At 44.4% G+C, this 144,179-nt stretch overlaps 2 protein-coding genes and 2 long non-coding RNA genes across 8 annotated transcripts in view; 3 read left to right on the forward strand and 1 right to left on the reverse strand.

Annotated features, from left to right (window-relative positions):
- Positions 1–7,151: 7,151 nt before the first annotated feature.
- On the forward strand, positions 7,152–50,194 carry SPARCL1 (SPARC like 1). The gene is made up of 12 exons (XM_069743459.1): positions 7,152–7,198; positions 8,647–8,705; positions 20,832–20,876; positions 21,920–22,303; positions 23,426–23,824; positions 23,933–23,999; positions 24,874–24,992; positions 27,837–27,957; positions 28,631–28,767; positions 28,992–29,140; positions 38,896–39,044; positions 49,066–50,194. The coding sequence occupies exons 2-12, from the start codon at positions 8,658–8,660 to the stop codon at positions 49,092–49,094; spliced, it is 1,647 nt and encodes a 548-aa protein (XP_069599560.1). The 5' UTR covers positions 7,152–7,198; positions 8,647–8,657; the 3' UTR covers positions 49,095–50,194.
- A 2,707-nt stretch (positions 50,195–52,901) lies between these two features.
- Positions 52,902–57,288, forward strand: LOC138658215 (uncharacterized). The gene is made up of 3 exons (XR_011317395.1): positions 52,902–52,930; positions 55,890–55,952; positions 57,241–57,288. It is a non-coding gene; the product is annotated as an uncharacterized lncRNA (long non-coding RNA).
- Positions 57,289–58,380: 1,092 nt separating this feature from the next.
- LOC138658216 (uncharacterized) lies at positions 58,381–60,178 on the forward strand. The gene is made up of 2 exons (XR_011317396.1): positions 58,381–58,421; positions 59,920–60,178. It is a non-coding gene; the product is annotated as an uncharacterized lncRNA (long non-coding RNA).
- An 18,892-nt stretch (positions 60,179–79,070) lies between these two features.
- Positions 79,071–144,179, reverse strand: part of USO1 (USO1 vesicle transport factor) — a 189,544-nt gene continuing 124,435 nt past the window's right edge. For 4 of the 5 annotated variants that reach the window (XM_069743466.1, XM_069743464.1, XM_069743465.1 and 1 more), the window contains 6 exons: positions 144,155–144,179; positions 143,895–143,966; positions 143,592–143,690; positions 102,187–102,285; positions 85,507–85,722; positions 79,071–81,021 (listed from right to left, as the gene is read on the reverse strand). The exon at positions 144,155–144,179 is cut by the window's right edge and continues 139 nt beyond it. In XM_069743466.1, coding sequence (XP_069599567.1) covers positions 80,920–81,021; positions 85,507–85,722; positions 102,187–102,285; positions 143,592–143,690; positions 143,895–143,966; positions 144,155–144,179 — 613 coding nt within the window. In that variant the 3' untranslated portion in view covers positions 79,071–80,919. The remainder of the gene's footprint in view (positions 81,022–85,506; positions 85,723–102,186; positions 102,286–143,591; positions 143,691–143,894; positions 143,967–144,154) is intronic. The other variant, XM_069743471.1, reaches the window with a different exon arrangement.

Raw genomic sequence — 144,179 nt, forward strand, 5'->3', positions numbered from 1 at the left:
ATAACTACACCGCCTGTGTATCTCAATTTTTACTGCATCTAATCCAGTTAATAGTTTTGGGCCTAGGAGCAGTGTCTGCACGTCAGCAGAGTAGCCCGCCTGTGAAACTAACTATACCGCCTGTATATCTCTATTTTTACTGCATCTAATCCAGTTAATATTTTTGGGCCTAGGAGCAGTGTCTGCACATCAGCAGAGTTGCCCACCTGTGAAGCTAACTACACCGCCTGTGTATCTAAATTTTTACTGCATCTAACCCAGTTAATATTTTTGGGCCTTGGAGCAGTGTCTGCACGTCAGCAGAGTAGCCCGCCTGTGAAACTAACTATACCGCCTGTGTATCTCAATTTTTACTGCATCTAATCCAGTTGATAGTTTAGGGCCTAGGAGCAGTGTCTGCACGTCAGCAGAGTAGCCCGCCTGTGAAACTAACTATACCGCCTGTGTATCTAAATTTTTACTGCATCTAACCCAAGTAATATTTTTGTGCCTAGGAGCAGTGTCTGCACGTCAGCAGAGTAGCCCGCCTGTGAAACTAACTACACCGCCTGTGTATCTAAATTTTTACTGCATCTAACCCAAGTAATATTTTTGGGCCTAGGAGCAGTGTCTGCACGTCAGCAGAGTAGCCCGCCTGTGAAACTAACTATACCGCATGTGTATCTCTATTTTTACTGCATCTAATCCAGTTAATAGTTTTGGGCCTAGGAGCAGTGTCTGCACGTCAGCAGAGTAGCCTGCCTGTGAAACAAACTATACCGCCTGTGTATCTTAATTTTCACTGCATCTAATCCAGTTATTAGTTTTGGGCCTAGTACAACAGTTTGGCCACTCAGTTCTGCTCGGTTTTCCTCCATTGGTTGTTGTGCCAACAACTACAGATACAGAGTTGCCAATTAGTTAAGCACTAAAATGAGTGGCAAAAAGCCTGCTGCTGGTGGAAAGGGGAATAGGCATGTTGGAAAGGGAAAAAAAGGTTGTGTCCATGGGCTAGGTGGTCAAGCAACAGTAACATCTGCAGAAGAAAGACCATCTCTCAGCCAAAGTAAGATGTCTACTTCTTTTTGTGGACAATCTGATATGATCCCTTTCTTACGACCATCGCTACAAGCATCGCCAAAAATTCCAGATGAGGCACAAAAACAGCAGGTGCTTGAACGGATATCAAGTGCTCGCTCAAGTGGGCTCTCCTCCATGTCAATTTCAACATCACAGCTACTCCAGTCCTCAGAGTTGTCACCCCAATCGCACTTGCTTCCTCACAGCTCCCAAGTCTCCAGCCAAGCATGGGGTAACACACATGGTTGAGTCTGTAGAGCTTTTTACGCATACTATAGCCTGGGAATCAGAGGCCTGCTCCAGAGCTTCTGTGAATCCAGAAAAGGAAATGATCTGCACTGATGCCCAGAAGCTTTGTGAGTCGGATCCAGGCCCATATGAAGAAGGTTCTGAGCATAATGTAGACCCTCATTCCCAAACTGTAACTCCTGTTGGTGGAGACAATGAGGAAGATGATGATGAGACTGAGATACCTGATTGGAACGAAAACTTGACTTTTCGGTCGGGGCAGGAAGAGGTTGGCTCTGAGGACGATGGGTGTGAGAACACACAGGATGATGATGACAAAGTTGTAGACCCCACTTACTGTCAACGCCCAGTCCGCCAGTCCATGAGGTCAGCAGGGGAGGTGGAGGAGGATGTTAGTGACGAGTCTGACGACGAGGTAACGGTGCGCCTTCCTGGACAGAGACGGAGTACTGGAAGCATGTCAACAACTGCATCCTCAACCCCAACTGTGCCTCAGACCAGAAGTCGTGGTGGCTCTTCAGGTCGCACGGGCTCGAAGCCTTGCATAGCCTGGGCATTTTTTGACATTGCAAAGGATGACCCAACTCATGTTGTCTGTAAGATTTGTCAACAAAATCTCAGTAGAGGACAAAAAATGACTAGCTTGATTACTTCATGCATGAACCGTCACATGGATATGAGACATAAGTTGCAGTGGGAAGTTCACTGTGCTACAATGCGGCCTAGTGGTCTGGGTCAACCACCGTCTGCCCCATCAAGTGCATCCGCGTCCTCTTCATCCTCTGTGACTGTGGGGACAGCAGTCACACATGGTTTTGGACGCAGACCTTACACTTTTTTACCCGCAACAGCCAGTGTGATTGGCAGGTCGTCAGGACATTTGCAAGTGGAAACACCTGCTGTTGTTGAGCGCTCTCCGACATCGACACCACATTTTGATCAAGGCAACATAACATCTCGGCCTAAACCTTCCTCACAGGACACAGAGGATTTTCGAGACCTTATGTCCATCGCAGTGCCCCAGTACCAGATGCCCAGTCGCCACTACTTCTCAAAGAAAGCTGTTCCTGCACTACACAAGCATGTCACACACAACATCACCGCTTCCTTGAGAAACTCTGTGTGTGACAGGGTGCATTTCACCACAGACACTTGGATGAGTAGACATGGACAGGGGCGTTACATGTCGGTGACTGGGCACTGGGTAACTATGGCGACATAAGGAGAAGGGGCTGCTGTCCAAGTCTTGCCGTCCCCATGAGTTGCTTGTCGATCCTCTGTATCTAGAAGTTTCTCCAATGCTTCTGCCTCCTCAACCTCCTCTCGGTCCTCCACCTGCACCCAAAGCTTGTCTGGTAATGCCACCCGCGTTGTAACTGCGCAGAAGGAATCCTGCACACCTCCTCACTATGCTGTCACCAGGGCTCAATGGCATCAGGCAGTGTTTACATTGAAATGTCTTGGAAATGTGAGTCACACAGCTGAGGAGTTGTGGTCAGCTCTGGAGACCGAGCTCCATCAATGGTTGTCTCTACTGAACCTGCAGCCAGGGAAGGCTGTGTGCGACAATACTGCAAACCTGGGTGCGGCCCTTCGTCGGGGCAATGTCACACACATGCCTTGTATGGCTCACGTTTTGAACCTGGTTGTCCAGCAATTTTTATCCCACTATCCAGGACTAGATGGGCTTCTGCAGAGGGCACGGTCGCTGTGTGCTCAGTTCCGCCGTTCGCATCCCGCAGCTCAACGACTTACATCTCTACAGAAGTCGTTGGGCCTGCCAGTTCATCGGCTGAAATGCGATGTGCCCACACGATGGAATTCAACTTTGCACATGTTGCAGCGACTGTGGCAGCACCGACGAGCCCTGGTGCAATACGTTATGACGTATAGCCTGGGCCAATGAGATCAAGAGGTGTGGCAAATCACGCTGCAGGAGTGGTCTCAGATCAGGGACCTATGAACCCTTCTGCACAGTTTTGAAATAGCAACGAAGATGTTTAGTGCTGACGACGCCATTATCAGCATGACCATTCCGGTGATTTACATGCTGGAGCACACCTTACACAGTGTTCGGAGTCAGGTGGTGGAACAAGAGGAGAAGGAGGAGGAACAAGAGGAGTCGTATGCGGAAGGGATAATATCTCGAAGGTTGGCAGCACCAAGGCGGCTGGCATTGGAGGCTGGGGGAGAGGGATTAGCGAGGGCACATGGTAGCAGCCAAACTGTTGAGGAAGGTGCAGGAGGCGAGGAAGAAGTGGAGGACAAACTGGCACTGGGCATGGAAGACTCATCAGATGAGGGAGACCTTGATCAAATTTCTGTTGTGCGAGGTTGGGCGGAGAGGGCAGACGAAGGAAGCATGATTCTCACCTCACCACCACCAAGACAACAAGGACTTGGTCCTCCTTAATGCGCAAGACACATGAGTGCCTTCTTGCTGCACTACCTGCAACATGACCCTCGGTTTGTCAGAATCCGAAGTAATGCCGACTATTGGGTTGCCACACTCTTAGATCCCCGGAACAAAAGTAAATTTGGTGAAATAATTCCTGCCATAGAAAGGGATTCACGCATGCAGGAGTATCAGCAGAGACTGTTACAGAATCTAACATCTGCTTTTCCACAAAACACCAGTGGTGCATGTAGTGAATCTCTGAGTTCTAACTTGCCAACTGAGGGACTATCGAGTCATCAATCAAACCGTAACAGTAGCATCATATCTGGTGGTAACAGCAATTTTTTCTAGTCGATTCAAGATTTTTTTAGACCATCCTTTGCAAGGCCACAGGAGACAAGAAGTCTGACGCACAGTCAATGCCTAGAGAGGATGGTACAAGAGTATCTCCAAGTTAACATCAATGCCATGACTGTGGAACTGGACTCTTGCTCATTTTGGGCTTCCAATCTTGAAAAATGGCCTGAGCTCGCCACTCATGCCTTGGAGATCTTGTCGTGCCCCGCAGCCAGCGTTCTCTCTGAACGTGTGTTCAGCTCTGCTGGTGGTGTGCTGACAGATAAGCGCACGTGGCTGTCCAGTGACAATGTAGACAGACTAACGTTCATCAAGATGAACAAATCCTGGATCCGCAAGGACTTTTCTACCCCTGTGTCATCTTGGAGAGACTAAAAGCTTGATGATTTTTGAAAATCACCTCACCAACCATTTTAAAAAAACTCTGGCGAAATTGATGCCACTTAAGTGGTGTCTGTAGCCGAATTTTTGGAAGAAATGGAGACTCTTTATTTAGTCCCCTTGCTGAGTTTTACATGACGTTGCCATCGTCAATTCCAGGTGGGTGGGGTCATCTGCAGAGTTGTTTACTCATACTATGGCCTGGGATTCAGAGGTCTGCTCCAAAGCTTCAGTGTCTGCTAGTCAGCAGAGTAGCCCAGTCACCCACCGCCTGTTTACCTAAGTACTATTTTTAACGGCATCTGGCCCAGGAAATCCTTTTGGGCCTAGTAGAATTTAGTGATACTCAGCAGCGTACCCCACCCATGAAGCAAGCTACACCACCTGTTTACCTAACTACTATTTTGTAACGGCATCTAGCCCAGGAAATCCTTTTTGGGCCGAGTAGAATTTGGTGCTACTCAGCAGCGTACTTCACCCATGAAGCAAGCTACACCGCCTGTTTACCTAAGTACTATTTTGTAACGGCTTCTAGCCCAGGAAATCCTTTTGGGCCTAGTAGAATTTAGTGCTACTCAGCAGCGTACCGCACCCATGAAGCAAGCTACACCGCCTGTTTATCTAAATACTATTTTGTAACGGCATCTAGCCCAGGAAATCCTTTTGGGCCTAGTAGAATTTGGTGCTACTCAGCAGCGTACTTCACCCATAAAGCAAGCTACACCGCCTGTTTACCTAACTACTATTTTGTAATGGCATCTAGCCCAGGAAATCCTTTTGGACCTAGTAGAATTTGGTGCTACTCAGCAGCGTACCCCACCCATGAAGCAAGCTACACCGCCTGTTTACCTAAGTACTATTTTGTAACGGAATCTAGCCCAGGAAATCCTTTTGGGCCTAGTAGAATTTAGTGTTACTCAGCAGCTAACCCCAACCATGAAGCAAGCTACACCGCCTTCTTTCTTTCTCAATCTAACCCCTCGGCTCTGGGGTGTCCACTCTCCCTCCAACTCTCTCCTTGTCACAGGAGGACTACCGTGTGTTTTCACACTGTGGCGAATCTTTTGGGCCCAGGCATAACAAGTCTTTAAGGTAATGGATAATATGTGCCGCCTTACAAACGTCCATGACGACACATTCGAGGAAGCAACTAAATGCCTCAAATAGTGAGCAGGACATGGAGCACCCCATGGGCAAACAGCAATCTATGTAGTATGCTCCTTCACAGAAGCAACCCAATGGGAGGACACTATTCGGAGGCACAGGTAGTAACCGGAACGCCCCCTCAATGTCTGTTTTGACCATTAGGGTGCTCCTTACCAACTTCTTGACCCGCCTGATTGCCTCATCAAAGGAGGTACAGTACATAGTACTGTACTTGGTTCCACGTCGATGTTGTCGTTTACTGACCTGCCAGTTGGATATGACAAATGGTGGATTAGTCTGAATGTATTGGGTTCATTTTTTGGCACAACTCCCAACGGGGGTACCACTACGTTTTCTAAGGAAAGTGTTCTGAATGGACCCGCCGCCATTCTACCTAAAGATATTTCTTTTTTTATTTTTTTTGTCAAGACGTCTGGGTGTTGGTAGAGTGATTTTAGATTTTTACTCCAGCCTTTCTTGATTTTAGAGGGGCATGACATGCCTATATCTGTGTCTCCTCCTCCTTTTATTCCTCCACCTCTTTTCTTTTCGCATGACTATATGTAGTTGTGACTTTTCCATGTGTTTGTTGTGTCTTCTGAGCAGTTTGTCAGCTTTTGGACACCTTTTAAGGTGTTTTTTTTAATGTGTTTTCTATGTATTTGTATGTGTTTGTGTTTGCCTGCCATTGGTTTCAATGGGGTTCGACGAACATTCGTCGAACACGTCCCAGTTCGATGAACCGAACTGAACCCGAACACTAGGATGGTGGCTCAACACTACTTGTTAATAAATATTCATATTTTACCTATCAGATTTTTGCTTTATTCATCACTGCACTCATCAAGACTGGCATATCTCCATCAGGGTTACATGCCTATTCAATATGATAAGCAGTTGTTATTTTTGTCTACCCAATGGAATGTATAGAATTATCTTATGCTAATCAGAAAACAATGTTAGAATGTTTTAAATACAAATGCTAATTTATCCAATTGACATAATACATGCCAAAAGTGTATTTTGGTACATCTGAATTATATTCTTTTAGCTGGATTGAGATGCATAATCCATGTCATCTTCCAATGCAGATTGCATTGGGGGTACCAGTACCTTGAGAGTATATTGCTGCACCCGCAATTCCCTGCAAGACTAATTTGAATGAGGCTTTAAACTTGAATTGTAAGCTCTGGCACATCATATTAAAAATAAATAAATCATTTTATTTTTGCGCTAGGACCTAAACAACAATTTCAGTACTAAAATTGTCCTGACATTCCTTTTATGTTTTATAATTTCTGCATATATATTATTGCAATGCTAACTTCAGCTACTAGTCAGCGGTGCATTGATTTCCATTTATTACACATTACACTACAGCATGTGAATGAGGAGCATTCGTCTGGGAATATGGCACTGCTCTATAAACAGTTGTGTGTGACAGGCTAGCATAATTTCAGCCTCACTGGGCTTCAATTACTTTTCAGCCAAACAGACAACTATCAAAAGAATAGGATTTAGCATCACTGTGACTGATAACCTGTCTGGTCTATGATTAGTTGGGTTTCTGCCGCAGACTGGTTACAGTGTTGGATCTTGGCGACCAAGGTAATCATTTTAAGACTCTCAAACTTTCCATAACGTAAATTAAAACTTTTTTTTGCGGAGGGATTTCATTAGAAAATGTTATTATTTAGGACTGTGTACAGATCTGTACAGTCTCTATTCAGTTCTAAGACAGAATCTTAAGGAAACCAAGTACTGTATCTGAATGATGTGTATGGCAGATATGTTGAAGCAAACACAGTTCAGTAAAATCAATATCAGTGAAATGTTACACTAGTAATAGATTAGACAGTTTGTTAGATGGTAGTGTTCTATCCATAACCACTGCAATTTGTGACCTTAAAGGAGACAAATACTTTTCTAGGTGAGGAGTGACAGCTAGTGAAATTTACTGAAGGAAATAGACGGGAATGGGGTCAAAAGTGCAGATATTAGGGTGAGAAGAAAAGAGTGTCACATCTCTACCTGGACCTGCTCCAGTAACATCTGCTTGTGTCACCAGGGGCCATTTTCACTCTGCTGGTAGCAGTCAGTATCTCTGGATGTTGCAGACTTCTTCCTACCAGAGATACTGGTGTGGTTTGGACCTGTGGTTCCGCAAAGCCAGACTAATCTGTGTGAGTGGCATCCAAATCAGCTCCCTGCTGTGGTCAATGGTGCAGCACCACAGCCTATTTAAACTCCCAGAATTCTGATGGAAATTGATAGACATAGTTTCCAGATAACTTCATGATTGCTAGGACTTTTTACATTCTTGGTTCCTGGCTCTGACCTAGCTAATGATTTTGACTACGTCTGTACTACTACCCCATCTGATTTTGACCTCTACTTCTTTCTCAGTTCTTGACTCACCTCTCAGTAATTGTCCTTGGTACTCCCCCTGACTTCATCCTTGTCTCCTGATTTGATCCCTGATTCTGACCTTACAGTTATTTACCCAGCTAGTAAGACCACTGTAGCCTCAGACTCACTCAACTGCAGAAGTGAATCCATGGATGCAACTATGGAGACCCCACAGTATGTCCAGGTCTCGGTTATAAGCTTAAAGGATGATGGCTGGGGTTCCTCTGTGATGTGCTAGATGCAGTGACTGGTAACAAGTCTATTGAGGTAATCTATATTTGCTGACGGCCTCTAACCAACTTTAGAAAGATGAGTCCAGCGACTTCTCATTCGATGACGGGGTGGTGGATGAAAAGTGAACTGGATGAAGTACGAGTGGGAAGGAGATTGATGTTAATAGGTGATTGGGAAGTAGAGATCAATGATAGACGCCTGCACTTTAGGACTGAAGAGGGAGTGAAAAGCGTCAAAGAGTCATTTTTAAATAGTTGATATTGATATGAGGTTGGTAGTCGTGTATGTCAAGGTGACTAGCAGAGCTATACGTTTGAAGCATACATTTTAGTGGAGGAAATCTGCTGACAGGTGTGATTTTCTCCACAGATATTAGAATAACCAAGAGTATAATTGTATTTGTTTTTTAACAGGTGTGGCAAAAATGTATTATTTTGTCCTACTGGCTAGTCTTGTCTGTTTTACATCACCTGTAAGTACTTTTAACATATTTAATTGTATGCACAATTCAGATTTCAGCCAATTGAATGTAAAAGATTTAGCAGCTGTTTAATGTTTTTTAGAAACATATATTATTATTATTATTATTGGGTATATCATATGTATGTAGCAGACCTTCTCCAAACCTTCTAAGTGTACTGTATGCATATACTATGTATAATAGGACACTCTGGTATATGGTTAATATCCTTAAGAGACTTCATAGACCATTGATAACTTTTGGCTGATTGCTCTTCATATTGACAATTCTCCACCCAACTAACCCATATGCCTGCATGCTCAACTTTGGTGAGCATGCACATGCAGGTGCTTCTCACAAAATTAGAATATCATCGAAAAGTTAAATTATTTCAGTTCTTCAATACAAAACGTGAAACTCATATATTCTAGAGAGTCACTACAAACAGAGTGATCTATTTCAAGTGTTTATTTGTGTTAATGTTGATGATTATGGCTTGCAGCCAATGAAAACCCAAAAGTCATTATCTCAGTAAATTATAATAATTAACAAAAAACACCTGCAAAGGCTTCCTAAGCATTTAAAAAGGTCGCTTATTCTGTTTCAGTAGGCTTCACAATCATGGGGAAGCCTGCTGACTTGACAGATGTCCAGAAGGCAGTCATTGACACACTCCACAAGGATGGAAAGCCGAAAAAGTCATTGCTAAAGAAGTTGGCTGTTCACAGAGGGCTGTACCCAAGCATATTAATGGAAAGTTGACGGGAAGGAAAAAGTGTGGTAGAAAAAGGTGCACAAGCAACAGTGATAACCGCAGGCTTGAAAGGATTATTAAGAAAAGGCCATTCAAAAATTTGGGGGAGATTCACAAGGAGTGGACTTGTGCTGGAGTCATTGCTTCAAGAGCCAACACACACACAGATGTATCCAGGACATGGGCTACACATGTCGCATTCCTTGTGTCAAGCCACTCATGACCAATAGACAAGGCCACAAGTGTCTTACCTGGGCCAAGGAGATAAAAAATGGACTGTTGCTCAGTGGGCCAAGGTGTTGATTTGAGACGAAAGTAAATTTTGCATTTCATTTGGAAATCAAGGTCCCAGAGTCTGGAGGAAGAGTGGAGAGTCAAACAACCCAAGCTGTGACAGGTCTAGTGTGAAGTTACTACAACCAGTGATAATTTAAAAAGCCATGTCATCTGCTGGTGTAGGTCCACTGTGTTTTATCAGGACCAAAGTCAGCGCACCCATCTACCAGGAAATTTTAGAGTATTTCATGCTTCTGTAGGGGATGTAAATATGTATTTGTTCCCTTCTTCTCCCCAACCCCCAACCCCTTTAAGAATGAAAATATTGTATATTATTAATGTGTTCATGCACGGTGGTACGGCTACACATAAAGTGCATTACCACCGTGTACAAGAGTATTGCTACACCCCTTGTGTATTGCTCTTGATATATGTATGCGTTTACAAGCACAGTTGTTTGCACACTTTTGATAGGGAAAGTAAGTCTCCAGGCCCAGTATAGTGATAGGGACGTAGTGTCCATAGTTGGCCATTAGAGGGGGGCACCAGGGCCGGACTGGCCATTTGGCAATTCTGGCAAATGCCAGAAGGGCCGGTCTGGTTGTGGGCTGCCTTGTGTGCTATGTTCTTAACAGAATCAATGTTCTCAAGGCACCCATACTGTTAACAGTTGTGATGGAGTACAAAGCCGGTCACTCCGTCACTTACCTCAGCATGCCGTGGGTATAATTAGAAATATTGGTCTTGTAGTAAATCTTCCTTTCCTCCATCCAGGGTAATATTAGGAATATATCCCATATGATGCTTGAGGACGGGGATACCATGGGCCTTTGTGATTTCAAATGCCGGGGCTGAATTTCATCCCCAGTCCGTACCTGGGGGGCACTGTAGCTATAGTTAGAGTAGGATGGGAATAGTGGCATAAGAATAGCTAGGCTTCCTGCTTTTAGTTAGTCAGGGCCTGAGTGCCCGTGCAGCTATCAGGGCTGCCTGGCCAGAAGTCACTGTGCCCCGCCACGTTACATGAGAGGGGCCCAGCATAGAGCAGCTTGCACAGAGAGTTTCCTCTAGGAGGAAGAAGTGTGGCAGTGCTGCAGACGCAGCTAAAGGAATCTCTCCCCATAGAGAGAAAGAGAAGACTGTTCAGTCGGGCAGCACAAGCAAGATGTGGCAGATCTTTGCCTGGGCGGAAGTTCTTAGAACCGGGGCGAAGCCAGCCGTGTAGGACTCCCCCATGTGAGGCAAGAATTCTGGATGGAATAGATTCTGCCAGAAGATACGCTCCGACCCGGGGCTGAATATAGAGGAGAGGACAGAGCAGGGACAGAGAAGAAGTTACTGACTGTGAGGTGCCTGTATTTGAGCAAGTTGTGCTGAGTAAACAAGTCTATATTGAAGTGAAGCTGGAGTGTGTCTCCTTTATTTAGGAACCGTCTGTGAGGACTACATCCCCGTACCACGGAGATCCAGATGGCACGGAGAGTCAGCATAGAGGTAACGCAGCAAAGAACTGTGAACTTATGCAGGAGGGGGTCCAGGGAGTGATACAGGGATTGCTGTCGGCCATGGCTACCTCCCCCCTCCTACACTTTCCCCTGCTGACAAGCTTTTTGGAGATGGAAATTTCACTTTTCAGCAGGACTTGTCACCTGTCCACACTGCCAAAAGTGCCAATACCTGGTTTAAAAACAACTATCACTGTGCTTGATTGGCCAGCAAACTCACCTGACCTTAGCCTTGTCAAGATGAAGATGATCGACACCAGATCCAACAATGCAGAAGAGCCGAAGGCTGCTATCAAAGCATCCTGGGCATCCATAACACCTCAGCAATGCCACAGGCTGATCGCCTCCATGACACGCCGCATTGATGCAGTAATTTATGAAAAAGAGCCCCGACCAAGTATTGAGTGCATTTACTGAACATACATTTCAATAGGCCAACATTTCGGATTTTAAAATCATTTTTCTAGCTGGTGTTATAAAGTATTCTAATTTACTGAGATAATGAATTTTCGGTTTTCATTGGCCGTAAGCCATAATCATCAACATTAACAGAAATAAACACTTGAAATAGATCACCGTTTGTAATGATTCTACATAATACATGAGTTTCACTTTTTGTATTGAAGAATTGAAATAAATTAACTTTTTGATGATATTCTAATTTTGTGAGAAGCACCTGTAGTTTAAATGGAGATAGTGAGCCACCGCCAGACACTTCCAGGAGAACTAATTATCTGACATTTAAATACAACAAGCCTGATGCTTTTACCCCATGACATCATCTGTTGTTGACATATGGGAAGCCCCGACACGCATTATGTGGTCAGTCCTGCACATATCACAGGGTATGGACATTTTTTATTGAATGTGTATGGGAGACCTTAGTCATGTTGCAAGGCTTGTCAAACAGTAAGATATTGATTTATTGAGCAGCTACCTCCAATTGCTATCACTTAATAGGCAGTTTTCCTTCCTTCAGGAACAGAGGATATTATATACATTTTTGTAGCCCTTATCCTTATTTTATCCTTAAAAACTACATGAAAGGATAATAGATAAGTGAATTTATGTAGATCTTAGTATAACATAGCATAAAAACTGTAATGCTCTAAAAGTACTTTCAAACACTCCCAGCAAAACAACATGTGATACCTATTGCAAACACAGAGGGGCAGTATATGACTACTCTTTGAATTAGTAAGTAATGACATTGGCTAGCTGGGTACAGATAACTATAGAAGACCTTTTAAATGTCCATGCACAAATATATCACTTAATAATGTTATTTATCTTTTACAAACTCCTAGTTTACATGAAGTACCTATTGTTAAATTTGATTCTTTCCCATCCAAATTTACAGGATATTCACATGGACAGACCCTGTCATATAAATTATGTTATTTCTAGAAGACTTGGTGCCATTGGGTAGAATTCAGCTTATCCCCTACACTCCCTGACAGAACTTATGTCGCTTATCCATTTTATGCAAATAAAAGCTTATAACCTGACATTAAATTTATCCATTGGTTGTATAAATTATTCTTTTGAAAGCTGAAACCCTCCAAAATGTGGTTTAGGTTAAGAAAATAAATTGGCATCAATGCAGAAATATTGATTAGTTAATGGACACAGAATGGTCAGATTTTGGCAAGACAAAAGTTTTGTCGCCCACAGAAAGTAATGTGATATTCAAACAAATAATTAACTTAAAATACCAATATATGTTGCATAACATTGGTGAATGAAGTTGTGGTGCTTTAGAGTCATATTTAATATTTTGTGTGACTTCCATGAGCTTGAAGGACTGCATCCATGCGGTTCAACAATGATTCATACAATTTGTTAATGAAATCATCAGGAATAGCAAAGAATGCAGTCTTACATGCTTCCCAGAGTTCATCTAGATTCTTTAGTCTTGTCTTCCAAGCGTCCTCTTTCATCCTACCCAAAACATGTTCAATGATGTTCATGTCTGGTGACGGGGCTGGCCAGTCCTTGAGCACCTTGATCTTTTTTGCCTGGAGGAACTTTGTTGTAGAGATGGATGCATGAGATGGAGCACCATCCTGCTGCAGAATTTGACCTCTTTTATGATTTGGAATATAAGAGGTAGATAATACTTCTTGATATTTTAGGCTATCGATATTGCCTTCCACCTTGCAAATGTTTCGCACAACCCCATACTGAATGCAACCCCAGACCATGATCTTTCCACCACCAAATGTAACTGTTTTCTGCCTCTATTTTGGATACATATGGGCAGGGCTGCCACTAGAAATTTTGGGGCCCCATACTGGCAAAATTTTCAGGGCCCCCTTGAGACTCCGCCCAGGCTCCACCCAGCCCCGCCTCCACGCTCCACCACTCGAACTGTCCACAGTCCCACCACTCTCTCTTGAAAAATCTCCACTTCTCACCTATCACACATTGATAGTTCCCATTACCAGATCACACATATAGCCGGCAGCTTTTGTTTTGGCCAAAAGATTTTTTAAGCCACCAAAATGACAAGGTAGACACTTTTGGCTAGGCCCTACTGTACTGTAACCTATTAAATATTTGTTAAAATATGCAATACAATTTAGGTATATTTTTATTTATTTTTCAATTTTTAAAATGACCTATAGTACCACATACAAGGAACAAATACCACAGCACCATGACCAGATGACATATTACCACCACAGTGATCGAATAATATCAAATACAAGGAACAAATACCACAACATCATGACCAGACCACATATTACCACCACATAGTGACTGAATACTGCAATACTGATCAGTAATTTAAAAAAAAAACCCACAATACTATCACCATCAGTGCCATTATACACAGGAGATCTGTACTTAGTATGCAGTGTCTGTGTACAGGTAATACAGTGATCACCAGTGACATTATACACAGGAGCTCTGTATATAGTGTATAGGTAATACAGTGATCACTGGTGACATTATACACAGGACCGCTGTATATAGTATACAGTTTATAGTGTCAGTGTATAGGTAATACTGACTCACCAGTGACGCCTCTAGGTGAAGTCCTTCATCTTTCATCCAGCAAAGACCGCCATCACTTCATCCAGTCAGGACTCGTCTCTGCAGGAAATAACACAGTTATCTCGAGCTCCGCTTGCAGAACACATTACTTAATTTTCCCAACTTCTACATTAAACCCAGAGGCGTAGCTAGGGTTTTAGCTTAAAGGGGGGGGGCGAAAAATCTGAGTGGGCCCCTAACCAGGTACCCCTGACTACAGCTATGTGGTGCACCCGAATTGTGAGCATAGAGGAACATCAGCAGATGACCGCACTCTGACTGAAAAAACATCTATAGACAAAAACGAACACTGATATTACTATATGGAGACCATATAGTGGTAGATACCAGTCTTGCAGACCATATAAAAGATCACTGGACAGTTTTAGATGGTGACTTACAGCTGATGGTCTTTCTTATGGAGTTGTTCACTTTTCCCATCTTTTCCATCTCGCCCAGAGCAACGTAAGGACTTCTCCAGCCAGGACTTGTCTGCAGAGATTACAACAAAGACACATCATACGTCTCACATATCTATTCCCAACCTGCACAAGCTAATCATTCTGCTGATACCCCAATACTGAGCCGCTGCTGCCGTATGTGTCCCTACTACCGCACCTGCTGTGTAGTACAATAATGGTGCCGCCCCACATAATAATGCCACCACTGAGCCCCTTACATAGTAATAATGACTCCTTTGTGCTCTCTAGATAATACAATTCACCCCTAGAAAACACTAATGCCCTGTGCTAGTGCCCTCCACATTTTGTCCCTAAAAAGTAATAATACCACATATGAAATTTTGATGGTCTCAGTGCTCTGAGTGCCCCAATAACAATAATGTTTAAGTGCCCATTTAACATTTAATAATGTCCCCTAAGTAGCCTCCATGTACAGCTTGACTATACACAGTATGGTGGGCCCACAGCTTTTTCTATACACAGTATAATGCCCCTATAGCTCCCCTATACACAATATGATGATTCCACAGCTTCCCTATGCACAGTATGATGTCCCCACTGCTCCCCATACACAGTATAATGAGCACACAGCTCCCCTCTACACAGTATGATGATTCCACAGCTTCCCTGTACACAGTATGATGTCCCCACTGTTCCCCTATACACAGTATGATGAGCCTACAGATTTTCTATACACAGTATAATGCCCCTATAGCTCCCCTATACACAATATGATGATTCCACAGCTTCCCTATGCACAGTATGATGTCCCCACTGCTCCCCTATACACAGTATAATGAGCACACAGCTCCCCTCTACACAGTATGATGATTCCACAGCTCTCCTATACACAGTATGATGTCCCCACTGTTCCCCTATACACAGTATGATGAGCCCACAGCTTTTCTATACACAGTATAATGCCCCCACAGCTACCCTATAGACAATATTATGATCCCACAGCTTCCCTATACACAGTATAATGCCCCACAGCTCCCCTATACAAAACACAGCATAATAGTTAATAGTGTTCTGACACCGTGCGTCGCCTGCACTGAGAGTCATGATGCCAGGAGGAAATTAACTTCATTCCTCACTCAAGCCTAGGGAGCGGCGCCGATACTGTTTCAGTCACAGCAGCTGTAACTGCGCCTCTTAGGGTATGTGCACACGTTGCGGATAACATTGCGGACTTTTCCGTTCGGATTCTGCAAAATCCGCAGGTAAAAACACCCTGCGTTTTACCTGCGGATTCCCAGCGGATTTAATGCGGATTTTGTGCAGATTTCGCCTGTGTTTTTACACCTGCGGAATTGATATGCTGCAAAAAATACAACGCAGCGTTTCCGCGCTGTATTTTCCGCAGCATGTGCACTGCGGATTTTGTCTTCCATAGGTTTACATGGTACTGTAAACCTGATGGAAATCCGCTGCAGATCCACAACGTGTGCACATAGCCTAAGGCTATGTGCACAAGTATGAAGGGTCCCTTGGGGTTCTCCCGCAGCGGATTTGATAAGTCTGCAGGGCAAAACCGCTGCGGTTATCCCTGCAGATGCAGCATCAATAGTAATGTTAAAAATAATTTAAAAAAATGGTTATATACTCACCCTCTGACGTCCCGATCTCCTCGGCGCTGCACGTGGCGGTCCGGTTCCAAAGATGCTATGCGAGAAAGACCTTCGTGATGTTACGGTCATGTGACCACGACGTCATCACAGGCCCTGCTCGCACAGCAACCCTGCGACCGGACGGCCGCGTGCAGCGCTGAGAGGTGAGTATATCATGATTTTTTTATTTTAATTCTTTTTTTTTTACACAAATATGGTTCCCAGGGCCTGGAGGAGTCTCCTCTCCTCCACCGCGGGTACCACCCGCACATGATCCGCTTACTTCTCGCATGGTGTGCACAGCCCCATGCGGGAAGTAAGCGGATCAATGCATTCCTATGTGTGCAGAATCGCTGCGATTCTGCACAAAAGAAGTGACATGCTGCGGATTGTAAACCGCTGCGTTCCTGTGCGTTTTTTTCCGCAGCATGTGCACAGCGTTTTCTGTTTCCCATAGGTTTACATTGAACTGTAAACTCATGGGAAACTGCTGCGGATCCGCAGCAAAATGCACACCGTGTGCCTTAAAGCGCCACTCCAGAGGTGAAATAACAAAAAATACTGCAGTAATGCTTTAAATGTGATGCAGCTCATGGCTTACCCAGCTGATAAGTATAATATGCCCCCTACCTCCCCTTCCCAGAGAACAACTATTACATGTGATGGAGTGCGTATAGTCTCTTAACAAAACCGTATAATAATCAGCCCCTCAGTGTTGTTGCCCCTCACCCACCTCAGACCTCACAATACCCTTATCTTCTCACATTCACCCCCCCAGTGCCCTGTCCCCCTCCCCCACCCTCTCACATTTACCCCCCAGTGACTGACATGCCTATCAATTTAATGCATTTTATCCCCAGGACCCCACTTACCAATGACGTTTGCAGCAGGACCAGGAAGTATCTGAGTGAAATGCAGGTGGACACTAGGACCCAGCGTGCTGCCCTGAGCCAATCCCAGCGTGCACATGGAGGGAAGAAACCTGCAGCCTGGGAGGAGGTCGGTCAGCACAATACAGTGCAGGAGGGAGATTTACAACTGGCCACTGTGCTACCAGCGTGCAGAATCTCCATCAGGCAGGGGAGCAGGCATTTTACTGCTCTCCTCCTGTGCTGTATTGTGCCTCATCACGGAAGTGGCAGTGCCGGCTCCCAGTGGGCCCTTTCATGTGACAGGGCCCGGGGCGAAGGCCCCCTCTGCCCCCCCCCAGTAGCTACGCTACTGATTACACCACATGAAGAAGGCGACATAGTGTCACTCTACACAGTAACATGACCGCCCCCCCATTTAAAACAGTATACTCAAAAAATAAAATAAATACATTACTGCAGTAATAATATCCCTTAATTAGCCCCTATGGTAATAATATTCGCCATCCTAGCTCCCGTGTGTCTCATTCCTGGCGTCAGCCATATGTTCTCCCATCCTGCCCTCATGAGTATCCATTCTGCCCCATATGATCTCCCCATCCTGCCCCATCTGTCTCCATCGTATCCATCCTGCCCCATCTGTCTCCAATCCTGCCCCCAGTGTCTCCAATCATGCCCGTATCTCCATTCTGCCCGTCTCCAATCATGCCCCGTGTCTCCATTCTGCCCCATCTGTTTCCAATCCTGCCCCATCTGTCTCCAGTCATGCCGCCATGTCTTTCATCCTGCCCCCTGTGTCTCCAATCATGCCCCGTATCTCCATTCTGCCCTGTGTCCAGCATTCTGGCCCCGTGTCCAGCAATCTGCCCCTGTGGCCAGCATTCTGCCCCTATGTCCAGCATTCTTCCCCTGTGTCCAGTGTTCTGCCTCTGTGTCCAGCATTCTGCCCTTGTGTCCAGCTTTCTGCTCCTGTGTCCAATTGTCCAACTTTCTGCCCCTATGTCCAGCATTCTGCCCGTGTCCAACGTTCTGCCTCTGTGTCCAGCATTCTGCCCCTGTTTCCAGCGTTCTGCCCCTATGTCCAGCGTTTTGCCCATGTCTAGCGTTCTGCCCCTGTGTCCAGCTTTCTGCCCCTATGTCCAGCATTCTGCCCGTGTCCAGCTTTCTGCCCGTTTCCAGCGTTCTGCCCCTGTGTCCAGCATTCTGCCCCTATGTCCAGCGTTCTGCCCCTATGTCCAGCGTTCTGCCCCTATGTCCAGCATTCTGCCCGTGTCCAGCATTCTGCCCCTGTGTCCAGCGTTCTGCCCCTATGTCCAGCGTTCTGCCCCTATGTCCAGCGTTCTGCCCCTATGTCCAGCGTTCTGCCCCTGTGTCCAACTTCCTGCCCCTATGTCCAGCGTTCTGCCCCTGTGTCCAGCATTCTGCCCCTGTGTCCAGCTTTCTGCCTCTGTGTCCAGCGTTCTGCCCCTGTGTCCAGCGTTCTGCCCGTGTCCAGCGTTCTGCCCCTGTGTCCAGCGTTCTGTCCCTGTGTCCAGCGTTCTGTCCCTGTGTCCAGCGTTCTGCCCCTGTGTCCAGCTTTCTGCCTCTGTGTCCAGCGTTCTGCCCCTGTGTCCAGCGTTCTGCCTCTGTGTCCAGCGTTCTGCCTCTGTGTCCAGCATTCTGCCTCTGTGTCCAGCGTTCTGTCCCTGTGCCCAGCGTTCTGCCCCTGTGTCCAGCTTTCTGCCTCTGTGTCCAGCGTTCTGCCCCTGTGTCCAGCGTTCTGCCTCTGTGTCCAGCGTTCTGCCTCTGTGTCCAGCATTCTGCCTCTGTGTCCAGCGTTCTGCCCTGGGCCCCCCGGATCGCCGCTCTCAATAAAAAAAAAACAAGTTCTTCTCACGTGACCGTGCTCCTGCGGTGGGCGAAGCTAAAGCGCGCACTTGCCGGCGACTGACAATGACGTCAGACGCCGGCGACATGCACGCTGCGGCTGACATCAGCTGCCAGCCTCAGATTGGCTGGCGGCTGTTAACCATTGACGTGCGGGCGCGGGCCCACACGTCAATAGCGTTAAACAGCTGCAGCGCTGCTAAGGGCCCGGTTTAGCCTGCGGCTGCCGGTAGGGGCCCGGTGAGCAGATAAGATGGGGCCCGATGCGGGCCCCCTCTACCCACAAGGCCCCATACGCCAGTCACGGCCATAATGCCCTGATGGCGGCCCTGCATACAGGCTCGAGTAGGTCTCCTGCAGTATTTGCAGTGGCTGTGGTGTAATTCTACTGAAGACTCATCAGAGAAATCCACCTTCTGCCACTTTTCCAGCTTCCATCTGTTTAGCAGGCTCTGGGACTTTGCAAATGCCACACGGATTTTTATTTGCGATCATTTACTGAGCACAGGTGAAGATGTAAACTAGGATTGGGTGCATTATATGACAGGCGACAAAACTTTTGTCTTTCCAAAATCTGACTATTCTGTGTCCATTAACTGATCAATATTTCTGCTTTGATGCCAATTTATTTTCTTAACCTAAACCACATTTCGGAGGGTTTAAGCTTTCAAAATAATAATTTATACAACCAATGGATGAATTTAACGTTAGGTTATAAGCTTTTATTTACATAACATGGATAAGTGACATAACTTCTGTCAGGGAGTGTAGATATCCTCAAGTATGTTCTGTTAGCCAGACACAAGTATTTTACCTTCTGAGCACTGTGCGCAAGATTAAGCAGCTCAGCTTTTCTAAAACATGGCTCATTATCTTCTGCCAACGCATCGAGTTAAGGATTTTTCCAGGACTTTTTAAAATTGGGCAAAAGTAGGGAATTCTAATACAATAAAATAAGCATGACTTACTCCAGCATCACCACTCATTGGGTCTTGTCGATAATGGAAGTGATGATGATGCACCAGTCAGCACTAACTACAATTGCTTTGGCCCTATGTGACTTTTTCACATGTAGCACATGGCCGCTGAGGCCAGTGATGGACTGCAGTGGTCACATAACTGATAAATGAGACAACATGACAAACAGTGACACCGGAGTGGTGAGTTATTCAAAAGAAAATTAATGTTTGTTTTAGTATTTTATAATTTTCCAGACTCTAAAATGGTATTTAAGGGATAACATTCTCTTTAAAGCAGGGGTGGGGAATTTTTTTTCTGCCAAGGGCCATTTGGATATTTATACCATCCTTCGGGGGCCGTACTAACTCCACCCACAAAGTACATCCTGACTCTGGCACTGGTGTCAGGACGTAATCTTTCATTGCATGCCCTTCAGTGTTCAGTAGTGAACACTGCGTGTGTGTGCTAACAGTGCAAGAAGAAATTAATGAGCTGGTGGCAATCAAAATACAGCTCTCTGCCCAAGAATGCGATCCCTGAGAATCTGCTCGGGGGGCCTGATAAAAGGTCTTCAAGGGCCGTAAATGGCCCTGGGGCCTGAGGTTCCCCACGTCTGCTTTAAAGCAACAGCTACCAGCCATTGGTCTTAGAGGAAAAGATCATAGGAAGAGTCGTATAAGCGCTCATTGCATTTTTTTTGCAGCATGTTCTCTGTAACAGGTTTGCTTTTAATTAATAGTGTGGGATTTAATAAATGTTAAAAACACACTAAGTTCTATTTTCTGTTTTTCTTTCTAGGGAGCATCATTAATAGTGGAGCATGGTTTGACATCTGAATCTAAGGTAAATCAAAATCACTTACGGTAGTCAATTTTGCATCTTGAGATACAAAAATACAGTACAGGGCAGGGCAGCAATGTACAATTCACCTTTAACCCTTTTACTGCCGAGTAATAAGAGGGTTATAGCAAAGATCTTAGGCTTATGTCCCAGGAATCTCATCATTCTCTAAAATGATCCTACAATCAATATTCAATGCATCAATATTGGAAGTGCATTGCTCTTTTATAGTCAATCTCTGGTCTTGGTTCTGTGTCTGTGTAAAGGAGACTGGTAGAGTGGGAGCAGAAAAAATAGCATTTTACTATCATCTCCTCCCCTGTACAGCCTTTCAGTGATCCTGAAGGTGTGAAGCAGGATCCTTATGTTCTTACTCCTTTTACCAATGCTAGATAACACGCTGACTCTGATTTTCTTCACTGTTATTGATCTCTTTAGTTCAGATGTATATAGGTAGATGTGTGCACGTAATATAGACATAAGTGATACATTCTGAACATCTTGAATTTTTATATTTATACATTAAGGTGCCTATTAGCGTTAAGCACTGAATGGCTGATGAGTTTTAAGTGTCAAATCACAATATATATATTAGATATCATACCTGTCTATTTTTATCATGTTTTATTTTGTGTCAAAAGTGGAAAAATTGACTCAATGAAAACACCTGGCAATGAAATGGTTCTTTCATTTCAGCATGGCAAAATACAATAAGTCACCCTAAGAGTATGCAAAGCTGTCATCAAAGCAAAAGGCGGCTACTTTGAAGAACCTAGAATATAAGACATAATTTCAGTTGTTTCACACTTTTTTGTTAAGTATATAATTCCACATGTGCTAATTCATAGTTTTGATGCCTTCAGTGTGAATGTACAATTTTCATCGTCATGAAAATACAGAAAAATCTTTAAATGAGAAGGTGTGTCCAAACTTTTTGTCTGTACTGTACCTATCCAAAGTTTATGGTTGTATAAATAAAAAGTGCACTTTTTTTGTTAGCTCACTTATTGACTTTATGTCCTATTAATTCTTTTTAATGTACATAGTTAAATGAAGACATGAAGGAGCAGAAACACAAGGAAAAAGCCATCATTGATCAATATGCCATCACTGATCTGGATGCTAGCATGGCAAGCATCATAGATAGTAAACTAAGTGAGCAAGCAAACTATCCCAAAACTAAGGCAGGCACATTTTCACTGGAATCCTTCTTGAGTCTGTTTAGTGTGGGCATTGATAGGCCATCATACCTGGATGGTAAAGATACTAAAACCAATACTTCAGAAAGCAAAAATGAAGGATATGTGGTAAATATGATAGATGAAGTGGACATGAAAATGCAAAAAGAACATAAATCAGAAAGTCAAGAGTCTAAAAGGGATGATCAGCAAAGTCAAGAAATTTCTTCTGATGGACTTTCGGAACAATATGTAAGTTTTCTATTAGAATCCAAAAATAAAAATGTAAAACATGCACCTGAAGGTAACACAAAGTATGCACATATTGCAAATATTCTAGCGGGAATTTATGATGATTAAGATTTGCGATATATTTTAAACATCAGTCACAATCTGGATACCATGAAACAAAGCATATGTAACGTGTAATGGAGCGGTAGTCGTAGGCGAGGTACTCATTCTTCATGCCCGGCATGCTACCTGAGAGTGAGGGTCCAAACTGGGTGTATGGACTTTGGCTGGAGGTGTGCTACGTCTTTGCAGCCCGCATGATGCTGGTGGCTTCGGCTGGCTTGGACCATATGTCGTAGAATTCAACGAGGGGGGCCACCACTCCGTATTTTACTGAACAGTAACGTAGGGAGAAGTGTGCACAAGGGATAGCGGGTCCAAAACTTCATGGACCTTTCTCTTAGAACATATGACATTTTTATATACATCCCATTCCTTCCTGAGGCAGCTTCGCTCTCTGTCTGTTAGCCTCTATCTCTAGCTTCACCACCACCCAGCACAGCACTTTGGGAGATTCCCTAGTCTCAAACAACAGCACCACTAACCAGTAAGTGAGGGTCCTATTATTCAACCCTGATTCTGCATACCTTTCCACTTAGGGGATCAACTTGTACCATTATGGCTGTTACTTAACTTCTCTGCTTGCGGACTCTTTGGAACTATCACTCAGGGCACTCTCTCTTCATCCTGCTTTCCTTCTCAACACTGCTCTATCATTTGACTATCAAATAACTCTGTACTGTCCCACTAGGTTTCCTGCCCCAGAACTCGTCTCTGGAGAATCACTCACTTCTTCAAACACTTTTCCTTGTTTCCACTCTGGATCATGCAATCGGTTGCCTCGGTCACTGCTCACTTTAGGGACAGTCAATTCATGTGACTCTGCTGACTATCTGTGTTCTTGACAGGAAATTCCCTCTGATCCTACACTTTAGCGTCTCCAACTCTGAGCTAGTCCCAACCATTAACTCTACCTGTCCCTATCAACCATGTGGCCGGGCAGAACACAACTTATCTCTATCAATACAGGTAATTAATAATTTAAATGTCTTAACACATTGCAACAATGTACATGTCTTCTAGGTGGGGAACGTGGGCAACGCCTCCACCTTCTTACACATCAATAATGACACTAATGACAAGCTCTACATAGAAGAACCATCTCCTGATGATATGATGGACATTAAGGACTTGGAGAATGCAATTAACATAAAAAAAGAAGCTGTCAATGTTGATGTAGAAACTTCTAGAGATGACACAACCATTAAAAAGGAGAAATTGATTATAGAAGAAAATGGTGGAAAGACAAAAGAAACTGATATAGCAATGCAGCAAAACCAACACTTAGACAATATTGTGAATAATAACAGAATAAAAGGCTACGTGACAGATGTTGACTCCATTAAAATTACTACTAATGACAAAAATGATGAAAGCACAGATGCTTTTCCACGATATCTTGAGAATATTGGTGAACTGCAGGTAAGCTGCCATCACTAATTGTGTCATTAAAGAACTGTTTAGGCTGTTACATATATCAATGAAACATTTGTGATATTTCCAGATAAATTCACTTTTTCTCTTTTCAAGGATGTCAATGTATCTATTCAGAAAGAGGAAGGAAGTTTGGAGATAACTAATGTGAACCTTTCTACGAGTGAGTAGCTGACATCTGTTTATAGCCTTAAATAATAGAACTACAGTTTAGTGTAAAACGTTCGATGGGTGGCTGTGGTCCATAGCTAGAAAGGATGGATAAGGAGAATCAGACACCCAATGCACATTAGACGGTAGGCCGGATCTCAGCAAGTTCAGCAGATAATACTTTAAAATGTATGGTAACTTACAGACCTCGACATTGGGTAGGCATATTACTTTGAATTAAGGAGGAAGAGGAGTGTTAAAATATACAATTTTTTTACTATTTTTCAAACTAAACAATTTTTAAAACATTAATTACTGTAGAGAAGATTTACAAATATTCAAATATGATAAGTGCACCAGGTCTCTTGTATTTGGAGGATGGATGAATTATATTCTTGACACTATTTAAAAGAAAACTAGCTTTTTGTCTTACCACCCATGTGTGCATGGACTTTCTATAAAAAGAAAACATTTATTGAGGTTTACAAGACTTGCATGGGTCTTGAAAAATGTAGAAACATATCTTCTAATTTTCTTATGAGGTCATGCTATAAAGCTGGAGCTGCATCTGTTTTTATTATTTAATCATAGCAAGGTATTAATCAGATCTCAATTAGTCAGATCCAGTATATGCCACTGGAAATGCAGCAAAATAGTGCATTAAAATAATTTCCTATCCATTATAACACATAAATATAATATAGTCTACAACTAGCATAGTCAGGTCTCTCAACATTTTATATGACCATTACCATTGATATCATTGAAGGGATGGTTGGGAACAATCTGGATCTATTGATTCCATTTAACAAGAAAACTTCTCTCCAAACCGAAAAGTGTGAAGGAAGCTTGTCATGTTCAGTATTTAATATTTTATCTATTTACAGACCAATGCAATAATTTCCACTGTAAAAGAGGAAAAATATGTAAGACTGATGGGCATGGGGACCCTTTTTGTGTTTGTGAAGACCCGGTTAACTGTTTACCTGGTAACAGGAATGACTTTGTAAGTAAAATAGTAAAATACACTTAACTGTTGAAATGTAACTGTAAATTAAGAATCATCAGTAAAGTAGCTGTAATGACAAAAGATAAAATAGAGAACTAATTCTCACCGATGCACTGGATGCCAATGTAACAGGTTTTTCGTGGATTCCTAAGCAGAAGCAAATGTCACAAGACAGGACATAAACAGGGTAAGACAGAATGTCTCTTAGATGCACAACAAGGGCAGAGACCGATTTACATTTGCATGATCTATGATATCTATGTCTTTCCACAGACAGTCTCTTAGGCTGGGGTCACGCTAGCGTAGAATACGGATGAGTGCTATGCGAGAGAAAACATCGCATAGCACTTAGACCAGTGTTAATCTATGGGGCAGCTCACATCACCGTATTTTTTCTCTGGCATATTATATGTGCGTGTAAAAACTCAGCATGCTGTGATTGTACGCGTAAATCGGCGGAGACTCACCAGTGCAAGCCTATGGGTGCATGAAAAATTCGGACACCACACTGACCATTCATCAACAAATACGTGCACATTTTCCTCATTTCAGCCCATTGAGTCATTAAATTCAATGGAGAAAAGCAGTGTGAAATGTTAAGCGATAAGGATGTCATACGGATATATAGGTGTGAGAAAATCGCATCATCGCCTTGCAAATGCATTACACACGCATGACCATACGGAGAACACTTGTGCGACTCTCGGCAGGGAGACTTGGACCAATTTTACATACTTTAAGTGTGACTCCAGCCTGAGTGAAACACTTCTCCTGACCTATTTCAATAGCATCAGACCTTCATCACCCATTAATGTATGCCAGACAAATGTTTGGAGCCAAAAACACAAGACCTATCCTCCATTTGATTCCTCCTACTAGAACAACAGATCACAGCATGAGACACCAAGACATGGCCTTCTCACATAAGCCGTCTCACATAAGCCTACAGGACTTTATTATGGAAAATACTGTGATATAGAAGATGCTAAGCACAGCCTAAATAGGGGAGGTGCACAGTCATAGGTGCCCAAACCTGAACGTATACAATATAAAGTGACTAGCACACTCCAGGGTGTTGTGATGCAAAAAAGTGGGGATTTATTACACACAGTAAATCACAAACGTTTCGGTCGATACTGGACCTTCATCAGTGTGCTAGGTATAATTGTATACTTGTATGGCCCCAAAAACAATAGAATACTCGGATTTGCATCAATCAGACATGCTGGAAAAAAAGGCAACAAGCCGGGAAGAAACAGAACCAGGCTGGTCAACTGACGGCGAGTCAGAATAATAGGTGGCGCTGAGGCTTAAAAGAGCTGTCAGTACGCCGGGACACTAGGGATAAATGCGGTATCCACCGCTAATAGAGTGTCACTAATAGAGTGTATACAATTATACCTAGCACACTGATGAAGGTCCAGTATCGACCGAATCGTTTGTGATTTACTGTGTGTAATAAATCCCCACTTTTTTGCATCACAACACCCTGGAGTGTGCTAGTCACTTTATATTGTTTATTATGGAAAAGTCTATCATTATGAAAAGCCTCCATCTTTCAGATGTAATGCCCAAGGCCACACATCCCCAACACCAAACCATAAACAGTCAACGCATCAAAACACCACACAGCGAGGAACTTAGCTGATGATACTAGACAGTTTACAGTGTAAACTGAGTAGAGAGTGAGTAGAGAGTGTAGAGAGGCCGATAATGCACCATCCAGAGGTCAAGATGAAATTGGTTGGTAATAAAATCAGACCTTCAGCAAAAATTTTGTTAATCCATTAAGCGATCTAAGCATTCCACAAATTGGTCTGAAATTTTAAAAAGCCAAAAGGAGTCCACAATGGGGAGGCACCGTTGGTTAAAAGGCCAAATGTCCAAACCATGTAATAGGCTTTACAAATGGATGAAAAATAAATGAACCCTTTTGACAAAGACCATGCACATATAGTGTATGATCTTTGTCAAAAGCGTTCATTTAATTTTTTTAAATTTCAATTTTTTTTGTTTTTTTATTTTTTTTTACTTTTTAACTTTAATTTTTAAATTTTTTTAAATTTCATTTAATACAGAGAATTCAAAATCACGTTTGAAAAACTGTAATTGTAAACTGTAATTTTAACGCAAAGAATGAACAACTTGGTCTTTCAATAAAGATGAGTATAGCCAGTGGCACAATGTGGATTTCCTGCATCTGGGGCAAGTATTTTGTGCCCCTAACCTGTGTATTTTTATCTTTCCCTGAGTCCCTTCCACCAGTCCAGTGTTGAATCCCTTATTCACCAAGTACTTATATTTTATTTTAAAACGTCTAATGTGGAATATTTCTTTTAGGAGAGTGTCAAGCTGGCACTAGAACTCTAATGCCACCTATTTGGATAGCAATCCTAAAAGTCAATATTAGACCCTTAAACAAACCTTGTCAAACGACTTTGGATAAAAAGCCAAACCAGACACATGTTTCAGAGTGTTTGCTCCAGATCAGTGCAAAGCAAGATATTTGATTTGGGTAGGTGAGAAGCTCCTGAAAGGGTGTCTAAGGGAGAACGTTTCTCCTTGTGGAGTGTGCCAAGCTGGCATAAGGAGACTTTTAGGCCATGTAATGATCCTAGATTCTAGATATGCAAATATCCTCTTCAGAGATTCCCTGCTAGTGGCGTCTCACCTCTGGACCCTCTAAGGTGAGTGCTACTGTAGCATTTGATTTAGTTATACCCATGACTATAGACTTTTTCAAGGATTTAAGGCAAGTACAACCTATTCTAGCCAAAGATACATATTATATCTTGTAGCAAAAACCAAGCTTGATTTTTATTTTAACTTTTATGTCTTAAGGTCTGCGGGACAGATAATAAAACTTACACAAGTGCCTGTCACCTTTTTGGCACAAAATGCCTCCTAGAAGGTACCAAAGAAGGAAATCATCTTCATTTGGACTATCAAGGGCCATGCAAATGTAAGACACTTCACAATGTTACTGTGACCCATTAATGATAGCAGGACAGCTTCAGAAAATGCAATGAAATATACGCTAAATCTGCATATGATTTCTTCAGATCAACCGCTGGAAAGATGCACGGTACTTTTGATATGTTTTGAATATTTGAAAGAGATTGGATAAGTCAAACTAAACTAGTTTCTATGAAGAGTCATAAAGACATAAGCCCCCACAACATGTACAGATATTATCGATGAGCGAGTGTGCTAAGATAAGGTGTTATCCGAGCATATTCGAGTGCTAATTGAGCATTTTGGTGTGCTCGAATACTATGCTCGAGTCGCCACTGCTGTTCGACAGTCACAACACATGCAGGGATTGCCTATCAAACAGGCAATCTCTGCATGTGTTGAAGCTGTTGAACAGCCATAACACATGCAGTAGTGGCGACTGTAGCATATTTTTCGAGCACACTGAAAATACTCGATTAGAACTCAAGCAAGCTCGCTCATCACTAACGGATATGAATTAGGAATTTGAGATTTGTTTTATACAGACTGCAAAATGCTTTGAAAATGTTAAATTGTTGGCATCTGAAATGTGAATCTTATCTTGTGTATCTTATATAGAACTTTAGCTCTATGAAAGCTTACTCCATGGTTTGATATCATATAATCCTATATTTTTACAGACATCCCTACTTGTACAGAATATGAACTCACACATTTTCCATTCAGAATGAGAGACTGGTTGAAAAATGTCCTCATGCAGCTTTATGAAAGAGATAAGGAAAACACTGGACTTCTCTCCGAGAAGCAGAAAAGCAAGGCGAGTCAAGTCTTGCTCTTTTCCTTTTATTCTCATAATATTTTATTATATCACTAATGATTAATACATAACAAGGAGAAGTAAGGTCTACAAAAACTTACACTTTAGTGTTTGTACAGTTGGGTTAAAATAATATCTAATTGTATTTAGCAGGAGGACTGGGATTGGCAGTCTACCACAGGGGGAAGGGTGCATTTTTAATTTCAATCGTATTGTTACATTAGGTGAAGAAAATCTATGACAATGAGAAACGACTGCGGGAAAGTGACCCCAACATCGAGCTCTTGGTGAAAGATTTTCAGAAAAACTACAACATGTATGTCTATCCAGTTCACTGGCAGTTTCACCAGCTTGACCAGCATTTAGTTGACAGGTATGAGTGTCAGGACTATAATATTGTTTGATGAAAAGACTTTAAATTGTGACTTGATAATTCCATTTGAGCATAGGCAGGTAGGTGCAGATTTAAGGAATTTGAGGGCTCTCTCTCCCCTTTTTTTTCCCCGTCTGTTCCATCCTAATTCATTTATGATGTCCTTATCCTTGACCTCTAATATAGCTTGAAGACCTCTGTTCATGTGGTAATCAATGAAGCCAGTCGAAACTCTCTTTTTTCCATACTGAGTAACAGTATTTCTCGGTTGTCTCTATCTTTCTCTTGGGCAATTAATGTAAAACTCAAGTTGAATTTTTGATGAAGATGACACAATCATATGTTTATTTGTTTTGTCTATCTTACACCTTAATTTACATCCATATATGTAATTGAATAACCCATTTACAATCATCTTCCCCTTTGTGGTTTGTACACATTGCATTTTAGGCAGCATTATCCAATGTATTGCATTAATCCCATGGGTGCTGGGTAACTATGTATTATCCTGCATGCCTTTGTTGCCATGGGCACTATGTATACTGATGCATTCCACAGCTTTGAGGTTTACGCATGCGCATAGCCTTTTCTATGCCGAAGTTATGCCTTCGTTGCCATGTGAGCTATGTTTATTGATGCGTTCCACCACGTTGCGGTTCACGTGTGCGCATAACCTCGGTCATACTGGAAGTACTACAGGTAATGACCGGAAATACTTAATGTGAGTCAATGCTTGCAGTTCACACAGCGGAAACCCAACCTCAGGTAGCATGTGTACATGGACGCAGGTTTTGGCGCACAATCTATTACTTGATGAGCCGACACGCATGCCAATATAGCGTGCAGTTCACGACATGTGCACCTCGCTTGAGTCACCAATGGGGTAAGTTCATTGTACTATGTGATACACTTGAGCATCGCTACTGGCGCTTTGATGGTTAGGGGTGTTCTCCTAATTGTTGGGAGACTTTATTTGATAGGTTGTACAAAAATAGGTGGTAATTCTACGATATGCTAATATCTAAAAATAGACCTCTTCAGTTTCCTGTTCCCTTGGGTGTAAGGATTTGGACTGTACATCTGTTCCTGTCTGCTGTTGCCCTCAGTTCGGTTACTTTTGCCCTTACCTAAGATGGAGTCACTGGCCTCACGGGGGCCATCTTGCTTCCTGTCAGACTTTCCTTGTTCCTGTCTGTGGTGTATATAAGGGAGCTCTGTATATTACTCATTGCTTGAGTATCTTGTTCCTGGACTTGTGATCAAGCTGGAAGAACTGCTATCTTGCTGGTTTCTTCATTACCTTGGGATACCCCATCTGTCTCCGGATCTACATCTCTTCATCATAAGACTTGTTTCCCTGGATCTGCTCTGCACTCATCTCTGCTGCTGGACTGTTCCCTGCTAGGAGGCTGGCCTGGTCTCCAGGTCTCTGGATCTCACATACTTGGACTTCCACGGTCTGTACACGTGCTTACTGCTTATCCAGCTCTGTCTGCTACTAACTTGCTGTGTCATAGCTGTTTACCTGCATACCATCATAAATATTATTGAACTCTTAACCTGTTGTCTCTCGGCCTCTTTTCTGACCCATGATACTGATCTCCACTGCACTTAGCACTAAGTTTATAACATTGGGAGGCTTTTGAACATTACCTGATATGGTAGAGCCCTTTTGACCTGGCTGCTATATCCCCTGATGAGTCCTGGTGGGACGAAACGCATTGGGAGGCAGTCCCTAGTTGGAATGGCATGTTATAATCTTGTTTCTCCTGACCTGGAGGTCTGTTTTCACAGTTTAATGCCCTCAGTTTTACAGGAGATTTTTTGAATCACTTTGGAGGTCCTATTCCCTACTGGATGGGTGAGATTATTCCAGTGTATTCCTTTTACATGGATCTTCTTTGTAACTATGGGGCAACGTGAATTATCTGTTTCTAGTTTGCACCTGGTTTTGGCCCTTTTGGTTCATTGAGTATTTTTGCTGCATTGCCAGTGGTACTGGTAATGGTGGTGGTTTCATAGACTGTTGGTCTCTTGACTCGACAATTTTAGCTAATTCTTTGGCTTGTCTTGTGAGAGGCTTTGACAGTTATTGTTGTTGTGTCTTTGTATTTTAATAATATTTCAATAAATGTTATGTTTTAGGTTACTATTATTGCTAATTTCTTTCAACATTTGAGCATAGCGCCCAACTTTTGCAGAAGAGAAGGAGGGAGATACAGAGGGACATACAGAGGGAGCGTCCGCTCTTCACCAGTCGTTACACTGGCTGCCCATTCATTACAGGATACAATTCAAAGAACTTACATCTCCTCCCTCATTTCTGTTTATCACCTAACTGACCGCTGCGCTCTGCAAATGACTTTCGACTAACCTCTGCACTAATCCGTACCTCCCACTCCCGACTCCAAGACTTCTCCCATGCTGCGCCAATCCTCTGGAATGCTCTACCCCAAGATATTAGGACCATTCACAATTTGCATAGTTTTAGGCGCTCGCTCAAAACACATTTGTTCAGAGCGGTCTACCACGTTCACTAATCAAAGTCATTTTATGTTTGTGGGTGTAGCCCATTCACTATCTCCATCTATCCCCAACCTCCTGAAGATGGCTGGACCATCATTGTAAATACATCATTGTAAATACACACCTGTGCTTTGTATCTCCCCCACCTCATTGTAGATTGCAAGCTCTCACGAGAAGGGTCGTTTTATTTCGTTTTAATTATTGTATTGTTAACGTTGTTAATTATGACTGTTGTGTTTGAAACTGTTAAACTGTAAAGCGCTGCGGAATATGTTGACGCTATATAAAGATTATTATTATTATTATACCTGACCACACCCTAAATCACAAACACCATTACTTTCTAAGAAAACAAGCAAACAGTTTTTCACATGTGCTATATATAGATGTTTTCTGTCAGTGGGTTCAGAGACCGAGAAGCATAGGAGTATTTTTTCTGTGTGAAGTAGCTTTAAGAATACAAAATTCTCCTATGCTGATCAGTGCAAGCTGTGGTTCAAAGCTTCAGCTGCTGCTTGGAATGACAGAGGCTGTGGATTCAATTGCCAAGGAGGCTTGAATATGAGAAAATGACGTAAAAGTGCTTCTCACTAAATTAGAATATCATCAAAAAGTTAATTTATTTTAGTTCTTCAATACAAAAAGTGAAACTCATATATTATATAAAGTCATTACAAACAGAATGATCTATATTTCAAGTGTTTACTGTATATACTCGTGTATAAGTCAAGCCGAGGCACCTAATTTTGCCTCCAAAAACTGGGAAAACTTATTGACTCGAGTATATGCATTCTCCTCTAATCCCTATTTTGGCATGCATGGTTCCTCATCCCCATCCTTGTTTGCATGGTTCCTTATTCCCATCCTTGTATGCATGGCTCCTTATTCCCATCATTGTCTGCATGGGCTCCTTATTCCCATCCTTGTCTGCATGGGCTCCTTATTCCCATCCTTGTCTGCATGGGCTCCTTATTCCCATCCTTGTCTGCATGGGCTCCTTATTCCCATCCTTGTCTGCATGGGCTCCTTATTCCCATCCTTGTTTGCATGGTTCCTTATTCCCATCCTTGTATGCATGGCTCCTTATTCCCATCCTTGTCTGCATAGGCTCCTTATTCCCATCCTTGTCGGCATGGGCTCCTTATTCCCATCCTTGTCTGAATGGGCTCCTTATTCCCATCCTTGTATGCATGGGCTCCTTATCCCCATCCTTGTCTGCAAGGCTCCTTATTCCCATTCTTCTATGCTTAGCTCCTTACTCCCATCCTTGTCTGCATGGTTCCTCATCCCCATCCTTGTATGTATTGCCCTCATGAGAAAAGCAAAAAAAACTACCACTTGCCTTCCATGCCCTCGAAGCATCTCGTTCCAGTGCCAGCAGCTTTTCGGCTGGGCGATAACGTGTCCCTGCTCATTAAGGTAATGAATATTTACCTCACTCTAAGCCTATGGGAGTGGAGAGATGTGAATATTCATTACTTTAATGAGTGGGCACCCGTGAGAGCCTGGCAGCTACTGGAAACAGGCGGCTGCAGCTGTAACTGTGTGCGTGCTATAAGAGAAATTAATATTCATAGCCGCAGCCACTGGCTCCTGCATCCTGTGACCCAAGGCTCCGCCGCTCCCCCTCCACCACCGTAAACTGGGACAATGACTCGTGTATAAGCTGGGGGGGCATTTTTAGCACAAATAATGTGCTGAAAAACTTGGCTTATACACAAGTATATATGGTATTTCTGTTTATGTTGATGATTATGGCTTACAGCCAATGAAAACCCAAAAATCATTGTCTCAGTAAATTAGCATAATTAACAAAAAACACCTACAAAGGCTTCCTAAGCATTTAAAAAGGTCCCTTAGTCTGTTTCAGTAGGCTCCACAATCATGGGGAAGACTGCTGATTTGACAGATGTCCAGAAGTCAGTCATTGGCACACTCCACAAGGAGGGTAAGCCACAATAGGTCATTGCAAAAAAAGGTGTCTGTTCACAGAGTGCTGTATCCAAGCATATTAATGAAAAGTTGAGTGGAAGGAAAAGTGTGGTAGAAAAAGGTGCACAAGCAACCGGGATAACCACAGCCTTGAAAGGATTGTTAAGAAAAGGCCATTCAAAAATTTGGGGAAGATTCACAAGGAGTGGACTACTGCTGGAGTCATTGCTTCAAGAGCCACCACACAAAGACATATCCAGGACATGTGGTACAAGTGGTGCATTCCTTGTGTCAAGCAACTCATGATGACCAATAGACAATGCCAGAAGAGTCTTACCTGGACCAAGGAAAAAAAAGAACTGGACTGTTTGGAAATCAAGGTCCCAGAGTCTGGAGAAAGAGTGGAGATGCACACAATCCAAGCTGCTTGAGGTCTAGTGTGAAGTTTCCACAATCAGTGATGGTTTGGGGAACAATGTCATCTGCTGGTGTAGGTCCACTGTGTTTTATCAAGACCAAAGTCAGCGTAGCTGTCTACCACAAAATTTTTCAGCACTTCATGCTTCCCTCTGCAGACCAGCTTTTTGGAGATGTAAATTTCATTCTCCAGCAGGACTTGGTACCTGTCCACACTGCCAAAGTACCAATACCTGGTTTAAAAACAACAGTATCACTGTGCTTGATTGGTCAGCAAACTCACCTGACCTTAACCCCGTAGAGAATCTATGTGGTATTGTCAAGAGGAAGATGAGAGATACCAGACTCAACAATGCAGATGAGCTGAAGGCTGCTATCAAAGCTACCTGGGCTTCCATAACACCTCAGCAGTGCCACAGGCTGATGGCCTCTATGCCATGCCGCATTGATGCAGTAATTGATGTAAAAGGATCCCCAACCAAGTATTGAGTGCATTTACTGAACATACATTTCAGTAGGCCAACATTTTGGATTTTAAAATAATTTTTCAAGCTGGTGTTATAAAGTATTCTAATTTACTGAGATAATGACTTTTGGGTTTTCATTGGCTGTAAGGCATAATCATCAACATTAACAGAAATAAACACTTGAAACAGATCACTCTGTTTGTAATTACTCTATATAATATGAGTTTCACTTTTTGTATTGAAGAACTGAAATGAATTTAATTGTTGATGATATTATTTAGTGAGAAGCACTTGTATTTGTTTGTCATTATCTTTTAGTAGTCATATAAAAAAATCTTAGTTCAATTCTCCCTCTATGATACAGGAATACACTGCTATGTACAATGTATATCTATATATCATTATAATCTGATTAAACTTAGCCTGAGAAAGATACCTCCCAGGACTAGAGTGTAACCTGCAAAAAGTAAAATAAATATATTTTATTAAATATCAATGATAAAAAATATTAAAATTCAGAGAACGTGCCTATAAGGCTGGGGACATGGCAAAGTGCCAAGTATATGTGTAGATGAAAAAAAAAAAACACAAAATTGAGCTTAAATTGAGTTGGTACACATGCAGAGGTTAAACGCATGTTCACATTGGCCACAAAACATTGAAACCTACAAGAGAAAAAAGTAAACAAAAACCCTGATGTAACTAAGTAAAAAAGCAAAAGTGCGTTTAAATAATACAGAGTTTTTAGTAATACTGTTTTTTGATCAAAAAATAGCACAAACGCCATCCCACCTCGTCACAGTAACTCTGATCGGGACAGTCCTACACTGTCTAATATTAAAACCTTACATTGTGTCAATGTTGACCTCAGTGTGAATAAGGGCAGACAAAAGGACTGGGCCCAACCAGTGAAACACTAGACTGGGGAAGCCTTATATAGTCTCTGGCTCAGAAACAGGGATGCCACACCCCGGGTTGCACAGAATGCAACAATACAGAGAAAAAAAACACAAAATTGAGCTTAAATTGAGTTGGTACACATGCAGAGGTTAAACGCATGTTCACATTGGCCACAAAACATTGAAACCTACAAGAGAAAAAAGTAAACAAAAACCCTGATGTAACTAAGTAAAAAAGCAAAAGTGCATTTAAATAACACAGAGTTATGAGGTGGGATGGCTTTTGTGCTATTTTTTTAATCAAAAAACAGTATTACTAAAAACTCTGTGTCATTTAAATGCACTTTTGCTTTTTTACTTAAGGTACCGTCACACTAGACGATATCGCTAGCGATCCGTGACGTTGCAGCGTCCTCGCTAGCGATATCGTCCAGTGTGACAGGCAGCAGCGATCAGGCCCCTGCTGTGCTGTCGCTGGTCGGGGAAGAAAGTCCAGAACTTTATTTGGTCACTGGACTCCCCGTAGACATCGCTGAATCGGCGTGCGTGACACCGATTCAGCGATGTCTTCGCTGGTAACCAGGGTAAACATCGGGTAACTAAGCACAGGGCTGCGCTTAGTAACCCGATGTTTACCCTGGTTACCATCCTAAAAAGTAAGAAAAACAACCGCTACATACTTACCTACCGCTGTCTGTCCTCGGCGCTCTGCTTCTCTGGTCTGGCTGTGAGCGCCGGGCAGCCGGAAAGCAGAGCGGTGATGTCACCGCTCTGCTTTCCGGCCGCTGTGATCACAGCCAGACCAGAGAAGCAGAGCGCCGGGGACAGACAGCGGTAGGTAAGTATGTAGCGGTTGTTTTTTTTACTTTTTAGGATGGTAACCAGGGTAAACATCGGGTTACTAAGCGCAGCCCTGTGCTTAGTTACCCGATGTTTACCCTGGTTACCGGGGACCTCGGGATCGTTGGTCGCTGGAGAGCGGTCTGTGTAACAGCTCTCCAGCGACCAAACAGCGATGCTGCAGCGATCCGGATCGTTGTCGGTATCGCTGCAGCGTCGCTTAGTGTGACGGTACCTATAGTTACATCAGGGTTTTCGTTTACTTTTTTCTCTTGTAGGTTTATATGTGTAGATGGTTATAACCATAGGGGGCGAAGGGACACAGTGCTACACTGTCTGCAGCCTTAATCTGGTATACCACCAGGTAATATCCTATTTTAAATAAACTTTCTTAGTTGGCTGCTACTCTAATTTTGATACTACTTCTAGGAAGAATATGTATTATTAAAGTGGTTATCAGGATTGATGTATTCAGATACCACATTGTAGTAATACCTCTGCTGTAGTTCTTCTATAGGTACAGCTATCTACACACATATTTGGCACTTTACCATGTCCCCAGTCTTATAGGCACCTTCTCTGAAATTAAATCTTTTTTAATTGTCATTGTTATTTAATAAAATATATTTATTTTACTTTTTGTCATTTACACTTCTTTAGTTGCGTGAGTTAACTTTATCAGGCTGGGTTTAGTCAGATTATACTGTATCTGTAATGTCAGTGGTGTGGTTCATATCTTTAGCTGCTGTCTGCAATGGTTAAAGGGACACTGTCACCTGAATTTGGAGGGAACAATCTTCAGCCATGGAGGCGGGGTTTTTGGGTGTTTGATTCACCCTTTCCTTACCCGCTGGCTGCATGCTGGCTGCAATATTGGATTGAAGTTCATTCTCTGTCCTCCATAGGACATGCCTGTGCAAGGCAAGATTGCACCTTGTGCATGCATGTACTACGGAGGACAGAGAATGAACTTCAATCCAATATTGCAGCCAGCATGCAGCCAGCGGGTAAGGAAAGGGTGAATCAAAAACCCCAAAACCCCGCCTCCATGGCTGAAGATTGTTCCCTCCATATTCAGGTGACAGTGTCCCTTTAAAGTTGTGGGTTCATTGCTTGGAGAGACCAGATTGCAAGAAAAGAAGACAAATGTTTAATTAATGAATGTAAGTATGTGAAGAGAAATGCTGGTCCCGCCCGAGGAGGAGGATCTATGGAGAGATTAAGACGCCAGATAGAAGACTTTGCACAGAGAGAGAAGTGAGTATTGTGCTTCGGGACAAAGCCCTAATGTAGCGGAACTGATCCCTCAAATTGGGACAGGGCCACTGAATGCAGGAAGGTTGGGAGCTATGCATTTGAGAAAATAATTCGGAACACAAGGTGGTATTTTAAGGATGTCTACTGGCAGGGAAGGAAACAACAGGAGAAAAATTTCATACGAATCTAAACTTCAGAAAAGGCAATTTAGACCAGAGCTTCTCAATCGTTATATGTTGGTTCTTCACAAATATTGTTAGGACCTCATCATTGTTCTTAGTTTAGCTTAAAACATTTTAAAAGCCCCTTATTTTATCTTAACATATGACTATTGAAACAGCACACTAACCATTTCCGGTAGATGGACATAGCTGTACGTTCATTCTAGTGGTGTCTTAAAAGGGTGGTTCAAAGACCAAAGTCATTTTCATTCTAAATTCTTATTTATTTAGTGCCATAATCTGAATTACTTTCTACTATGCTTGCATTAAAAATTCCCTATCCTTCCCTTTCTACTGCATTTTCTATCTTTTTTCCCTACTTCCTTTTTGAAAACACTTTGAGAATCCCATTGCATGCTAAGATACTGAAATAAAGGGTCATCAGGAGGCAGTTACTGCCGCAGCCTCTGCCCCCTTCCTGAAATTAACCGGCTGGGCTAGTCCCTGCACGATGTACACTGTGCGATATGCACGACATTGCATGCTCTGTTGTTGGTTCAAATGATCAGTAACGAGCCATCAATAGAGCGGTATCAAAATGCACGGCATGCAGAGACCAGTGATGTCAATTGTGAAGGCAGCGCTGGTCTCTGCACACTGGCTATTTTGGCAACACACTCTGGTGCCAGCTCATTACTGCTGATCTAAGCCGACAACAGAGTGCGCGCTGTCATTGTGTTCATTACTGACAAGCAATAATGTCTTAGGGGTGCTGAGAACACCAAAACATTATAGCATTTACATAGTGAAGTCGTTGAGTAGAGAAACAATTTAAATAAAGATTTATAAAAATTATTACAATTTTAAAATAAAGATATTTTCCCCAAACAATGTAGGTTTTATTTTGGAAAACTGTAAAGAAAAAAAAACACATTTTCTATTGAATGAATAGTATTGTTCAGTATGATAAAAATGCAACTACTATTGGAATAAGGATTTAAATTAATAATGATCATTGGGGTCTAACGGGCAAAAAGTCCCCTTTTGAATTGAGCTTTAGTGTTAATGCATGGCTGCCACTCTATACTTCCTCTAGGAGACTACTGTCGATAGCTAAGAGCTGTATCTCTGGCAATTCCATAGAGAGTGGTTGACCATGCACACTACCACTCAATTCACCTATCGAGGAGTATTTACATAGTTAAAACATCTTTAATTGTCTACTTTGTTTCTTAGTCTTTTTTATTTTATTGTAGGCTTCTTACACACTCGGAGCTGGCAGCCCTTCGAGCCTCATTGATTCCAATAGAACATTGTGTGAAAGCATTTTTACAAGAGTGTAACGCCAACAATGACAGACACATCTCTCTTTGGGAATGGTGCCACTGTTTTGGAATCAAAGAAGGTATGAATGACGTGCAAGAAAAAATCATAACCAAAACTTCAATTTAATGGACTTCATAAGATTTGGACACCATCATGACTTAGAGGGTTTCTCCGAACATGACTTTCAGGAGCACAGTGCTCTCCATTCTCCCGACTCCTAATTGCTTGGTGAAAGGGATCTCCTGATTAATTCTTCTGACCAGAACTGTGTGCTCCTGATGCACTATGAATCAGCTTTGCCTATGCAGCATGAGATGTCTAGGGCTGAACTTGGCCGAGGTCAGGAGCTGACTGTGCTCTCCCAGGATTCCTCAGAGCTTCAGGAAAGTGCTTACAAGCTCAATAAAAGAACTGGTAAACACTGTTCATTTTTGGCTACCACTGTTAGACAGCAGCAATGGGTAGCCCCCTTAGCATCAAAACAATAAAAAAAGAAAACTGTAGTAATCAGGAGAATGGACATGAATTTTAAGGCATGTCACTCTCCCCAAGAAGAGACGTTACCCCTTAGACCACTATTAACTGATAAATGCTTTGCCTCCAAAGGTGTCCATATCCTTCAAACCAAAACAAAGTATGTACTGTATTACTGTACCATGTGATACGCCATGTGCAAGATAATAATTGGGTTAAATGTAATTAGGACCTGGAAATTGCTATTTTAAAAAAAACACATTTTCAATCCCTGCCACACAAATCACCACTTCAGCATTATTTTTTACTGCAGCGCTGGAGTAGTGCTACTATTGTAAGGCCCCTGCACTTGTCTTATACTTACCAGCCGCCATTTTCTGCTGTTATTCGTGCCATTCTCATCAGTCTTCAGCAGTTTGGGTTTCATGCAGAGATCCAGATCTCACTTGTCAATGCAAATCCGTGACTTGCATAGACTTGCATTGAGAACTTGTAAACGTTATCCCTGACTTTCGATCAGTCAAAAGTTGCAGTCACAAGATGGTGAAGAGCTGAGAACGGCGGCTGGTAACAATAATACTAAGGTCAGGTAAGTTACAGTAGATTAGTAACACCGCTCCAGTACTGCAATAGGAAAAACAATGGAGTATCATGCAGGATATACAATGGCATGTAAAAGGTTGGGCACCCCTGGTCAAAATTACTGTTATTGTGACTAATTAAGCAAATTGAAGATTAAATTAAATTTTAAAGGCCTAAAGTTAAAGACGACACAATTCCTTTGCATTTTAGGTACACACAAAAAAAAAAAAAATATATATATATATGTATATATATATATATATATATATATATATATATATATATATATATTGTGACAAAACACTCTGGGATCGCCTTTGCTGGGGTCAAAGGACACGTGGTTTGTGCATTGAATCTGAGGCGTACAGCAGGTTTCTGAGCAGGCTGACCTCAGGTCAGATTTATTAACGTGAAAGCAACACAAAAAACAAAACATAAAAATAAACCCTAGCCTGTCTGGCACTAACTAAACAAATACGTTGCTATCTCAACAACTGGGGGGGCTTCTCCCACCCAGCTAACATCATACAGATCTTGAGCAGAGCTCTTCACGCACGTTTGTCTCACACAGGCAGGCAATCTGTGTGCCCCAGGCAGACACTGGAAACACCCAGCTGGTCATCTTTTATTCCTGCAATCATTAACCCATTAGCACCCTGAAGATACTGAGTGGCCTAATTCACATAGGACAAACACCTGGGCGAGATATACCTGCCTCCATCTACCACACCAGCATGAGTCTTACATATCCCCCCCCCCCTTGCTCAGACCACTCCGGTCGAGCAAGAACACTTTTGAAACAGTGCACTCGGGATAGGGCATCGGCGTTCCCCATCTGCACCCCAGGTTGGTGCTCCACCGTAAAAGAGTAAGCCTGCAGGGCAAGGAACCACCTGGTTACCCGACTATTACGGTCCTTGTGGAGGTGCATCCACTTGAGAGGGGCATGGTCTGTGACCAGCCTAAACTTCCTACCAGCCAGGTAATACTTGAGGGAGTCGAGAGCCCATTTAATGGCTAGGCACTCTTTTTCAACCACGGCATACCTCTGCTCATGTACATTCAGTTTCCGACTGAGATAGAGGACCGGGTGTTCGACTCCGTCCCTCACCTGGGAAAGTACAGCTCCGACACCAGTATCAGAGGCATCAGTTTGTACCACAAACTCGCTGCTGAAATCTGGAGTCACTAGTACGGGCTGAGAGCACAAAGCCCGTTTCAGGCTGTGGAAGGCCTCTTCAGCAGCTGAGGTCCATTTTACCATGACGGAACCCTTCCCCTTGGTAAGATCCGTCAAGGGAGTAGCCATGGCTGCAAAATTGGGTATGAACCGGCGATAATAGCCGGCAATCCCCAGGAAAGCCTGCACTTGTTTCTTGTTCACTGGTTGTGGCCAGCCCTGAATTGCCTGTATTTTGTCGATCTGGGGTTTAACCACTCCTCGGCCAATCACGTAGCCCAAGTATCGGGCTTCTTCAAGCCCGATGTGGCATTTCTTGGGGTTTGCCGTTAAACCTGCATCTCGCAGGTCATCAATCACGGCTTGTACCTTCTGGAGATGAGTTTCCCAGTCCATGCTGTAAATTACGATGTCATCCAGGTAGGCAGAAGCGTACTGTCTGTGAGGCCTCAAGACTCGATCCATCAATCTCTGGAACGTTGCGGGAGCTCCATGAAGTCCAAACGGCATATAGATATACTGGAACAGACCTTCCGGTGTAGCAAATGCCGTCTTCTCTCTGGCCGCCTCGGCCAGAGGAATCTGCCAGTACCCCTTTGTTAAATCCAGGGTCGTAATGTATCGGGCTTTACCAAGCCGGTCGATCAACTCATCGACCCGGGGCATAGGGTACGCATCAAATTTAGAAACTGCATTCAGTTTCCTAAAGTCATTACAAAACCGGATGGAGCCATCCGGTTTAGGTATCAACACAATTGGACTGGACCAGGCGCTGTGTGACTCCTCAATGACTCCTAAGTCCAACATTGCCATCACTTCCCGGGAGACGGCTTCACGGCGGGCTTCCGGAATCCGGTAGGGCTTCACATGAACAGTGACGCCAGGCTCTGTGACAATCTCATGTTTCACCAACTTCGTCCGGCCAGGTTTTTCGGAGAAAAACTGTCGGTTCTGTAACAAAAATTGCTTAACCTCAGATTTTTGTCGTTCTGAGAGAGTCTCAGCAACCTGCACCTCTGGTACAGTAGGTGAACAAACCGGACGGGGCAGATCCGCCGTTAGGGCAGAGCGGTCTTTCCAGGATTTTATCAGATTCACATGATAAATCTGTTCCGGTTTTCTCTTACCCGGCTGGTACACTTTATAGTTCACTTCACCAACTCTTTCTCGGACCTCAAATGGGCCCTGCCATTTCGCCAGGAATTTACTATCCACCGTAGGGATTAGGACCAACACCCTATTGCCGGGTGCAAATGTACGGACCTTAGCGCCTCTATCATAACTTTGCCTCTGGGCTCCCTGGGCCTGTAACATATGGTCCCTAACAATGGGCATGACAGCGGCAATACGATCCTGCATTTGTGTTACATGGTCGATCACCGTTTTAAAGGGAGTGACTTGACCTTCCCAGGTTTCTTTTGCGACGTCCAGCAGTCCCCGGGGACGACGGGCGTACAACAGTTCGAAAGGCGAAAATCCTGTGGAAGACTGGGGAACTTCCCTAATGGCAAACAGCAAATAAGGTAACAAGTAATCCCAGTTCTTCCCATCTTTGTCTATCGCCTTCCGGAGCATCTGTTTTAAGGTTTTGTTGAAGCGCTCAACCAGGCCATCTGTTTGAGGGTGATAGACAGACGTACGCAACGGGTCTATTTGTAAGAGCCTGCAGAGCTCCTTCATTACCCTCGACATAAAGGGAGTCCCCTGGTCGGTGAGTATCTGTTTTGGAATTCCCACCCGACTAAACACTTGTACCAATTCCTTGGCGATCGTCTTGGTAGCTGTGTTACGCAAAGGGACGGCTTCCGGGTAACAAGTGGCATAGTCCACGATGACGAGGATATGTTGGTGCCCACGTGCGGATCGGGGAAGGGGCCCAACCAAATCCATCCCAATTCTCTCAAAAGGGACCCCGATGATAGGAAGGGGTACCAAAGGGCTACGGAACTGAGATTTAGGGGCCGCGATTTGGCACTCTGGACAGGACTCACAATAGTTACGCACATCACAATGTATTCCAGGCCACACAAAACAATGCAATATCCTTTCTGTGGTTTTCTGTACCCCCAGATGTCCCCCCATTATATGTCCGTGGGCCAAATCCAGTACCTTCCGCCGATAAGGTTTGGGTACCACTAACCGTTGCACTGTGTCTTCCCCTTTTTTTTCTACCTGGTAGAGCAAATCATTTTCAAGAACCATATACGGGTACGCTAGCCTAGTGTCAGGTTCTACGGGTACCCCATCTATCATTTTTACATTTTTCCTAGCCGGAGTCAGGGTAGGATCTTTCATTTGCTCGCTGTGGAAGTCATCCACCTGGACTCCCAAATCTGGCAGGCAGGGTGCCGGATGGCTGTCTGCCTCCGCCTCTCGCTGAGGTTCCTCAGTTTCCTCTGTTTCCCCCGCCATGACGGAGAAGGGGTACTGAAGGTTAGATTCACTAACCTCCCCAGCAACATCTTCCTGTGGGGTCTCCTCTAGGGACTCGGGACCTCCAGATGGCATGGGAGAAGATTCACGGGTACAGCTACCGTGAAGGAGTAACTGATTCTCCCATAACTGCCAGAAATAGGGAAAATCCCTGCCCAGGATTACATCATGTAACAATGCGGGAACGAGTCCCACTTTGTGCTGCACTGACCCATAGGGAGTAGAAATCCATATGACCGCTGTTAAGTACGAGCGGGTGTCACCATGCACACACGTCACAGAAAACTTGTCAGACGGACCAGACGGAAGTGCCACCAGACTAGCTTTCACCAGAGTCACCACACTTCCAGAGTCTAGTAATGCCACAACATTTTTCCCATCAACAGATAATTCACACAGGTGTTTCACTGTATCATTTTGACCTGCATTCACACTCACTAGCTGTGTAACCAAAGACATGCGTTTTCTAGAGTCTATAACGTCGCACTGCATGGGTTCAGCGGTAACAGGACAGTTCGCAGAAACATGACCCTTCTCATGGCAGCGGAAACACCTAACAGGTCCCCTACTGAGACCACCGTCCAATACTCTTGGTCTCGGAGTGCGAGCAGTCCCGGACTCCTCCCCCACAGTTTTAAGCGATTTTCCTTCACCCGTGGTCCCTGGAACAGTCTTACCGGTTCCACGAGGAGGAGGCACAGTCCGGGGTTTGGCGGTGTCGTCGGGAAGTCCTTCTGCCACGGAATAACGCTCGACCAACTCCACAAGTTGATCCGCTGTCGTGGGATTTCCTTGGCTTACCCACCTTTTCAGCGCTGGGGGTAGTACTCTAAGGTACTTGTCCAGGACAACCCGCTGGATTATTTCGGGTATTGTCAGTACCTCGGGTTGCAGCCATTTCTTTGTCAAGTAGATCAGGTCGAACATCTGAGACCGCGCTGGTTTATCTTGCTGGTATGTCCACTGATGTACCCTCTGTGCACGGACAGCCGTCGTCACACCCAGCCGGGCCAGGATCTCAGCTTTCAGCTTCTCAAAGTCCTGAGCGACCTCCGGGTCCAAATCATGGTAAGCTTTTTGGGCCTCGCCGGAGAGAAACGGGGCAATCAAATCGGCCCATCGTGCCTTCGGCCACTTCTCTCTCAATGCCGTCCGCTCAAAAGTTGTCAGATATGCCTCGACGTCATCTTCTGCAGTCAGCTTTTGCCAGTATCGACTCACATGGATCCTTCTGGACTCTGCTTCCGGGTCAGCGTCAGGCATGCTCACCAGGCGCTGCGCCACCTGTTGGAGAAGTTGGCGGTCTGCAACCGTCATGTCCAGTAACTCCTTCAGCTGTGCGGCCATCAAGCGATTAGCTTCGTGCTGTGCGGCAGTGGCCTGCTGCTGTACGGCAGTGGACTGTACTAAGGCTTTCACCACGTCTTCCATGCTGTCGCCTGTGCCACGGTATGCCCGCGTTCTCCACCACAATGTGACAAAACACTCTGGGATCGCCTTTGCTGGGGTCAAAGGACACGTGGTTTGTGCATTGAATCTGAGGCGTACAGCAGGTTTCTGAGCAGGCTGACCTCAGGTCAGATTTATTAACGTGAAAGCAACACAAAAAACAAAACATAAAAATAAACCCTAGCCTGTCCGGCACTAACTAAACAAATACGTTGCTATCTCAACAACTGGGGGGCTTCTCCCACCCAGCTAACATCATACAGATCTTGAGCAGAGCTCTTCACTCATGTTTGTCTCACACAGGCAGGCAATCTGTGTGCCCCAGGCAGACACTGGAAACACCCAGCTGGTCATCTTTTATTCCTGCAATCATTAACCCATTAGCACCCTGAAGATACTGAGTGGCCTAATTCACATAGGACAAACACCTGGGCGAGATATACCTGCCTCCATCTACCACACCAGCATGAGTCTTACTATATATATATATATATATATATATATATAAAATATAACGCTGGGAGCGTCACTCTGTCCGAAGCCTTTATAGACTGCGCAAGCGCCGGCGCAGTCTGGGCCTCACAGAGTGACGCTCCCAGGAGATCGCGGTATGCGTAAACACTGAACGCACACCGCGATCTCCACCGGAGAGTCAGGGACCGCCAGGAGGGTGAGTATATTCACCTGTCCCCCGTTCCAGCGCTGCGTGCGGCTCCGTCTCCCGGGTCCTCTGCTGTGACGTTCCCAGTTCAGAGGGCGCGATGACGCGCTTAATGCGCGCCGGCACCGCCCTCTGACTGAACAGTCACAGCCAGAGGAGCCGGAAGATGGCGGCGCGCAGCGCTGGAACGGCACAGACAGGTGAGTATAGCAAGTGCTGGGGGCCTGAGCTAGCGGTGACTCCGGCACCTGACCCCCACAGCGCGCCGGTGTCCCCGCCTGCTCAGGCCCCCAGCACTCGGCGCCCAGCAACGATAGGCGAGTATGGTATTTTTTTTTTTATATATATATATGGCAGCAGCATACGGGGCATATATAATGGAGCATCTTATGGGGGGCATATAATACAATGGTGGCGCAGGATGGGAGCAGCACATGACAGAACGGGCGCAGAATGGGAGCAGCACATGACAGAATGGGGGCGCAGGATGGCAGCAGCACATGACAGAACAGGGGCGCAGGATGGGAGCAGCACATGACAGAACGGGGGCGCAGGATGGCAGCAGCACATGACAGAACGGGGGCGCAGGATGGCAGCAGCACATGACAGAACGGGGGCGCAGGATGGCAGCAGCACATGACAGAATGGGGGCACAGGATGGCAGCAGCACATGACAGAACGGGGGCGCAGGATGGCAGCAGCACATGACAGAACAGGGGCGCAGGATGGGAGCAGCACATGAAAGAACGGGGGCACAGGATGGGAGCAGCACATGACAGAATGGGGGCGCACGATGGCAGCAGCACATGACAAAACGGGCGCAGGATGGGAGCAGCACATGACAGAATGGGGGCGCAGGATGGGAGCAGCACATGACAGAATGGGGGCGCAGGATGGCAGCAGCACATGACAGAACGGGCGCAGGATGGCGGCAGCACATGACAGAACGGGCGCAGGATGGCGGCAGCACATGACAGAACGGGCGCAGGATGGGAGCAGCACATGACAGAACGGGGGCGCAGGATGGCAGCAGCACATGACAGAACAGGGGCGCAGGATGGGAGCAGCACATGAAAGAACGGGGGCACAGGATGGGAGCAGCACATGACAGAACGGGGGCACAGGATTGAGCAGCACATGACAGGATGGGAGCAGCAAATGACAGAATGGAGGCGCAGGATGGGTGCAGAACATGTCAGAATGGAGGCGCAGGATGGGTGCAGCACATGTCACAATGGGGGCACAGGATGGGAGCAGCACATGACAAAATGGGGGCGCAGGATGGGTGCAACACTTGACAGAATGGGGGCGCAAGAGGGGTGCAGAACATGTCAGAATGGAGGCGCAGGATGGGTGCAGAACATGTCAGAATGGGGGCGCAGGATGGGAGCAGCACATGTCAAAATGGGGGCGCAGGATGGAAGCAGCACATGACAGAATGGGGGCGCAAGATGGGTGCAACACATGACAGAATGGGGGCGCAAGATGGGTGCAACACATGGCAGGATGGGGCGCAGGATGGGTGCAGCACATGACAGGATGGGGACGCAGGATGGAGCAGCACATGTCAGAATGGGGGTGCAGGATGGGAGCAGCACATGTCAGAATGGGGGTGCAGGATGGGTGCAGCACATGTCAGGATGGGGACGCAGGATGGAGCAGCACATACCAGGATGGAGACCATATACCAATATAGATGCCAGCCACCCGGGCGTAGAACGGGTTCAATAGCTAGTATATATATATATATATATATATGTGTAAGTTTTTAAATTACAAAAATTACGAAAATGTGGTCCAATGCAAAACTTTGGGCACCCTTGGAGACTGGTGTACATTTATTCAGGGTTTCAGACCTTAATTAGTCTGTTAGGGTTATGAGTTGTTCATTATCATTGTTAGGAAAGGCCAGGTGATGCAAATCTCCCAGCTTAATAAAAACCAAGACTACTCTAACATTGTGCCAAAAAGCAGCAGCCATGGGTTCTTATAAGCAGCTGCCTAGTACTTTGAGAATGAAAATGGTGAAGGCCCACAAAGCAGGAGAAGGCAAAAGAAGATAGCAAAGTGTTTTCAAGTCGCCCTTTCCTCAGTTCAAAATGTAATTACGAAATGGCAGTTAACAGGAACAGTGGAGGTCAAGATAAGGTCTGGAAGACCAAGCAAAATTTCAGAGAGACCCACTCATAGGATTGCTAGAGAGGTAAATCAGAGCCCCCACTTGACTGCAAAAGACCTTCAGAAATATTTAGCAGATGCTTGTGTTGTGGTACATTGTCCTACTGTTCAAAGACACATGCACAAATATGGCCTTAATGGAAGAGTCATCAGAACAAACCCTCTCCTGCGCCTTCACCATAAAATTCAGAGTCAGAAGTATGCAAAAGGACATCTAAACAAGTCTAATGCATTTTGGAAATAAGTCCCATGGACTGATGAGGTAATATAGAACTCTTATTCTACATTGATCAAATGTATGTGTAGTGAAAAAAAAGACAGAGAATTTCAGCAAAGGAACATCTCACCAACCATTAGGCAGGGGGGTAGATCAATCATGCTTTCGGGTTGTGTTGCAGCCAGTGGCACAGGGAATATTCCACAGGTAGAGAGAAGAATTAATTCAATAAAATTTAAAAAAATTATTGATGCTCACATAACACCATTTGTAAAGAAGCTGAAGTGAAAAAGAGGATGGATTCTACAAATGGATAATGATCGTTAACACAAGTCAAAATCCACAATAGACTACCTCAAAATGCGCAAGCTGATGGCTTTCCAATGGCCCTCACAGTCCCCTAATCTGACCATCATTGTAAATTTGTGGTTAGACCTCAAAATAGCAGTGCATGCAAGATGACCCAGGAATCTCACAGAACTGGAATAATTTTCCAAGGAAGAATGGATAAAAATTCCTCAAACAAGAATTGAAAGACTCTTGTCTGGCTACAAAAAGCGTTTATAAGCTGTGATACTTTTAAAAGGGAATGCTACTAATTACTAATTATGCAGGGTGCCCAAACTTTTGCTTCTTGTTTTTCCTTTTTGTAATTTTTAAAATGTGAAAGATGAAAATATATAAGGGAGGAAATGTGTCATATTTAACGTTATCCCTTTCAGAGATCATTTCATCTTCAACTTGCTTAACTGTTCACAATAACAGTCATTTTGACCAGAGATGCCCAAACTTTTACATGCCACTGTATGTAAGAAAATGATCACGTCACATTATATTACTTTGTTGCTTTGCTGCAAAGGTATACTAGTCTATTAGAAATTTTTCAATGGGCATGTTTGAAAAAAAAATATCCTCTCATTTTGCAGGCGACATTAACGAAGACTTGCTGTTCTGAACCTTCACTGAAAACGCAGAAGATTCTTCACGATGGACAATAGATTTCTGACATAAATGCAATTAGCAATTGAAGGGGTATTCCAAATTGAGCAAACAGAGGTTATTTTTTCTATAAGAAAAAGATCCAATTTGCAGTATACTCTCGGTATCTAATTTTGTGGTATTTAGGATCTGTGCTTGCATTCATCTATCGTAGAGTATAAGAGAAGAGAAACTCTTCCTGGCTTGGTCGCAGATTACATATTTGGTATTTGTGCTCATGTACTTACCTGATCTAGTTGTGCAGAGAGGAGCAACTCTTGTAAAGGCTTGCAGGGATATTTTTGGGGAGGCTGCTGTGGCTGATCCCTTCTGGTTCTTCGATTGAGGTCTGGTGAATTAGGAAACTGTATTGGAGACAGGAAGAACTGAAGCTTTTTTCTCTCTTCAATTTGTTCTCAGGACAATTTCTACTTCTGCCATTTTTGTTAAAAATAATCAACTTTTCTAAGCAAATTTTCTGTACTTATTTTTTCTTTCTTGAAATATCATACAGTTTACCTTGCCGTCTTGTTTTTTCACCTGACAAATGACTCAGACTGTCTCTAAAACGCCTAATGATCAGTAGGACAGATAAAGCTGCTTTTAAATGGAGATGTCGTCCTGAGAACCAGGGAGAAAATGTCGAGAGAGAAAAAAGACCCCATTCTTCCCTTTCTCTATACAACTTCAGTTACTTAATGGGAACATTCATTGTTAACTTTCATTGCACAGAAATGTGTCCCGGTCATGTGATGGACAGCAGGTGCATGGCTACATATAACTATGGTATTGAGCCTTGCACCTACGTGCCCATTACATAACCAAGACAGAATTATAGTCACAAGAAATAGACACAAATTACAGCAAGCGGAGATCTTGAAAACCTACATTGATGCAGAAAGTACTTTCATTATATATATATTTTTAATTAAACCCCAATCAATAGGCTGTAGAAATGTTATCCTTAAATACAGTATGTGACTGATATTCATTAGGAATTGTTTATTAACGTAATGTATGTCTTTGATGCCAAATTTCATATTAATAATTAATAAAATTGTGTTGGGATATCAATCCATTAATATGTATTTGATTATTATATTCTTTGGGTGAAAATGACATCTTACCATTCCCCCAAAATAGCATATGTAGGTTTAGGATATTGATGCAGATTATTGAAATACACATTTTCCTTCATTATCAAGCATCTTAAGCTTTTCGTTCTCTTCTGAAGAACTACCAAGATTTTTGGAAACAGTCTTACAGTATATTTTGGTTATCAATGATCATACTAAAAAAGTGCCAAAGTTTTAAAGGAGTTGTCCGGGCTTCAAGTCTGCAGTCAATCTATGTGACTGCAGACTTGTGAATCCTCACAGCGTGCACAGTAAAATAATACATGTTTGATATTTACATATTCATACGGACCTGGAGAATCATATTGACAGGTCAGTTTTAACCGCTTGGAATTTTTGTTTCCGCTTGCATGGCTCAAGTCCTCAACCTGGTAGTACAACGTTTTCTCCGCCACTATCCTGGCCTGGGCGAGCTGCTCCAGAAAGCACGTAAGCTGTCTGCTCATTTCCACCATTCGCACCTCTCTGGTTATCGACTTGCATCGATACAGAGGTCTTTCTCCATGCCAGTTAACAGGTTGATATGTGATGTGTCAACACAGTATAATTCCACTCTGCACATGTTGCAGCAGCAATGAGTCCTCATTCAGTATGTCATGTCGTATAGCCTGGCCAAACGCAGTACGGACAGTCATCTTTATGCTGGAGCAGATATTGAATAGCCTGCGGGAGGAAATGGTGGTCCCACAGGAAGAGGAGGAAGCAGAGGAGGACGTGGAAGGGATAACATTGTCTCTAAGTTCAAGACTGTTGTCACACTGGTGGGTGCCAAGGGAGGTCTGGATTACTGCCATCTTGGGGGGCTGGTGAAAGCAGACAAACTTATCAAAGGTGCAAGATCTGAGGAACAAATGGAGGAGGAAGAGGTGATGGGTGAGCAACTGTCAGATGAAGAGGATAATCCTCCCTTCTCAGTTCTTCATGGTTGGCGGGAGGGGGAAGGAGGAAATTAGCCTCATTGTAACCCAGCCCAGAAAACCGCTGTGAAGACACATACACAACAGGTGCACATAGCCCCGACGGGTCCGTCAGAAAGACGGGCCCAGTGCACCCATTTTTTACAATCTACACAGGATCCGTCTTTTCAACATTTTGACGGATGCTGTGCAGATTGTAAAAACAGAAGTGTGAAAGAAGCCTTCATACTGCCTGCCCTAGGAGCAGGAGGCATCGCACAGCCTGATGCTGCCACCTACTGGGCACAATAAGTATCTCTCCTCTAAAGCAAGCAAAATATAATTATAATTACAGTATATTATAATTATTAATAAAGATTTCTGAGACCAGGGCTGTAACCCCCTCAAAATGGTAACTCCTCACAGCCGAGTACTAGTACAACTTGAAATTGTGGTGGAGGCTCTTGCTATGTCCTTAGTGTTGATGAGCCGGTTTGTCCTCTCTTTAAGGTTAGAAGAACACATTAGTGGAAGAAATTGTAATTTAATTTAGAGGATACTTTGAACTCTGGGTCTTCAAGCAGCAGTAGCAAGTTTTATAAGTGATACATGTTTCCAGAGGAGATGTTATCCAGAGTAGAAATGATGACAAAGAGCACATACATATTCACCCAAGGAACCGATCGTTCTTGAAAGTTTGCCAGGAGCGGAGTTCAGCATGGCGCCAACATATACGAGTATGTTGGTGTTGCTAGTGTGAACAGCCTATGTGGCCTACACGTGCTACCATGGCCTGCAGCTTCTCCAGACTTGTCCCGAATCAAGCAGATCTGGAACGTCATTGGTCAGCGATTGCAAAGGTAGTTTCCAACAGTGGTTCTTGCTGATTTGCATATGCAAGTGTATTCAGCGTGGCAGAACAGTCCTCAGACAACTACTAATAACCTGACTGATAGCAGCCGAGCTGTGTAAGCGCATGCTTTTCTGCACTTGGTGCGAATGCACGAGCCAGTATAAATCGAGATGTTTTTTGCTTCCTTTTCTCATCATTTGGATATCATTAACATGTCTTTTCAACCAGTGATTTCCAGAATTCCAAAAGCTTTTCCTTCTTGGGCGGTGCCTTTTTCAGTGATGAGGAGTGTAGACAGTGAAAATTTTAATATTTTCTGTGCTATGACAGCTTTGATTTCTGTTCTGATACAGACGTTAAGCTGCCGTTTCATTACATTTTTCTTGTGAAATGGAATATAAGTGAAGCTTAGACTAATATGGTCCGACTCTGCTGAGGCCAATGGTTGGCTACAATGCTATACCAGTGGGGACCAGAGAAGACGCATCGCTAGAATGGAGGACGAGTAAGGTTTAGCGTTACCGCTGCTTGTGTGCAGAACTTCACATATCTCACACTACCCCTTTAAATTTATGTAAGGTAGGTCTTGAGTTATGATTTATATGAGGTGAATCACAGTCTACATAAAGTGAATTATAATGAACAACTTGTCCACAAAAAACAAGAACGAAGATTGCACAAATCTTGGCAAAGACAGCTGGGATCTTCTGGGTTGGTTCAGTATTCTGAAAACAATCCTCTGTTTTGTTACTTAGGATAACTATAAATGACGCATAAAAATTCCCAGATTAGGTAGGAACTGTCCAATATCAGTGAGACAATAATCTGCATTGTGGCAGATGAGTCAGGCCCTCTCCATATTAGTATATATAAGGCAGAGGTAGTGCCTAGTCATCGCCACTCTCCAACAACCGTCCGCCTCTCTCAGGTAAGACTTCATAATCCAGACAAATACTTTGCCTTACAGACATGTGGTGGTACATGATGATTTTCATAGCCACTTTTTCTACATTTAATATTTAAGCAAGGCTAATAAACAACTCATATTTCTTAAAATACATTTTATTAAGACTACTTACGCCTCCTACACTCATATGTATAGATCATATCTATCTGGATGCAGATGTGTTGCAGTATAGCGAAAATATTACTACACACAATATACAGTTAGGTCCATATATATTTGGACAGAGACAACATTTTTCTAATTTTGGTTATAGACATTACCACAATGAATTTTAAACAAAAGAAATCATATGCAGTTGAAGTTCAGACTTTCAGCTTTCATTTGGGGGTATCCACATTAAAATTGGATGAAGGGTTTAAGAGTTTCAGCTCCTTAACATGTGCCACCCTGTTTTTAAAAGGACCAAAAGTAATTGGACAGATTCAAATAATTTTAAATAAAATGTTCATTTCTAGTACTTGGTGGAAAACCCTTTGTTGGCAATGACTGCCTGAAGTCTTGAACACATGGACATCACCAGACGCTGTGTTTCCTCCTTTTTGATGCTCTGCCAGGCATTCACTGTGGTGGTTTTCAGTTGCTGTTTGTTTGTGGGCCTTTCTGTCTGAAGTTTAGTCTTTAACAAGTGAAATACATGCTCAATTGGGTTGAGATCAGGTGACTGACTTGGCCATTCAAGAATATTCCACTTCTTTGCTTTAATAAACTGGGTTGCTTTGGCTGTTTTGGGTCATTGTCCATCTGTAGTATGAAACGACGACCAATCAGTTTGGCTGCATTTGGCTGGATCTGAGCACACAGTATGGCTCTGAATACCTCAGAATTCATGTGGCTGCTTCTGTCCTGTGTCACATCATCAATAAACACTAGTGACGCAGTGCCACTGGCAGCCATACATGCTCAAGCCATCACACTGCCTCCGCCGTGGTTTACAGATGATGTGGTATGCTTTGGATCATGAGCTGTTCCACGCCTTCACCATACTTTTCTCTTTCCATCATTCTGGTAGAGGTTGATCTTGTTTAAATCTGTCCAAAGAATGTTCTTCCAGAACTGTGCTGGCTTTTTTAGATGTTTTTTAGCAAAGTCCAGCCTAGCTTATTTATTCTTGATGCTTATGAGTGACTTGCACCGTGCGGTGAACCCTCTGTATTTACTTTCATGTAGTCTTCTCTTTATGGTAGATTTGGATATTGATACGCCGACCTCCTGGAGAGTGTTGTTCACTTGGTTGGCTGTTGTGAAGGGGTTTCTCTTCACCATGGAGATTATTCTGCGATCATCCACCACTGTTGTCTTCCGTGGGCACCCAGGTCTTTTTGCATTGATGAGTTCACCAGTGCTTTCTTTCTTTCTCAGGATGTACCAAACTGTAGATTTTGTCGCTCCTAATATTGTAGCAATTTCTCAGATGGTTTTTTTCTGTTTTTGAAGCTTAAGGATGGCTTGTTTCACCTGCATGGAGAGCTCTTTTGACCGCATGTTTACTTCACAGCAAAACCTTCCAAATGCAAGCACCACACCTCAAATCAACTCCAGGCCTTTTATCTGCTTAATTGAGAATGACATAACGAAGGGATTGCCCACACGTGTCCATGAAATAGCCTTGGAGTCAATTGTCCAATTACTTTTGGTCCCTTTAAAAACAGGGTGGCACATGTTAAGGAGCTGAAACTCCTAAACCCTTCATCCAATTTTAATGTGGATACCCTCAAATGAAAGCTGAAAGTCTGAACTTCAACTGCATCTGAATTGTATTGTTTAAAATTCATTGTGGTAATGTCTATAACCAAAATTAGAAAAATGTTGTCTCTGTCCAAATATATATGGACCTAACTGTATGTGATGTAATGCTGTATAATTTATTATGTGTGCACAACATAGGAAATTTAACCCCTTCAACCCCGGGCCATTTTCGTTTATTGCTCCCCTTCTTCGCAGAGCCATAACTTTTTTTTTTTTTCTGTCAATACGGCTGTGTGAAGGCTTGTTTTTGCGGGATGAGGTGCATTTTTGAACGACGCTATTGATTTTACAATATTATGTACTGAAAAATGGTGAAAAAAATCCAAGTGAAATTTATTGAAGTGGCAAAAAAATAATCTAAACTTTGCAAAAAAAAACAAAAACAAAGAATAAATGGAGCCATTTTCTGAAACCTGTATAGTCTCCATTTTTTGGAATCTGGGGCCGGATTAGGGTTGATTTTTTGCACACAGTTTACTTTTCTATTGATACTATTTTGGGGTCGATATGATGCTTTGATTTGCCCGATATTGCATTTTATTGTAATATTGCGGCAACCGAAAAAACCTTAATTCTGGCGTTATTTTACTTTCATCATTACACCATTCACCGATTGGATGATTTCTTTTCATCATTTGATAGATTGGGCGTTTCTGAACGTGGCGATAGCAAATATGTATTTTTTTTATTATTGTTTTATTTTGAATGGGGCATAAAGGAGGTGATTTGAACTACTATATTTTTTTTTAATATTTAAAAAAAAAAATTGGGGGCAAATCTTACTCCAGTGAGCCCTTTAAGATTCTAAGTTTCATACACTAGTCTTAAAGATTCATTACAACTAGTGATGAGTGAGCATGCTTAGGTGCCGAGTGTCTTTGGCGTACTCGAAAAATATGTAAGAAGAGGACATCATCCTATGAAGTTAAGAGGCACCTGACCTGGACCGCGACACCCATCGGACCCGGACCACCCATGGGTGAGTATAATCTAACTTGTTTTTCTTCGTTTTCAGGTGACATTGGGGGCTTATTTACAGTATTACAGAATGCAGTAGATAAGCCCCTGATGGCGGTGGACTTAGCTTATAGACGAATTTTAGGGTGACAGATTCCCTTTAACTTTCGATGACTGACTGCAATAATATTACTAATAGTTTTTTTTCTGTTATCAGGTTTTCAAGATGAAGTGTCTGTTGGTTTTTGCCCTGTTATTGGTGACAGCTTATTGTTTTCCAGTAAGTTACATGTATGCAATCAAACAGATAAGTGGCTGACACCCATCAGCCCCAAACCCAGGCAGTATGATGGCATCATGGGGGGCAGTGGTTACTGTCAACAATGATGCAATGTACCAGGAACCAGCACCAATATGGAGCCTTAAAATGAGTACACAATGCCACCAACATGGACCTCACTTAGATGAGCTGGCTTTATTCTCTAGTGGTGAATACACAATATATGGCCATAACCATTGTGACTCCAGCATCGGTCACATCATTACTTATGACATCATGACTTCAACTTAGGAAACAGATTTATTTTGATGTTTCTGTAAATTAAATGATCAATGTATCTGGGGACGACTAAAGCAGTATTTCGATTTTTTTTTAATATATGTGGACATCAATATTTGATCTTCAGTCAAATAACATAAAAATGTAGGAGATGTAATAGAAAATAAAGGCTTTAAAATAATTTGTTGAACAAAACTCTCAAATGTTCCATTTCCACCTGTAAGGGCAGGTGCGGAGTGCAGATGACTGTATTATTGGTCCAGTTGTGATCTTACAAAACATCGGATCGCACTTGGACCAATGTTAATATATGTGGCCGGTTACAAGTCTGAGGAAAAATTGCAGCATGCCTAATTTGCATCCAATATTCAAATCGCACTTGGCCATGTAAGTCAATGAGTCTGTAAAAAACATCAGATTGCACTCAGAAGACATCTGTCAGATTTCCATGGCCTCACAGAATAATGAAGATGGAGAAATTGTTTTCCCATCTTTTCATCCGATAAAATCAGATCACACTATGATCGTACTCTGATCAGAGTTTGATTAGCAGAATTGCCTCAAATCTCACGGATGAGGGAAAATACACTAGTGCGACCCTAGCCTAACAGATATGTCACACTACCTGAAAGACCTAACATTAAATATGAAGCATACAAAATAATTAAAGCATTGTTAGAATATATTCACATAACTTGGATTTCATGAGGATTTCATTATGGATTTTTCGCCTACATCTTCTAACAATCTGCATCTACTAATTTGCTATTCTGCTGCACCCACAGCCTAAACCCAAGAATCGGTCTTAAATTTTTGTTGCACGAATGGAATCACAGATCTTAATGAGATGTAGAGAGAAGGGTTATTTCATTCTCTTTTAGATGCATGGGAGCAGCAAAAAAAAATAATACAAAAGTGCATTTAGCCTTCAAATTATTCATGAAAACAAAAATGCTAACATGCTTCCAGTACTTTTGAATGATTTGCTGTAATTTGTTTCTTACTTTAGAGGGGAAAATTTTCTCCAAAACATGGAATTAAAGATCCTCATCGGAAGGTATGCTCTACAGGCCTGCTTTTATCATTTTATTCACTATCCTTTCCATATTCTTTGTATTAATAGTAAAAGCAGATAGAAGAAACTTTGTGATATACAGTATATAGGCAGACAAATATGCTTGTTTGTCCACTTGTAAGCTACAACTTCTTCACCCCCTACCTTTTGAACTCATCATTCACTCTGAAGAACTGCTGAATTTATTTAAGACAAGAGAGTACACCAGACTACTGAAGGATCATGTTACGGTTGCTCATCAAAGTCTATAATGTCTATAAAGTCTATAATGAGGTAGGAAGAGCTTGAGGGAGTTGCAGCAACACAGAGAGATGGTAGCTGCCTAATATTTTATCTCTCCTCAGTGCTGGATTTACAGCTACACTGCTAAGTAATAATATGCAATGCCTTCTTTGTAGTGACGCCTGAATGATACTACCGAGACATAAAGCTTTGATGAATCAGGGCCTAATGTCCAAAAAGTGGCAATTAAAAGCTATGAAAAGTCACAAAATTCTGACTTTAAAAATGTGCATGTTTTGGGCGTTTCCATGCCAGTTTCTCTCAGCTCAGCTGAAATGGACAGAGCTGGGCTGGATCGGGACACAGTAGAGGTGTGACACTAGAGCTTGTATAATTCATGACGAGTTGTGGTGCCTGACTGGAGTAAGAATTCCGGCATAGCGCACGGAGGCGTACACCACTCATTTGACACTCCAAATTCATGACGAGATCCAACCCCGAGAAAAATTGCTGGAAACTTGGCTGCCATAGAGCAGGAATCCCTCAAGTCTCAGTGTGCTGAGAGTGGAATGCAAGGCAGCTAACCTCCACCCACTAGTTCCGAAATAATAATCAGAGTCTGTAGAGGGGAGAAGTGGTGACAAAATGTATTCAATGGCCAGAAATAGTCTACACTAAATGTATTCTGGAAAATCAGCTGAAACAGCAGGTACTCTCTAAACTCAGAATAACATGGGGCAGTTACAGTTCAGGAAAAATGGGAACTTGAAAAAGTATGAATGTTTTTAATAAAATATACAATGCAGAAGATGGAAAGTTCAGATTAACATTGTCACCTATTTGGTATTTTCCAGCATTATCCAAAATATCATTACTTCATTTGGAAGAACTGTGTAAGTATTTCACCGGAGTTAAAAAAAAAAAAAAACAATGCGTACATTTGTTATACATTTTTTCCCTAGGTAACAATGGAAGCACCAATTTAGATCAGTTCTTCTCAAACTGTGAGGCGTCCTCTAGTTGTTGGCGGGTTAGTATTCATAGAAGTGATTCTAAGCTCCAGAAATCTCTATTAGGGCTCTTTTCCATTTGCGAGATAAACGTCCGTGTCTCACATGTGAAAACCAAGCTCTGGCCCCGGCACTCCAGAGCGGAGCGTGCGGCTCCATGTGTTGCTATGTGGCCACACGCTCCGCTCTGGGGTGCTGGTGCCAGAGCTTGGATTTCACATGCGAGACACGGACGTGTTTCTCGCAAATGGAAAAGAGCCCTTAGGCCGGGGTCACACATTCAGTGTTTGGTCAGTATTTTACCTCGGTATTTGTAAGCCAAAACCAGGAGTGGCACAGTTAGAGGAAAAGTATAATAGAAACAGGTCACCACTTCTGTATTTATCACCCACTCCTGGTTTTGGCTTACAAATACTGAGGTAAAATACTGACCAAATACCCAAGTACACGTGGCGTTATAGCAACATAATTCACTCATTTTACACTTATTTGAGCTCCTTTACAACATTGTTTTTTTTTTTTTTATTTACCATGTTCACTACACAGTAATAATGACCTGGCAGAATGATTCTACAACTCAGTATGATTACTGTGATACCAAACAGTTTTTGTTCTAACGCTTATTTTTTCCTCATTACGTCTCTTACTGATTGGGTTAATTTTATATTGTGATAGATCAGACTTACATGATACCACGTGTTTGTTCGTTTTTTTAATGGGGGAAAAGGGAGGTGATTTGAATCTTTATATTTTTTTTTTAAATACTTTCTTTTTTACTTTTCACTGGACGCTTGTCCCCTTAGATCACTTGAACCTAGCAATCCAATCCTACTTGACCCAAATCGCTTGTGCTATGTAAAGCAATACAAAAGTAAACATCGGTGTCCAATAAACACTATCCAAAATCTATTGTTCGCCAGAGTACCTTCATAACAGGCACGGGGGTCTTTAGCATCACGAGTACTGTGATGGGCACATAGAATGACACCCTCCCCCACCTTCCGATGCACTGCAAATGCCACAGTCAAAGGTTGAAAGCTGCATTTTAACAAGTTAACAGACTTAGATGGAGCTCGACTCTTCGCGTTGCTGTCAGAGGATGATGATGTCTGAATATCAAACTCAGGAAGCTGGCATATGATATGTCGGTAAGGGGTTAATGTTACACAGTATTTAAATTAAGTAGTATTTGTCATTTTGGCATAATCTTACACCACTAATGTTGAGGCCTTGGGAGTTGCCTTGGTCTTTCTGGTCAGGCTCAGGCAACATCAGGCAGCAGAAGAAAAGGGAAGCTGTTCTTTAGATCATTGATATCGAATTCTGAAAATACCTGCATATGATGTGTATATTTAAACCAAATTACTTTGTATTTTAATAGAAGACACAGCCAACACGGAGTACAATCACCACATCCTCGTATATACCAGAAACAACAGCCCAGACTTCACAAGGATCATCTGCTATATTGGATACCACGGTGGAGGCTACCATGAATACGGTAGCAAGCTTTTTTACACTAGACAACAATGACTTTACAAGAGGAGATCAATAAGTTGTTTGCTCCATATAGTGAGACAATGAAACAACGTCTAGCCATGAAAATTGTGTAAAAAAATATAAAAAATATCTGAACTACATTTTGTGCTTTAGTCAAAATTTTTGGAAAGCACAATATATTTTCAGGGAAACTGAAGTGAAAACAGTAGCTTCTGAAGGTCCCACCAGGAATTATGATGTCTGATACCACTGCTGTCTCATAAGCCCCTGGTCACGATTCTATTAGGGGCACCCCAACTATCCCTGCTCCCCAGGTTACTTCTGATGGGGAAGACGATGCGGCCATGTACCTTGCTGTACTCCTGAATCAGCCCTTGTCTGTAGCCTCCCCCTCCCAGGGAAGTGTGGAGGAATAGTGTATGTATTATACACAAACCTGACAAACCAGGAAGGATGTACAAGGATAAATCAATATAGCAATTTTACAAATATGCACTCACAGACAACAGAGAACACCAGGTAAAAAAGTTAGGGAAGCTAAATAGAAGATGATGGGATATTGCACACAGCCGAAACACCTAGCAAGTCACAGAACAACTCTCCAAAAACACCTCTACTGAACAACGAATCCTTCATTCCTTCACCAGGCAGTACAAGACTTACAACTGGCAATTCAGATTACCAGAAACAAGAATATATAGTAGAGGGGAGTGGCAGATACTGCACAGCAGAACAGTTTAACCCCTTCAGTGTTGAAAGAAACCTGCACTATTTAATATGAGCGAGAAGTGCTTCCATTCAGTGCAGGAGTACCAGAACCTAGACGCTGCGGGTCTTCTGGATCCTCTCTGTTGTAGTAAACTTGTGACACCCTCCATACACACCAGACAGCTGTCAGCCAAATGCTTTTTTTGACATGCAGCTCTCTCTCCTGACTTCCCCATACATGTGCTATGTGGGAGCTTATCTCTAGAGAGCAAAAGAATCAGCAGTTTGATATAGGATATGCCAAATCCTTAGTTTCCCCAGCAGATTAAGAAACAGCTTAAGGGTGTGTGCACACGATGCAGATTTTGCTGCGGATCCGCAGCAGTTTCCCATGAGTTTACAGTACAATGTAAACCTATGGGAAACCAAAAACGCTGTGCCCATGCTGCGGAAAAAAACACGCAGAAACGCAGCATTTTATTTTCCGCAGCATGTTAATTCTTTGTGCGGAATCCGCAGTGTTTTTACATCTGCTCCAATAGAAAACTGCAGATGTAAATCCGCAGCGGAATCTGCAATAGAAAACGCAATAAATCTGCAGGAAAATCCGCATCGGTTTTGCCCTGCGGATTTATGAAATCCGCTGCGGACCATTCTACGTGTGCACATACCCTAAAGCTGCACTCTAACATTATAGTATGCAAACATTGCATACATGAAATTGGAATTGCTGCTATAGAGAATAAGTTAAAAATGAAGATACTTAGAGCATAAATTGGACAATTCATGTGCACCAAACAGCCAAAAGTTGACCTTCTTTGCTGGGAACCTAACATAACATGATACCTCTCCATGGCTGAAAGTCTACAATTATATGGGTTTCTACAGACTTGTTCGCTATGCAGGTGGCCCATGTATTTTTGGTTTTATAATTGTTCTCTTGTTTCTACAAGACTGGGGAGTTCACCACTCCTCTGTGGGTCATTTGCATTGTAGCTGTTCCATCTCGCATGTTCAACGTGGATATTTTCTCTCTGAGCCCTGTTCATACAGGTACTATACAGATGATCAGGTTTTTATATACATCAGATAGGGATTATATACATTAGACAGGACTGCTCTATTATGGGTATACCTTGGCGATTGGTGGAGCAGCTTAACATACTTTTTTTTGCAAAAAAACGTATTAACTAAATACCCTGTATTTTTTCATTTTTTGACTAGCACTTCCTTATTTACTGTGACTTTTTTACAACAGAGTATTTTTTGACCTCTCTGTGCGCTTTTGTGTTTTCAAATTATATGGGTAGGTAGGATCAAGCTATGATTAAAGCCGCTATAGGCTGATGGATGGAGTGCTCATTCAATTTCATATATTCCATGTTTATACACTATAGCATTACAGAGTGCAGCTTTAATTTGTTAGTTAGATATGGAAGTGGCTCTCTTAGCTTGCACTTATTCACACTTTTCTTTCTGTTTGCAAGTGACTGTCAGTCTTTTGATATTTATATTAGCAGCTTAGGCAGATGTTATTCTATGGGGGTCTGTATAGGTTGTATCCACAAATCATTTGAGCACTGTGTACACTGCTCTAATCCCTGAGTTTCCTCCACGCCATTTTGTGTTTTTGCTTTAGAGGATATAACACCACTTCTAAGCAATACTTTTACTTCCCAGGGGCTGGAGTTGTAACTTCCTATGGCATGTATGTTGCTGCACATCACAGTCTGTAACCTCTCCTGTGCCTAAAAGTCACAATGCACACTAAGTTAAAGACGGCTGAACCCATTGATTTCTCCTCTCTCCCATTGACAATATATGAACACTCAGCTAAACAGAGTGTTCTTGTGTATGGGGGAGTCAGGATGCCGAGTGTTCAGTTAACAGCTATATAAAGTAATGTGTATGGGCAGCATTAGATCGGCATCTGTGCAACGCCTATCTCACAGTTTGAATTGATATACAGTATATCATGAGATTTTAACAAATGTGATTTGGCCACAACACTGTCATGACTCTGTTGTCAGGTGTCACCAGGAGAAGGGGATCATTCCCTGTCCCCAAATGGACAGTCATCTGCCTGAGATTGATCAGGGGGTTGGACATGATGACCCTTGAGGTTCCTTCCAACTCTAACATTCTATGATTCTATGAACGCTAGGGGCGCCCTAGCTCACAGTGTTCCCCAGATTACTTCTGATGGTGAAGTATACACCGAGGCATGGAGGATGGGGTAAAACCAAAGTAGGGGATGAAGGGGAAAAAGGACACACCCAAAACCTAGCAACAGTCACAGATAAATCCACCAAATGCCTTCTAAAATAGCAACCAACAACCTCCAGCCATGCAGCATAAGCTACAGTACCTCTGACAATGAGTGCCAGCCAGGGCCTAGATTATATTGGAGATGGGAGTGGATCACAGTGAACAGCTGAGCCTTAATGCAGGAAAGCTACCAGGAGCTCTCAACTGAGTAGATTAACCCTTGCACTGCTAAAAGAAACCTTCAAGGTTTGATATGAAGGTGAAGTGTTTCTAATCAGTGCAGGAGTAGCAGAACTCAGATGCGGCGGTCTTCTGGCTCCTCTCTGTTGCAGTAAACCTGTGACAAACACCCTCTTCTCACGAGATCTACTGCTTCATAAGGAGAAAGACCAGAAAGTGTTGTCATATTCATGGATCCAGGAGACATCACTGCTCCTTCTGAGAAAACCAAACACTGCCACTCCACCAGCGAGTTGCGGTGCCACTCCAGCAGCTGCCTATCAGCAGCTTTATTATCTATCACTATCACACTGGTCTTAGCTAGAATTGGAGTGATTTTACACCCATCATAGCAAAGACCAGCATGAAAATGGTAGATCATGATGCTGCAGGCAGGCAGAGAAAACTCTTCTAATAAAGCAGCACTATGTTCCTCCTAGCAATGTGCATCTGATCTCTGTGCCTGCGTCTGCACATTAGAAGCATGCGCAGTGCAGAGAGAGTTCAGTGAGAAGCTGTGACATGCACAAGATGGCAGTGCACCTTCCCTTAAAAAGGTACGAAAACAAAGGTTTTTAGATAGATACTAACTTTCAGAGCAGTCCGTATCTAAAATGGGTAAACACAGATATAATTATATTTTTTAATAAAAACTAAATTGTTGATAAGTTTTTTTTAACCCCTTAAACCCATATGACATACTATCCCGTCGAGGTGATCTGGGACTTAATTCCCAGTGACGGGATAGTACATCATAGCGATCGGCCGCGCTCACGGGGGAAGCACGGCCAATCGCGGCCGGGTGTCAGCTGACTATTGCAGCTGACATCTGGCACTATGTGGAGCAGTCACGGACCGCTCCTGGCACATTAACCCCGAAACACTGCGATCAAACATGATCGCAGTGTTCCGGCAGCATAGGGAAGCATCGCGCAGGGAGGGGGCTCCCTGCGTGCTTCCCTGAGACCCTCGGTACAAGGAGATGTGCTCACCTTGTACCTAGCGTCTCCTCCCTGCAGGGCCCAGATCAAAAATGGCCGCGGAGCTACTTCCAGGTCCTGCAGGGAGGTGGCTTACAGAGTGCACGTCAGATCGCTGATCTGACACAGTGCTCTGCAAAGTGTCAGATCAGCGATCTGATCCTATAAAATGATGCCCCCCCCCCGTGGGGCAATGTTATAAAGAAAAAAGGAAAAAAATAATTCCTAAATAAAGAAAAAAAAAATATTGTTACCATAAATACATTTCTTTATCCAAATAATAAAAAAACAATAAAAGTACACATATTTAGTATCGCCGCATCCGTACTGACCTGACCTATAAAACTGTCCCACTAGTTAACTCCTTCAGTGAACGCCGTAAAAAAAACAAAAAAAAAACGAGGCAGAAAACAACGCTTTATTATAATACCGCTGAACATAAAGTGGAATAACACAAGATCAAAAAGACGTATAAAAATATCCATGGTACCGCTGAAAACGTCATCTTGTCGCGCAAAAATCGAGCTGCCATACAGCATTATCAGCGAAAAATTTAAAAAAAGTTATAGTCCTCAGAATAAAGCGATGCAAAAATAATTATTTTTTCTATTAAAGTTTTTATCGTATAAAAGTGCTAAAACATAAAAAAATTATATAAATGAGGTATCGCTGTAATCGTTCTGACCTGAAGAATAAAACTGCTTTAGCAATTTTACCAAACGTGGAACGGTATAAACCCCCTCCCCCAAAGAATTTCATGAATAGCTGGTTTTTGTCATTCTGCCTCACAAAAATCGGAATAAAAAGCGATCAAAAAATGTCACGTGTCTAAAAATGTTACCAGTAAAAACGTCAACTCGTCCCGCAAAAAATAAGACCTCACATGACTCTGTGGACCAAAATATGGAAAAATGATAGCTCTCAAAATGTGGAGATGCAAAACTATTTTTTGCAATAAAAAGCGTCTTTTAGTGTGTGACAGCTGCCAATCATAAAAATCCGCTAAAAACCCGCTATAAATAGTAAATAAACCCCCCTTTCATCACCCCCTTAGTTGGAGAAAAATAATAAAATTAAAAAAAATGTATTTATTTCCATTTTCCCATTAGGGTTAGGGGCTACAGTTAGGGTTAGGGCTAGGGTTAGTGTTGGGGTTAAAGTTAAGGTTATGGCTAAAGTTAGGGTTTGGAATACATTTACGGTTGGGATTAGCGGTGTGTCAGGGTTAGGGGTGTGGTTAGGGTTATGGTTGGGATTAGGGGTGTGTTGGAGTTAGGGGTGTGGTTAGGGTTTGGATTAGGGTTAGGGGTGTGTTGTGGTTAGGGTTGGGGTTAGGGTTGTGGTTGGGTTTAGCGCTGTGGTTGGGTTAGGGTTTCAGTTAGAATTGGGGGTTTCCACTGTTTAAGCACATCAGGGCTCTCCAAACGCGACATGGCGTCCGATCTCAATTTCAGCCAATTCTGCGTTGAAAAAGTAAAACATTGCTCCTTCCCTTCCGAGCTCTCCTGTGCACCCAAATAGGGATTTACCCCAACGTATGGGGTATCAGCGTACTCAGGACAAATTGCAAAACAACTTTTGGGGTCCAATTTCTCGTTATGCTTGGGAAAATAAAAATTTGGGGGGCTAAAAAACCATTTTTGTGGGAAAAAATGATTTTTTATTTTCACGGCTCTGCGTTATAAACTGTAGTGAAACACTTGGGGGTTCAAAGTTCTCACATCACATCTAGATAAGTTTCCAATATGGGGTCACTTGTGGGGGGGGGGGGTCTCTACACTGTGTTCCAAATTATGCAACTTGGATTTAAGTGTCAAAGATTTAATTGTTTTGTTTTTCAAATAAAATCAAGAATGGTATTGTGTCTCAGGGCTCAATGGATCACTGAAATCAATCTTAAACACATGTGATAATTAGTTTTCCAGGTGATACTAATTAGAGGAAAACTACTTAAAAGTTATGTTCCACATTATTAAGCAGGCCACAGGTTTCAAGTAATATGGGAAGTGGGAACTAAAAAGGATCTCTCTGCTGCTGAAAAACATTAAATAGTGCAATGCCTTGGACAAGGTATGAAAACATTAGATATTTCACGAAAACTTAAGAGTGGTCATCATACTGTGAAGAGATTTGTGACAGAGCACAGAGAGTTCATGCAGATAAAAGCATAATAAGGAAGGTTTCTGCAAGACAAATTCATGGGATTAAGAGAGCAGCTGCCAAAATACCATTACAAAGCAGCAAACAGTTATTTGAAGCTGCTGGCGCCTCTGGAGTCCCTCGAACCTCAAGGTGTAGGATCCTTCAAAGGCTTGCTGTGGTGCATAAACCTAATATTCAGCCACCCTTAAACAGTGTTCACAAGCAGAAATGGTTAAAGTGGGCCCAGACATACAGTCATGGCCAAAAGTATTGACACCCCTGCAATTCTGTCAGATAAAACTCATTTTCTTCCTGAAAATGATTGCAAACACAAATTATTTGGTATTATTATCTTCATTTAATTTGTCTTAAATGAAAAAAACACAAAAGAGAATGAAGCAAAAAGCAAAACATTGATCATTTCACACAAAACTCCAAAAATGGGCCAAACAAAAGTATTGGCACCCTCAGCCTAATACTTGATTGCACAACCTTTAGCCAAAATAACTGCAACCAACCGCTTCCGGTTACCATCAATGAGTTTCTTACAATGCTCTGCTGGAATTTTAGACCATTCTTCTTTGGCAAACTGCTCCAGGTCCCTGATATTTGAAGGGTGCCTTCTCCAAACTGCCATTTGTAGATCTCTCCACAGGTGTTCTATGGGATTCAGGTCTGGACTCATTGCTGGCCACCTTAGAAGTCTCCAGTACTTTCTCTCAAACCATTTTCTAGTGCTTTTTGAAGTGTGTTTTGGGTCATTGTCCTGCTGGAAGACCCATGACCTCTGAGGGAGACCCAGCTTTCTCACACTGGGCCCTACATTATGGTGCAAAATTTGTTGGTGGTCTTCAGACTTCATAATGCCATGCACACGGTCAAGCAGTCCAGTGTCAGAGGCAGCAAAGCAACCCCAAAACATCAGGGAACCTCCGCCATGTTTGACTGTAGGGACAGTGTTCTTTTCTTTGAATGCCTCTTTTTTCTCCTGTAAACTCTATGTCGATGCCTTTGCCCAAAAGCTCTACTTTTGTCTCATCTGACCAGAGAACATTCTTCCAAAACGTTTTAGGCTTTTTCAGGTAAGTTTTGGCAAACTCCAGCCTGGCTTTTTTATGTCTCGGGGTAAGAAGTGGGGTCTTCCTGGGTCTCCTACCATACAGTCCCTTTTCATTCAGATGCCGACAGAGAGTACGGGTTGACACTGTTGTACCCTCGGACTGCAGGGCAGCTTGAACTTGTTTGGATGTTAGTCGAGGTTCTTTATCCAACATCCGCACAATCTTGCATTGAAATCTCTTGTCAATTTTTCTTTTCCGTCCACATCTAGGGAGGTTAGCCACAGTGCTATGGGCTTTAAACTTCTTGATGACCCTGCGCACGGTAGACACAGGAACATTCAGGTCTTTGGAGATGGACTTGTAACCTTGAGATTGCTCATGCTTCCTCACAATTTGGTTTCTCAAGTCCTCAGACAGTTGTTTAGTCTTTCTTTTCTCCATGCTCAATGTGGTACACACAAGGACACAGGACAGAGGTTGAGTCCACTTTAATCCATGTCAACTGAATGCAAGTGTGATTTAGTTATTGCCAACACCTGTTAGGTGCCACAGGTAAGTTACAGGTGCTGTTAATTACACAGATTAGAGAAGCATCACATGATTTTTCGAACAGTGCCAGTACTTTTGTCCACCCCCTTTTTTATGTTTGGTGTGGAATTGTATCCAATTTGGCTTTAGGACAATTCTTTTTGTGTTTTTTTCATTTAAGATAAATTAAATGAAGATATTCCCAAATAATTTGTGTTTGCAATAATTTTCAGGAAGAAAATGAGTATTATCTGACAGAATTGCAGGGGTGTCAATACTTTTGGCCATGACTGTACATGAACACTAATTTCCAAATAGTCTTGTTTACTGATGAGTGTCAAGCAACCCTGGATCTGGACGATGGACGGAGTAGTGGATGGTTGGTGGATTGCCACCATGTCCCAACAAGGCTGCAATGTCAGCAAGGAGGTGGAGGAGTCACATTTTGGGCCAGAATCACGGGGAAACAGCTGGTAGGACGCTTTAAGGTTCCTGAAGGTGTGAAAATGACCTCTGCAAAGTATTTAGAGTTTCTGACTGACATCTTTCTTCCATGGTCTAAAAAGCAGAAACGTGCCTTCAGGAGCAAAATCATCTTCATGCATGACAATGCACCATCTCATGCTGCAAAGAATACCTCTGAGTCATTGGCTGCTATGGGCATAAAAGGAGATAAACTCATGGTGTGGCCACCATCTTCACCTGACCTCAACCGTACAGAGAACCTTTGGAGTATCATCAAGCAAAAGATCTATGAGGGTGGGAAGCAGTTTACATCACAACAGCGGCTCTGGGAGGCTATTATGACTTCATGCAAAGAAATACAAGCAGAAACTCTCCAAAAACTCACAAGTTCAATGGATGCAAGAATTGTGAAGGTGATATCAAAGAAGGGGTCCTATGTTAACATGTAACTTGGCCTGTTAGGAGGTTTTGGAGTTAAATAGCTGTTTTTGTTCAGTGAATGTGACCTCCTAATGCTGCAAATTCCACAAATGAGCATTTTCAGTTCTTTAAAACATATCAAATGTATAGAAATTCTACTGTGCCTAATAATTTGGAACAGTGCATTTTGAGTTTTTATTTATTTTGGAGAGTATACGGTTATCATTGGGAGGTTTCTTCAATAAAATTCGATGTATAATCTAACGGGTGATGACTTTTATTAGACTGACTGTCATTTGCACCGACCATTTAGGAAAATCCGAGAAAAATATCATTTGCATAATAATTTGGAACACAGTGTACTGTTTAGGTACATCAGGGACTCTGCAAATGCAACATAACGCCTGCAGACCAATCCATCTAAGCCTGCATTCCAATCGGCGCTCCTTCCCTTCTGAGCTCTGCCATGCGCCCAAACGGTGGTTCCCCCCCACATATAGGTATCAGCGTACTCAGGACAAATTGGACAACAACTTTTGGGGTCCAATTTCTCCTGTTACCCTTGGGAAAATATAAAACTGGGGGCTAAAAAATAATTTGTGGAAAATATTTATTTTTATTTTCACTGCTCTGCGTTATAAACTGTAGTGAAACACTTGGGGGTTCAAAGCTCTCACAACACATCTAGATAAGTTCTTTAGGGGGTCTACTTTCCATAATCGTGTCACTTGTGAGGGGTTTCAATGTTTAGGCACATCAGGGGCTCTCCAAACGCGACATGGTGTCCCATCTCAATTCCAGTCAATTTTGCATTGAAAAGTCAAATGGCGCTCCTTCCCTTCCAAGCTCTGCCATGCGCACAAACAGTGGTTTACCCCCACATATGGGGTATCAGCGTACTCAGGACAATTTGCACAACAACTTTTCGGGTACAATTTCTTCTCTTACCCTTGGAAAAATAAAAAATTGGGGCGAAAAGATCATTTTTGAGAAAAAATGATTTTTTATTTTTACGGCTCTGCATTATAAACTTCTGTGAATCACTTAATGGGTCAAAGTGCTCACCACACATCTAGATAAGTTCCTTAGGGGGTCTACTTTCCAAAATGGTGTCACTTGTGGGGGGTTTCAATGTTTAGGCACATCAGGGGCTCTCTAAACGCAACAATGCGTCCCATCTCAAAAAGTCAAATGGCGCTCCTTCCCTTCTGAGCTCTGCCATGCGCCCAAACAGTGGTTTACCCCCACATATGGGGTATCGGCGTACTAAGGACAAATTGTACAACTTTTGGGGTCCATTTTCTCCTGTTACCCTTGGTAAAATAAAACAAATTGGAGCTGAAGTAAATGTTTTGTGAAAAAAAGTTAAATGTTCATTTTTTTAAACATTCAAAAAATTCCTGTGAAACACCTGAAGGGTTAATAAACTTCTTGAATGTGGTTTTAAGCACCTTGAGGGGTGCAGTTTTTACAATGGTGTCACACTTGGTTATTTTCTATCATATAGACCCCTCAAAATGACTTCAAATGTGATGTGGTCCCTAAAAAAAATGGTGTTGTAAAAATGAGAAATTGCTGGTGAACTTTTAACCCTTATATCTCCCTAACAAAAAAAAAATTTGGTTCCAAAATTGTGCTGATGTAAAGTAGACATGTGGGAAATGTTACTTATTAAGTATTTTGTGTGACATACCTCTGTGATTTAAGGGCATAAAAATTTAAAGTTGGAAAATTGTGCAATTTTCAAACTTTTCGCTAAATTTCCGTTTTTTTTTTTCACAAATAAACTCAAGTCTTATCGAAGAAACTTTACCACTGTCATGAAGTACAATAAGTCACTAGAAAACAATGTCAGAATCATCAGGATCCGTTGAAGCGTTCCAGAGTTATAACCTCATAAAGGGACAGTGGTCAGAATTGTAAAAATTGGCCCGTCATTAACGTGCAAACCATCCTTGGGGCTTAAGGGGTTAAAGGGAATCTGTCACCCCCTGGAAGATTTTGAGCTATTACTAAGGGCATACAGATAATAGAATGGTTAAAACAATCCTGTATGCCTCATAGCGACAGTGTACATCTTGAGAAATGCAGTTATAATGTTTTAATGATTTCTTCCAGGCTCCGGGGCGTGCGGTGCCTGGAAGAAATTCCTGCCTCCTCTTCATTAAGAACGCAACAATCCCACTCAGCATAATTAAAGCAAAACAGGGTCCAATAGTATATTCAACCGTAAAATCATTTAATTAAATAATTGAACATTTTAGTAAGGTCCAGCATTTACTCGAAAGAGCACTTTACTCACGTGAGATGGAGATTTAAGTTGGGTGCATTTAAGACAGTGCTGCTGTAAGTGCTAAAGTGCAAAAAAAGCAAGGTGGAAAAGTGCATGTGCTTGGCTAATACTTACATAGTTATGAGTAAACTCCGACTTGCTGCCCCTATGCGCGTTTTGCCGTGTCTTCGTCAGCCCAGCAAGCACTTTCAGCAGCACTGTCTTAAAGGGAAGGTGCCACCAGTTTTCTTGTATTTTGTTTTTTTTGTGAAATTAAGCTTAAAATAGTAATTAAAATGTATTAATGTAATGTTTGCACTGTTTGCAAACATTTCTATATGAAAAATATACTTTTCTACAAATATACATATTTACCACTAGGGGGAGCATTTTCCGTTTTAGACCTCAAGCAGCTATAGTAAGATTTAGCAGCTTTCCTGTTAGCAGCAAAATTGGGGCAGTAACTGCTGACATCATCATTTCCCTCCCCTTTTGGGTGGTCTAATATCCCTGGGGCAGAATGAAGAGCAGCATCACAGGGCAGAGCCATTTTGTGTGTGATTGCCCTGTAATCTGCTATCACCAGCAGTTACTGCATCAGAGGCACAGCTTGTTTACAGAGGAGCAGAACACAGTGGACTCAGCAGCATTTTTTGTGAATAACATTCTTGCCATCCCCCTTCCCCCACCTTAATCCCTGCTCTGTCAGCTGCCCTGCTCTCTCTCTCCAGGTGTCACCTCCCTCTCTGCAGGCTGTGAGTGCAGCTTACCAGAGATCACAGGGACTGTGTGTGAGGGGGAGGCAGAGACACAGCAGGAGAAGCACACAGGGCATAGTGTGAGGAGCAGAGGATGTGTGCCTGCCTGGAGTACAGAGGAGCAGTGAGGGCTTCTTCTGTCCTGCAATAGAGAGTAAGTGGAGCTCGGCAGTAGTGATGTGTTGTTCGTGAACAATCCGACACAAAGAGCCGGCTCTCTGCTGTGAACGAAAGGAGTCGGCTCTGCAGTGTGAGCGAGCCGAGTTTTTTTTTTTTTTTTTCTTTCTTGGCTGCTGGTGGCTGCAGCCTATCAGATTCAGGGTAGTGAAGTGACTGTGACTCATGTGGGAGGAGCAGTGAGGAGAGAGGGAGCTGTGGACTGTTAACCCTTAAGTGCCCCCAGACTGCAAGGATTAGTGTTCCACCATCCTTCAGTCAGTGCTGGAGTCAGGATTTGAGCTACCTAATAGTCCCACATAAAGATATACTTTACTGGCCTCATCCATGGCATTATATACTGATATATCTATATATATAATTGTCTAAGGGTTTTTCTGTCTGTCTGTCTGTCCTGGAAATCCCGCGTCTCTGATTGGTTGAGGCGAATTCGCCTCGACCAATCAGTGACGGGCACAGAATCGACGTAGATGTCATAATGGTTGCCATGGCGACGATGATGTCATAAAGGTTGCCTCGACCAATCAACGACGGGCACAGCCTGCCGCGAATTCTGGAATCATCATTGTCCATATACTACGGGGACATGCATACTCTAGAATACCCGATGCGTTAGAATCGGGCCACAATCTAGTACTTTATAATTGTCTAAGGGTCACTTCCGTCTGTCCTCCTTTCTTTCTGTCACGGTTATTCATTCGCTGATTGGTCTCGCCAGCTGACTGTCATGGCTGCCGCGACCAATCAGCGACGGGCACAGTCCGGAAAAAAATGGCCGCTCCTTACTCCCCGCAGTCAGTGCCTGTCGCCCATATACTCCCTGCTAACACAGGGTTAATGCTGGTGGTAACGGACCACGTTATGCCGCGGGTAACGCACTCCGTTACCGCCGCTATTAACCCTGTGTGACCAACTTTTTACTATTGACGCTGCCTATGCGGCATCAATAGTAAAAAATGTAATGTTAAAAATAATTTAAAAAAAACAACCTGCTATACTCACCCTCCGTAGTCGCTCGTGCCGGCCGCCATCTTCCGTTGCAGGTTCCGGTGGCAAAGATGGTATGGGAGAAGGACCTGCCATGATGTCACAGTCATGTGACCGCGACGTCATCCCAGGTCCTGAGCTCATACCAGCCCTGGGACCGGAAGCTGCCGTGGACTACAAGGGGCCCTTGGAAAGGTGAGTATATGTTTATTTTTTAACCTGTGACAAACCTGGCTGGGCAATATACTACGTGACTGGGCAATATACTACGTGACTGGGCAATATACTACGTGACTGGGCAATATACTACGTGGCTGGGCAATATACTACGTGGCTGGGCAATATACTACGTGGCTGGGCAATATACTACGTCACTGGGCAATATACTACGTAACTGGGCAATATACTACGTGGCTGGGCAATATACTACGTGGCTGGGCAATATACTACGTGACTGGGCAATATACTACGTGGCTGGGCAATATACTACGTGACTGGGCAATATACTACGTGACTGGGCAATATACTACGTGGCTGGGCAATGTACTACGTGACTGGACAATATACTACGTGACTGGGCAATATACTACGTGGCTGGGCAATATACTACGTGGCTGGGCAATATACGTCACTGGGCAATATACTACGTGGCTGGGCAATGTACTACGTGGCTGGGCAATATACTACGTGGCTGGGCAATATACTACGTGGCTGGGCAATATACTACGTGGCTGGGCAATATACTACGTCGCTGGGCAATATACTACGTGGCTGGGCAATATACTACGTGACTGGGCAATATACTACGTGGCTGGGCAATATACTACGTAGCTGGGCAATATACTACATGGCTGGGCAGTATACTACGTGGCTGGGCAATATGCTACGTGACTGGGCAATATACTACGTGGCTGGGCAATATACTACGTCGCTGGGCAATATACTACGTGACTGGGCAATATACTACGTAGCTGGGCAATATACTACGTGACTGGGCAATATACTACGTAGCTGGGCAATATACTACGTGGCTGGGCAATATACTACGCGACTGGGCAATATACTACGTCGCTGGGCAATATACTACGTGACTCGGCAATATACTACGTAGCTGGGCAATATACTACGTGACTGGGCAATATACTACGTAGCTGGGCAATATACTACGTGGCTGGGCAATATACTACGTAGCTGGGCAATATACTACGTGACTGAGCAATATACTACGTGACTGGGCAATATACTACGTGACTGGGCAATATACTACGAAGAAAAAGAAGACTGACAGCACTCACTTATTGGGGCGCCAGGTCCGCATCCAGGGAACCTTCCTGGATCATCCACATAGTCCAAAGAGAAACAAAAGACCAGCGCTCCATCCGGATGTAGTATTCCAACGTGCAAACCTTATTGAGCCATGTAACAGCGACGTTTCGACCCGGAGGTCTTTATCAAGCTGTTACATGGCTCAATAAAGTTTGCACGTTGGAATACTACATCCGGATGGAGCGCTGGTCTTTTGTTTCTCTTTGGGCAATATACTACGTGACTGGGCAATATACTACGTGACTGGGCAATATACTACGTGACTGGGCAATATACTACGTGACTGGGCAATATACTACGTGGTCCAGATTGCATCTCTACACTTGACATAGGGACACATGGACCTGCAATTGCATCAGGATCAGGATGCATCAGGATTTGTCATGTGCTCCCAAAACGCAGCTTGTTGCGAATTTTGGGTGTTAAAAAATCTGCAGGCATCCTGGTACGTGACAGCGAATCCAATAAACATGATTGTCAATGTAGATGCCCCCAAATCAGGATGACTGCATCCAATCTGTATGTGGATGTCATACTGCGCAGGCATGGAGCCTAATTTTTATTTTCATTCACTTTCACCAGTGCTGGTAACATGCCTTTATCTTTAGGAATTATAATCTCATACAGCGCTAGCACATCACAGCACTTACTAAATCAGATTGGACATGTACAAAAAATGCCACATATTAGGCTGGGATCACACATGCGAGGAACACGTCCGTGTCTCGCATGTGAAATCCAAGCTCTGGCGCCGGCACTCCAGAGCGGAGTGTGCGGCTCCATGTGTTGCTATGCGGCCGCACGCTCCGCTCCGAAGTGCTGGCGCCAGAGCTTGGATTTCACATGCGAGACACGGACGTGTTTCTCGCATGTGTGATCCCGGCCTTAGAAAGTAATACATAAGACTACAACCGAGTAGCAGGGCCCTGTTCACAAGAGCCGACAATCTGAGGAAATAGCAATTCTAAAAAACAGTCTGTACTGCTTCACTAGATACTTCTACAGGTGTATAATGAGGCCCTCACTGTACAGGCAAACACCTGGAGCAAGGACTATGGAAAACGGATTTTTATTTTGAAAAAGAGCCGGTTCGCGAGCCAAAAGAGCCGGCTCTTTATGGTGAGCAGAGCCGAAAGAGCCGGATCACCAAAAAGAGCCGGACTGCCCATCACTACTCGGCAGATAGCACAGGGCTATAATAAAATGGCAGCTAGTCACACCTACAGCAGTGAGTAGTGCAGCCCAGAGGCGTGCCCAGCTCACTGCTAATGCTGCTGCAATGTTACAGATAGGGTCAGCGCCGGTCTATTATCTCCTATGTCTATGGGGTGCCGTAATCCGACACTGATAGTGCCCTGCTACTGCTGCAAAACCAAGATGTCAGCCCCAGTGCATTCTTTAAACTCATATAACACATGAAATCTGTTTCACATGCATTTCAAACTTGCTTATAGCAGCATGTTATGCTACATTACAGTGATTTATTAATTACCTACAAACGCGGTACCTTCCCTTTAAATACATCCAACTTAAATCTCGATCTTGCATGAGTAAAGTACTCTATGTAGGACACTTGGGAGTAAATGCTGGACCTTACTAGGACTTTCTCTATGGGTGGTAGGTAATCTTGCACCCTTCTATTGCGGTTTTGTTTTTTTTGCACATTTCTTACTCTTAATGAACTGTGCTTTGATATATATTAACTTTAACTGTGCGTTTTTTTGCTTATACTACTATTATCCCCATACAGTCTTCCTGCTCGGATAGGGATACTCTGGTTTCACACTTTTTTTAATGTTCAATTATTTAATAAATTGATTTTATGGTTGAATATACTCTTGGACCCTCCTTTGCTTTTATTATGCCGAGTGGGAATTGTTGTGTTCATATGATTTTTTGAGTTTAAACCTGCTATGTACTATCTTGGTACTTGTTTTTGGAAAATCCCCTTGCTTAACTCCTCTTCATTATAACGGCACCCCTCTCCCTCCCCATGAACTTCACACTGACCTGTGACGTGCAGTTGCGGTGCTGTAATCCCATGCATGTGCTGTCCACTCACGTGGTTATATGAAACTTATCCTCCCTTCTATGGCTTCATCGATCTTCTGCGCATTAGCAGAGACTTGCTGCTATGTATAGCAGAAATCACTCTCTCTACAAGCCAGTGTTCACAGGAGTATCATAATGGCAGGTGTAGGGGTCTTCAGCAGACCCCCAGCTGTCATGAAAGCCATTGGCACCCTCTGAACATGTGAAAGGGCTGACGATGGGCGGGATTTGTGATATGCCTTTGGTTGGTGCTTTGAAATCCCACTGTCAGATTGACAGCAGGATTTAACTGGTTAACAGCAGCGGGTGGAGTTCTGATCCACCTGCGGCTGTTAAAGGCACATTACAGCTGATTAAATCAGCCATCATGCGCAGGGGAAATGCTCAATACTTAATTTAAAATAAACGTCAATGGTTAAAAATATGCCCGGGTAATAATTTTATTCCACATTTATTTCAGCATTTCTGCCGGGACAGTGTGTGGCGACTGCTGCTCATAAAATCTCAAGAATTGGTAACAAGAAGTCCACAGAGATGCTCGCCACTCGTCAAACACTCCTCATTCATGAACAGACGTGTGCCTCTTCAGGAATTAGGAGCGCATAAATCCAGCCCATCTCCTCTGAATCCGACAGAGTATGAACACCTGCTCTGGTTGGGGTGGTAGGAAAATCAGACAAGGGGTCAAAAATTATCATTGCTAAAGTTTATGGGGGCCATAAAGTGAAGAGGAAAAGCAAGAGGGGATGGAGAATAGAAAGGGCTAGTGTGAAGGGGTTAACTTTTACCTCCTGTTCTGCACAGAACTAACACAGGGAACAGCACACAGACTGAATGCAAAGGAAGAAAAGGGTTAAACCTCTTACAGGGAAAGGTGAGGGACTGAAGACTTATTACTGGAGGGGAGGTGGCATAAAAAGGAGAAGATGAGTTTACTGTATGGGGGAGGCATAGGGCACAATGGGAGAAGGCTGGCTGCATACAGAGGACATGAGCTGTTGAGCTAAATATTCACCAGAATTACTTAGTTCAAGTGCCGTGTCATTGTATTTTCTGAGTTAAGAGAGTTGTTGCAAAGAAATGCAGCCGTTACTGATTAGCTGATCTCCCTGTGCTCCAACACCAGTCCGAGATGTGATCCAGCTGCTAGCGGGATAAAGGGGTGTCACACTACTTGGACAACCCCTTCTCTATCTGTATGTTTGCCCCTGTAAGGTAATAACACCTATACTCCTCTCCGATGCCATACCAGCACTGTTGCCACTGGCACTCCTGGGGATCGGGCGACATGGTTGCCTCGCACGACCCCTGTGGCCAATCAGGGCTGATTCATGGTCCCTGTCCCCAGACCAATCACATACATCCGGAGAAAGTGAGTGCTGCAGCTCTCTCATCTCCTCGGGATATATCCGGTACGTCCAAACAATGTCACACAGTTGCCAAAAGTCAGTGCCGACATTACTGGAATGGCGCCGGCACAGGACGGGAGTATAAGCGTTCTTATTTTAGTGGCAGCAAACATATGGATTGAGAAAACCACTTTAAGTTAGTGTGCGCTGAGTTAGCAGATGACATCCTGGCACAACACTGTCTACAGATGAATCTCCTCCAGCCCCTGCGAGTTGCCTGCAGCCCCATAAAAATCAATGCTTAACCAGCGGCACCCACTGAAGACAGAAATCTCCTCTGTTTCATCAAAGCTCAGCAGCCCCACTCCAACCAATGTCAAAACAGTGCTGATGTATGGGAGGGGCAAAATTAGGATTTATAAAAAAAAAAACCAACAAAAAAAAACGATGTGCATGCTGATGGCAAATTAATCAAACAAATCCGATCCTAGTAGCGACTAACAAACTGATCCACCAGTTTCTCAATTCCTCCATCAAGACAGATAAACTGATAGAAGATGTAAATACAGGGTTATTCCCAAGTTGTCTCTTTAGCAGCTCAGAGCTATGCAGTCTCCTTACTTCCTGGTTTCTAGAAGGGCGGGTTCTCCTCCTTGAGCGACAGCTCTGGTGAGTAGCAGAGCTGTAGTATTTGTAGAACTATAAAGCCCAGCACAAGTTTTGTTGTAACACATTCAGATTTCAGTGGTTTATTCTGGAGCCTACACGATTTACGTGCATAGCCAACAGAGCATTTGAAGAAACACAACGCTCAGGACAGAGAGCAGAGCAGATACTACCAGTTATGCTCTGAAAGATGCTGGCGGGTGACTTATAATTGCATCTCTTCAGAAGAGGAGAGGGAGGTAGGTGAGCAGCTAACTGATGTATACAATTCAATGGGCTGGGGAGAGATGGCTGGTATATTAGGAGTTAACCCATCTACTGTAATTTAGAAACTGCATGCACGCCACGGAAAAAATCTGTACATTATAAAAGATAAAACATGTAAGGAAATTGACAGAAGATAGAAAACCCAAGTAAATTGCAAACTTGCTTATATTCATGCTGTTTAAATAAAGCAATTTAAGAACACCCCTTTGACTTCCCTTTAAATAAATGATGCTATGAACATAATTTTATCAATAGATCCATCATAATTACATTTTTTTGTTGCTACAAGTAAAACCACTGTAGTCTAAAATCGGAGATAAAAAGATGCAGAAGTGTCATGTGATTTATGCATCAGATTTTTTTATAATAAATCACTAAACACATCGATAAGTAAATGCATTATTTTATTTGTAAAACATGAAATTAATGTAATTCATATTTTCACTCTTAAAACATCGTTCTGCAGCTAAATCTCTATGGCCTGACTTAAGCCAATAAATTATATACCTTTGTCTGACTTAACCAGTATAGTGAACTAGCGGCAATGGCAACAAGTTTGAAAATAAGTATCGCAGTGTTGAGTGGGTTGTCCACCTTCGGGGATCTTTTTTTTTTTTTTTTTTTAAACTTGCATGCATTTAGAGCTAAAAATTATTTTTGGAATTGGGTTTCATTAAAATTTTTTATACTATTTGGCTTTTACAGGCTTTTTTTGTTTCGCTGCACATTTAATTTAGATGTGGCCTGGTCATAAATCAGCTGAGAGGAGCTCAGAAAAGACAGATAAGGGTAGCAAACTAACTCTGAGTCAAAATGAGCTCACTGATGGATTATCAGACAACTCATTCTGCAACCAGCAACAAAGCAGTACAACTGATCAGCTACAGAAAACAATGTAGACATCTTTAATTCAACCAAATTGTAAAAATGATTTTTAGCAAAAAAATACATGCATTTAAGGAAAAGAAGAAAAAAAAAAGTCCTCTAAAGTGGAAAAAGTCCTTTAAGTAGCCCTCCCTCCGTATTAAAAAGATATTTGGGTGTAAAATAAAAGGATAATCTACCAGAACTACAAATACTTATGCCTCCACATGTTGCGCCGAACATGACCACTGAGGAACGCAGCTGATTTAGGCGTGAAGGCACTAAACTTACACAAGTGTAGTAGGCGTGAAATTGTATCAAAAGACAAGATGGGACTGATCCTACCCATCCCACAAAAGACGAGACGGGACTGATCCCACAAAAGACGAGACGGGACTGATCCCACCCACCCCACAGAAGACGAGACGGGACTGATCCCACCCATCCCACAGAAGACGAGACGGGACTGATCCCACCCATCCCACAGATGACGAGACGGGACTGATCCCACCCACCCCACAAAAGACGAGACGGGATTGATCCCACCCATCCCACAGAAGACGAGACGGGACTGATCCCACCCATCCCACAAAAGACGAGACGGGACTGATCCCACCCACCCCACAAAAGACGAGACGGGACTGATCCCACCCATCCCACAAAAGACGAGACGGGACTGATCCCACCCATCCCACAAAAGACGAGACGGGACTGATCCCACCCATCCCACAGAAGACGAGACGGGACTGATCCCACCCATCCCACAAAAGACGAGACGGGACTGATCCCACCCATCCCACAGAAGACGAGACGGGACTGATCCCACCCATCCCACAAAAGACGAGACGGGACTGATCCCACCCATCCCACAGAAGACGAGACGGGACTGATCCCACCCATCCCACAAAAGACGAGACGGGACTGATCCCACCCATCCCTCACTATTCCAGTCTGTATATGAAGAGAGCAATCGTTTCAGTGTGAGCTGTGAAGAGGCCGCAGCAGCAAATTTCAGCAGAGCCCACTAGATGCACAAGGGCTGGGGATCATCGGACATTGCATAGCAATGCTTTGTACTTGGCAGAGGTAAAAGGGAGCACCACAGAATATAAGGTGCGCTTATAACACTGGCAGAGCAATAAAAGACCACTTGTCCAAGCCATATTCCTCAAGAAAATAAAAAAGGCATGATTACGTGTGAACGCTATGGAAGATGTATGGCAACAGCTCTAGAACCTTAATGACTTGCTTAGTTTTCACCTTCACATTGCCTTCATAACTTGTTATAAGTTCAATTAGGGGGATTACTAGAATTTTTTATTACTGTAAAAAAAAAAAAAAATTAAGATATCTGTTTGCATAATGAATGTCTCTAAATGTCATCATCTCGGCTATCTTCTTCATCTAGATCATCATCATCATCCTCATCTTCATCCCCGGCATCTCCTGACTCCAAGTCATCTTCATCCTCCACCTAAAAAAGAGTAGAGATGTTGATTATGTCAGCTAATAACGTTCAACAAATAAAATTGGTTGGTGGAGAAAATTGATGAACCACTAAAAAGTGGGTGTAATGCCGAGACATTCAGCATTAACCCTCCAATCTGGGTGCTAAACCGTTTTTGAGGTGCCACTGGCTGCATGACACCTGTTGCTTGACATAACTGTCCTTCTAAAGCACCCACTATTCTCACTAGCCTACAAAAAGTTTACTCTCAAGTTCTTCAAGGGTTAAAATGGCAAAAACTGTAAAAAACCAAACAAGCAACTTTGCAATTTACCACTTGCAATATGTCTCTGCTGATAATGTGCCTGTAGGCAGGAGCCTCGCTAGTGACTCTGCTGGGGCCTCTAGATCACTTGCCATATGTCTCTGCGGAGAATGTGCCTGTAGGCAGGAGCCTCACTAGTGACTCTGCTCGGGCCTTTGCCTCTGCTGAGAATGTGCCTGTAGGCAGGAGCCTCACTAGTGACTCTGCTCGGGCCTTTGCCTCTGCTGAGAATGTGCCTGTAGGCAGGAGCCTCACTAGTGACTCTGCTCGGGCCTTTGCCTCTGCTGAGAATGTGCCTGTAGGCAAGAGCCTCACTAGTGACTCTGCTGGGGCCTCTAGATCAGGGGTCCCCAACTCCAGTCCTCAAGGCCCACCAACAGGTCATGTTTTCAGGATTTCCTTTGCATTGCACAGGTGATGCAATTATTACCTGGGCAAGACTAAGGAAATCCTGAAAACATGACCTGTTGGTGGGCCTTGAGGACTGGAGTTGGGGACCCCTGCTCTAGATCACTTGCCATATGTCTCTGCAGATAATGTGCCTGTAGGCAGGAGCCTCACTAGTGACTCTGCTGGGACCTCTAGATCAGGGGTGTCAAACTGCATTCCTCGAGGGCTGCAAACAGGCCATGTTTTCAGGATTTCCTTGTACTGCACAGGTGATAATTTAATCACCAACTCATTATTTGTGTAGGTGATTAAATTATCACCTGTGCAGTACAAGGAAATCCTGAAAACATGACCCGTTTGCAGCCCTCGAGGATTGCAGTTTGACACCCCTGCTCTAGATCACTTGGCACAGGGCTGGCTCCAGGTTTTTGAGGGCCCCGGGCGAAAGAGTCTCAGTGGGCCCCCCCCCCCTTTAACACATACCACGATTCAGGATACCCAGATACAGCAGAGAAATATAGGTATAGTCCAATGCCAGATTTCACTTCTTACATGAGTGACAGCTATTGAAAATTCTGCAGTGTATATATACAGGACAGGAGGAGCGGTACTGTGCAGTGTATATATACACAGGAGGAGTGGTACTGTGCAGTGTATATATACAGGACAGGGGGAGTGGTACTGTGCAGTGTATATATACAGGACAGGAGAAGTGGTACTGTGCAGTGTATATATACAGGACAGGAGGAGCGGTACTGTTCAGTGTATATATACAGGAGGAGTGGTACTGTGCAGTGTATATATACAGGACAGGAGGAGCGGTACTGTTCAGTGTATATATACAGGAGGAGTGGTACTGTGCAGTGTATATATACAGGACAGGAGGAGCGGTACTGTTCAGTGTATATATACAGGAGGAGTGGTACTGTGCAGTGTATATATACAGGACAGGGAGAGTGGTACTGTGCAGTGTATATATACAGGAGAAGTGGTACTGTGCAGTGTATATATACATACAGGACAGGAGGAGCGGTACTGTTCAGTGTATATATACAGGAGGAGTGGTACTGTGCAGTGTATATATACAGGACAGGGGGAGTGGTACTGAGCAGTGTATACAGGTCCTTCTCAAAAAATTAGCATATAGTGTTAAATTTCATTATTTACCATAATGTAATGATTACAATTAAACTTTCATATATTATAGATTCATTATCCACCAACTGAAATTTGTCAGGTCTTTTATTGTTTTAATACTGATGATTTTGGCATACAACTCCTGATAACCCAAAAAACCTGTCTCAATAAATTAGCATATCAAGAAAAGGTTCTCTAAACGACCTATTACCCTAATCTTCTGAATCAACTAATTAACTCTAAACACATGCAAAAGATACCTGAGGCTTTTATAAACTCCCTGCCTGGTTCATTACTCAAAACCCCCATCATGGGTAAGACTAGCGACCTGACAGATGTCAAGAAGGCCATCATTGACACCCTCAAGCAAGAGGGTAAGACCCAGAAAGAAATTTCTCAACAAATAGGCTGTTCCCAGAGTGCTGTATCAAGGCACCTCAATGGTAAGTCTGTTGGAAGGAAACAATGTGGCAGAAAACGCTGTACAACGAGAAGAGGAGACCGGACCCTGAGGAAGATTGTGGAGAAGGACCGATTCCAGACCTTGGGGAACCTGAGGAAGCAGTGGACTGAGTCTGGTGTGGAAACATCCAGAGCCACCGTGCACAGGCGTGTGCAGGAAATGGGCTACAGGTGCCGAAATGGGCTACAGAGAAGCAGCACTGGACTGTTGCTAAGTGGTCCCAAGTACTTTTTTCTGATGAAAGCAAATTTTGCATGTCATTCGGAAATCAAGGTGCCAGAGTCTGGAGGAAGACTGGGGAGAAGGAAATGCCAAAATGCCTGAAGTCCAGTGTCAAGTACCCACAGTCAGTGATGGTGTGGGGTGCCATGTCAGCTGCTGGTGTTGGTCCACTGTGTTTCATCAAGGGCAGGGTCAATGCAGCTAGCTATCAGGAGATTTTGGAGCACTTCATGCTTCCATCGGCTGAAATGCTTTATGGAGATGAAGATTTCATTTTTCAGCACGACCTGGCACCTGCTCACAGTGCCAAAACCACTGGTAAATGGTTTACTGACCATGGTATTACTGTGCTCAATTGGCCTGCCAACTCTCCTGACCTGAACCCCATAGAGAATCTGTGGGATATTGTGAAGAGAAAGTTGAGAGACGCAAGGACCCAACACTCTGGATGAGCTTAAGGCCGCTATTGAAGCATCCTGGGCCTCCATAACATCTCAGCAGTGTCACAGGCTGATTGCCTCCATGCCACGCCGCATTGAAGCAGTCATTTCTGCCAAAGGATTCCCGACCAAGTATTGAGTGCATAACTGAACATTATTATTTGATGGTTTTTTTGTTTGTTATTAAAAAACACTTTTATTTGATTGGATGGGTGAAATATGCTAATTTATTGAGACAGGTTTTTTGCGTTATCAGGAGTTGTATGCCAAAATCATCAGTATTAAAACAATAAAAGACCTGACAAATTTCAGTTGGTGGATAATGAATCTATAATATATGAAAGTTTAATTGTAATCATTACATTATGGTAAATAATGAAATTTAACACTATATGCTAATTTTTTGAGAAGGACCTGTATATACAGGAGTGATACTGTGCAGTGTATATATACAGGACAGGAGGAGTGGTACTGTGCAGTGTATATATACAGGACAGGAGGAGTGGTACTGTGCGGTGTATATATACAGGGGAGAGGTACTGTGCAGTGTATATATACAGGGGATTGGTACTGTGCAGTGTATATATACAGGGGATTGGTACTGTGCAGTGTATATATACAGGGGATTGGTACTGTGCAGTGTATATATACAGGGGATTGGTACTGTGCAGTGTATACATACAGGGGATTGGTACTGTGCAGTGTATACATACAGGGGGAGTGGTACTGAGCAGTGTATATATACAGGAGGAGTGGTACTGTGCAGTGTATATATACAGGGCAGGAGGAGTGGTACTGTGCAGTGTATATGTACAGGACAGGAGGAGTGGTACTGTGCGGTGTATATATACTGGGGAGAGGTACTGTGCAGTGTATATATACAGGGGAGTGGTACTGTGCAGTGTATATATAGAGAGGAGAGGTACTGTGCAGTGTATACATACAGGGGATTGGTACTGTGCAGTGTATACATACAGGGGAGTGGTACTGTGCAGTGTATATATTTCAACAGCCGCCCAGCCCAGGCCCCCAGCTCCTGTCCTGTATATATATTATATATACTGTCATACAGGCTGTATAGATACAGTATATACATATACAAAACAGGTGCTGGGGGCCTGAGTGGCTATATATAAATATATCAGCTGTGGCCGCCCCAGGTCACCCAGACTGTCAGAATACAGCGATATATCGCACTCACTCAGGGCGGGTAGGAGCTCCTCCGGAATCTGCCTGTCCTGATATGTTCAGCAGTCAGTGAGTGCAGCCAGCGAGGGGCGGGAGAGCAGAGCAGGAGAATATGCTCTCTCCGCCTACAAACAATGTCAAGCTGGCTGCGTTCTTAACCCCTATGTGCCTGGCCCTGCACTGACTGAGAAGATGCTTGTGCCACCGCAAATTGAACGGCCAGATGGATCTATGACAGCGTGAGTGGGCCCCCCGTCTCGCCAGGGCCCCGGCACTTGCCCAGGTACGGACGCCGGCCCTGACTTGGCATATGTTGATAATGTGCCTTTAATCTCAAGCTGCCTCACCTGTTCTCCAAGACCTTTCAGTTTATTCTTCAGACTGAGGATTTTTTGGTCTTGATCAGCTAAAAGTATCAAAAGATCATCTTGTTCCTTCTTGGACTCAGCGACCTCTTGCGTCAGTTTCTGTTTCTCGTCCTGTAATATGGCCGAGGTGCTTTGAGCAGCATCTAGTTCCCGCTTTAAAGAAGACTTCTCTTCAGATAGCGCCTTACGTTCATCCTAAAATAAGAGAAATCTGGTCATTGCAATTTTTTCTTGCAGGACTTTAGACAAATGTTATTTCCGCATGCACTTGCCCGTCTTTTCAAGATTAAATATTTGCAAACCAACAATAACGTATAGCTGGCAAAATAGATGACCGCTGCTGTCAATCAATGATCGCGACCGTGCTGTAGATCCTATGGACACTGCTGTGGTCAGAGTGACTGCCACCATGATCCTTAGGGCTCACTCACACGAGTGTATAACACAACCAAGTGGTATGAAATGTTTTATCCGAGAGCACTCGGACCAATATTATACTAAGGGGCAGTACAGGTCTCCGGTTATTTTCTCATGCCGATTCGGTATGAGAACAACCACAGCATGCTGCGAGTGCATCCGAGAATCAGATCACACGGACCTATACAAGTCTATGGGTGATGTGAAACATCGGACTGCACTCAGATGTTATCCGAGTGCAGTTTGATTACCGCGGACTTCGGCAATGGAGAAATTATTTTCTCCACCTCATCCGCACCTGTGATACAATTGTCTCATGAGAGAGGATCGGAGCACAGAGCACTGACACGTGGCTCAAACTTTGCACAATCATCCCAATTCTCTCGCATGAGAAAATCGAGGGCCGTGTGACCCCAGCCTTAGGATGGGCATGTCAGCAAGGTGTGACAGGGAGTCACAATGCTGCACATATGGGTATAGCTCAGAGTTTCAGATTGTTAATACTAGTTTAGAAGAATTTTATGGACAATCCCTTAACCCCTTCACCCCGAAGCCTGTTTTCACCTAAGTGACAGGGCCAATTTTTACAATTCTGACCACTGTCACTTTATGAGGTAATAACTCTGAAACGCTTCAACGGATCCTGGCGATTCTGACATTGTTTTCTCGTGACATATTGTACTTCATGATAGTGGTAAAATTTATTTGATATTACCTTCGTTTATTTGTGAAAAAAAACGAAAATTTGGCGAAAATTTTGAAAATTTTGCAATTTTCAAACTGAATTTTTATACCCTTGCATTAGAGACTCATATCGCACAAATTAGTTAATAAATAACATTTCCCACATGTCTACTTTACATCAGCAAGATTTTGGAACCAATTTTTTTTTCGTTAGGGAGTTATAAGGGTTAAAAGTTAAACAGCGATTTCTCATTTTTTCAACAACTTTTATAAAACCATTTTTTGTAGGGACCACATCATATTTGAAGTCACTTTGAGAGGCTTATAGGATTTAAAAATACCCAAAAGTGACACCATTCTAAAAACTACACCCCCCGAGGTACACAAAACCACATTCAAGAAGTTTATTAACCCTTCAGGTGCTTCACAGGAATTAACGGAATGTGGAAGGAAAAATATAACATTTAACTTTTTTTTCCACATAATGATCTTTTAGCAACATTTTTTTTATCTTCACAAGTGTAAAAGGAGAAAATGGACCACTAAAGTTGTTGACCAATTTATCCTGAATACACTGATACCCCATATGTGGGGGGAAAACCACTGGTTGGGCACACGGCAGGGCTCGGAAGGGAAGGAGCGCCATTTGACTTTTACAAACCAAAATTGGCTGGAATTGAGATCGGACACCATGTCCCGTTTGGAGAGCCCCTGATGTGCCTAAACAGTGGAAAACCGCCACAAGTGACCCCATTTTGGAAACTAGACCCTTCAAGGAACTTATCTAGCTATGTGATGAGCACCGTGAACCTCCAAGTGCCTCACCAAAAATTATAACGATGAGTCGTAAAAAAAATAGAACACATTTTTTCCACAAAAATGATCTTTAGCAAGGTTTTTTTTGTTTTCCCAAGGGTTATAGGACAAAATAGAAAGAAAAAAATGTTGTGCAATTTTTCACGAGTACGCCGATACCCCATATGTGGGGAAAAACCACTGTTTGTGCGCATGGCAGAGCTCGGAAGGGAAGGAGCACCATTTGGAATGCAGACTTAGATGGATTGGTCTGCAGGCGTCACGTTGCATTTGCAGAGCCCCTGATGTACCTAAACAGTGGAAATCCTCCACAAGTGACCCTATTTTGAAAACTGGACCTCCCAAGGAATTTATTTAGATATGTGGTGAGCACCGTAAACCTCCAAGTGCCTCACTCCACAAGTGATACCATTTTGAAAACTGGACCTCCCAAAGAATTTATTTAGATATGTGGTGAGCACCGTAAACCTCCAAGTGCCTCACTCCACAAGTGATACCATTTTGAAAACTGGACCTCCCAAGGAATTTATTTAGATATGTGGTGAGCACCGTAAACCTCCAAGTGCCTCACTCCACAAGTGACCCCATTTTGAAAACTGGACCTCCCAAGGAATTTATTTAGATATGTGGTGAGCACCGTAAACCTCCAAGTGCCTCACTCCACAAGTGACACCATTTTGAAAACTGGACCTCCCAAGGAATTTATTTAGATATGTGGTGAGCACCGTAAACCTCCAAGTGCCTCACTCCACAAGTGACACCATTTTGAAAACTGGACCTCCCAAGGAATTTATTTAGATATGTGGTGAGCACCGTAAACCTCCAAGTGCCTCACTCCACAGGTGACCCCATTTTGAAAACTGGACCTCCCAAGGAATTTATTTAGATATGTGGTGAGCACCGTAAACCTCCAAGTGCCTCACTCCACAAGTGACACCATTTTGAAAACTGGACCTCCCAAGGAATTTATTTAGATATGTGGTGAGCACCGTAAACCTCCAAGTGCCTCACTCCACAAGTGACCCCATGTTGGAAACTACACAGTGTGTTGTGTCAACAGGGTATAAACTAATTTTTATTAATTTGTGGACGTGTGGTATGCTTTGAAGCAATCCTTAATGCAAAGGCCAGGTTTCTCAGGGCAGGTTTCACAATGGTAAATTGTGTCCTTTCGGATTCCCCTCTTGGAACATACTCTGCACCGTTTTTGTGATCGTCCTGTCCTCGCTGTTTGGGGAACCTGTCCTGGGAAATGTTGACCTTGGACAATACGGGCACTATCAGATTCAGAAGTACTGGGACCCTCACCTCCCTGAGTGCCAAACATTAGGGCCTTGATGACTACCTCCTGAAACTGAAGGAAGGTCCCCGTATTGCCTGCAGATCGGGACAGCACAAAAGCATTGTACAGTGCCATCTGTACAATGTGCACGGCCAATTTTTTGTACCATACGTAAGCTTTTCGCATGGCACTGTATGGTTGGAGGACCTGATCTGAGAGATCCACACCCCACATGTACCGATTGTAATCCAGGATACAATCTGGCTTTGGGACTTGTGTTGTGGTCCCACGAACAGTGACAAGGGTGCTGTTGTCACGGTGTATGGTGGTCAGGAAAAGGACATCCCTTTTGTCCTTATACTTGACCACCATCATGTTGTCGCTGCATTTGGCTCTGCTTTCCCCTTTTCTCAGCGTTTGCCCAATTAGCGGCTTAGGGAGGCCTCGCTGATTTTTTCGCACGGTGCCACATGCAGCTGTACCTCTGGCAGAGAGGGCCTTGAAGAGTGGGATGTTGGTGTAAAAGTTGTCAATATAAAGGTGATAACCCTTATCCAGCAGTGGGTGCAGCAAATCCCACATAATTTTCCCACTCACCCCCAGGATGGGGGGGGCATTCAGGGGGGTTAATCTGGGTGTCCTTACCCTCGTAGACCCTAAATCTGTGGGTGTACCCTGAGGTACTCTCGCACAGTTTGTACAGCTTTATTCCGTACCTGGACCTCTTACTGGGCAGGTACTGTCAGAATTTTAGCCTCCCTTTGAAATGAACGAGAGATTCATCAATAGCGATGTCCCTCTGGGGTGTGTACGCCTCAGCAAATTTTCTGCTGAAGTGTTCAACCACTGAACGAATTTTATATAGACGATCAAAGTTTGGATCGTCTCGGGGAGGACACTGCACATTATCACTGAAATGCAAAAATTTTTGGATCGCTTCAAATCGTGTCCTTTTCATGGCCATGCGGAATACCGGTGTACTGTAGAGAATGTCAGTACTCCACTATTGCCGAAGCTTTGGCTTTTTGATTAGGCCCATATGCAGCACAATTCCCCAAAATGTCATCATCTCTGCTGCATTTACGGGGGTCCATCTGGCATAAGATGACGTGGGATTTTGGGTAAAAAATTGTTGGGCATAGAGGTTTGTCTGGGCCACCATAATATTTATTATTTCATCACTGAAAAAGAATTTGAAGAAGTCAATTTCGGTGAGGCCAGTCGTGTCAAACTGGATTCCTGAGCTGCTGCTGAAATCCGGAATGACGGGCTGAAAATTTTCCGGGGGTGCAATCCATATGGGATCGATTGCTGCAGGAGTTGCCTGGGTCCTACGGCGCCTTGTTAGGGGTCTTTCCTCACCAGATGAGGAGGAGGAATAGAGGAATGTGGGATCTTCCTCACTGGCTGAATCCGTGTCGGACGCAAGGATGGCGTAAGCCTCCTCTGGTGAATAGCGCCTTGTTGACGAATGGGCCATATTTTTTTCCCAAACCCTGGGTATGTGTGTGTAAGTGGTGCTTTTACACGTGTAATGTGTGGGGCTTGTGTATAGGGTACTCTTTATTAAAACCAATCAGAGAGAAAAAACAAGTAGTGAGAAAAAATGTAGAAGAAACAAGAAAAAAAGATGAAAAGAAAAATCAATGTAAAAAAATAAGTTTGTATAAAAAAAAAGAATAAATTTACCCTACGCAACTAAATATTTTTTTTACAAAAGAAAAGCGAACGCCACTAACAGTGTGACGTACGCTCCCCTAATGCACTAGAGATTATCCGGCGATAGCAGATTTTTTTTATGCACAAGACGCTACCTCCCTACCTATAAAACTCAGTACGATTTTTTTTTCTCTAAAAGATGATCGGTCGTCACTAACGCTGTGACGCTGGCTACACTAACACGCTACCACTAAACTACTCTGTACAATTTTTTTTTTCTCTAAAAAAAAAAGACCGGTCGTCACGAACGCTGTGACACCAGCTAATCTACGTCTAAGACTACACTGTACTAACTACTATTATATTTTTGTAAAAGAAAAAAAAAAATCGGACGTTGCTTAGACTGCGAAGTCCGTTACACTAACTAGCTAAAAAATAAAAGTCCTGTAGCGCAGTCTCTGATCAGCAGCGATACTGATCAAAGAGCTGCGGACACAGGAAGAGCACGAATGCTCTGCGCAGGACGCCGCGCACAGGAAAAAAAGCGCAAAAAAGTGCGCAAAAAATTGAATTGGAGGGGGGTACTTGAACAGGGATGGAGGGACGTCACCAAACACTGACGCCGGCTACGCTACCTTGTTACGTCTAAAACTACACTGTACTAACTACAATTTTTTTTCTTAAAAAAAAAAAAACGGACATCGCTTAGACTGCAATGTCTGCTACACTAACTAACTAAAAAAAAAAAGTCCTGTGGCGCAGTCTCTGATCAGCAGCGATACTGATCAGAGCGCTGCGGACACAGGAAGAGCACGAAAGCTCTGCGCGGGACGCCGCGCACAGGAAAAAAAGCGCAAAAAATTTCAATTGGCGGGTGGGGGAGGGAGGGGGTACTGGAACAGGGATGGGGGGATGGGAAAGGGGTGGGGGAGGTGCTGCTGCTGCTGCTGTGATCACAGGAGTCACACAGCAGGCAGATGGCAGCAGAGAGCACACAGCAGGGAGCACAAGATGGAGCAGGAGATCAGCACAGGAGGCAGGAGATCGCAGGGAGGATCGCACTGGCCACCAATGGATTCTCTATCTCAGGTGACACAGAGGGGCTTAGACCACCGCTCTGCACGCCAAATCTGAGAGAAAGATGGCGTGCAGGGCGGTGATCGGTATTTTAAATTAACCCCTTTGGCGCTGATTGGCTAGAAGCTATTGTTCAGCCAATCAGCGCCATAGGGGTTAATCAGGTGAGGTGACGTGTGAATCACCCCACCTACTGTGACGGCTGTGATTGGTGCGACGTCACACAGCATCAATCACAGCCTGTCACATGCTTTTTTTTTAAACTTTATTGTCACGTCGCTGTGATTGGCTGGTCAGAATTGACCAGCCAATCACAGCGATCGCTGATGCGGGGGGGCGGTGGAGGCACCCGGGGCTGCGTGCAGGGATTGTCTGCTGTCAGGAACAGCAGACATCGGAACCCCGATCACCGCGCGATGCCGCGCGGTGACTGGAAAATGGCGGCGCCGTACTAGTACTGCGGCTGGCACTAATGCAGTGCCGGCAGCGCAGTACTAGTACAGCGCATGGCGCGAACGGGTTAAAGTCTTAATGTAGATTTTAACCCCTTCATGACCCAGCCTATTTTGACCTTAATGACCTGGCCGTTTTTTGCAATTCTGACCAGTGTCCCTTTATGAGGTAATAACTCCGGAACGCTTCAACGGATCCTAACGGTTCTGAGACAGTTTTTTCGTGACATATTGGGCTTCATGTTAGTGGTAAATTTAGGTCAATAATTTTTGCGTTTATTTGTGAAAAAAAATGGAAATTTGGCTAAAATTTTGAAAATTTCGCAATTTTCAAATTTTGAATTTTTATTCTGTTAAACCAGAGAGTTATGTGACACAAAATAGTTAATAAATAACATTTCCCACATGTCTACTTTACATCAACACAATTTTGGAAACAACATTTTTTTTTTGCTAGGAAGTTATAAGGGTTAAAATTTGCCCAGCGATTTCTCATTTTTACAACGAAATTTACAAAACCATTTTTTTTTAAGGACCACCTCACATTTGAAGTCAGTTTGAGGGGTCTGTATGGCTGAAAATACCCAAAAGTGACACCATTCTAAAAACTGCACCCGTCAAGGTACTCAAAACCACATTCAAGAAGTTTATTAACCCTTCAGGTACTTCACAGCAGCAGAAGCAACATGGAAGGAAAAAATTAACATTTAACTTTTTAGTCACAAAAATGTTATAGCAACAATTTTTTTATTTTCCCAAGGGTAAACGGAGAAACTGGACCCCAAAAGTTATTGTTCAATTTGTCCTGAGTACGCCGATACCTCATATGTGGGGGGGAACTACTGTCTGGGCGCACGACAGGGCTCTGAAGGGAAGGAGCGCCATTTGACTTTTTCAATGAAAAATTGGCTCCAATCTTTAGCGGACACCATGTCGCGTTTGGAGAGCCCCTGTGTGCCTAAAACATTGGAGCTTCCCCACAAGTGACCCCATTTTGGAAACTAGACCCCCCAAGGAGCTTATCTAGATGCATAGTGAGCAGTTTGAACCCCCAGGTGCTTCACAAATTGATCCGTAAAAATGAAAAGTCGTAGTTACTCACCGATAACGGTGTTTCTCGGAGCCCATGACAGCACTACAGAGAGAGGGGATCCGCCCTTCAGGGACAGGAAACCTACAGATAAAAGGGCGGTACCTCTCCCTCGCATCAGTTGGTTTACAGAGCATCGGAGGACCTCCAGGTTAGTTTACAACAGAGAAAAAATCATATTATAACATTTCTTAATAGAGGAACCCCGTGCCTATACTTATACTATATACACTATATAAATTATATGTAATTAAAGGTGCTCACCGCACTCGTGATGGGAGGGAATAAGCGAGTGCTGTCATGGGCTCCGAGAAACACCGTTATCGGTGAGTAACTACGACTTTCTCGGTCTCCCATGACAGCACTACGGAGAGAATTACAGAGATTAAGCTTAGGGAGGGACCACCGCCTCGAGAACCCTTCGTCCGAAGGTTAAGTCAGACACAGAGGCTAGATTTAATCTATAGTGTCTAAAAAAGGTTGATGGTGATGACCAGGTGGCCGCTTTACAGATTTGCTCTATCGATACCTCTGACCTCTCAGCCCATGAGGTAGCTACTGCTCTTGTGGAATGTGCTCTTATACCATCTGGGATCTCATTCCCCGAGGATGAATATGCCAAGATTATCGCCTCCTTTATCCACCTCGCCAAAGTACCCTTGGATGCCCGAAAACCTTTTCTGGGACCCTGAAAACAGACAAACAGAGAGCCTTCCTTCCTATACTCTCTGGTGGAATCTAAGTATTGGATTAGGCATCTTCTGACGTCTAGATTATGGAAGTTCTGCTCTTTATTTTTTGGGTTTGGACAAAAGGACGGCAGGGATACTTCTTGTGACCTATGGAATTTTGATGCCACTTTTGGCAAATAGGCCGGGTCAGGTCTAAGAGTGACTCTATCATCTAATACTTTAGTGAAGGGTGGATTGGAGGATAAGGCTTGAATGTCACTTATTCTGCGTGCAGATGTTAACGCTACCAAAAGAATAGTTTTAAGTGATAGTGTTTTAATCGGAATTGTCTCTATGGGTTCGAATGGAGGACCCGTTAACGCCGAGAGGACTAAATTTAAGTCCCATGAGGGCACTTTTTGAGAAATTAAGGGCTTTGATCTCGTTACTGCCTTAATAAATCTGATTATCCATGGGTTGGCCGCAATATTATGATTATAGAGTGCTCCTAGAGCTGCTATTTGTACCTTAAGAGTACTAACCGCCAACCCCTGTTCCAGACCTTTTTGTAGGAACTCAAGTATTTTAGGAATTGAGGGCCCATCCTGGACTCTTACTTTGGAGACGGACAGGAATTTTTTCCATGTTTTCCCGTATATTCTAGTATTGATGGGTTTTCTACTTTTTAACAACGTGGTGACTAAGTTGTCTGAAAAACCTCTTTCTTTTAATAGTCCCCGTTCAAAAGCCAGGCTGTCAAATGTAAGTTCGATTCCTGTGGGTGGAAGATCGGCCCTTGATGTAGAAGGTCTGGTATATTCGGTAGGACCCATGGGTCCGAGACTGATAGCATCCTCAGCCAGGAGAACCACGTCCTTTTTGGCCAGAACTTTCCAAATGACTGCCGGGATCAGAATAGTTGGAGGAAAAGCATAAGTCAATTTTTGAGTCCATGGAATCATAAAGGCATCTAGAGCCTGTGGATTCCCTCCCGGGTTCAGTGAGCAGAATTTGTTCACCTTTTTGTTTTTGGAATTGGCGAATAAATCTATTGTCGGTGTTCCCCACATTTCTGTGATCTGATCGTAGATGGATTGGTTTAGGGACCACTCGCCTTGTTTTAACGGAGATCGACTCAGATAATCTGCTCTCTCGTTGTTTGAACCCTGAATGTGTAGCGCAGAGAGCGATAGTAGATTTTCTTCCGCTAGGTTGAAAATTTTGGCGGAAGAACTCATGAGTGCCTGAGACCTTGTTCCTCCCTGGTGGTTTATATACGCTACAGTCACTTTGTTGTCCGAGAAAATTCGGACATGATGTCCCTGAATATAGGTCAGAAAAGAAAGAAGAGCCTGAAGCACTGCCCAAAGCTCTTTTTGGTTTGAGGATGCTGATAGTTCCTGAACTGACCAAGTTCCCTGAGCCAGTCTGTCTCCCATGTGAGCCCCCCACCCTCTGGGACTCGCATCGGTTGTTATTATCTGGGATATTTTTGTCACCCAAGGAACTCCCCTTGATAAGTTTTTGCTTTCCCCCCACCAACGAAGGGAATGAATAACTGAGGAATTTAGCGTAATTCGACTTTCCAAGTTGTTCTTTAGTACTGACTGCCATTCTAGTATGTGCCACTGCAGCTCTCTTGTGTGGAATTGTGCGAAGGGTATTGCTGGTAGGCATGAGGACAGAGAGCCTAGTAGCGACATTGCTCTCCTTAGAGTCATGGAAGGATGGTGAAATGTTCGTGCTATCATGGCTAATATGTTGTCTTTTTTGGGGTTTGGAAGTCGACATTCTTGGACTGGGGAGTCTAATGTCAGACCTAGGAACTCTTGTACCCGACAGGGTTCCAACTTTGATTTTTTTAAATTTATGAGCCACCCCAAGTTCGTCAAAATAGTCATTACTCGGTCTCTCTGTTCTCTGCAACTTTGAGCCGAGTTGCTTACAATGAGAAAGTCGTCTAGGTAAGGGACTATCAATATATTTTGTTCCCTTATGTTGGCCATCATTTCCGCTATTATCTTTGTGAATATTCGAGGAGCTATAGAGATCCCGAACGGTAGAGCTCTGTACTGGAAGAATCTTAATTGCCCTTTTATGGGAACTGCCAATCTTAGGAACTTTTGAGATTGATTGTGGATGGGCACATGATAATATGCGTCGGTTAGGTCTATCACGACCATGTAGCAATTCGGAAACAGGATTTTTATAGTGGACTTTATTGTCTCCATTTTGAATTTGTAATTTCTTACGTATTTGTTTAGGTTTTTTAAATTTATAATGGTCCGGAAGGACCCGTCGGGTTTTGGTACTAAAAAAAGAGGGGAGAAAAAACCTTCTCCTATTTCCTGAGGGGAGATTTCTTGAATCACAGATTTTTGCAGTAGGGAAATAATTTCTCTCTCTAAAGCTGCTTGTTCTGCTGCTGAGGATCTTATTTTCGTTTCTATGTAATTCCGGGGAGGAAAAGAAACAAAATCTATTTTTAGCCCATACTGTATGATGTTTAGAATCCAGATGTTGTTGGATATTTTCTTCCAGGCGGGAAGGAATGATGTAAGTCTTCCCCCCACCGTAGGCACAATGTCATTTGGAGGGTTTTTTGTCGCGAGAGGTATTGCCAAAGAGGTAACCTCTATCCCTTCTCCTGCCTTCTTCCCATTTATTCTGCTCCCTGGGGGGTCTGCGGCGGAAAAATCTCCGATTCCGAAAGGACTGCCTGAATGGGGCTGGACCTAAATTTGGAAACCCCTTCTTTTTGTCTCCCGCTTTTTGGAGGATGTCATCCAGGGTTTCTCCAAACAGAAAATTTCCTTCACATGGAATAGAACATAGCTTTAGTTTTGTCTGGAGGTCTCCAGGCCAGCTCTTGAGCCATAAGGTTCTTCTGGCTGCGTTGGAGAGAGCAGCGGCCTTAGATGTTAACCGTACGGAGTCTGCCGAGGAGTCCGCCAGGAATGCTGCTGCTGCTCTAATTGCAGGGATAGAGTCCAGTAATTTATTCCTGGGTAGCCCGTCTCTAATTTGATTTTCTAATTGGTCAACCCACACCATCAGACATCTGGAGGTGCAGGTCGCCGAAACAGCAGGCCTCAAGCTACCCCCAGCCGATTCCCATGCCCCTTTAAGAAATATGTCAGCTTTCTTATCTAAAGGGTCTCTGAGGGTACCCATGTCCTCGAACGGTAGCGCAAATTTTTTCGAGGCCTTTGCCACCGCTACATCCAATTTTGGTGCCTTATCCCAGGAAGTAGATGCGTCATCTTCGAAGGGATACTTTCTTTTAAGCGAGGGCACCGAAGAGTTTCTCCTATCTGGTTTCTCCCATTCTTTTTTGATTAAAGATTGGACATTGGGATTTAAAGGAAAGGTTTTCCGCTTTTTTTGTCCCAACCCACCAAACATTACGTCTTGGGCAGTTTTGTCAGGTTTAGGCTCCTCAACCCCCATAGTAGCCCTAACGGCTCTCACTAAGGTATCTACTTCCTCGAGTGGAAAACAATGTCGGCCCGAATCTTCCTCGGAGGAGGATAGGGAGGAGTCAGAATTGTCCGAATCTGCATCTTCAGATGAGGATCGGACAGAGTGGGAATGTACTGCTTCCTTTATTTTATCTTTCCCTTTTTTGGAGGAAGATACAGCACTCTGAACCTCGGATCTAATTATGTTTTTAAGTTCAGATGCAAAGTCGGGAGTCTCCTCACACAGCACCCGCTGGATACATGATTTGCAAAGCTTTTTGTCCCAGGCTACTGGTAAAGCTTTGTCACGGATGGGGCAGGATTTGTTTCTCTTTTTTTCCAACTTCTTCTTTCCCTATTAAGGGAGAAGAGGGAGCCCCATTATAATATACACATTCACGGAGATCACTCACCATTCGGACGTGCAGGCAGGTACCGGTTCTGGAGTGGGCCCTGGGTCTGGAAGGGAAGGTTCCCGAGGAGGTGAAATAGTCTTCGCAGCAGATCTGCTGCGCTGTGTAGAACGGCTACTAGACCCACTCCTAGCGCTCTTAGGGTCTATCTTCTTATGGTGCTGCTGCCTCGGCTGCAGCTCCTGTGGATCGCTGTCTTCCATGCTTTACAGGGAGATAGTGCGACAACTAAGTGAGCACCATCTCCCTATTTGTAATTGGCGCCACCCCCAGCGTTCCCCGCGCTTCCGGTCCTGCGTCACATCCTCCCGGGAGAAAGAAGCTACCGCGCATGCGCGCGGCGATGACCCGGAAGTCCAGCCGCATTTCCGGAGCGGCGGCCATCTTAGTACACCCGGAGCGTGCGCTTACCGGCACAGGAGCTCCGGGTGATCCAGCGCCCCTTCATCAATCTGAATCGGCGGCGTTCTCCCCCCGCTCACCCTGAAGAACCCCTCGGTTCCAGCGGTGGCAGCTTCGGGAGCCGGACAAGCCGTGGCAGGAGCCTCCTCGCTGCCGGTACCTGACCGCCCGGTCCATCGGTCTTCCTAACAGGTACCACCAAAAAGAGGTTCCCTGTTCAGGGACAGGAAACCAACTGATGCGAGGGAGAGGTACCGCCCTTTTATCTGTAGGTTTCCTGTCCCTGAAGGGCGGATCCCCTCTCTCCGTAGTGCTGTCATGGGAGACCGAGAAAAGTACTTTTTTTTCACAAAAAAATTATTTTAGACTCCATTTTTTCATTTTCACATGGGCAATAGGATAAAAGATTTTTGTGTACTCACCGTAAAATCTTTTTCTCCGAGCTACTCATTGGGGGACACAGGACCATGGGTGTTATGCTGCTGCCACTAGGAGGACACTAAGTAAACAAAAAGATTAACTCCTCCTCTGCAATATACACCCCTTCACTGGCTACAATTTCACCAGTTCGGTAGTAAAGCAGTAGGAGCATGAACAAAAGACAAACTGTCAAAAACAAAGAAGTAACAACAAGCCAAACAGGCTAACAGGGTGGGTGCTGTGTCCCCCAATGAGTAGCTCGGAGAAAAAGATCTTACGGTGAGTACACAAAAATCTCCTTTTCTCCTACGCCTCATTGGGGGACACAGGACCATGGGACGTGCAAAAGCAGTCCCTGGGTGGGGAGCAATATGCTAATACCCCATATACCACTGGCTTACGGCTAAGGAACTGCCGCTTGCAGAATGCGCCTGCCAAGGGTGGCGTCTGCAGAAGAGAGAGAATGAATGTGGTAATGTTTGGTAAAAGTGTGCAAACTGGACCATGTCGCAGCCTTGCAGATCTGCTGTGCTGACACCCGGTGCCGAATGGCCCACGAGGGGCCCACCGACCGGGTAGAATGGGCCTTGATCCCTGCTGGGATAGGAACACCTTTGGCACGATAGGATTCTTCAATGGCCGACCGAATCCATTTAGCTAGAGTAGCTTTGGAAGCGGGGGAACCCTTCCTTGGCCCCTCTGGAAGTACAAACAGGACATCCGACGTGCGGAAGGGAGCCGTCTGCAAGGCGTACCGACGAAGAGCCCTTACCACATCAACAGTAGAAACCCCCCACAAGTGACCCCATTTTGGAAACTAGACCCCCAAAGGAACTTATCTAGATGTGTGGTGAGCACTTTGAACCCCCAAGTGCTTCATAGAAGTTTATAATGCAGAGCCGTGAAAATAATAAATACGTTTTCTTTCCTCAAAAATAATTATTTAGCCCAGAATTTTTTATTTTCCCAAGGGTTACAGGAGAAATTGGACCCCATAAGTTGTTGTCCAGTTTCTCCTGAGTACGCTGATACCCCATATGTGGGGGTAAACCACTGTTTGGGCACATGCCGAGGCTCGGAAGGGAAGTAGTGACTTTTGAAATGCAGACTTTGATGGAATGCTATGTGGGCGTCACGTTGCGTTTGCAGAGCCCCTGATGTGGCTTAACAGTAGAAACCCCCACAAGTGATCCCATTTTGGAAACTAGACCCCGAAAGGAACTTATCTAGATGTGTGGTGAGCACTTTGAACCCCCAAGTGCTTCATAGAAGTATATAATGCAGAGCCGTGAAAATAATAAATACGTTTTCTTTCCTCAAAAATAATTATTTAGCCCAGAATTTTTTATTTTCCCAAGGGTAACAGGAGAAATTGGACCCCAATAGTTGTTGTCCAGTTTCTCCTGAGTACGCTGATACCCCATGTGTGCGGGTAAACCACTGTTTGGGCACACGTCGGGGCTCAGAAGGGAAGTAGTGACTTTTGAAATGCAGACTTTGATGGAATGCTCTGCGGGCGTCATGTTGCGTTTGCAGAGCCCCTGATGTGCCTAAACAGTAGAAACCCCCCACAAGTGACAACATTTTAGAAACTTGACCCCCCAAGGAACTTATCTAGATATGTGGTGAGCACTTTGAACCCCCAAGTACTTCACAGACGTTTACAACGCAGAGCCGTGAAAAAAAATCATTTTTCTTTCCTCAAAAATGATGTTTTAGCAAGCATTTTTTTAGATTCACAAGGGTAACAGGAGAAATTGGACCACAGTAATTGTTGCACAGTTTATCCTGAGTACACTGATACCCCATATGTGGGGGTAAACCACTGTTTGGGCACACGTCAGGGCTCGGAAGTGAGGGAGCACCATTTGACTTTTTGAATACGAGATTGGCTGGAATCAATGGTGGCGCCATGTTGCGTTTGGAGACCCCTGATGTGCCTAAACAGTGGTAACCCCTCAATTCTACCTCCAACACTAACCCCAACACTAACCCCAACACACCCCTAACCCTAATCCCAACTGTAGCCATAACCCCAATCACAACCCTAACCACAACCCTAATTCCAACCCTAACCCTAAGGCTATGTGCCCACGTTGCGGATTCGTGTGAGATATTTCCGCACCATTTTTGAAAAATCCGCGGGTAAAAGGCACTGCGTTTTACCTGCGGATTTTCCGCGGATTTCCAGTGTTTTTTGTGCAGATTTCACCTGCGGATTCCTATTGAGGAACAGGTGTAAAACGCCGCGGAATCCGCACAAAGAATTGACATGCTGCGGAAAATACAACGCAGCGTTTCCGCGCGGTATTTTCTGCACCATGGGCACAGCGGATTTGGTTTTTCATATGTTTACATGGTACTGTAAACCTGATGGAATACTGCTGCGAATCCGCAGCGGCCAATCCGCAGCCAAATCCGCACCGTGTGCACATAGCCTAATTCTAAAGGTATGTGCACACTGCGGAAAACGCTGCAGATCCGCAGCAGTTTCCCATGAGTTTACAGTTCAATGTAGACCTATGGGAAACAAAAATCGCTGTACACATGCTGCGGAAAAACTGCACGGAAACGCAGCGGTTTACATTCCGCAGCATGTCACTTCTTTCTGCGGATTCCGCAGCGGTTTTACAACTGCTCAAATAGAAAATCGCAATTGTAAAACCGCAGTGAAATGCGCAGAAAAAAAACGCGGTAAATCCGCCATAAATCCGCAGCGGTTTAGCACTGCGGATTTATCAAATGCGCAGCGGAAAAATCCACAGAGGACCAGAATACGTGTGCACATACCGAAACCCTAACCCTAACCCTACCCCTAACCCTACCCCTAGCCCTAACCCTATTCTAACATTAGTGGAAAAAAAAAAATTCTTTATTTTTTTATTGTCCCTACCTATGGGGGTGACAAAGGGGGGGGGGGTCATTTATTATTTTTTTTTTTATTTTGATCACTGAGATATAATCTCAGTGATCAAAATGCACTTTGGAACGAATCTGCCGGCCGGCAGATTCGGCGGGCGCACTGCGCATGCGCCCGCCATTTTGGAAGATGGCGGCGCCCAGGGAGAAGACGGACGGGACCCCGGCAGGATCGGTAAGTATGATGGGGTGGGGGGGGGACCACGGGGAGGGGGGGAGGATGGGGGGGGGGGAATCGGAGCACGGGGGGGGGGGGGAATCGGAGCGCGGGAGGGGTGGAATGGAGCACAGGGGGGGTGGAACGGAGCACGGGGGGGCTGTAACGGAGCACGGGGGGGTGGAACGGAGCACGGGGGGGTGGATCGGAATGCAGGGGGGTGATTGGAGCACGGGGGGGTGATTGGAGCACGGGGGGAGCGGACAAGAGCACGGGGGGGGGGGGGAGCGGAGCACTGGATGGAGGGGAGCCGGAGCAGTGTACCGGCCAGGTCGGGGGGCTGGGGGGGGCGATCGGTGGGGTGGGGTGGGGGCACATTAGTATTTCCAGCCATGGCCGATGATATTGCAGCATCGGCCATGGCTGGATTGTAATATTTCACCCGTTATAATAGGTGAAATATTACAAATCGCTCTGATTGGCTGTTGAAAGTGAAACTGCCAATCAGAGCGATCGTAGCCACCCCCCCTGGGCTAAACTGCCACTCCCCCTGTCCCTGCAGATCGGGTGAAATGGGAGTTAACCCTTTCACCCGGCCTGCAGGGACGCGATCTTTCCATGACGCCACATAGGCGTCATGGGTCGGATTGGCACCGACTTTCATGACGCCTACGTGGCGTCATGGGTCGGGAAGGGGTTAATGTGGAGAACATTACGAAATAGAAATTGATTGACAAACCTTTAAAGCGCTGAGCTCCTTTAGCAAATTTGCTACTTTCTCTTCATAGTCTTCATTCTTGGAAGCAATAGTAGAATTGTCACCCGACGTAAGCACGGCCTGTGGATTACATTGGAAAATATAAATCTATATTACGGGGCCAGATGGATAAAATTAGATATTACATCTCACTTATCTATACAAAACTAATATCACGATGGGAAATATGGCATTAATATCTTCCGCCTGGGACCTACAGGGGGGGGGGGGGGCAATATCCTTAAGATCGGGGATCTCAATTTTTGGTACCTTAATCGCATGTCATCTACCAGCCCCCATCTGAGGTCACCCAATGGAGTGGCTTGTACCTGCTAAAAGTAGTGCTGGCAGATACAGCTTGCTCTACGACTGCACCATTTAACAATCGAAGTGCTACCCTCTGCAAAGAACTTCGCCATTCGCATGACAACAGGTCTAGTAATTTATAAACACTGCCTAACTTTTCGGATTAAATATAATATTTAACAGCTTAGTTCCTCCTGCTCTATAAATCGCACCCCTGAAGCCTCGTAAGGCCCCACATTACTAATATATATATATATATACTAGCTGAAGAGCCCGGCGTTGCCTGGGCATAGTAAATATCTGTGGTTAGTTATAGCACCTCACTTCTCTTTTTTTACAATCACGCCTCTCATTTTCCCAATCACATCTTTCATTTTCCCCCTCACACCTCTCATTTTCTCCCTCACTCCTCTCATTCCCCCCTAACACTTGTCATTTCAACCTCACATCTGTCATTTTCTGATCACTCCACTATTTTACCTCACTCCTCTCATTTTGCACTCACACCTTTTCATTTTGCACTCACACCTCTCATTTTCACCTCATCACCTCAGTATATACATGTTTGTCATCTCCCTTATATATAGTATACATCTCTATGTCATCTCCTGTATATAGTATATACTTGTATGTCATCTCCCCTGTATATAGTATATACCTGCTGTGTGTCATCTCCCCTATATATAGTATATACCTGAATGTCATATCCTTCTATATATAGTATATACCTGTAGGTCATCTCCTCCTGTATATAGTATATACCTGGGTGTCATCTCCCCTGTATATAGTATATATCTGTGTGTCATCTCCTCATGTATATAGTATATACCTGCATGTCATCTTCTATATATAGCATATACCTGTATGTCATCTCCTCCTGTATATAGTATATACCTGTAGGTCAGCTGCTCCTGTATATAGTATATACCTGTGTGTCATCTCCCCTGTATAAAGTATATACCCGTGTGTCATGTCCTCCTGTATATATATGTACCTGTATGTCATCTCCTCCTGTATATAGTATATACCTGTGTCTCATCTCCTCCTGTATATAGTATATACCTGTGTGTCATCTCCCCTGTATATAGTATATACCTGTGTGTCATGTCCTCCTGTATATAGTATATACCTGTATGTCATCTCCTCCTGTATATAGTATATACCTGTGTGTCATCTCCCCTGTATATAGTATATATCTGTGTGTCATCTCCTCCTGTATATAGTATATACCTGCATGTCATCTTCTAAATATAGCATATACCTGTATGTCATCTCCTCCTGTATATATATATACCTGTAGGTCATCTGCTCCTGTATACAGTATATACCGGTGTGTCATCTCCCCTGTATAAAGTATATACCCGTGTGTCATGTCCTCCTGTATATATATGTACCTGTATGTCATCTCCTCCTGTATATAGTATATACCTGTGTCTCATCTCCTCCTGTATATAGTATATACCTGTGCGTCATCTCCCCTGTATATAGTATATACCTGTGTGTCATGTCCTCCTGTATATAGTATATACCTGTATGTCATCTCCTCCTGTATATAGTATATACCTGTGTGTCATCTCCCCTGTATATAGTATATATCTGTGTATCATCTCCTCCTGTATATAGTATATACCTGCATGTCATCTTCTATATATAGCATGTACCTGTATGTCATCTCCTCCTGTATATAGTATATACCTGTAGGTCATCTGCTCCTGTATATAGTATATACCTGTGTGTCATCTCCTCCTGTATATAGTATATACCTGTATGTCATCTCTGCCTGTATATATATGTACCTGTATGTCATCTCCTCCTCTATATAGTATATACCTGTGTGTCATCTCTCCTGTATATAGTATATATCTGTGTGTCATCTCCCCTGTATATAGTATATACCTGTGTGTCATCTCATCCTGTATTAGACCTCGTTCACATGTTATTTGCTCAGTATTTTTACCTCAGTATTTGTAAGCTAAATTGGCAGCCTGATAAATCCCCAGCCAACAGGAAGCCCTCCCCCTGGCAGTATATATTAGCTCACACATACACATAATAGACAGGTCATGTGACTGACAGCTGCCGTATTTCCTATATGGTACATTTGTTGTAGTTTGTCTGCTTATTAATCAGATTTTTATTTTTGAAGGATAATACCAGACTTGTGTGTGTTTTAGGGTGAGTTTCGTTTGTCAAGTTGTGTGTGTTGAGTTGCGTGTGGCGACATGCATGTAGCGACTTTTGTGAGATGAGTTTTGTGTGGCAACATGCGTGTAGCAACTTTTTGTGTCGAGTTGCATGTGACATGTTACATGTTAGTGTAGCAAGTTGTGTGCAGCAAGTTTTGCGCATGGCGAGTTTTGCGCGTGGCGAGTATTATGTGTGGTGCCTTTTGAGTATGTGCAAGTTTTGTGTGAGGCAACTTTTGCATGTGTTGCAACTTTTGTGCATGTGGCAATTTTTCCGCGTGTGCAAGTTTTACGTGTGGCGAGTTTTCCATGAGGTGAGTTTTGCACTTGTGGCGAGTTTTGCAAGAGCCTAGTTTTTGCATGTGGCGAGTTCTGCGCGTGGCGAGTTTTGAGTGGCGACTTTTGTGTTTCGACTTTTATGTGGCGAGGTTGGTGGATTTGTGGTGAAATGTGTGCTGAGGGTAATATGTGTTCAAGCACGTGGTAGTGTGTGGCGCATTTTGTGTGTGTGTTCATATCCCCGTGTGTGGTGAGTATCCCGTGTCGGGGCCCCACCTTAGCAACTGTACGGTAAATACTCTTTGGCGCCATCGCTCTCATTCTTTAAGTCCCCCTTGTTCACATCTGGCAGCTGTCAATTTGCCTCCTACACTTTTCCTTTCATTTTTTCCCATTATGTAGATAGGGGCAAAATTGTTTGGTGAATTGGAAAGCGCGGGGTTCAGACGTGTGCAAAATTTTGTGGCTGTAGCTGCGACGGTGCAGATGCCAATCCCGGACATACATACACACACACACACACACATTCAGCTTTATATATATATTTGTGTACTCACCGTAAAATCTTTTTCTCCGAGCCAATCATTGGGGGACACAGGACCATGGGTGTTATGCTGCTTGCCACTAGGAGGACACTAAGTAAACACAAAGAATTAACTCCTCATCTGCAGTATACACCCCCTGTCTGGCCAGTAATGACCCAGTTCGGTAGTAAAGCAGTAGGAGTATAAAGAAACCAAGACAAGTAAACTATGTCAAAACCGAGGAACAAACAACAACAACAAGCCAATAGGCTAACAGGGTGGGTGCTGTGTCCCCCAATGATTGGCTCGGAGAAAAAGATTTTACGGTGAGTACACAAAAATCTCCTTTTCTCCTACGCCTCATTGGGGGACACAGGACCATGGGACGTCCTAAAGCAGTCCCAGGGTGGGGAGCAATTGACTGCTAAAACCCCATGTACAACTGGCTTACTGAGGTACTGCTGTCTGCAGAATGCGCCTGCCAAGGGCAACGTCTGCCGAAGACTGGGTATGAACGTGATAGTGCTTTGTAAAAGTATACAGACTGGACCAAGTCGCAGCTTTGCAAAGCTGTTGTGCTGACGCCTGGTGCCGAATGGCCCAAGAGGCACCGACCGAGTTGAATGCGCCTTAATTCCTGCTGGGACAGGAGTGTTCCTGACGTGGTAGGATTCCTGGATATTTGAGCAAATCCATTTGGCTAGAGTGGCGGGAGACTCCTTGGATAAACATCTTAACCTGCAGTCTGGAAGCGATCTTTCGTTGGAATAGAATTGACAATGCGGACACTTGTCCCTTGAGCGAGCTTAGGCCAAGGCTTGACTCTAAACCTAATTGAAGAAACTCCAGAATGGATGGAATGGAAAACACCAGAGGGGAACGTCCATGCGCATTGCACCATGAGATGAAAGTGCGCCAGGTGCGATGATAAATGCGCATGGATGCAGGTTTCCTAGCATTAATCATGGTAGAAGACACCCCTGGAAAGAATCTGCCTTGAGCTAAAATCCAGGATTCAATGGCCACGACTTCAAAGACAGGGACCCTGAGTTCTGGTGGCAAATCGGGCCCTGTGAGAGAAGATCCATGCGATCTGGAAGCTGCCAGGGGACGTCGGCGACCATTTGGACGAGTTCCACGTACCATGCTCGGTGCGGCCAGTCCGGCGCGACAAGGATCACCGGTCTCCCCTCTGCCCTGATCTTCTTGATGACCCTCGGGACCAGGGGAAGAGGAGGAAAGATGTACGGCATCTGGAACCGATGCCACGACAGAACCAGAGCATCTGTTCCGATGGCGCAAGGATCGCGGGACCGAGCAATGAACTTGGGAACCTGGTTGTTTAGCTTGGAGGCCATGAGATCCACATCCGGCGTCCCCCAGCGAAGAAAAATCTGCTGGAAGACTTCCGGATGGAGGGACAACTTGCCCGAGGCAAGACCTTGGCGACAGAGGAAGTCCGCCGCCCAATTCTCCACACCCAGTATGTGGATCGCCGAGATGAGCGAATGATTGGTCTCGGCCCAGCGCACAATGTGAGTGACTTCGCGCATGGCCGCCCTGCTGCGGGTTCCCCCTTGCCAGTTGATATACGCCACCGCTGTGGCGTTGTCGGATTGGATTCTGATGTGATGGCCTGCGAGAAGGTGGTGAAAACTGCGTAAGGCAAGTGTGATCGCACGAATTTCCAAGACATTGATTGGGAGACGCGACTCTCGTGTGGACCAACGACCCTGTGCCGTGTGGTGATTGAAAACTGCGCCTTAGCCCAGAAGGCTATAAACATAAGGATGAATGACCTCGGGGAGATCAAAACATCCAACACCGCGGAGACACCATCTCGTGTGCCAGAAGGCTGGCATCGGTGGTCACCACTAACCAGTGCACCAGGAGGAAAGATTTCCCGTGGTTCAGAGAAGCTTTCATCGTCACCACCTAAGGGTCCGCCTGACCTGTGGGGACAGGCGAAAACGACAGTCGAGGAAGAGCGGATTCCTGTCCCAGGCTAACAGCAGCACCTGTTCCAGGGGACGGAGATGGAACTGCATAAACGGAACGGCTTCCATCGCCACAACCATTTTCCCGAGGATGCGCATAGTGAAGCAAATGGAGTGAGGAACTGGGCGGGAGAGCTTGCGCGCTCCCTGTTGTAAGAACAACACCTTCTCTGGAGGGACAACGACGAGCCAGCGGGAAGAGTCCAGGATCATGCCCAGGAAGAAAATTTGCTGAGCCGACACTGGAGATGATTTCTCTAAGTTGATTTTCCAGCCAAGGCGAAAAAGAGTATCCACGGTGATACTTACAGACTCCTTGCAGGCAGAATGGGACGGACCTTTGATTAATAGGTCGTCCAGATACGGAAGAACTACCACTCCCCGAGCGTGAAGAATGGCCATGACAGCTGCCATGACCTTCGTGAAAACTCTGGGGGGGTGGTGAGGCCGAAGGGTAAGGCCACAAACTGGAAGTGTTCGTCTTGGACTGCGAAGCGCAGGAACTGCTGATGAGCGGGACAAATCGGGATGTGGAGATAAGCATCCTTGATGTCTATGAAAGCTAGGAACTCTCCTTTTTCCAGGGACACGACAACAGAACAGAGCGAGTCCATAATGAAGTGTCGAACCCGTACAAACTTGTTTAACAGCTTGAGGTCCAGTATGGGTCGTAGAGTCCCATCCTTCTTTGGGACCACGAACAGCTTCGAGTAAAACCCCCTGAACCTTTGGTCTTCAGGGACCGCAACAATGACACCGTCCCTTTGAAGCGCCTCTATGGCCTGAAGAAGATCTGGTGCTCTTGATTTGGGGGGAGAGGACTAGAAGAAGCGTGAGGGGGGAATGGAAGAAAACTTGATCTTGTATCCGGAGGACACAAGCTCTCTCACCCACTCGTCGTGAACGACCGAGAGTCAAGCTTGACGGAACGAAAGAAGACGTCCGCCTACTTTGTCGGTGTCCGCCGGACACGTCAGCGAGTCATTGTGTAGAAGGTTTAAGGGATGCAGATGCCTTAGGGCCAAAAGGTCTCAGTCTGGGTTTCCAGGAATGGTTAGGTCTGTATGAGACCTGGGAATTTCGTTCAGAGCGAGTAGCGCCTGAGTAGTGGGCGGGGTTCCTGCGGTGGGCGGGGGATTCAATTTCGACCTTGTCCGGCTGAAAAGCCGGGGACTAAATTTATGGAGCCTGCCGTCAGGCTGCGACGCAGCGCCGAATGAACGCTGCTGGCGTCCAGCCAGCGGCACCTCTCCCTGGGGACCAGGAAAGCACGTTCCCATGCAGGGGAAGTAAACTACTCACCGGCCTCCAGTAAGCTTAATCGATCCTCCCTTTGCCGAGGAATGGAGAGCCTCCGTCCATCTTTAGATGTGCCTGCCACAGGGGACTTATAGCTGTGCCTGCCGCGGGGGACTTACGGCTACTGTGGGGACTACATGACGCCGTCAGGTGAGGGCTTGGTTGCGGTGGAGCCCGGGAGATGCACATAAGAACCAGCACTCTATGTGCTCACCATCTTAGGGGGGGGGGGGATCGGGACCATATAGGAACCGTCGCCCTTGCTTAGATTAGACGTGCCCCAGTCATCGCAGGAGAGGTACGGGGAGGTATACTCGCCGTGGTCGCCTGTTGATAGTTCGGGGGAGAACGGACCCTTGAAAAGGAATTTGTCGCCCCCTTCGCTCCGTTAATTAAAAAATAATCTACAGAAAAATAAAAGTGTTGGGGTCTGTTTTCAAGGTCCCAAGTGCCTCCTACAAACACTAAGCAAGAACTGGGTCATTACTGGCCAGACAGGGGGTGTATACTGCAGAGGAGGAGTTAATTAAGTTAATTCTTTATGTGTTTACTTAGTGTCCTCCTAGTGGCAAGCAGCATAACACCCATGGTCCTGTGTCCCCCAAGAGGCGTAGGAGAATATGAATATATATATATACACACACACACACACACATACAGTACCAAAAGTATGGACACACCTCATTTAAAGATTTTTCTGTATTTTCCTGACTGTGAAAATTGTACATTCACACTGAAGGCATCAAAACTATGAATTAACAACTGTGGAATTACATGCTTAACAAAAAAGTGTGAAAAAGAGTAGACCTAAACTCAAGCAGAGACCGAAGCAGGGGGGCAGGAAGGCTTTGCCGGACTTTTACTTATATTATCTTGCCGGGCAGGCTAAGGCGGTAAATAAATGGATGCCCAATAATTCTCTACCTAACTGAGAGCCATCTGCTCCACTCTGCCCGAATTGATTGTCCACTGGGGTTTCTGGAGCAGGAGAGGGTTGGTGTCCCTCGGTTGTTGCCTTTACTTCTTTACTTCGGCTGGCACGCTTAATATGGAGACAAATTAAAAAAGTCACTAAATTTGTAGATATAGTAGCTGAAATGCCAGTGTGGAGCAACCGTTATTTCCCGGGATTACTGAACCACCCGTCCACTGATTTTTGGATTTCGTATGGAGTTCTCTCGGTAGGCAATGTACATAACCAGGGGATCATTATATCCTTCGAACAATTACAACATACTTATAATATCCCGAGATCTCAATTCTTCCGTTATTTACAGTTAAGATCAGCCTTTCAATCGCACATGCAGAGTATGGGTACAGGTCGAGCTATTTTATCCTTGCCTTTAACCCCTTCATGACCCAGCCTATTTTTACCTTAAAGACCTTGCCGTTTTTTGCAATTCTGACCAGTGTCCCTTTATGAGGTAATAACTCAGGAACGCTTCAACGGATCCTAGCGGTTCTGAGATTGTTTTTTCGTGACATATTGGGCTTCATGTTAGTGGTAAATTTAGGTCAATAAATTCTGCGTTTATTTGTGATAAAAACGGAAATTTGGCGAAAATTTTGAAAATTTCGCAATTTTCACATTTTGAATTTTTATTCTGTTAAACCAGAGAGTTATGTGACACAAAATAGTTAATAAATAACATTTCCCACATGTATACTTTACATCAGCACAATTTTGGAAACAAAATTTTTTTTTGCTAGGAAGGGGTTAAAATTTGACCAGCGATTTCTCATTTTTACAACGAAATTTACAAAACCATTTTTTTAGGGACCACCTCACATTTGAAGTCAGTTTGAGGGGTCTATATGGCTGAAAATACCCAAAAGTGTCACCATTCTAAAAACTGCACCCCTCAAGGTACTCAAAACCACATTCAAGTAATTTATTAACCCTTCAGGTGCTTCACAGCAGCAGAAGCAACATGGAAGGAAAAAATGAACATTTAACTTTTTAGTCACAAAAATTATCTTTTAGCAACAATTTTTTTATTTTCCCAATGGTAAAAGGAGAAACTGAACCACGAAAGTTGTTGTCCAATTTGTCCTGAGTACGCTGATACCTCATATGTGGGGGTAAACCACTGTTTGGGCGCACGGCAGGGCTTGGAAGGGAAGGAGCGCCATTTGACTTTTTGAATGAAAAATTGGCTCCACTCTTTAGCGGACACCATGTCGCGTTTGGAGAGCTCCTGTGTGCCTAAACATTGGCGCTCCCCCACAAGTGACCCCATTTTGGAAACTAGACCCCCCAAGGAACTTATCTAGATGACCAGTGAGCACTTTAAACCCTCAGGTGCTTCACAAATTGATCCATAAAAATGAAAAAGTACTTTTTTTTCACAAAAAAATTCTTTTCGCCTCAATTTTTTCATTTTCACATGGGCAATAGGATAAAATGGATCATAAAATTTGTTGGGCAATTTCTCCCGAGTACGCCGATACCTCATATGTGGGGGTAAACCACTGTTTGGGCACTCGGCAGGGCTCGGAAGGGAAGGCGCGCCATTTGACTTTTTGAATGGAAAATTAGCTCCAATTGTTAGCGGACACCATGTCACGTTTGGAGAGCCCCTGTGTGCCTAAACATTGTAGCTCCCCCACAAGTGACCCCATTTTGGAAACTAGACCCCCCAAGGAACTTATCTAGATGCATATTGAGCACTTTAAACCCCCAGGTGCTTCACAGAAGTTTATAACGCAGAGTCATGAAAATAAAAAATAATTTTTCTTTCCTCAAAAATGATTTTTTAGCCTGGAATTTCCTATTTTGCCAAGGGTAATAGGAGAAATTGGACCCCAAATGTTGTTGTCCAGTTTGTCCTGAGTACGCTGATACCCCATATGTGGGGTAAACCACTGTTTGGGCGCACGGCAGGGCTCGGAAGGTAAGGCACGCCATTTGGCTTTTTAAATGGAAAATTAGCTTCAATCATTAGCGGACACCATGTCACGTTTGGAGAGCCCCTGTGTGCCTAAACATTGGAGATCCCCCCAAAATGACCCCATTTTGGAAACTAGACACCCAAAGGAACTAATCTAGATGTGTGGTGAGGACTTTGAACCCCTAAGTGCTTCACAGAAGTTTATAACGCAGAGCCATGAAAATAAAAAATAAAAATTATTTTATCAAAAATGATCTTTTAGCCTGCAATTTTTTATTTTCCCAAGGGTAACAGGAGAAATTTGACCCCAAAAGTTGTTGTCCAGTTTCTCCTGAGTACGCTGATACCCCATATGTGGGGGTAAACCACTGTTTGGGCACATGCCGGGGCTCGGAAGTGAAGTAGTGACGTTTTGAAATGCAGACTTTGATGGAATGCTCTGTGGGCATCACGTTGCGTTTGCAGAGCCCCTGATGTGGCTTAACAGTAGAAACCCAGCACAAGTGACCCCATTTTGGAAACTAGACCCCGAAAGGAACTTATCTAGATGTGTGGTGAGCACTTTGAACCCCCAAGTGCTTCACAGAAGTTTATAATGCAGAGCCGTGAAAATAAAAAATACGTTTTCTTTCCTCAAAAATAATTATTTAGCCCAGAATTTTTTAATTTTCCCAAGGGTAACAGGAGAAATTTGACCCCAATATTTGTTGTCCAGTTTCTCCTGAGTACGCTGATACCCATGTGTGGGGGTAAACCACTGTTTGGGCACATGTCGGGGCTCGGAAGTGAGGGAGCACCATTTGACTTTTTGAATACGAGATTAGCTGGAATCAATGGTGGCGCCATGTTGCGTTTGGAGACCCCTGATGTGCCTAAACAGTGGAAACCCCTCAATTCTACCTCTAACACTAACCCCAACGGTTTTAGGAAGTTTTACCCCCAGCAGTTCGCCCCCAGCAGTTCGCCCCCAGGTACACTTTGCCCCCGAACATTTCGCCCCCAGCATTTCGCCCCCAGGATGTTTCGCCCCCGCACATTTCGCCCCCGCACATTTCGCCCCCAGCAGTTCGCCCCCGGATGTTTCGCACCAGCAGTTCGCCCCCGCACATTTCGCCCTCGGATGTTTCGCCCCCGGATGTTTCGCCCCCAGCAGTTCGCCCCCGCACATTTCGCCCCCGGATGTTTCGCCCCCGGATGTTTCGCCCCCAGCAGTTCGCCCCCGGATGTTTCGCACCAGCAGTTCGCCCCCGCACATTTCGCCCTCGGATGTTTCGCCCCCGGATGTTTCGCCCCCAGCAGTTCGCCCCCGCACATTTCGCCCCCGGATGTTTCGCCCCCGGATGTTTCGCCCCCAGCAGTTCGCCCCCGGATGTTTCGCCCCCAGCAGTTCGCCCCCGGATGTTTCGCCCCCGGATGTTTCGCCCCCAGCAGTTCGCCCCCGGATGTTTCGCGCCCAGCAGTTCGCCCCCAGCAGTTCGCCCCCGGATGTTTCGCGCCCAGCAGTTCGCCCCCGGATATTTCACCCCCGGATGTTTCGCCCCCAGCAGTTCGCCCCCGCACATTTCGCCCCCGGATGTTTCGCCCCCAGCAGTTCGCCCCCGGATGTTTCGCCCCCGGATGTTTCGCGCCCAGCAGTTCGCCCCCAGCAGTTCGCCCCCGCACATTTCGCCCCCGGATGTTTCGCCCCCAGCAGTTCGCCCCCGGATGTTTCGCCCCCGGATGTTTCGCCCCCAGCAGTTCGCCCCCGGATGTTTCGCACCAGCAGTTCGCCCCCGCACATTTCGCCCCCGGATGTTTCGCCCCCGGATGTTTCCCCCCAGCAGTTCGCCCCCGCACATTTCGCCCCCGGATGTTTCGCCCCCAGCAGTTCGCCCCCGGATGTTTTGCCCCCAGCAGTTCGCCCCCGGATGTTTCGCCCCCGGATGTTTCGCCCCCAGCAGTTCGCCCCCGGATGTTTCGCCCCCGGATGTTTCGCGCCCAGCAGTTCACCCCCGGATGTTTTGCGCCCAGCAGTTCGCCCCCGGATGTTTCACCCCCGGATGTTTCGCCCCCAGCAGTTCGCCCCCGCACATTTCGCCCCCGGATGTTTCGCCCCCAGCAGTTCGCCCCCGGATGTTTCGCGCCCAGCAGTTCGCCCCCAGCAGTTCGCCCCCGGATGTTTCGCGCCCAGCAGTTTGCCTCCGGATGTTTCACCCCCAGCTTTTTGCCCCCCAGATGTTTTGGCCCCAAATTAGGCAGGGAATTTTGGCCTTGTGTTTTAGCCCTAAGACCTCTTTCACAGTAGCCACTTTCCCAAGTGCTAAGCACTGGAAAATCGCTAAGAAGATTGCCAATTTTGAATATACTAGATGGTGGCCCGATTCTAACGTATTGGGTATTCTAGAAGGCGCAGCCACGTGGTATGTTGCACAGGTTATGTAGTATATTGGACAGTCCACGTAGTACATTGCACAGGCCATGTAGTATATTGGACAGCCGAAGTAGTATTTTGGACAGCGCATGTAAATTGCACAGTCCACGTAGTAAATTGCACAGCACATGTAGTATATTGGCCAGCCGACATAGTATGTTGCACTTGTCACGTAGTATATTGCACTGCCCACGTAGTCTAGGAATGTGGGCACTATATTCGTGTTAAAAAAAATAATAATAAAGATATACTCACCTCAGCCACGGGCCCTGAAGTCCTCGCGCCTCTCTGCAGTGCTGGCAGTGGCTTCCGGTCTGAGCATAGGACCTGCGATAATGTTGCGGTCACATGACCGTGACATCATCGCAGGTCCTGGACGCATAGCATCGTTCGGACCAAAAGGCACGGCGTGCACTGGAGAGAGGTGCGGAGGACAGCGCGACATCGGAGGGGGTGAGAATAACTTTTTTAAAAATTTTTTTATTTTTAACATTACATCTTTTCACTATTGATGCTGCATAGGCACGATCAATAGTGAAAAGTTGGTCACATAGGGTTAATAGCAGCATTAACGGAGTGCGGTACACCGCGATCCATTAACGCTGGCATTAACCCTGTGTGAGCGGTCAGCGGTGAGTGCAGGGCAGTGAAGCAGCGGCCATTTTTCTGGCAGCCTGTGACCGTCGCTGATTGGTCGTGGCAATGGTCGTGGGCGTTTTGCCATGACCAATCAGCGACTTGACAGACAGACAGACGCCGCGACAAATGAATATACGAATAAAACGTTACAGACAGAAAGACGAAAGTGACCCTTAGACAGTTATATAGTAACTAAGTCAATGGCTGGAAAAGCGAGGTGTTGTTTCTGCCAGCTCTTTTTATTTTATTACAGGAGCTATTTTTGAGCACTTAGCATTCATCAATAGCCTGTATCTTATGGGTCATTACCGAGAGCGCTCACAAAAGCGCTCTGAAAAATGCCAGTAAAGCACGTGCTTTGGAGTTCTAAAACAGTGGCAGCATAAGGGTGCTTTTACACCTCCGCTACATATGCACTACAGGCCGCCCGTTCGCTTCTGTGATGCCGCATTCCGCTAACCTGCAGTGGAACGAAAAGAAGAAAAAGCTCTTCTTTTTATTCTGACACTGATAGCGGAATGCGGCATTATGAAAGCGAACGGGCGGCTGCAGATCGCGGAACCGAGCCGTTCACTTCTATGGGCAATGCGAGCGGAATGCCAGCATTCCGCCATCATTGCCCTGGGGTCAGCTGGATGTCAGATCCAGAGCGGATTGACCTCTGGCGGCCACAAACACAAGTGTGAAACCACTCTAAAATTACAGTGTGCAAGAGGCCTAAAATCTAAACAATTTTGAACTTTTATCTGACCCAGCACTGACCTGCTTTGTTGCAAGTTTTGTTGCAGATGTAACAAGTAGCAGGTCACATGTCCTGCAAGTTACATTAGACTAGCTTTTATTCCACCTGTACATCAGAATATAGCAGTGTCTGAAATCTCCACAAAGAGAGAAGTGTACTGCCACAAAAAATCAGTCAGCTTCCACAGCAATTCACTTTCTACAACTATGAATTCAGTTCTGTCCAAACGTGAAGGAGGAAGTTGGTCCATGAGAATCACATTTACTTATTTTCCAAACGAACCGCTGATGATGTCCATTCCATCTGGGTATGTGAAAAACGGTCGACTTGCAAGGGACGTGTTTGGACCAATGAAGAATCTGGCGAAGTTGTGAAAGTAGTCAATCTTCACTTTCACGCAGCACAAGCTGCAAGACCTGAAGCAATCCGACTTGTTAATGAGGCAGTCACCAGGGCAAGGACAACACAGGAGACACCACAACAGATTCTCACAGACGTAGTTTCAGGAGCCCATTCTAATGTTGCAGCACTTCTCCCAAGGAAAGCATCACTGAAGAGGACAATACGATTAGCAAGGCAACTTGGCAATATCCCAAGGTTACCTCAAACCCTTGATCAACTTGTTATCCCCCTGGACTTCCAGGAGATCAGTATTGATGGTGTCCAGCAGCAGTTCCTTCTGCATGACTCTGGTAAGCTACTTAACCATTTAACATTGTATTAAAACAATTATGCATAATTATTGCAAAGTTTATTTTGCACAAATGTGAAAAATGCTAGACTGTAAGGTGCTGATATAAAATACTATGTGATTTTTGCCTTCAAGGTAAACTTTGAGGGTAATATAATGTAGTTAGGCCTACTGATTCCAACTAGTGTTGGCCGATCACTGGAAAGATAGGATCAGATTGGGCCGATCATACCAAAAGATTGGAATTAATTCTCCAGAGCTATATATATATATATATATATATATATATATATATATATATATATATATATATATATGCGCTCCTTGTAAGTAAAAAATGAGTGCACTCACCAGTCTTCGGTAAAGTTACTTCTTTATTAACAACGACAACTCCAGATAAAAGTCATGGCCGGGGGAGAGGGAGCCGAAGCTCGTGTGAGCAGGGGAGGGCGACGGCCGTTTCGCGCTATGCCTGCGCTTCTACGGGTCGATTTGTGCTCAGGACAGACAGCGGATATAGTGCACCGCCCAGACACACCCCGCCACCAAATCCCTCCCACAAACCATAGAAATACAAAAAGCACATATTAAAAACTAAAGTTAAAAACAATACATGGCTTATGGAGTACATATATGACATGGAACACAAATCGCTACTGAAGAGATGTCAGCAAATGCTATACCAAATTATCGCTCTATGACCTGTCAATTGTGTTCACTATACGTGACACTGCGCTCATAAGACAACTACAGAAAAATGGACATATCGACTGTCATTGAAACCAAGCGGACCCATGGCATTACAGCGCAGGATCCACCTGGCTTCACATCTCAAGAGCAGATTGTCCAAATTACCACCTTGGGCAGGCAAATTCACCTTTTCGATGCCAGCAAAGGTAAGACATTCAGTCCTACCACCGTGTTTCTCCCTCACATGGGAAATGAATCGCGGGACACCTTTTCCTGATGCTACTGACCTGCAATGCTCTCGAAAACGGACATACATCGGGCGGATAGTTTTGCCGATATAATATCGCTTGCAAGGACAGAATACAATATACACTACATGATCAGTTTTACACGTGATGAAATCATTAACCGTGTGTGACACTGCACCTATACGGAAAAACCGCTCTGTAAGGTGCTGCTGACAGCACGAGCAATGGCCGCACCTAAAATTGCATTTAGGGGACATCCCATTTAGCCAATTAGTATTTGATTTAGTGACGCGGTTTCTTACCAATCTATCTCTTAACCTTGCACTTCTTCTATTGGCTATTAAGGGCCCTCTTGCTGCTACGTCGGCTAACTCCTTATCTCTCTCTAACAGGTGCCAGTTCTTTTTAATAGCTAACCTAATTTGCTGGTCCATGTTGCTATATTTAAAACAAAAAGTAAATCTTTTCCCAATCTACTGTCTCGGGGAGGGCGGTTTTTTAACAACCCCTTCTATCCTCTCATTTTTTACTCTGTCCAAAGTAGATGTCAGCAACCTCTCTGGGTAACCCCTTTCTCTAAATCTGACTTTCATCTCTTCTGATTGACGGTGAAACCCCTCTTCAGTGTTGTTCACCCTACTCACTCTCAAGAATTGGCTGTACGGTACTGCTCGTTTCGTATGCATGGGGTGATAACTGTTGTAATGCATCAGGGTATTGGCCGCTACCGGTTTACGAAAAAGTGAAGTGCAGACCTTACCTTCTTTAATTTCCAAGGCAACATCTAAGAATTCAAGCCGTTCACCCCCGAACACTGACGTAAAAACCATATTTAGATCATTGATCCGATTCAGGTGCGCCACAAAATCGCTAAATGCATCATTTGTCCCGTCCCAAATTATTACTATATCATCGACGTACCTACGATAATATTTTATGTGTTGCAAGAAACTATTGTTATCCAAATAGATGTATTTTATCCTCGGGTGAACAACACTGAAGAGGGGTTTCACCGTATTTCTATGGTTTGTGGGAGGGATTTGGTGGCGGGGTGTGTCTGGCCGGTGCACTATATCCGCTGTCTGTCCTGAGCACAAATCGACCCGTAGAAGCGCAGGCATAGCGCAAAACGGCCGTCGTCCTCCCCTGCTCACACGAGCTTCTGCTCCCTCTCCCCGGCCATGACTTTTATCTGGAGTTGTCGTTGTTAATAAAGAAGTAACTTTACCGAAGACTGGTGAGTGCCCTCATTTTTTACTTACAAGGAGAGCATGGATGGAAGTCTTTTTTCTATGAAGGAGCACCTGAGGTCCGGTGTTAGCGGCATAGCGAGGAGTCACATCTGATATCCCTGAATAGAGGTCATTATTACAGTTGATTAAGGGTCGGTGCCGCTCAGTTTTTAACTTTTTTTTTTTTTACTTTTTTATTTTTTTTTACTTTTTTGCGGTGATATGTATATATATATATATATATATATATATATATATATATATATATATATATATATATATATACACTGTACGCCCAAACAGTGTGTGTATATATGTGTATATATGTGGGTGGGTGATGGTGGTCTGGCACTTTTGGAACTTTGTAATGCAATAAAGGATTTGTATAGGACTTCAGCAGTGCGGAGATCTTTCTTCATGGATGCATGTTAAGTACGGGCGGAAACCAACCCCTGCTCTAGCAGCACACTGAGTACTCAGCAACAATCTCAGTTGAGCCACTCTTCTTCCAGCTTTCTTGCATATATACAGTACAGACCAAAAGTTTGGACACACCTTCTCATTTAAAGATTTTTCTGTATTTTCATGACTATGAAATTTGTACATTCACACTGAAGGCATCAAAACTATGAATTAACACATGTTTAATTATATACTTAACAAAAAAGTGTGAAACAACTGAAATTATGTCTTATATTCTAGGTTCTTTGCTTTGATGACTGCTTTGCACACTCTTGGCATTCTCTTGATGAGCTTCATGAGGTAGTCACGGGAATGGTTTTCACTTCACGAGTGTGCCCTGTCAGGTTTAATAAGTGGAATTTATTGCCTTATAAATGGTGTTGGGACCATTAGTTGTGTTGTGCAGAAGTCTGGTGGATACACAGCTGTTAGTCCTACTGAATAGACTGTTAGAATTTGTATTATGGCAAAAAAAAAGCAGCTAAGTAAAGAAAAACGAGTGGCCATCATTACTTTAAGAAATGAAGGGCAGTCAGTCCGAAAAATTGTGAACATTTTGAAAGTGTCCCCAAGTGCAGTTGCAAAGACCATCAAGTGCTACAAAGAAACTGGCTCACATGAGGACCGCCCCAGGAAAGAAAGACCAAGAGTCACCTCTGCTTCTGAGGATAAGTTTATCCAGGTCACCAGCCTCAGAAATCGCAGGTTAACAGCAGCTCAGATTAGATCAATGCCACACACAGTTCTAGCAGCAGACACATCTCTACAACAACTGTTAAGAGAAGACTTTGTGCAGCAGGCCTTCATGGTAAAATAGCTGCTAGGAAATCACTTCTAAGGACAGGCAACAAGCAGAAGACACTTGTTTTGGCTAAAGAACACAAGGAATGGACATTAGACCAGTGGAAATCTGTGCTTTGGTCTGATGAGTCAAAATTTGAGATCTTTGGTTCTAACCACCATGTCTTTGTGCGACGCAGAAAAGGTGAACGGATGGACTCTACATGCCTGGTTCCCACCGTGAAGCATGGACGAGGAGGTGTGATGGTGTGGGGGTGCTTTGCTGGTGACACTGTTGGGGATTTATTCAAAATTGATGGCATACTGAACCAGGATGGCTACCACAGCATCTTGCAGCGGCATGCTATTCCATCCGGTTTGCGTTTAGATGGACCATCATTTATTTTTCAACAGGACAATGACCCCAAACACACCTCCAGGCTGTGTAAGGGCTATTTGACTAAGAAGGAGAGTGATGGGGTGCTATGCCAGATGACCTGGCTTCCACAGTCGCTAGACCTGAACCCAATCGAGATGGTTTGGGGTTAGCTGGACCGCAGAGTGAAGGCAAAAGGGCCAACAAGTGCTGAGCATCTCTGGGAACTCCTTCAAGATTATTGGAAGGCCATTCCCGGTGACGATCTCTGTTGTGAATTCTGTGGCAGAGCTCCCTCCTGTGGTCACAAGTGGTACTTCGGCTGATTCTCTCTGTGAGCTTCCGTTGGTGGAGGGAAGTGGTACTGCGGCTTCTGAGTTTCCTCCCTCAGGTGATGTGGTGAGGTCGTTAGGTGCTGCTCTACTTAACTCCACCTAGTGCTTTGATCCTGGCTTCCTGTCAATGTTCCAGTATTGGACTTGTTTTCCTCCTGGATCGTTCCTGTGGCCTGCTGCTCTGCATAGCTAAGTTTTCCTTTGCTATTTTGTTTGCTTTTCTTCTGTCCAGCTTATCTATTTGTTTGCTCGAAGCTCTGGGACGCAGAGGGTGTACCTCCGTGCCGTTAGTTCGGTACGGAGGGTCTTTTTGCCCCCTTTGCGTGGTTTTTAGGGTTTTGTGTTGACCACAAAGTTACCTTTCCTATCCTCGCTCTGTTCAGAAAGTCGGGCCTCACTTTGCTAAATCTATTTCATCTCTACGTTTGTATTTTCATCTTAACTCACAGTCATTATATGTGGGGGGCTGCCTTTTCCTTTGGGGTATTTCTCTGAGGCAAGGTAGGCTTATTTTCTATCTTCAGGCTAGTTAGTTTCTCAGGCTGTGCCGAGTTGCATAGGTAGCGTTAGGCGCAATCCACGGCTGCCTCTAGTGTTGTTGGTGAGGATCAGAAATTGCGGTCAACAGAGTTCCCACATCTCAGAGCTCGTTCTATGTTTTTGGATTATTGTCAGATCACTGTTTGTGCTCTGACCTCTATGTTCACTGTAGTACTGAATTGCCTAATCATAACAGATCTCTTGAAGCTCATCAAGAGAATGCCCAGAGTGTGCAAAGCAGTCATCAAAGCAAGAGGTGGCTACTTTGAAGAACCTAGAATTTAAGACATATTTTCAGTAGTTTCACACTTTTTTTTGTTAAGTATATAATTCCACATGTGTTAATTCATAGCTTTGATGCCTTCAGTGTGATTGTACAATTTTCATAGTCATGAAAATACAGAAAAATCTTTAAATGAGAAGGTGTGTCCAAACTTTTGGTCTGTACTGTATAATGGCTCCAAGCTGCGCTGTTAAAAAATAAACAAACCCAGTTATTCAACTCTCTCCGGTGTCCAGCGCTGTCTCTGGCAGTGCAGGGAATTCCGAAATCCCAACGCTATGCATTCTGGGTTGTGCATCACGACCTCTGCACATGTGCCGGGCTGTTCTGTGAAGTGATGTGGTGCTTTCCCAGGACCGTCTAGTGAGCGGTCCTGGGATCACTCTCCATTGTAGTTATAGTACGGCAGGCACAGAGGCGGCGATGCGCCGCCCGGATTTCGGGATTCCCTGCACTGCTGGGCTAGGAGCCGGAGCCAGTACTGGACACTGGAGAAAGAGGTGAGTAACTGGGTTTGTTTATTTTTTTAACAGCGCAGCCTGGTGCCAATTACTAAAGCTAAATATGCACACATGCTGTACGCCCATACAGTGTGTGCGTGTATATATATATATATATATATATATACATACACATATATATATATATATATATATATATATATATATATATACACCGTATATACTCGAGTATAAGCCGACCAGAGTATAAGCCGACCCCCCTAATTTTGCCACAAAAAACTGGGAAAACTTATTGACTCGAGTATAAGCCTAGGGTGGAAAATGCAGCAGCTACCGGTGAATTTCAAAAATAAAAATAGATGCTCCATACCGTTCATTATTGCCCCATAGATGCTCCATATACAACTGTGCTATATAGAATGCTCTGCACCGTTGATTATGGCCCCATAGGTGCTCCTTATAATGCTGTGCCATATATATTGCTCTGCACCTTTGATTATGGCCCCATAGGTGCTCCTTATAATGCTGTGCCATATATGCTCTGCACCTTTGATTATGGCCCCATAGATGCTCCTTATAATGCTGTGCCATATATGCTCTGCACCTTTGATTATGGCCCCATAGGTGCTCCTTATAATGCTGTGCCATATAGAATGCGGCTGCAATAAAAAAAAAAAATCACATACTCACCTCTCTTGCTCAGGACGCCGGCGCTTTCAATAATTACTTGCTCCTCTGCGGCTCCGTCTCCAGCACTGACGCTCAGCAGAGGGCGCGCACTGACTACGTCACAGCGCCCTCTAACCTGAGCGTCACTGCTAGAGGACGCTGCAGACGGAGCCGCACCGGAGCGAGGAGCAGGTAATTATAGCGCTGCGCTCCCCTTACCTGCTGCGGCGCGGTCCCTGCAGTCCCTGGCTTCTCCGGCGCTGCAGCTTCTTCCTGTAATTGAGCGGTCACATGGCACCGATCATTTACAGCAATGAATATGCGGCTCCTCCCCTATGGGGGTGGAGCCGCCTATTCATTTCTGTAATGAGCGGTGCCATGTGACCGCTCAGTACAGGAAGAATCTGCAGCGCCGGAGAAGCCAGGGACCGCGCCAGGAGCAGGTAAGTATGACTACACAGCCCCCGCTCCCCCTCCCCTGCCGACACCCGGGTATATGACTCGAGTATAAGCCGAGAGGGGAACTTTCAGCCCAAAAAAATGGGCTGAAAATCTCGGCTTATACTCGAGTATTTACGGTATATATATATATATATACACACGCACACTGTTCGGGCATGTATGCCCGGACAGTGTTTTCAGATTACGGAGGATTCCGATTTCTAATTCTGATCATCATCATGATCTGGCTACAAATCGGATCGTAATTTAAAATAACGATCAGCCTGAAAATCGTAATAAATTACGATCTTCAGTGATCGGATCGGCCAGCACTAATTCCAAATATGCAGCATTGTACTGGCCATACCTGTCCTGGATGCTGCCCCGGAGTTCAGCCTCGCCTGTCTGGGGCATGCACGGGCTGAACTGCCATCGCCGGCTGATTCCTCGGCTCTCGTAGTTCAGTCCTGCAGATCCGTGGACAGGTCGGGCTGAACTCCGGAGCTCAGGTGAGAGATACGCCATGATTTGCAGAGGCATTTTGCCTGCTGCTTGCAAGCACTTTTTAAGCGCTTTGGCAAAACGCTTCTGCAAATAGGGGACGTGGCCAAGCTCTGCTATGGGCGTGGCCATGCCTTGCTATTGCCTAAACCGAGCGTTTTTCCAGTGGTTTGCAGGCATTTTTCAGGAGGTTTCCCTCTTGCCCATTCCCTTGAATGGGCAAGTTAAGCACGGGATCCGCCTGAAAATAGCTTTAAAGCTATTTTCCGGTGGGGCGTTTTCTGGCCCCAGCCGGAATCTGCCCGTAACCCGCACCATAGACATGAAAGGGCGGGTTTCATTCAGGAAACACAGCACGGAATACGCCTGTAAATCCAGCTTGTCTGGATAAAGCCTGAGGCCTCGTGCCCACTGATGGAAGGGGATTGCGGAGCGGCATCTCCGCAGCGGCTGTAATTGCGGTAGCAACTGCAGATCCCACAGGAATCTATTTGTGCCTGCAATTGTGGCCACTATTGTGGTACCCTAATTCTGTATCAAAATCTTCACTTAACTCTATGGATTTAGGTGCAGGTTTTAGTGCAGGATTTCAGCCTCTTATCTAAATGGCTGGAATTTTCTTTGTATAATGGCAGCATACATTGACATGCTGCACTGCATGTTTTTTTTTTGTAAACAAAATTTTTTCATCAGCATGTGGATGGGATTTACACATTAATGCTGCATATGACCCCAGCCTAATGGACCATTCAGTTATGCCTTAGGCCAAAAGCACACTGGTGATTTTACTGGCGTTTTTTGCATCCTGCACAATCCTCTCAATGAGACAGCATAGTCACGAACGTCCACCCTGCCCACCCGACGACTAGCGCGCCCATCCGCTTGAATGGAACACCTCATTCAGGCAGGCGGCCCTCCCAGTCGTTCATTCAGACGTCTAGCCGCACGCCGCGTCTGGATGCGGCTGTCAACTAGACAGCTGTTCAGCATGGCGGCGATCGGCCGTGCTGAACGGCCGTCTAGTTGAAGGGTCTAAAGGTACCCTAAAAATGTGACCTATTTCAAGTTTGGAAGTCATTTTAATTTTAACCCCTTCCCGACCTGTGACACAGCGTATGGGTCATGAAAGTCGGTGCCAATCCGACCTGTGACGCATATGCTGTGTCACAGAATGATCGCGTCCCTGCAGATCCGGTGAAAGGGTTAACTCCCATTTCACCCGATCTGCAGGGACAGGGGGAGTGGTAGTTTAGCCCAGGGGGGGTGGCTTCACCCCCCCATGGCTACGATCGCTCTGATTGGCTGTTGAAAGTGAAACTGCCAATCAGAGCGATTTGTAATATTTCACCTAAAAAACTGGTGAAATATTACAATCCAGCCATGGCCGATGCTGCAATATCATCGGCCATGGCTGGAAACACTTATGTGCACCCACCCCACCGATCGCCCCCCCCAGCCCTCCGATCTGTGGTCCGCTCCCCTCCGTCCTGTGCTCCGCTCCCCCGTCCTCCTGTCCGCTCCCGTGCTCCAATCACACCCCCCGTGCTCCAATCAAACCCCCCTGCACTCCGATCACCACCCCCCGCACAGCGATCCCCCCGTGCTCCGATCACCCCCCCGCACAGCGATCCCCCACCCCGTGCTCCAATCCACCCCCCCGTGTGCTGATCCACCCCCCCATGCTCCGATCCACCCCCCGTGCTCCGACGCCCCCCGTGCCCTGATCTTCCCCCCCTTATACTTACCTAGCCTCCCGGGATCTGTCCGTCTTCTTTCCTTGGCGCTGCCATCTTCCAAAATGGTGGGCGCATGTGCAGTGCGCCCGCCGAATCTGCCGGCAGATTCGATCCAAAGTGAGTTTTGATCACTGAGATATAACCTATCTCAGTGATCAAAATAAAAAAAATAAATGCCCCCCCCCCCCTTTGTCACCCCCATAGGTAGGGACAATAAAAAAAAAAAAAAAAGGGGTAGGGTTAGGGTTAGGGTTCGGTGTAGGGTTAGGGGTAGGGTTAGGGTTACGGCTATGGTTAGGGTTAAGGGTAGGTTTAGGGGTAGGGTTAGGGTTTCGGTATGTGCACACGTATTCTGTTCCTCTGCGGATTTTTCCGCTGCGGATTTGATAAATCCGCAGTGCTAAACCGCTGTGGATTTATCGTGGATTTACCGCGGGTTTTTCTGCGCATTTCACTGCGGTTTTACAACTGCGATTTTCTATTTGAGCAGTTGTAAAACCGCTGCGGAATCCGCACAAAGAAGTGACATGCTGCGGAATGTAAACCGCTGCGTTTCCGTGCAGTTTTTCTGCAGCATGTGTACAGCGATTTTTGTTTCCCATAGGTTTACATTGAAATGTAAGCTCATGGGAAACTGCTGCGGATCCGCAGCGTTTTCCGCATCGTGTGCACATACCTTTAGAATTAGGCCATGTGCACACGGTGCGGATTTGGCTGCGGATCCGCAGCGGTTTGGCCGCTGCGGATTCGCAGCAGTGTTCCATCAGGTTTACAGTTCCATGTAAACATATGGAAAACCAAATCCGCTGTGCCCATGGTGCGGAAAATACAGCGCGGAAATGCTGCGTTGTATTTTCCGCAGCATGTCAATTCTTTGTGCGGATTCCGCAGCGTTTTACACCTGATCCTCAATAGGAATCCGCAGGTGAAATCCGCACAAAAAACACTGGAAATCCACGGTAAATCCGCAGGTAAAACGCAGTGCCCTTTACCCGCGGATTTTTCAAAAATGATGCTGAAAAATCTCACACGAATCCGCAACGTGGGCACATAGCCTTAGGGTTAGGGTTGGAATTAGGGTTGTGCTTTGGGGTGTGTTGGGGTTATGGGTGTGATTAGGGTTATGGCTACAGTTGGGATTAGGGTTAGGGGTGTGCTGGGGTTAGTGTTGGAGTTAGAATTGAGGGGTTTCCACTGTTTAGGCACATCAGGGGTCTCCAAACGCAACATGGCGCCACCATTGATTCCAGCCAATCTTGTATTCATAAAGTCAAATGGTGCTCCCTCACTACCGAGCCCCGACGTGTGCCCAAACAGTGGTTTACCCCCACATATGGGGTACCAGCATATTCAGGATAAACTGCACAACAATTACTGGGGTCCAATTTCTCCTGTTACCCTTGTGAAAATAAAAAAATGCTTGCTAAAACATCATTTTTGAGGAAAGAAAAATTATTTTTTATTTTCACGGCTCTGCGTTGTAAACGTCTGTGAAGCACTTGGGGGTTCAAAGTGCTCACCACATATCTAGATAAGTTCCTTGGGGGGTCTAGTTTCTAAAATGGGGTCACTTGTGGGGGGTTTCTACTGTTTAGGCACACAAGGGGCTCTGCAAACGCCAACGTGACGTCCGCAGACCATTCCATCAAAGTCTGCATTTCAAAAGTCACTACTTCCCTTCTGAGCACCGACGTGTGCCCAAACAGTGGTTTACCCCCACACATGGGGTATCAGCGTACTCAGGAGAAACTGGACAACAACTTTTGGGGTCCAATTTCTCCTGTAACCCTTGGGAAAATAAAAAATTCTGGGCTAAAAAATTATTTTTGAGGAAAGAAAACGTATTTATTATTTACACGGCTCTGTGTTATAAACTTCTGTAAAGCACTTGGGGGTTGAAAGTGCTCAACACATATCTAGATAAGTTCCTTTGGGGGTCTAGTTTCCAAAATGGGGTCACTTGTGGGGGGTTGCTACTGTTTAGGCACACCAGGGGCTCTGCAAACGCAACGTGACACCCGCAGACCATTCCATCAAAGTCTGCATTTCAAAAGTCACTACTTCCCTTCTGAGCCCCGACGTGTGCCCAAACAGTGGTTTACCCCCACACATGGGGTATCAGCGTACTCAGGAGAAACTGGACAACAACTTTTGGGGTCCAATTTCTCCTGTAACCCTTGGGAAAATAAAGAATTCTGGGCTAAAAAATTATTTTTGAGGAAAGAAAACGTATTTATTATTTTCACTGCTCTGTGTTATGAACTTCTGTGAAGCATTTGGGGGTTCAAAGTGCTCACCACATATCTAGATAAGTTCCTTTCGGGGTCTAGTTTCCAAAATGGGGTCACTTTAGGGGAAGGTCCAATGCATAGGCACACAGGGGCTCTCCAAACGTGACATGGTGTCCGCTAACAATTGGAGCTAATTTTCCATTCAAAAAGTCAAAAGGCGCGCCTTCCCTTCCGAGCCCTGCCGTGTGCCCAAACAGTGGTTTACCCCCACATATGAGGTATCGGCGTACTCGGGAGAAATTGCTCAACAAATTTTAGGATCCATTTTATCCTATTGCCCATGTGAAAATGAAAAAATTGAGGCGAAAAGAAATTTTTTGTGAAAAAAAAGTACTTTTTCATTTTTACGGATCTATTTGTGAAGCACCTGGGGGTTTAAAGGGCTCACTATGCATGTAGATAAGTTCCTTGGGGCGTCTAGTTTCCAAAATGGGGTCACTTGTGGGGGAGCTCCAATTTTTAGGCACACGGGGGCTCTCCAAACGTGACATGGTGTCCGCTAAAGAGTGCAGCCAATTTTTCATTCAAAAAGTCAAATGGCGCTCCTTCCCTTCCAAGCCCTGCCATGCGCCCAAACAGTGGTTTACCCCCACATATGAGTTATCAGCGTACTCAGGACAAATTGGACAACAACTTTCGTGGTTCAGTTTCTCCTTTTACCATTGGGAAAATAAAAAAATTGTTGCTGAAAAATCATTTTTGTGACTAAAAAGTTAAATGTTCATTTTTTCCTTCCATGTTGCTTCTGCTGCTGTGAAGCACCTGAAGGGTTAATAAACTTCTTGAATGTGGTTTTGTGCACCTTGAGGGGTGCAGTTTTTAGAATGGTGTCACTTTTGGGTATTTTCAGCCATATAGACCCCTCAAACTGACTTCAAATGTGAGGTGGTCCCTAAAAAAAGTGGTTTTGTAAATTTCGTTGTAAAAATGAGAAATCGCTGGTCAAATTTTAACCCTTATAACTTCCTAGCAAAAAAAAATTTTGTTTCCAAAATTGTGCTGATGTAAAGTAGGCATGTGGGAAATGTTATTTGTTAACTATTTTGTGTCACATAGCTCTCTGGTTTAACAGAATAAAAATTCAAAATGTGAAAATTGCGAAATTTTCAAAATTTTCGCCAAATTTCCGTTTTTATCACAAATAAACACAGAATTTATTGACCTAAATTTACCACTAACATGAAGCCCAATATGTCACGAAAAAACAATCTCAGAACCGCTAGGATCCATTGAAGCGTTCCTGAGTTATTACCTCATAAAGGGACACTGGTCAGAATTGCAAAAAACGGCAAGGTCTTTAAGGTCAAAATAGGCTGGGTCATGAAGGGGTTAAACAAAAATATATCATTTTCCACTGGGACAATATATGTTGTAAAAAACTATTGGTTGGCCCCTTCACACTAGATTTTGCTTCAGTTTTTTTATTATGAAATCCGAAAATCTGGAGCAAAATGTGAGTTTTTAATGTGAGATATGAACAGAGGCTTCTGATTAGGATATTTTTTTTGTGAATTTATCCCAAAATTCTCTGTCTGCTGCTCGTTACACTTTTTCTGTTATTTCCTCTACTAATACTTTCATTTTAAATTAGGAAATGGACACAGCCGTATGTTGATATTTGGAACAAGTACGGTGTTCATTTTAGGACATGGTCACAAATCAAAGTCAAACATCAGAAATACTCTGTCTGATACCTCATTCTGATACCTGACTCTGATACCTGACTCTGATACCCGACTCTGATACCCGACTCTGATACCCGACTCTGATACCCGACTCTGATACCCGACTCTGATACCCGACTCTGATACCCGACTCTGATACCCGACTCTGATACCCGACTCTGATACCCGACTCTGATACTTGACTCTGATACATGAAATTAGTAAAATTAGCTAAAATTAGTACCTGGGATCACTTGAGCTTGTGGTGCAATGGTAAAGCCGACGGCTGTAGTGTCTAGACGCAAGATCCGTTTTTTTTCCGCCGGATAGGTTTTATTTTTCTGCCGGACCCGATTTTTTACCCTGGATCTGTTTTTTTACGCCGGATCCGGGTGTTTTTATGCCGGATCCGTTTTTTTTAAGCCGGATCCGTTTTTTTTGCCCGATCCATTTTTTTTCCGCCGGATCCGTTTTTCTTCCGCCGGATCCGTTTTCTTCGCCGGATCCGTTTTTTTTACGCCGAATCCTTTTTTTTTGCTGAATCCGTTTTTTCTGCCGGATCTGTTTTTTTTACGCCATATCAATTTTTTTTTACGCCGGATCCGTGTTTTTTACACCGGATTTTTTTTTTTCGCCGGATCCGTTTTTTTCGCCTGATCCATTTTTTTTTACGCCGAATCCGTTTTTTTTTTCGCCTGATCCATTTTTTTCTTCCGGATCCGTTTTTTTTACGCCTGATCAGTTTATTTTTCCGCCGGATCCGTTTTTCTTCCGCCGGATCCGTTTTCTTCGCCGGATCTGTTTTTTTTACGGCGAATCCGTTTTTTTCGCCGGATCCGTTTTTTTAAGCCGGATCCATTTTGTTTTTTTTTACACCGAATCCGTTTTTTTTACGCCGAATCCGTTTTTTTTCTGCCGGATCTGGTTTTTTACGCCATATCCATTTTTTACGCCGGATCCGGTTTTTTTACGCCGGATCCGTTTTTTTACACCGGATTTTTTTTTTCCGCTGGATCCGTTTTTTTTCGCCTGATCCATTTTTTTACGCCGAATCCGTTTTTTTCGCCTGATCCATTTTTTTCTTCCGGATCAGTTTTTTTTTACGCCTGATCAGTTTATTTTTGCGCCAGATAAGTTTTTTTTACGCCGGATCTGTTTTTCTTCTGCCGGCGGAAAAAAACGGATCCGGCTTAAAAAAAAAACGGATCCGGCGTAAAAAACATTTTTTACGCCGGATCCGTTTTTTCCGGCGGCAGAAGAAAAACGGATCCGGCAGAAAAAAACGGATCCAGCGTAAAAAAAAAACGGATCCAGCGTAAAAATAAACGGATCAGGCGTAAAAAAAAAAACTGATCCGGAAGAAAAAAATGGATCCGGCGAAAAAAAACGGATTTGGTGTAAAAAAAAAACGGATCTGGCGTTAAAAAAAACAGATACGGCAGAAAAAAACGGATTCGGCAAAAAAAAAAAAACGGATTTGGCGTAAAAAAACGGATCCGGTAAAAAAAACGGATCCGGCAGAAGAAAAACGGATCCGGCATTTAAAAAACCGGATCCGGCAAAAAACAACGGATCCGGCGTAAAAAAAATTGGATCCAGCAAAAAAAAAAACGGATCTGGCGTAAAAAACGGATCTGGCAAAAAAAAACGGATCTGGCAGAAAAAAAAACGGATCTGGCGAAAAAAAACAGATCCGGTGTAAAAAAAACGGATCCGGCGTAAAAAAAAAAGGATCCGGCATAAAATACGGATCAGGCAGAAAAAAAACGGAGCCGGCAGACAAAAACGGATCCAGCGGACAAAAACGGATCCGGAAAAAAAAACGGATCCTGAGGGAAAAAAAACGGATCCTGAGGAAAAAAAACGGATCCGGCAGAAAAATAAAACCGATCCGACGGAAAAAAAAAGGATTGGCGGAAAAAAACGGATCCTGCGTCTAGAGGCTACAGCCGTCGGCATTACCATTGCACCACAAGCTCAAGTGATCCCAGTTACTAAATTTAGCTAATTATACTAATTTTACTAATTTCATGTATCAGAATCAAGTATCAGACTCAGGTATCGGAGTCAAGTATCAGAGTCAAGTATTAGAGTCAAGTATCAGAGTCAAGTATCAGAGTCAAGTATCAGAGTCAGGTATCAAAGTCAAGTATCAGAGTCAAGTATCAAAGTCAAATATCAGAGTCAAGTATCAGAATGAGGTATCAGAGTATTTCTGATGTTTGACTTTGATTTGTGACTTTGATATGTGAAAGTCAGGTATCAGAATCAAGTATCAGAATGAGGTATCAGACAGAGTATTTCTGATGTTATTTCTGATGTTTGACTTTGATTTGTGACCATGTGTGAAAGTCAGGTATAAGAGTCAAGTATCAGAATGAGGTATCAGACAGAGTATTTCTGATGTTTGACTTTGATTTGTGACCATGTCCTAAAATGAACACCGTAAACAAGAGACAATCTCCGTCTACTGGCACAAAGTAAAGAGTGGCTTGCTGATGGCATGTTTTTCACTACACCAGCCTTGTTTAAGCAACTTTACACAATCCATGTAGTCCACAGCGGCCTTGTTGTTCCGCTAGTGTACACCTTGCTGACAGACAAGAGCCGTTCTACATACCAGAGGTTGCTGCAAGCGCTGAAGAACTTGCAGCCTGGACTGCAGCCAGACAACCTGATGTTGGATTTTGAACTAGCTGCAATACAGGCATTTGAAAGTGAGTTCCCCAACCTTGTGAAGACTGGTTGCATTTTCCACTTATCACAGTCGGTTTGGCGTAAAGTTCAAAATGAAAGACTCAAGATGCAATACCAAGGTGACCATGAATTTGCCCGTTGGATACGCATGATACCTGCCCTGGCCTTTCTACCACCAAAGAATGTTGTGCAATCATTTGAAGAGTTGGTGGAAGATCCTGACTTTCCACAAGAAGCAATACCTATTGCTAACTATTTTGAAGACAGCTATATCGGTCGAATGAATCGCAGAGGACGTCAAGCACCTTTGTTTCCAATTCAATTCTGGAATGTGTATGAGCGAACATTGAATGATCAACAGCGAACAAATAATGATGTCGAAGGATGGCACCGTAGCTTTCGAGAAACATGTGGTACTCTTTTCCAAAATATATACCGGTTCATTAACTGTCTGAAACATCAGCAAGAGCTCCATAGTTTTGAAATTATTCAGATAATAGCAGGAAATCCCATTGCTGCAAGAAACAAAAAGTATGCTGCAATTTCAGCAAGGGTTAAACGTATCGTGCAAGATTTCAATAATAGAAGCTTGATGGATTATCTGAGAGGCATTGCCTACAGCTTTGAATTTTAGTTCATGGTCACATATTGTATGTTTTGAGAGCAGTGTTCTTAGATGTAAAATAATTCAAGCATTATAACCTGTAATTTGTATTTTCTCTTTTTCTCTAATCCTTCCCCTCTATACCTTTTTATGTTTCTTGTTTAAACAGTTTTGATACATACAGTTAAAGCATAACTCTACAAAAAATATGTTATGTTATAGTACCTGTGCCCATGATATTCATTTCCAAAGGAGACCTTCCAGCAGCTTCACTTCTGTGTGAAAAGTCTCATCCAAGTTAAAGCTCCATGTGCTGCAGGATTTCAGTGGTTGCTAAGGAGGTTGTTTCTCCTTAGTAGCAGTACTTGTGGATGGATTCTAGAGGGTGTGGCTGCACAGGAGCATGCAACTAACAATATATTCCCTATGATGTATAAAGGGCTGCTGGTTTGCAGCCCTCTGCAAAGCCCCCCTATGTGTTCCATCCTGTAATGGCTTTACACAGGCAGGGGGAGCCCTCCTCTTGTCCAGGAAAGAGCACATGAGCGGAGGGTGAAAGGGAGCTTTGCATAGGGCTGTGAACAAGCAGCCCCGAATGTATCATAGGGAGCCAGGATCCGTTCTGCTACCAAGGGGGCACAACCTCCTTAGTAATCAATAAAATCCTACTATTTTCCTGTCTGTTTGTAAAATGACTCATCTAGAAAACAAAGTTTTAAAATAAAAAAACTAATTTGATCAGAATTATATATCTTAGACTCATATGGTGTATTATTAGTGATAAGCAAACCTGCCAATGTTCAGTTCAGGCAGGTCTTTCCCGGATGCAAAAGATCCAGGAGCAAATTGCTAGAGGCAAAACATCCAGGGATGAACTGCTGGGGGTAAAACATCTGGGGGTGAAACATCCGTGGGCGAACTGCTGGGGGCGAAACATCTGGGGGCGAACTGCTGGAGGCAAAACATCCGGGGGGCGAACTGCTGGGGGGAAACATCCGGGGGCGAACTGCTTGGGGACGAAGCATCTGGAGTTGAAACATCCAGGGGTGAACTACTGGGGGCGAAACATCCGGGGGCGAACTGCTGGGGGCGAAACATCCGGGGGCGAACTGCTGGGGGCGAAACATCCGGGCGAAACATCCGGGTGCGAAACATCCGGGGGCAAACTGCTGGGGGCGAAACATCCGGGGGCAAACTGCTGGGGGCGAAATGTGCGGGGGCGAAATGTGCGGGGGCGAAACATCCTGGGGGCGAAATGCTGGGGGCGAAATGTTCGGGGGCGAACTGCTGGGGGCGAACTGCTGGGGGCGAAGCTTCCAACTCCCAACCCCAACACACCCCTAACCCTAATCCCAACTGTAGCCATAACCCTAACCACAACCCTAATTCCAACCCTAACTCTAAGGCTATGTGCCCACGTTGCGGATTCGTGTGAGATTTTTCAGCATCATTTTTGAAAAATCCGCGGGTAAAAGGCACTGCGTTTTACCTGCGGATTTTCCGCGGATTTCCAGTGTTTTTTGTGCGGATTTCACCTGTGGATTCCTATTGAGGAACAGGTGTAAAACGCTGCGGAATCCGCACAAAGAATTGACATGCTGCGGAGAATACAACGCAGCGTTTCCGCGCGGTATTTTCCGCACCATGGGCACAGCGGATTTGGTTTTCCATAGGTTTACATGGTACTGTAAACCTGATGGAACACTGCTGCGAATCCGCAGCGGCCAATCCGCTGCGGATCCGCAGCCAAATCCGCACCGTGTGCACATAGCCTTATTCTAAAGGTATGTGCACACACTGTGGAAAATGCTGCGGATCCGCAGCAGTTTCCCATGAGTTTACAGTTCAATGTAAACCTATGGGAAACAAAAATCGCTGTACACATGCTGCGGAAAAACTGCACGGAAACGCAGCGGTTTACATTCCGCAGCATGTCACTTCTTTGTGCGGATTCCGCAGCGGTTTTACAACTGCTCAAATAGAAAATCGCAGTTGTAAAACTGCAGTGAAATGCGCAGAAAAAACACGGTAAATCCGCCATAAATCCGCAGCGGTTTAGCACTGCGGATTTATCAAATCCACAGCGGAAAAATCCGCAGAGGACCAGAATACGTGTACACATACCGAAACCCTAACCCTAGCCCTAACATTAGTGGAAAAAAAAAATTCTTTATTTTTTTTATTGTCCCTACCTATGGGGGTGACAAAGGGGGGGGGGGGTCATTTATTATTTTTTTTATTTTGATCACTGAGACATAATCTATCTCAGTGATCAAAATGCACTTTGGAACGAATCTGCCGGCCGATTCGGCAGGCGCACTGCGCATGCGCCCGCCATTTTGGAAGATGGCGGCGCCCAGGGAGAAGACGGACGGACCCCGGCAGGATCGGTAAGTATGATGGGGTGGGTGGGGGGGAGCACGGGGGGATCGGAGCATGGGGGGGGTGGATCGGAGCGCGGGAGGGGTGGAAGGGAGCACGGGGGGTGGAACGGAGCACGGGGGGTGGAACGGAGCATGGGGGGGGGGGTGTGGATCGGAGTGCAGGGGGGGTGATTGGAGCACGGGGAGGGTGATTGGAGCACGGGGGGAGCGGAGCACAGGACGGAGGGGAGCCGTAGCAGTGTACCGGACAGATCGGAGGGCTGGGGGGGCGATCGGTGGGGTGGGGGCACATTAGTGTTTCCAGCCATGGCCGGTGATATTGCAGCATCGGCCATGGCTGGATTGTAATATTTCACCAGTTATAATAGGTGAAATATTACAACTCGCTCTGATTGGCAGTTTCACTTTCAACAGCCAATCAGAGCGATCGTAGCCACGGGGGGGGTGAAGCCACCCCCCCTGGGCTAAACTACCTCTCCCCCTGTCCCTGCAGATCGGGTGAAACGGGAGTTAATCCTTTCACCCGATCTGCAGGGACGCGATCTTTCCATGACGCCACATAGGCGTCATGGGTCGGATTGGCACCGACTTTCATGACGCCTACGTGGCGTCAAAGGTCGGGAAGGGGTTAATAGGAATTCTCAATTCGCAAGGCCCTCAAGGACTTATTTCCTCTTTATACACCTATCTGCTGTCCATAGGAGTTGGGTCTACTATAAACTCTATTAAAGGGAAGTGGGAGGGACTTCTTCCTGATGTACTGGGAGAAGAATGGGAAGATATTCTGGAATCTCCAACTAAAGTCTCCCTATCAATAAATAATAGGATGACCCAGTTGTTTATACCAGTCCTATCTGACTCCGACTCGTCTTTTTAAAATGGGTCGCCTTCAATCATCAGATTGCTTGCGTTGTCACTCACTTCATGCCGATTTTATTCATATGATATGGAAATGCCCTGTTATTCTTCATTACTGGAAAGAGGTGACGACATTATTAACCTCTTTATTGTCAATCCCTGTCCCACTTGAACCATTGATATGCTTATTTGGGGTGTGGGATGCGGAAACCTGGGACCACTATGCTGGGATTTTTCTGCGGGAAACACTTTCTGGCACGGAAGGTGTTGGCGTTACGATGGATGGGTGGTTGTTGCCCATCCCTTAGAGCTTGGGTTGATTTGGTGAACTTGGTTATCCCGTATGAATGAACACTGTATCAGAATAGAGGATGTCCAGGCAAATTTGAGAAAATCTGGGGCAGATGGAACTCCTCTCATCATACTCTATAGTCTACAATAATTTAATATTTATGCAAGAAGCTGGGTTTATGGTTTCGGGGGCATTGCTTAAAGTGTGAAATTTGTGTGGAATTTTCTTTTTGGCGGTGTACTATTAGTAGTTAATGTAGTTAAAGGGAACCTGTCACCCCGAAAATCGCGGGTGAGGTAAGCCCACCGGCATCAGGGGCTTATCTACAGCATTCTGTAATGCTGTAGATAAGCCCCCGATGTTACCTGAAAGAGGAGAAAAAGACGTTATATTATACTCACCCAGGGGCGGTCCCGCTGCTGGTCAGGTCGGATGGGTGTCTCCGGTCCGCTGCATTACAAGACGTCCTCTTCTGATCTTCAGCCACGGCTCCGGCGCAGGCGTACTTTGCTCTGCCCTGTTGAGGGCAGACAAAGTACTGCAGTGCGCAGGCGCCGGAAAGGTCAGAGGCCCGGCGCCTGCGCACTGCAGTACTTTGTCTGCCCTCAACAGGGCAGAGCAAGCTACGCCTGCGCCGGAGCCGTGGCTGAAGATCAGAAGAGGACGTCTTGTAATGAAGATGGGAGGCGCCGCAGCGGACCGGAGACACCCATCCAACCTGACCAGCAGCGGGACCGCTCCTGGGTGAGTATAATATAGCGTCTTTTTCTCCTCTTTCAGGTTACATCGGGGGCTTATATATAGCATTACAGAATGCTGTAGATAAGCCCCTGATGCCGGTGGGCTTACCTCACCCGCGATTTTCGGGGTGACAGGTTCCCTTTAAGGTTATATAATAGGAGTTTTGTAAGGTACTAGTGATTGACATACACCATTTGTTATTCTTGCAATATTTAGACGTGGCGACACTGCAATTATCTGTACTTCATGTTACAGCTGATAATAATGGACACAAATGCAAATGTGTGTATTGTATGATTTATTCTGAAATTAATAAACGAATTAAAAAAAAAAAGTGTGAAACAACTGAAAGTATGTCATATTCTAGGTTCTTCAAAGTAGCCACCTTTTGCTTTGATGACTGCTTTGCACACTCTTGGCATTCTCTTGATGAGCTTCAAGAGGTAGCCACCGGGAATGGTTTTCACTTCACAGGTGTACCCTGTCAGGTTTAATAAATGGGATTTCTTGCCTTATAAATGGGGTTGGGACCATCAGTTGTGTTGTGCAGAAGTCTGGTGGATACACAGCTGATAGTCCTACTGAATAGACTGTTAGAATTTGTATTATGGCAAGAAAACAGCAGCTAAGTAAAGAAAAACGAGTGGCCATCATTTACTTTAAAGGGAAGGTGCCACCAGTTTTTTGTAGTTTGTTTTTTTGTGAAATTAAGCTTAAAATAGTAAATAAAATGTATTAATGCAATGTTTGTACTGTTTGCAAACATTTCTATATGAATAATATTATATATTTTCTTACAAATATATATATTGACCACTAGGGGGAGCATTTTCCGTTTTAGACCTCAAGCAGCTATAGTAAGACTTACTAGCTTTACTGTTAGCTGGAAAATTGGGGCAGTAACTGCTGACATCACCATTTCCCTCCCCTTTTGGGTGGTCTAATATCCCTGGGGCAGAATGAAGGGCAGCATCACAGGGCAGCGCCATTTTGTGTGTGATTGCCCTGTAATCTGCTATCACCAGCAGTTACTGCATCAGAAACACAGCTACAGAGTTTACAAAAAAGCAGAACACAGTGGGCTCAGCAGCATGGTGGACTGGAGGAAAAGTGAAGACATGTGGTGTTTATGTATGGAGCAGCATTATCTGAGCAGAGCTGTCTGTGACTCATCCCTCAGTAAGATAAGAAGGAGATCCAGGTCTGCAGAGAATGGCCAGGCATTGTGGAGGGAGGGGAGAGATACATTGTATGGCAGAGAGAGAGGCAGGCTGTGAATGCAGCTTACCAGAGATCACAGGGTCTGTGTGTGAGGAGGCAGAGACAGAGCAGGAGAAGCACACAGGGAGGGCAGAGTGTGAGAGCAGAGGATGTCTGCCCAGGACCTGCCTGCCTGGAGTACAGAGGAGCATGGAGATAAATCACCCGCACTCCCCATCCTCCGGTTCCAGTGAGTGTTTCTCTCCTGTGATAGAAAGTAAGTGAAGCTCAGCAGATAGCACTGGGCTATAATAAAATGGCGGCCAGTCACACCTACAGCAGTGAGTTGTGCAGCCCACAGAGGCGTGCCCAGCTCACTGCTAAAGCAGCTACAATGTTAGAGATAGGAGATAATAGACCGGCCCTGACCCCATGTCCATGGGGTGCCGTAAAATGACACCGATAGTGTCGTGAACTGCTGTGAAACCAAGATGTCAGCCCCCAGTGCCTTCTTTAAACTCATATTACACACGTAATCTGTTTCACATGCATTTAAAACTTGGTTATAGCAGCATGTTATGCTACATTACAGTGATTTATTAATGATCTACAAACGCGGTACCTTCCCTTTAAGAAATGAAGGTCAGTCAGTCCGAAAAATTGGGAAAACTTTGAAAGTGTCCCCAAGTACAGTGGCAAAACCCATCAAGCACTACAAAGAAACTGGCACACATGAGGACCGCCCCAGGAAAGGAAGACCAAGAGTCACCTCTGCTTCTGAGGATAAGTTTATCCGAGTCGCCATCCTCCGAAATCGCAGGTTAACAGCAGCTCAAATTAGAGACCAGGTCAATGCCACACAGAGTTCTAGCAGCAGACACATCTCTACAACAACTGTTAGAGGAGAACTTGTGCAGCAGGCCTTCATGGTAAAATAGCTGCTAGGAAACCACTGCTAAGCACAGGCAACAAGCAGAAGAGACTTGTTTGGGCTAAAAAAAACTCAAGGAATGGACATGAGACCAGTGGAAATCTGTGCTTTGGTCTGATGAGCCCTAATTTGAGATCTTTGGTTCCAACCACCGTGTCTTTGTGCGAAGCAGAAAAGGTGAAAGGATGGACTCTACATGCCTGGTTCCCACCGTGAAGCATGGAGGAGGAGGTGTGATGGTGTGGGGGTGCTTTGCTGGTGACACTGTTGGGGATTTATTCAAAATTGAAGGCGTACTGAACCAGCATGGCTACCACAGCATCTTGCAGCGGCATGCTATTCCATCCGGTTTGCGTTTAGTTGGACCATCATTTATTTTTCAACAGGACAATGACCCCAAGCACACCTCCAGGCTGTGTCAGGGCTATTTGACTAGGGAGAGTGATGAGGTGCTACGCCAGACCTGGCCTCCACAGAACCCAATCGAGATGATTTGGGGTGAGCTGGACCGCAGAGTGAAGGCAAAAGGGCCAACAAGTGCAAAGCAACTCTGGGAACTCCTTCAAGATTGTTGGAAGACCATGAAGACCATTCCCGGTGACTACCTCTTGAAGCTCATCAAGAGAATGCCAAGAGTGTGCAAAGCAGTCATCAAAGCAAAAGGTGACTACTTTGAAGAACCTAGAATATAATACATAATTTCAGTTGTTTTCACACTTTTATAGGCTACGTTCACATTAGCGTTGCGTCGGGCGCAGCCGCGGCGACGCATGCATCCCTATATTTAACATGGGGGCGCATGGACATGCGTTGTCTTGCGTTTTGTGACGCATGCGTCATTTTTGCCGTAAGCGTCAGGACGCAGAGGACGCAGCAAGTTGCATTTTTTTTGCGTCCAAAATCAAGCCAAAAATGGACGCATGCGTCACAAAACAATGCGTTTTTGCATGCGTTTTGCATGGGTTGTGCGTTGCGTCGCCGATGCAACACACAACAACGCAAATGTGTAGCCTTATTAAGTATATAATTCAAATGTGTTAAATCATAGTTTTGATGCCTTCAGTGTGAATGTACAATTTTCAGTCATGAAAATACAGAAAAATATTTAATGAGGTGTGTCCAAACTTTTGGTCTGTAATTATATATATACATATACACACACACATATATATATAGAACCACAAAGAAAAAGGTGGAAAAATGTCCGCAAGTACAAAGGTAGAAACAACTTTATTAATAAAACTATACACAAAGGTATCAAACAGGGACAAGACAAAATCAGGCAGCAGAGTACATCACCACATAGTTAGCGAGAGCCCACATACTGGGGTGTAGGTAGATCATGAGCGCAAGTGCGCAGCAAAGTATAAGAACATAAAAGCATACTGTAAGCCTTACCCAATCGTATATATGCACCCAGCAAGTGTGGGCTCCCGCACTCCCCCAAGTGTGGGCTCACACACACATATATACATATATTTACATACATACACACACATATATTATATATTTATACATACATACACAAGATGGTGGCCCGATTCTAACGCATCGGGTATTCTAGAATATGCATGTCCACGTAGTGTATTGCACAGCCACGTAGTATATTGCCCAACCACGTAGTAAATTGCCCAACCACGTAGTAAATTGCCCAACCACGTAGTAAATTGCCCAACCACGTTGTATATTGCCCAGCCACGTATTAACAGGTTAAAAAAAGACTTAAAATAAAAAATAAACATATACTTACCTTCCGAGGGCCCCTGGCGCTTGTGTGTGCGGTGCACGCAGCAGCTTCCGGTCCCAGGGTTTGTATGAGCGCAGGACCTGTGATGACGTCGCGGTCACATGACTGTGATGTCATGGCAGGTCCTTCTCGCATAGCATCTTTGGCACCGGAACCTGCCGCTTGCACTGCCGAGGAGTGGGCGCACGTCGGAGGGTGAGAATAACGTTTTTTTTATTATTATTATTTGTAACATTAGATATTTTTTCTATTGTTGCTGCATGCGCAGCATCAATCGTAAAAACTTGGTCACACAGGGTTAATAGCGGCGGTTACAGAGCGAGTTAGGCTTCTTTCACACTAGCGTCGGGCTCGGCCCGTCGCAGTGCGTCGGGCCGAGGTTACCGACGCTAGCGTTGCCTCCGCCGCACAACGGGTGCAGCGGATGCTGCTTTTCAGCGCATCCGCTGCCCCATTGTGAGGTGCGGGGAGGTGGGGGAGGAGTTCCGGCCGCGCATGCGCGGTCAGAAAAGACGGTCCGTCGGCTGCAAAAAATGTTACATGGAACGTTTTTTGCGGCCGACGGTCGGCCGAAACACGGCGCAACCGTCGCGCGACGGTTGCGACGTGTGGCAATCCGTTGCAATGCGTCGCGTAATGTTAGTCAATGGAGAAAAAACGCATCCTGCAAACACTTTTGCAGGATGCGTTTTTTCTGCAAAACGACGCATTGTGACGGATTGCAGTTAACGCTAGTGTGAAAGTAGCCTTACCCGCGGCATAACGCAGTCCGTTACCGCTGGCATTAACCCTGTGTGAGCGGTGACTGGAGGGGAGCATGGAGAAGGCGCTGACTGTAGGGAGTCTGGAGCGGGCGCCGGGCACTGACTGCAGGGGAGTAGGGAGGGACTAATCGGACTGTGGCTGTCGCTGATTGGTCGCGGCAGTCATTACAGGCAGCTGACGAGACCAATCAGCAACTTGCATTTCCATGACAGACAGAGGCCTCGACCAATGAATATCCGAGCCAGACAGAAGGACAGACGGAAGTGACCCGTAGACAATTATATAGTAGATATATATATACACACATATATACAGTATATACCGGTACACACACTTGGGTGTTGGGATCGGATATATGTATCTACTATATGTTCACTGGGGGGTGCACTATAAACAGCCTAGTAGCGAAAGCCATTACTTCGGCCATCAATCGTCAGTCAATTGAGGGACTGTCCTGAGGTTTGGAAGAAGCGAAGTCCCGTTCCAGACTGGTGTGTACAGCATATCAATACTTGTCATGCAGATATTGCCATTGTGAGAATAACCCTTTAAAGCTTTTTAGTGCAATGTTAAGAAGACAGTCAATGAAATTTACAGATCCCTTTATACAAAAACTCATCGAGATAAAGCTAAAGGAGACAGGATTCCCTTCAAGCGGAATGTCTCAGGTATGCGGGGGCTCTGGGATTTCACAAAATGTCAGCGGGGCCCACGCACCACCAAACACCCGCAATTTCACACCTCCAAACATCCCCTCATCCCAGCCTGCGGCCTGCAGCAACGTGCTACTCTTGCCTCCTCCAGCAGCAACCCTGCTCCACCGCGGTCGATAAGGTATATTCGAATTATAAGGCGCACCCCCATTTTCCACCCAAATTTGGGGGAATGAAGTGCACCTTCTAATCCCAAAAATACCGTAAGTTTAACTCACTAGATGTAAATATGTAGAAGCCATAATGGCTAATATTTATTTGGTGAGAATTATGTCAAATTGATTAAATCTGAAGTACTTGACGTTATCTGAAGAAGCACACATTTTTGTTACTGGTTTGAGTCTCTTTGAATCCCACCTAGGCCTTCAGAAGTACAACAGAAGGCCTAGGTGTACAGTAATATTAATGAAATAGCTCTGTTCATTCTGTTGAAGTCTATTCAGCAAAGCTAAAAAGTAAGGTTCAGAAAGTCTCAACCTAGTTTGTTTGCAACAGTGAGGATTTGGAATATATGTGAACAGTCAATGAACCCCTTTTCGACGTTGGGTGTAAAAATATACCCACGTCAGAATCCCTACCTTTGATGTGGGCTCTGGCGCTGAGCACACATCTTTTCCAGCACATGTCAGCTGTTCTAAACAGCTGACATGTGCCTCTAACAGATGAGGGTGGAATTGCAATCCACCTGCGGTTGTTAACCTGTTAAATGCCGCAGTCAATCTCTGACAGCGGCATTTAACTTGTGCTTACCGGAAGTGTGCCGGAAATCCCGCCCATCGGTGACCCAGTGTCATGTTCGCAGGTCACCGATGGGTTGGCATTACAACCAGAGGTTTCCAGCAGACCTCTATGGTTGTCATAGCTGGATTGCTATGAGCGCTGCCCGGTGGTCGGCCCTCATAGCTAGTGAGCATTTGTGCTACACATAGGCGATCTGATCATCGCCTGTGTGTGGCACAAGCAGTCAGACAACTGCAGATTATAGTCTCCCATGGCGATTATTGAAGAATACAAAAAAAGAAGAAAAAAAAAGTCCAACATACACACATTTGGTATCACCGCATTCGGAATCGCCCGATCTAACAATATAAAAAAAGAATTAACCCGATCATTAAACTGCTTAATGAGGAAAAAATTCAAAACGCCAGAATTACATTTTTTGATTGCTGCTACATTGCAATAAAATGCAATAACGGGCGATCAAAAGATCGTATCTGCACCAAAATGGTATAAATAAAAAGGTCAGATCGGTGCGCAAAAAATAAGCCCTCACTCAAATCACGAAAAATGGAGATGCTACAGGTCTCGGAAAATGGCGCCATTTTTTTTAAACCAAAGTTTGGATTTTTTTTCACCACTTAAATAAAAAAAACAACCTATACATGTTTGGTGTCTATGAACTCGTAATGACCTGGAGAATCATGATGGCAGGTCAGTTTTAGCATTTAGTGAACATGGTAAAAAAAAACAATAAAAAACAAAACTGTGGAATTGCACTTTTTTGCAATTTCACTGCACTTGGAATTTTTTTTTCCTGTATTCCAATACACTACTTGTTAAAACCAATGATGTCGTTCACAAGTACAACTCGTCCCGCAAAAAACAAGCCCTCACATGCCCATATCTGCGCAAAAACGAAAATAGCTTCTGACGTTAAGGGGTTAAAAAATTAAAATCTAAACCTCTATTAAAAATATTCTTTTAATAAGGCTACTTTCTAATGATACATTCCCTTTCAGCCGCAAATAACTGCATCATGATGAATATACAAGAGCAACTTACATTGGATTCTAATTTTTGGAATAATTCCATTCTTTCCGCTTGTAGCCTGTTAATTTCTGCAGACTGAACAAGGAGCTGAGATTTCAATGTTTCCATTTCCTGCACAGAAATGAAACAAAAATAAACTGCCTCTGATGCCATGTAAAGGATCACTCTTTACAACAATTTACACATTTGTTTCATTAGTTTTGTTTTTTTTTTAATGAGTGTGCATGGGTGTTACATGTATGTGGAAGATCTGCAGATGATTTTGTGATCAAACTATGTGGTGAGCTGATGCCACTTCTTGTTAGTAGGACGTACCTTGTGGAGCTCGCTGACTTGCTCCGATACCCCAATGCTTTGCTCTGCCTGACCGCCGGCATGACTGTACTTCTGTAGACAAAACCACAGAAAAGCAATTAAAATGTGCAAGACGCATTTGCCTTCATGAAGATCACAAGTAGATTTTGGCCAGACCACTACCCAATATTAGATTGATGAATCAGTGTTTTGTCTATATTATTAGTAAGATATTTTGTACACTCTAGCCCATGATTACTGTATAGCCAAGAAAATCTTACCAAGTTTTCTAGAAGAACATTTTTT

The sequence above is a fragment of the Ranitomeya imitator genome, chromosome 1 (genome assembly GCF_032444005.1).
Source record: "Ranitomeya imitator isolate aRanImi1 chromosome 1, aRanImi1.pri, whole genome shotgun sequence".
NCBI classification, from domain to species: domain Eukaryota; kingdom Metazoa; phylum Chordata; class Amphibia; order Anura; family Dendrobatidae; genus Ranitomeya; species Ranitomeya imitator.

Bases quoted from the DNA above. Each gene is read 5' to 3' on its own strand.
- SPARCL1 (XM_069743459.1), top strand. From the start codon at position 8,658: ATGTATTATTTTGTCCTACTGGCTAGTCTTGTCTGTTTTACATCACCT. The intron at 27,958-28,630 runs GTAAGACACTTC...ATATTTTTACAG, and splicing joins CTATCAAGGGCCATGCAAAT to ACATCCCTACTTGTACAGAA. The intron at 39,045-49,065 runs GTATGAATGACG...CTCATTTTGCAG, and splicing joins CTGTTTTGGAATCAAAGAAG to GCGACATTAACGAAGACTTG.